Genomic DNA, 132,733 nt, shown 5'->3' with positions numbered 1-132,733 from the left:
ATCTTTTGTGATCAGGAAGCGATTCCGCGTCGATTGTGGTATCATTAGTTCAAAACTTTCAACATTTTCGCGATCTTCGCGCACAAAATTCTCAAGATGAAGAAATTTCCCGCCATGAATCCCGAGATTTTCCAATTTGCGATGTAATCTTGGCGCCAAAATTCAAAAACATCGCTTTTAACCGCCAAAAACATAAAAAAAAACATTTTTTCAATGAAACGAAACATTTTTTATTGAGCGAGTAATTTTATAAAAAATATAATATGTAATAAATAAATAAATAATAAATAGATGTGATAAAATGGGAGTGAAATTGTGTCAATGTGAATGCAATTTAGCCGTGATTTTTAATTTTTTCCCCAAGAATTTTTATCTGCTCCTCAATGAATTGAAGCGGTCTGGGAAATTCCTTTGAGTATTTAACACTTTTATCCTCAATTGGCGGCATACTCGGTGGTGCGTTCTTGCTCTTGGGGGCGTCAACAAAGGCCCAATTGTCTGGTCTATAAAAAAAATAATAAACTTTAATACTTTTAATTAAAAAATTAATATTTTTCCTTAAAAACGATTCATTAAGGACCAAGGATCAATTTTATAAAAAAAAAAATTACCTATCAACTCTTGTGATAACCACGAGCGGTACAAGCGGTACGGATTCGTCAGGCGTGAGATTTTTGTCTTGTGGTTCCTCATTAGTGTCTTCTGCCATAATCCCAAAGTCTGGGCTTCGTGACAGTGTGTCCGTAAAGACAAACTTTCTCTGACTAACGTCCACAGTTTTAAAGTCTTGACTAAAAATTGGCAGTACAAAGTCATCCTCTTCGTCAGTCTTGGTCAGTTCTTCCCCTTCTAACTGGATAATTTCAATGTAGTCAGTAGTTTGGTTCAACTGGATATGTTCTGGTCTCAAGTAACCGTCTTCGTCAAAAGAAATCTTTTCTGTTGAGTCGTTATCGTTTTCATTAAGGTCTGCATTGAGAGCCGGAACTAAGGTGGTTAAGTCGTAATCGTCATAGTCATAGGTCTTTGGAGATGTTAGTTCGTCTGAGGCAAGTTTAGGGTCTACAGTATTTTTCGTTGAAGTTGATTCAGTAGCAAAATCAAGAAGGGGTGCAAAGTTCTTAGCCCAGGAAATTGAGGAATCAGATAGAGAGGAAGAAAATGGAGATAGATTAGGAGAAGGTCGTACTTCAGTAGGTCTGTGATCGTGAGAAACGTCATCAGTTCCAGTTGGAGGAACAATGTAAACGGACTCAGTCGTAGAGGTAGTTGTCTTCTTGTGATTACCCAGGAAAAAGGAAGTCTGAAGATTTGGTCTGAAGGTTGTAAAGATAGGTCTTGGGTCAGTGTCAGTTAGAGGTCGGTTATCGTCTTGTCTCTGGGGGTGAGTATTGTCGTAACTAAATGGAGTTGAACTGGACACAGGGCTGGAGACTGGTAGTGAAATTAAGGATTCTTTGTTCTTGTCAAAATCGTCAAAAGGTCTGGGAGTCGTATAGGTCGGTCTAACTTGTGGGGTCAGTGGGTAAAGTGGCGTAGTTGTGTCAGGAGGTCTTTTAGTCGCTTCCGTACGTTTGATGTTGATTTCAATTTGAAAAGGACGCGGCGTCAGTGCAAATAAAACTTCCTGTATTGTCTTCTGTCCTTCATGATTGAAGCTAAGTGGTTTGTTCCCTACATAAACAGTCGCATTGTCTTCGTTTGTGAATAAAAGATCGTCAACACGTCTGTGTTGGGGTTTCTTCTTTTTAAGTTTTGTCGGTTTTCTTAGTCTCTTGATCGTTAGTAGAGTCTTTTTGGGATGTTCTAGTTTGTCACTAACAGTTACGTTTGTATTCTTAGCCGTTGTCACATCAGTCAGATCGAGTTTATTGTCAACGGTCGGTAGAGTCGTAATGTTTTGCGTGGTGGCGTTATTCGTTTCTGGGATTTCTTCAATCTTACTGGAAACAGAGTTATCTTCCCGGAAGGGATTGATCATAATGCTAGCAGATGGAATGTCAAAAAGTCCAGTAGACTGTTCGTTATGCTTGAAAGGATCTATCTCCTTCCATGGCGTCAAGTCTATCTGAGTCAGTGATCTAGTCCCACACGTTTGATACTCATTCCCCTTCATATCCGGTGGAAGGAAGACAAATGGTTGCATCTGACCCCCACCAGCTGCCCTACATAGCACCTGAGCTAGGTTTGTCTTTCTTATTGAAGCCAACTGAGCCGGAGTGAAGCTGCTATCGAATCCGCCATTTTCATACCAGAAACGATCACCACGTCTAAAGTTTACAAACTGCTGTGCAATAATGCACGCAATTACTGGACCAACTAATCCCCCAACAACAGGACGCTCAGAAATGCCTCCGATCCAAACATCAATATCATGGACACTTTTGTATGCGTGACTGAGTCTACGAGCCGTTGCGGAGCCCATGACCTCATCGAGATCTTTCCAGCTATTAATTGGCGATAAACCACAAGCTAGGCGCCATGAAGTGTAGACTGGAAGTCCATGATCACGACCTCTCTGTATATTGATGGCCGCCAAGTCCAAACCGAATCGCGCATCTGCGAAAGATCACTGATTAATGATCATGATCTTGCAAATTCTTCCTCTTCGCAATCTTACTTGGACTCTGGAAGAGATGATTTGTCAATTCAGGCGTAACAAATTCGTCCACTTTCATTGATCTCTGCTTTATGTTGCCCCTAATCATACGATGAAGTGATCCTGGACCACCGATATCGCCTCTCTGATCTTCCTCATGAAGTGAAATGTCTAGAAAAGCAATTAAAAGAAAATTAATAAAAATTTTATTATTCTTCAAAAAAAAAAACTTTTCTCATGATCTCTCAAGAAATATTTTTGCATTAAATTTTCGTTAAACAATGACAATTTTTTTTAAAAAGAAACGAACATTGTAAGACACAATGAATCATAAAAATGCCGAATGATTCTTTCTTTTACTTTTCATTACAAAACCCACGCGAGGTGTGAATGAATTCATTGAATGTTGAACTCTATGAACACGCAGGAAAACAAAATACATTATCATTCGAATGCGGAGAAATTACCTTAGCATGAAATCAATACAAAGTCTTAATAATTTCTCCCATAATTAAGTGAAACTATCGTGGGAACTCTCTGAGTGTCTTTGATCGTATAAACGATCATTAATTTTTTTCTGAATATTCAAAAAAAAACTCATTTACGAAATCTAGAAAGATTTGCTCTAGTTGTTTTTTTTGCTGATCTGTTCATCAAGAAAGGTAATTGAAATAAATCTTCGTGCTCCATAAACTTTTGATCTTTGTATGATTATAGTCTGTGAGGGTATTAAAAGACTTACTGTTGGGTAGAAAGAAGTTATGACGATCAGCTCTCATAATTGAATTTTGAATGAGCGAATGTCCAAAGCGGAAAGCAGCTGATGCATAGGAGTTGGCAGTTGAGGGATTAACATTCTCACTGTAGCCTCTGTAGTAGCCAGTTTCCTTGAGTTCCAGACCAAAGATTGAACAAACTGCACGACCGAGTACAAGAGGAAGAAATTCTCTGTACGTTATGTGCTGAATCATGGCAATAATGATCCTCCGTGTTTCCTGATAGATCTTCTCATCGCTCCAGTGATGATTTAACCCTCCCAGTTCCGTGGCGATCCGGTTGTGTTCAGTTACCCAGACTATGTGCTGAGCCAGAAGAGCAGGTTGTTCACTACTCCTGGCATCGCCTGATCTAATACATCCCCTCGATAGTGCAGCCCGAAGGCAAACATCATCCCTGGGAGCTCCTCTTCCAAATAGAAGCAATCCATCCTTGAAGAGACGAATATTCTGGTTCTGCCTTTGTGTGCTCCCATAAACCGTCGAGGCGTCGATGAAGGATGTAACCTGGTTTGTTTGTTCTCGCCACGAAAGGACACAGTCCCTCCTCTGAGTTGGAGCTGATCGGAGAAATTCAAGGCAACGAATTCCAATGGGAGCTAGCCAAGGATCATCAAATGGAACTTTAATTGGGAAGCAATTCGGGTTGTCTTCTGTTGATGATCCGCAACAACTGGGAATCGATCCATTGACGCTCCTACAAAAGGACATATGTTTTTAATTAAAGCTTTTTTCTTTAATAATTATATTAATTATTTTATTTTATTTTATTAAATATTCTTATTAATTTAAAGCAGCATTTTGAATCAAATCTAACCGATTTTCTTCGTAAGGATCGGAGTTGAAGCGTTCAATCAAATAAAAATTCCACACAGTTGTGTAATTCTTTAAACAATCCAGGAAATAAGAATAGAAAGAAAAACCCAAAAAATACATCAAGAAAAATATATAAACAAAAGGAATAAAAGTAAAAACGATCGGAAACCAATCAGGAAATATCGCGTGTCCAAGAAGAAAAAAAACTAAACCCATTGACTAGGAACTGATCTCGTGCATGATCGCCAGCGTGATCAATACTTAAAATGAATTTAAAAATGAAAAAAAAAACTTACATTGGCTGCCTCGTAGCTGTTGTATCGTGATCAATGAATTGACCCCACTGAGCGAGCATGAGAGTGACAGGGCTCTCTTCCTGGTTGGCTCCCACGATAACTAAGCTGACAAATCGTGCAGATGGTAAGACGGATCCATCAGACGCTCTTCTGGGAGAACTGATCCCGTCATCGTAGTCGGGTGTCATGAATCTCTGATACGGCATCTGGGACGATCCCCAGCGTGGCATGCGTCGGTTGTTGCAGGTGCCATCGTGCGTACGATACTTCTCCGTGCTATGCCCACATCCTGGTGAATCCCTTGGCGGGCAGAATGCCTCCAAAGATGTTCTCCTGAGGGACAATCGTGGTGGGTCTTCGCGTCCAAGCCCCATGAAGTCAACATGCATGCTGAATGTATGAGATCACGAAAATTTCCCCATTAATTAGTTTATCACGACACTCCGGCATCCCAGGTAAATATCCGTCTTTGCGTCTTATTCATGTTTTTTCACACTTTTACTTTCACTCTCTGACTCACACACAATTTTCTCTCTCTATGCTAGCTTTAAAGCCAACGATGCTTCTGGGAAGGCTGGTGAATTGGAAGTGAACACTTCAATCACACATTCTGGGTATTTATAAAGTGGAGAAAGCGCACGAATCCCACCACATGCCGCCAAAGTGGAGGAAGAGTATTCGTTGGTGGCTTTTCGGTATATGAAGCATCACCGCAGTATAGCTACTGTATGCTCATCTTTGCGAAAATTCAAGCATAGTGACGAAAAAAACTGAGCATAAAAAAAGTGAATAAAGTTGTCAAATAATTTGTCTTTGGTGGAGTTCGGTAAATGTGAAAAGTGAAGATGGGACAAAAGGTGGAGACAATGCTAGGGTTCAGTCACACTTAAATGACCAAAATGATGGAGAAAGCGCGCGTCTGTTGGCGCCCTTTTCTCGCGATCGTTTTTCAACATTATATTGCTGAAAGACACTCGCACCGGAAACTTTCTAATAGCTTCTTATAAAGCATCTTCAGGATGCACAAGAGACGTCCACCGCAGCATTTAGCAGTTGAGGGGTTAATACACATTTTTATTTTTATTTCTTAAATAATTTGAAAGAATTTTTCTTTTAATTGATTTTAAAAATAAACTAACAGGTTGCTTTCAATTGTTTAATTTTTTTTAATCTTTAAAAAAAGTATTAAAAATGTCTCAGATTTTTCGTTTTACAAAGTTTATAAAAAAAACAAAATTAAATTTAACAGTTTTTAAAATCAAACAATTTCCTTTTCATAAATAATAGCCTGATGAAAGCTCAGTAAGTTTACTTAGAAAGCTTCGAAAATATTCTGTAGCCAAATAAACTATAGGTAATTAATTCAAAGAAATTAGTAGAACTAGAAAATATTTTTCAAATATTTAAAATAATTATTTCTAGATGTTTCCGGAAAATTAAGTCTTTGTGCACAACTTTATGTGAATGAAAAATATTTGAATAATTTTTACTTATCAATTATTTAAAAGTTTTATCGATGATTTTCTTTAAAACTTGATTTTTTTGCGTTTCAAAATAAATTGAAAGTTCTTTTAGATTTTCATTTTCAGTCATCCGACTTATTCTATTATATTAGATACAATGTAGGTACATTTTATTTATTATTTAGGACAGCCATTGCTAAAACTAAAACAGAAATTAAAGAATTTTCCAATTTACAATGTTTTATAAGTTTCAAAATCATGTTAGACATCACTCTACAATCTTGCTTAAGCCTTGCAAAAAGTGATTAATTTCTTTCAGAGAATTCTTTAGTTTTTATTCGCTCTATCCACCTACTAATGATATCAAATAATATTATCTTTATATACTGTAATAGAAAAAATTGCTTTTTATATAAAAAGCTCTCCTCTAGCATCTTGCGAATTTAATGAAAATGAGAATGAGTGTGCAGAAAAAATATGAAAATAAAGCATAAAATGGCATAAAAAATATTCTTGCATAATTGGAGTAAATGTAGAGTACGTCTGCGAGTAAAATTCGTGTGAAATAGAGTGAATTCAGAGAAATTCTTTGCGTGGTGATTTCAGATTCGTCTCAACTTTTCCCGCTTCATGCTTCCAATTTCGACATTAAATTTAACAAAAAAAAATTGAAAACACATAAATTTGCCACGAAATGAACTTATTTAATCACATAACATTTTCAATTAGCACGATGATTCAGTTTTCGTCTGTACGGCCGAAGAATAAAATGTTACAAATCCGGGTGAATTTTGTATGGAAATTTGCAACACATTTATGGGATATGTAATTTTTATTTTATAATAAAAATCATTTTTTTCCAATCTCTGCAGTGTTTGTGTGATTCACCCCTTGCGGATGAATGTCGCTTCGAGACAAAAAATTTCACTTTGAGTTCAAGTTTATCGTGCAACGAGATTTCAATCACTTTTCTTGGTGACTTAAGTGATCTCTTCGGTATTATCTAGAGAGTTTTGCTTTATAGGAAAAAGATTGCCATCAACCGGTTCCCCATCATCCCATTTGCGCAGTAAATAAATCGCAATTGATGCGTTTTCTTTCGTGAAAATCGAGAGTTGTTGCGTGCAAAATTTTTCACAGCTCTGCAAAAATTATCATCATGACGAGGAAAATATCTCGCTGTCTTGGATGAATGTGACGTGTGAAAAAAGGTGGTGTAATTGTGAGGAAAGACTTTTTATTATTCGTTACAGCATGTTGGTTTGAGAGACTTCTTCTGGGTTTCCCTCCTTTGGAAGATGCACCATCTCATCCACTTGATGAAAGAGAAAATTGCATAAAATTCCGATCACTTGCATTTTCTTCTCCACACCCAACAAATTGCTGCATGCAAAATTATACTTTGTGTGAGATTCATTTTTTCCCGCATTGAGAGTTTCTTTTCTGCATAATTATGGGATTTGGAAAATATATATGTACCTACATAGGAAAAATACGTAGCAGCTGGTGACGGAGGAGGAGGAGCTACTAACTAATAAAAACTGTGAATAGTATATAAATTATAATTTTGAAAGAAGAAAATGTCAAGGAGAAACTTTTACTCTCGATACATTAAAATTCACATTTTATTGGTAAAGCAAATCATTTTCTGCTGACAATGACACTCTTTTGGAACATATAAACAACAATACTTATCTATAAAATCACCCATTGGGCATTCATAAACAACGCATGGGCACAATTTCATAAAATAAAAATAAAGCTCATTGAAATTTGTCAGCAATGTCAGGCAATACATAGAGGGAATGATTGAAAACTTTCTCTCACGCACAATAAATACATTCATCCATAAGATCGACCCGATCGACCCATAGGGAAATTATTCGCATTGCTGGAAGATTTCTGCAAGAAGTAAAAACTCCCTCAGCATCATCAGCTTTTGCTCTGGCGAATGTACAGTGATATATACCTACTTGAAACCCTGACCCAGAAAAGCTCGTAATTATATACAACTGAACCATGATAAAAAGTCCAAAACAACAAAAGAGAAATAAAGCCTCTTTTTTGCCAAAACTCTATGTGGTCATTTACTTCAATTTCCTACTTTTCTCACCCAACTGAATTGGAAAGCACCTCATCAAAACTAAACCAATGCCTCACCCAATATACACAACTCTCTCGCACTAAAGACATTGTAGTAAAGCTATAATACTTCACGTCAAAGAGAAGAAAAGAGTTTGTAAACAACTCCATTAATTTTAAACTTTGACTTTAAAATTCAATTGAAAATGATTTCTGATGATCTTCTCAAGCGCGCGCGATTAATGATCTTGTATTAATTCCCTTGAACATGCTGACACCTTGTACTAATGTACTCGTAGATTCTTTGGAAAATCCTTCATGAAAATTCAAATAACTTTAATAAAATGGTGAAAAAAATTGATTAAAATTCACTGTTGTGATTAAAAGTGAATATCAATAGAAAGAAAAATACAGTGGGGTTTCGGTGTATGGACATTAGTTATGTGATATTAATATGAAGCATTTTCTAAGCAGAAAAATCATTTAAAAAAATAAATAAAATTGACTTTAAAATCATTTTATTTGTTTTATTTGGTGCTGTACTATGACTTCGCAATGTATTTTTATAAAGGGCTAAGGGAAAATGAACAAAAGAAAAAAGATCGATGTAGTTTCTTTCAATATTATTTTTAAAAAAAAACTAATAAATTAAAAAATATTCAAACGTATATTTTGTGAAAAAAAAATTCGTGCTTTAGCCCTTTAACAACCCTTTGAATTGTCAAAAAATGATGCTTTTTACCCACGAAAGATCAGCTTATCTCCCTGATTTTTCTTAATTGCAAAGAAGTACTTATGTTCGAGTTAAAAAATGATATTTATATTTTTCTCAAACAATTCTTAAATATTCTTAAGTAAATAGTTCAATTAACCCTAGTCTTCCATATTCTTTTCACAATTTAAAACTTTCTCGAGATTTTCCATTGTTTTGTGAAAAATGCACGAAAATCCATTAAATCTTCCATATCTCCGGAACCATAAGAAATTTCGCAATAGTGCCAAAAATTTAAGCCTCATAAACAGTGTAACTACTCTAAAGTCAATCATAACGCGTCCAGTTATAAGAGTTGGTATACCACAACGCGGATGGGTCAGTCTATGCGTTGTAATTTAATTTCTGAGTTGTATTAGTAGGCAAAACTGATTTTTTTGTGAAAATCAGTAATTTGATGCATAAAAATGGTCATATCTCTGGTTCTATAAGACCTACAGAAATTTCTTGACTAGTTTTGGAAAGGTATTAAAACAGGCTATAAATTGACATAAATTTTAATAATTTTCAAGGTCACCTCCAGAACACAAAATGGCGGATTTTTGTTTCACCAAAACAGTTTTTGGCATTTTTTATCCTGAAGGAATAGTTCTACTAGAGGTTTCTGATGTTCTAGAAAATTGTAGATAATTGTAAAACCTTTAATTTGATACCAAGTTGAGCAAAATCGGACAAGCAGTTCAGGAGATATAGTTCTTAGAACTTTTCAAATTCAAGAATTTTTCAAACTGCGATATCTTCTAAACGGCGACATAGAATTTCTTCATTTTCGGACTGGTACAAGATTATTAGTCAGGCTACAACATATCAAAATTTAAAAGATTTGCCTAATGGGGATTCGGAGATATTGCCCCTTAAAGTTAGGCAATTTTTGTTTTTGATTTTAGCGCCTCTTGCGGATGTTTTTGGAACTTGGAATGTTCTACGCAGTTGTAGGGCTTCTTGAAACCTTTCATTTGATACCAAGATGATCAAAATCGGTGAAGCCGTTCTCGAGTTATATTGAAAAAACACTTTTTGCTTTAGGCCGCCATATTTGCTAAACCGCTTGACCGATTTTCAAGTATGAATAGTCGATGAAAACGTCTCACTGAGCTCTACAACATACTAAAATTTCAGACCTCTAGCTGTAAGGGAAGTGGTTGACGGTGTTTCAAGATGGCGGACGGCGGCCATTTTGGATTTTGAAAATGCGGAAAAATGAAATTTTACACCCACATTTCTATAGAAAACTTCAAACCCGAAGTCTCTATCTGTTACCGTTCTCGAGATATAATGCAAAATGTTGACCACCGGACGGCAGGCCGGCGGGCCGGCAGGCCGGCCGGATCAAAAATTTTCCACCACCATTTTCGTAATGTGGGATGTCTAAAACGTGCTCATACCAAGTTTGAGCCCGATCTGAGGTGGTCGGTTTTTCCGACGATTACAATACTTGGTATGCCACGATTGTGGTATACCAACTAATTAACCGCATTACCCTTGAAAATCTCTCATGGAAAATGTAAAAAAAAAATCATCCCAATTTGCATATCGAATTAGCAATCACATTAAGATGTGCAACTAATGAAGATTAAATGGATGATACTAATTCCATTTTCGTAGAAGCGCTAATTCGAGAGAATTTGCACGAGAAAAAAGGGAAAAGATCTACAATTGGGTGAAAAATTGGATTGTAGTTTTTGAAACCGCAGAAGCATGAACGGAAATTGATGAAAGTGGCTGATCTTGGCTGGGCACAACTGTATCACAAACACACGCTGCGGTGCAGTTTGCAGAAGTGACCTACAATCACTCATTGGTGATGCTCTCAATTTTCGTGCAGCCCAAGTGCTGGTAAATGGAAATTCATGTATTAGAATGGAAAAAGTAAATTCAACTTTCACTGCTTTTTCTTCTCTGACTCTGGCGTGTGTGCTGGGGGAGAAAGAAGCTCATATATGAGATTGCAGTGCAATGTGAAAGTGTCTCTAACTCTTGTCCCATTTGTGACCTTCTTGCTAATACCATAGATTAACAAGGAGGAATCTCGGGGCAATGGAAACTTTCCCTCTATGATGAGATTGTGGTCAAATGCATTCACCTTTCTTTTTGCCCACATTGAAACAGATCAAGTGCAATTTGCTCAGTCATCTTTTTGAGCAATCAAATTTCTCGTTCTTTTTTTGAACTTAAAGATCCAAAGCACCTTGCACTGGGATTAACCTTGATCGATTTATGATTCAAATAAATTTCTCTGAAAAAGCAGCTTCTTATATAGCAAATAAACATAATTCTTTGTATTTCAATTTTTCTTTAGACAAGAGAAACTCTCAAAAAGCAAACAATGATGTTTAAAAATGTATGACATAAACCCTCAACGCAGTTGAGAAAAGAAGAAAAGAAAATTTTGGATAATTGTTTCAACAATCTGAGAAATTTTGGTTTGTAATTCTTTTGCGCAAGTTTATGTTTTGAGATAAAAGGAACAACGCAGCATGTGGAGTTAATGTTGCAACAAGAGGAAGAGAAAAGTGCTAATGGGCGAGCAGTGTTATGGAAAATTGTCAACAAAATGTATTTGAATGGTTGGATGGTTTATAGAAAATTGCAATTTGCATGTTTTCTTCGTGTTCACCCCCTCCTTCTTTTCCAAGCTATATTTGCATCGGAAAAAATTGTTTACAATTATCGTGCACACACCAGTGAAGCAGGAAAGAAGCAAATCGACCATGTTCATTTCCACATCCACTGTATAGAGTATTTTGTAATTCACAGCACTTAAATTAATAGCCCTAAATTTGAAGAAAAAAGTTTTTATTTTTCATAAAGAGAAAATTTCTCTTACTTAGGAACGTTTAACCTCTGCTTTTAGTCTTTGATCTTTAAGAAAGAAAAGTTTAATGAAAATTACTAAATTTTCTCATACTTAGGAAAATTTAAAATAACTCTAAATCATACTAATAAATAATAATAATCCACGAAATTGTATCAAGATTTATATTACGATTTAGGAGCTTTGAACTCTTGTACAAGAACAAGAAAATAAAGAGTAAAATCATGAATCGATTTTTTGTCCGTCATTACGATTCGCACACCTTTAATTTCCATAATTGAGAAACAAGTAGAATGGTTCTTAAACAACTTGCCAAGAACGATGAACTTCATTAATGATTAATAACTACAAGCCAATCATTACCAGCAAAAACTAGTCTCAGAATTTATTAACCTCTCAGACAGATTAAAAAATATCACACAAATTCCCCATTCAAATAAGTTTGTTTTTGTGCTTTTGCCCACGATATTTTATTCTTTAACGAATAACTTTTTTTACAGTGAGGTTTCAAACAACGATTCAACGATTAAAATAAATATTTATTCAATTGGATAAACAATCCTGCAATTTTAAAGATTTCTTACACAAAAAAATTATTCAAAAAGGAATTTAATTTCTTTAATAATAAACCTAATATGATCTTCTCAAAATGAGTCTCTTCTGTATATATGGGTACTAGTCAACCCGAGCCCCCAATCACGTTTGAGCAAATTCAATTTTAAGCTATAAAAGGGGGGCGTATATTAGTAGGGGGGATGAATAATACGGTGCCCCGAAAAATTTTTTAAATAAAAAATACCGTTATCTGACCCTTCACAGGTAGAAAATTGGAAAAATCAGTTTTTCAGTGGGGCCGCTATAAAGGGGGGTTGGGGCGGAATCCCATATAGCGCTTGCAACTCGTATTGACCCCCTCTACCCCCATACCAAATTTCATCAAGATCGGCCCAGCCGTTTAGGAGGAGTTCATGTGCCACAGACAGACAGACAGACATACAAACTTTTCAGCTTTATATATTAAGATGATGTTTATTTAAAAAATAAATCTCATATCGCTGAAGAATCTCTTTGGGATTTACCGTGAATATGGAAATTTCATTGTCAACGTTCTGCTTTATTCTTTGCAGCATTTTATTTGTGGAAACCCCCAGATAACCGTATCATTAACCATATAGGTATGAATATGTATATAAATGGAGTTGTCACAAAACACTGCGTATATAAAAACCACACATAAATCGCATGAAACTCGTTCTGCGACTATGCCTCCGAGAAATCTTCGCAAAAAAACTCCTGTTTAAAATTGACATTTTCGCGTTAAAAAGACAAGAAATGTAGATTTTTACTTTTAAGAAAACTGAGAAAAAATGTCAAGAGTCTCGAGATGCTCTCAGAAAGCAATTTTTAGCTTCCTTTTCCTGGGTTTCATCAGTGAAATAAGTATCTTTTGAATTTTTAACAGTACATACATTAATAAAAAGATTTAATAAGGTATTCCATGCAGAGGTCAGAGTAATTTCTTTATGTATGAAATGAATTAAATAATGACGCAATAAATTATTGTCAAAACAAACAAATAAAAATTTATTCATTTGATTAGTAACAAAACAATCTTAATTCATTCCTCCATACACTCGTCTGTAGCGAGGATAATAAAGATTATTATTATCTTAATTCATTAGTTTTACGCCAAACTGATTAGATCCATGAAATTTGAATTTAATAGCTCTAAAATCTATTTAAAATGTTTGTAAGGCTTATGATTAAAATTAGAACTTTTTAAAGCTCTCATTTCAAAAATTAAAGAAATATATAAAATAATAAGGCAATAGATTTAGTTAAAAATGCAGACTTTATTTGTCGATATGCTTTGACAAGATTTGTTTTCTTAAAATTTACAATTCAGCACATTCTTTTATTAACTTAAGTTAAATAAACTTATCCGTAGTGCTCGTGGGAATAGCTTTCACTGGAATAACTGCCATGATGTCCATAATGTCCTGTAGAAATGAATTGATTGTTAATAAAACGTTAATGTTGCATTAAAATCATTTTCTAACCGTGATGTCCATGATGGTAAGGATAATGTCCGTGATGTCCATAATGTCCGTGATGTCCGTAGTGTCCGTAACCGCCATATCCAAAGCCAAACTGCTCAGCTGGCTGTAAATCTAATCCTTCCTCACCGGCATGATCCTCAGCTATCTGTTTTAGCAAAAAATAATTCACTTTTAGCTTTTTTATCCTTTTTAAAAGTATAAATCACAAATACTTTTTTTTTTGCAAACACTCACTTGAACTGGTGCAAATTGAACAACAGCTTTAGGTGCTTCCTTCTCCAAAGGAAGAGCTATGGCCACAGCCACAAGAACACAGAGGCACAGCAACACCTTCATGATTGTAATGAACTAACAAAGGCAAAATTGCTGAATATCACAAATAAATTTGCTAACTTAGGCACAAGTTCTTCCACGATCTGTTCTCTTGGGGTTCTTGGTGAATTTTGGACATAAACAGCTGAAGACACGGCGTTTTATATAAGGAAGACTGCCCAATGGACGACGTGCCAGGGGAGAATACACGTTTTTCACAAACACTTTGTTTACCAGATTACCTTGAGGGAAGTTCATGGTATCCATCAATATAATGTGGAAGAATCTTTATATATACAATACGTAGAGAGAGACACTGTCTGTGAAATCTTCCGCAACTTCTGGTGAATTTTTGTGATTCACAGAGTGGTCAATATGATGCCCTCGACATTGTATTGCGTGTGTATCAAATCTACCCACCACATCTCAATTTATTTTTCGTATATCGCGTTTTGTTATGTACATATGTATTTTGCAACTCATTTTCTCTTATTTACTAGATAAAAAAAAATATTTTGTTTTTCTGATGAGACCTAGAAAGATTTTAGTTTTGGTGGAAGGACAGGGGAAATCCCGAAGCGAATGACTTAAATTTTGAATTTATTCGTGCATAAAGCCATTGTGTGGTTTTGCTGATGACATTTTCTTCTAATTCCGTGAAAAATGTTTTTCATTTTGTGTGTAAATTTATAAGGCTTATAAATAGGGACATTTTATGTTATTTATTCTGTTAAGTTTTCTTGAAGAAAAGTTGAAGAAATACTAATTGAGTCTAATGACTTTTATCCTTAAAATTTTCTTTAGTTCTCTTCCCTGTTTTCTTCCTTTTGTACAAAAGATTTTAAATGAATTTTTATTTTCTTCAAAACTAAAGAAATAAATTTTCCACCTTTCTCTTTTATTTCTAGTTCATCCTTTTTCAATAATTCAAAAAAAAATCATTCCTTCTACTCAATAAAATGAATAAATAATAAATTCTGTGGTTTTTGTAAAACCAGTAAGGTAAGGTAAGAGATTGATTACAAGGAAAGTCCAAACCATGGCTATTGATCTGAATATCGAAACTCTATTTCGAAGATCTTTGGAAATTTCCAAGAGTAATCTTTTTTGACGATTGTCACATGCCATGATCATAAACATTAGTTAAACTTTCTGAGAATTACCACAAAACGTTCTTATAGCACGTTAGTGATATTTAATAACAAAATTTCCATTTTTATCACCATCTTGTGGTCCCAAAATTGATTCCCAATACTACCATTTAAACACACAACGCAAACAAGACAAACTAGACATTTATATACAAGAACTTCTTGGCAAAAAGAATTGGAAAAGAATAAAATTCTCACCTTTCTCGCATCTTTTGTGCTGCAACCAAGGCAGCATAGGCACCACGGGATTGATCCTCTTCGGGTGAATGAGGTGCACTGAAACGCCAGAGAAAAGCCGCAGGATCATCAATATTGAGTACTGATCCATTCCTTAGAAGTTCTGGTTCTAGTCGATCGTAGTATTCTGTCATAGCACGAAGTCCCTCCAAGGCGGCCTCCTTGAGAGCTTTTCGCATATCTTTACCCCCATCCCAAACCTCCTCGGGGATCTCTGTGAAATTCCTAAACTTGAGAGCTTTCCCATTAATTGGCAATTTTAGTCCACTTCCCAAGAGAGGTCGAGGCACTTCCTTTGTCATTCGATTTGTATGCTTAAGTTCTGGATACTTGAAATTTTGCACCTGATCACCAAAATCGCGCAGAACGGTAAATTGTTGATCACCTGCTGCATTCACTCTGTCTTTGGCCTTAGCCTGTGCAATAGCAATTATCAGGAAAATGGTGATGAATCTGGAAAATGACAAAGTAAATACAAAGTTCATGTATAAGTGTCTGTGTGGAGGTATAATTAAAATGCATTAATTTCACATGCAAAATCTCAGCTATTCATTTTATAGCTGCCATCGCTAGCATTATCATTCTTCATGCACAAACACCATGCGGAAAGTTCATCAGCCTCTTTTATGTATTTTCAATTTATACCGCCATACGAGTCATTCGTGGAATTTGTAAAATGAATGAGATTCGCTAATTATTGCTTGCAAGCTCGTGCCGATGAGAAAATGCTTTCTTCCAAAAACTTTTCACACACACACTCACGTAATTGTCTTGGAAAATATATAATTTTGTACCCATGGAGATGACACCCAACTTGGGAAAGATGAGAAGTGAGAAAATTTTCTATTATGGGCATCACCTCATTAATTTACGCTTTTTCCCCACAACAAATTGTCCCTGAAGAAATCTTATCTTGGTCTATGTCAAAATTGCAATAATTTTGCCACATGGTGTGCTAACAAAAAAAAACTAACTCGCAGAGGAAGTAATTAAGAAATAATATTGTATTACAGTGAACTCATGTGCGAGAATTTACTTTCTATGCAAATAATCATAAACATCATCACAACACCTCTATGCTAATATGCTTGCGCAAATACATATAGTCACTTGCGGGACATTTTGATCAAATTGTTAGGCAAATTTCAGATAATTTGAATTGATGTAATATTATTAAATTTAATTTAGTCTTTAATTGAGATTACCTTTGTGTAGAATAGAGTGGGGAATTTTTTTGGAAAAAACATTTTTCATGAAAAGCTTCGCATTTGTTTAAAAAAAAAATTCTGGAAACATTTTAGATTTAAAATCAAATGAAAATTAATTAAATTTTCTAGTCAATTTGTGCAAAAATAAATTAAATGGGGTGAAGCAGAAAAATAAAGTTCAGTCGATACCTTGAGAGCTTTGGAGCTTTTACAAATTTCTTATTGCATAGAATTATAATTCTCAAGTTTTTCTCCGTTTACAACAAAACTTTTCAGATTATGCAGGAATTTTCTTCTATTGAATTGAAGAAATTATTTTGAAAGCAAGAAGTTTAAGGATTTTCTCCAGAGAGAAATGCTTTTATACTGTTTTTTCCTACAAGTCGCGGCAACACTTTTATGAAGAATTATATGGTATCACTTTAATAAATTGCTAGGCATTTGCAATCAACTCCATTTGACCGTCATCTCGCGGGTAGAATAACATAAGAAAACAGCAATTTAGTAGAAACTTTCATATCACGGCTATAAAATGCCGGAGATAAATACTTTTTTCTATGCATTTTTTTCCTCCTATGTTGTTGTTGTGTTCGCTACTTTCTGCAATTCAGTGTGAAATTCGCCCCGGAGTGTGTGAAGAAGTATTTGGAAGATGGTACTCATATGCTATACTAAAGCCAACACTCTTGTCGATGTGCCCAGAGATGATGAAACTTTTTTCACTGCTGCTGCAATTTCAATTGCTCAACAACAAAAGGGGAGTACAACATGAAAATGCGTGGTTATGATTACTTCATGATCGATACAATCGCCAAGACAGAGGAGGTGGCAACGAGAGGGAATCAATGAAATTCCACTTTGCACTTCTCTCTCGCTGTGATTTTTTTCCTTCTTCTTCTTTTCAATTGTCTTTTGGACTATTTGCCGTTGGAGTTTGTTGTCTTTGTTACGTCTCTGAAGATGAACACTTTTATATAAAAAAAATCTAACTATTGAATGTAGTCTGTATTGCTCAATTTGTGGTATATGCACACACGCGGGAGGTGTTGGAAAAAGTCTTTCACTGGCACTTATCTATGTACGGAAATTATGGTGGCCATTTGGTGTGGTGACCAACGCCAAGATCGCGATTGGTATGGTCTTGATGTAATCGCACGAGTAACTGACCCGTGTCCTCATGCGCGAGATCACCACGGCGATTCGAGTTTTGTGAAAGAACTCCACATTGCCCGAGAAGGAGGAAGACAAGATCACCACTCCAGAATACTGATCATGCGGCTTCTAGTTTAATCAAATATATATAACCAGGGAGATCGTGTTGGCACGATAATGATGGTGATCTCACGGTAATTGCCATGGAACGCCTTGTTATTTATAAACTTGACAAAAATCTTCGCGCGGAGAAAATTCTCACGCAAAATTGTCGCGATCACCATACATGATTTTCCAAATAGAGATGATCTTTCACGAAGATGACCCATTTTTTCCGCACGATAGACCATCCAAAAGAGATCGTTTTTTTTTGTTTCGTTCTTTTTTTGGCCAACCGTTCGCCGTTAACGTGGGCAGAGAGAGACGTTGAATATGCAAAAGGAATTGAAATTGGTTATTCTGGAATGAAGGTGACGTGAGAAATCGGAGAGAAACTCGAGCAGAGTTAAATTACCTGTGTGTGAGGGGCAGTTAACTAAGCGAATTTTAGGTTTTAGTTCTCTTTGAACTGCGAAATATACTTTTTATTCAAATAATTTGCCTTAAAATGATAATTAAGCACTCTCACAATATTTGAATTATAAATTGCGATCTTTTAGTTGTAATCTTTAAATGGCAGCATATTCTGTGCACTAAACCAGGCAATGAAATTCAAAGGTTAGGATTCTTAGGATTTTCATGTGTATTAATATTCAATTTAAAAAATCAATATTTCAAACTGGTTAAGAATGGCTTAAATTTTTTAACCGACTTCTGACATTTTCTAAAAAAGCTATTAAGTTACGTTAGGTGACTGAAATTATTTTACTTTATTAAATCAACTAGACTTTGTTCTCTGAATTAAAAATTCTGTTCAAGAATAAAAATTGAATTGAAAAAAATTCTTTCAAGGCGAAAGAATTGAAGTCAGAATTACCGTTTTACATAATGGCGAGAATATTTTTCAAATTACTTCTACTCACATTTTCATTTATTGAAAAATTGTCTAGTGGACCTAGTTCAATTAAAAAAAATTGTTTAAATCGTCTTCGAAAAACAAATAACTTATCAATTAAGCTAATTTAAATCGAATTAATTTTCTTAGAGTTATGAAGCGATCTTAAAAAAAAATGTTTCTTTCATTTATCTCAAAAACCCATCATAGCCTGTAATTTTAAAGTTTCGTTAAAATCGTTCTTACAATATAGGAGTAAGCAGGAACGGATTAATCTATTATTTCTAATTATTAATTGAATATTCTCAATTTGAATAACTTTGAATTTAAGCAAATTTTGTGGCAAAAAAATCAACTGAAAATTATTCGGAATATAAAAGACCGTGAATTTTATTACTTGCCAGCCCCCTGCACATTGCGACTCACCTGAGGAGTGGCTCAAGAGAGCGATGTGATGATAGATGATTAAATAGGTGAAACGATGGAAGGCACATTGGAGTGTTGTGAAATTTTGGAATAGCTGGATACCGACTACTGTCGCCTCTCGGCCCTAGTGGCCCTATTCTTCTCTGCCTGCTCCTTCTCGCGGAGCTCCTTGATAGCCCCCACGGTGCCCCACATGATCTTGGCCCGGACATGCGTTGTGGGTTGAACAATTATATTGGCAGCCCCCTTGCCGCTTGTGGAATTAAGACACTGCCATAGGCACTGGTGTATGGCGAGTGATTGTTGTTGTAGTCTTTGGCACCGCCACAATTTTTGCACTGATTTGCTGGCATCATCGCGCGCAATTAAACGGACACAGAGAAGCACACACCACGCAGAGCGACGACACTCGAGGAGTCACACCGAAATGATGACCAATTGTCTCACTCAAATGCACCCAGTGCACTCACAGCAGAGCCACGTTGTGATGATATAGAGGCTCTCCTAGAATACCCGATGCACAGTGTTGATCATCGCCAACACAGAAGATCACCTCCTACCTCAATTCACCGCCAAGCACAATCAATTAGTCACTCTTTCGGCCGCAACAAGATGCACAGAGATCGCGCGCACAAACCACAAATGGTGGAACTTGCAAATCTCCCCAAGAAGCTTTAGCACCTTATCAATGGAGGATCAACGAGGAGCAATAGGGTGGTTGTGAGTTATGCAGAAATTTGAGTTGAATCACCTTCGACGGCACGGATTAAAATCTCCAGCACAAACTCTATTGACTTAACTTCAGTTCAATTCACTTGACTTTAGCATTATTGAGGTTCCACACATAGAGGCGCAAGAGTGATGCTTCTTACACTCTAATAAAATACATGGAGAGAGAGATCGCACACACCTACCGTGGGATTGACCTCTAAAGCTGCCCGAAAACCCACTCTTGGCACCCGCGCGCGTTCAAAACTCTTATGCTGCGGAGCGTTGACCGAGGATTGGGGAATCCCGTGCGAAGAATCTGCCAGGAGATGTAGTACAGTGTGAAGTACCTACCACGCTAACGTCTTTGGCGGAAAGGTACCACCCGAAAAAAAAGTATCAAAACCGTGTGAGTCTCTTCTTCATCTTCTCTCTCTACTGGGGGCTTTGTATTCAAGTGTGTCGGTGTGTCCGATGAGTCCAAACGACAAGCTGAGTGCCAAGAGAGTGAGACCTACTTCCACAGATCCGCAGATTCAGCAAGTGTGTCAGTCAGACACAGACGAGTAGCTCTCGTACAATTTTTTCACGTCGCTCTCCTCAATGAATGCCCCCATCGCTACTTCGTCAATTTAAATTCAATTCATGATATTCACCCAATAAATGTGTTTCACACATCACAACTTTGCCACTAAAGCTATCACGCATACACATTTAATTTCATTCAACACATTTGCATCCAAGAGAGCACCATTCAAATTTATTCAAATTCACAATGAAATTTTACGTTTATAATTCTTTCACCAAGGTAATGCCCGGAGGTATTACTTAATTTTCTAATGTAATAAAAGACGAAATTTATTTTTATATCATTTGCATGGCCGGTAAATAGCTGGTGCTGGCTTTGCTGCTTTTACTGAGGTGAGCGCGGGAAAAGCTTGATATTTATCCGATAATCACCTGAGAAACGAAGTTTCTTTTGAATTAAAATGCAACGATTTTTTTTTTAAAGATTTTTTTACTTAGAAAGTTCATTTATCAGGGATTAAAAAACTTATTGAGATAGTCTAGAGATAATACTGACCGGGTTTTCTTTATGAGGAATTCTTGAAGGAAATTTCAGCACAAAGAGGATGCTAAAGAAAATCAGGAAATTTTCTTTATGAAAAATTTGCTAATATTCTCTCATTTCTAGGAAACTTAATTATTTATTTTTCTAGTAATTACATAACTCTTATATTTTGCATAAAAAGGCATATAAATCGGAAGAAATGCACCTCAAATATACATACCTCTTGGAGAGCTTTTATAAAAAAAAAGCTTCTTTAATAAGATAAAGTTCTAGTTTTAAGTTTTTGATACTTACAACGTCAATCATTTATTTAATGATGAAAAGGTTCAATTTCCACTCATCGAAAGGACTCTCCACCATCCAGACCATCCATAGCTGTGCAGTAATGAGTCCTGTCAGAAACAGTTGAATAAAATGAAAGCATTTGGCAATATAGAGAATCAAATAAGTTCTTTTCAAATAATACGTCCATCTGAATTCCAACTGATTTTCAATGTAGCTAATCACACTACATAATGATTTCTACTACACACAGAATTTATCCCTTGGGAACCAATTTATGTACACGTCGTACATCCACCCACATACACCACCCATAAGTATTGAGCAACAGATGAATTTCATGGGAAGTTTCTGGTGTCATCGGTGTGTTTGGGGAATGTAATTAAAAGTCTGTTGCGAGTAAACTTGCCGAGAGCATCAATTCAGCAACAGCGTGGAAAAGCGATACCTGCGTACGATAGGGGGTGAGTTATGATTTATGGCACCCTCTCCGTTTTAGGTCTGTATGCTGTATACAAATTTTACGCAAATACAACTTTCATTGAGCGGAAAGCATCTGCCCAACTCTTTCCCACCCACATCGATTTTTGGCACCTCTCCGGAGATTTACGTCCCACGGGAAGTTTTTGGATCCCCCTAAGCGCTTCCTTGTTGCCAGCAACTGTGTGCAAAGCAATCGGTGTGGAGTGACTTTGTAATCCCAATGGGCAAATAAAAACAAACATTTCGCCTTTAATTTCAGCATACAAGCACTTTTCACTCTCTTGATCAGAAGTTCTTTAATTTTGGTAATTTGAGGATGTTTTTTGAGAGAAAATAAATTTTCTTTCTAAAACTCTTAAAGCTCTTAAATTAGATTTTTTTAAATAGAATTTAATCTTTAGTTCTATTGATTTAATCAATTTATTCCAGATTAATTGAACAAATTTATACTGTTTCTATTCTCTTCTAGAGATTTTATTTCAATGTTCATTCATTTTAAATCTAATTTATTTTTAAAATCCTTTTTTTTTAAATAAAAATAATTTGATTTCTTCTATCGATTTGGAGTAAAATAATCCAGATTATAATCTGGAAAATTTCTAAACTAAAATAGAAGTTCTTGAACTCCCTCCTCTTACGAGAAAATTGCATAAAATCAATCAATATTAATTATTTCATTGCCACAATCTATTGATAATATGTAGACACTATGAGAATATTTAGCGACACATTATTTCTAAGAAAATTTTGCAATAAACCAATAAAATTGCAATTAATTACGGGGAAATTAATTAATGCGAATTTTGCAAAATTAGTAAACATCATTCACACAGTGGGTGTTTCCGCGAATTTATGTATCCATCCGGAGACATTTGTATTAAAATCTATTTGTGAAATATGAACATGTAATTGCTGTGCACAGTTTATGTCAATTTAGCACACTTGCAGGACAAATGAGATAGGCAATAAAATAAAATTTTAATGGACTGCTATATACTTCCCAACCATATGCCTTGTCGTTTTTTTTTTGCACTTTTTGTGGAAATTAATTTTCTCTGCGTCACAATTGCCGTTAATTTGGTGAAGATGGAAGATTTTCCTTGGCGCGATTGGCGGGATTGAGAAAGAAAAAATGTGCGTGACGGCAATTTAATGGTTAAGAAAAATGCTGTGAATGATCTCAGCAGAAAAAGTGACAAAAAGCATTGCATGTGGGTGGGATTTGCAAGTCAATAAATCCTTGGATGATTATCCTGGGAGGAAATTGTCATCGTATGTGAATCCGAGCAACACACATATTCACTCCAAAAAGATTCTCGCCTTTTTCCAACGTGCCTTCTTGGCTGTATCTTTGCTTTTCACATCCACGCACCAGTTTCTTCCGTTGTCAATGAAAAATGGAATTTGGTGGCGTCATTTGTGTAAGTCCCTCCTGCTATATAGCAGTTGGGACGACACTCTCCCCCTATCATCCTTATGATTCACGACATTCCATTGGATTTAGAGAAATACAAACAGTGGGATTTTCCGAGGAAATCCTCAGTAATTTCTCACAAATGCCATTACTAAATGCGATTTTACATTTTACGGAACATTTGTTTTGGCTTTCACTTCGATATTTTCATTTTTGTACGTCCCCAAAATATTCTTTTTTTATATTTAGGAATACTTATATTAATTCAAAGGATCATTTTAATGGAGCTGCTTTTGCTTCTCTTTAAAGCTCACCTAAAGTTCGAAAAAATGAAACAAAAATCCCTTGAAAAGTTTAGCAAAGTTCAATACGTTATATAAAGAAAAGTTCCGTGCGGGAAGATATTTAAATTGGGATAATCCCTCTTGTTTCGCAAAAGGCGAACATTTAAATACACACACACACCATATCCAAAAAGCTCCCCGAAAGACTATTCATTAAGGAGTAAATTAATCACTCTGATTCCTCCGTGTAATGCAGACAAGTAATGAGGTCAATCTGGGAACGCAATTAAGAGATGTAAATAAATTTATTAGACAGTCTCATTCACCCCTTGATTCCTCTCTGTGATAATGATAAAATGTGTGGAAAATGTTCTCTTTTAGAGCTCTCTGTGGGTAACATAGAAATTCACTGCAAAAAGAAGTAAATTTGTGCTAAGTATGTCCGTGGGAAGAAAATTTATTCTCGTCTATCTTCTTGTGGTGGTGGCTTCATTGATATTACTCGCAAATTGATTTTCATCTGGATGAATTCAAGATGCTGGGGGTAATGCGAAAAAATACCTCTTTGGCACGTGGAATTTATTCTTAGGAAATGGATATCTTCACAGTTCAACAGAAAGTCTTCAAAGAAAATTTTCTTCTTCTAAACTTTTCTCATAAACTTAAAGTGACTGAACGAGTTGTACATAATACGGGTTTGAACATTCTCAACAAGAAATTTTCTTTTGAATTTAATCTTTCCTCTATGCTGTAAAGTTGCGCTATATTCCCCTTTGTTTATTTACCTTTCATACTTTGAGAAAAGCATCGGACTGTGACCAAGTCCCTGTTTTTGTACGACAAATTGGAAATGATAACACGTGTTTAGATTCTCAAATGGATGTTTTGCTACAATAATACAAGATCAGTAAATACGTAATATAAAAAGCTTCAAGCGTGCAACTTTTTCCGTGTAACTGCTGAAGAAACTATATAAAAACAGCTCGATCTTGAATTGAGAGCATCATTGATAGCCTTAATTAAATTTACAAGTTTTTGCCACTTGGTCTCCATTTTATTACTTTAAAAAAACTTAATGGCTTATAATGTTATTTCTTCAAAACTGTCGTTTCCATTGATTTATTAAATCATTAAAATTTCTCTTTTTGAAGATTTTATTTAGAAAAAAATCTAAAAATTTTAAATTCAGTAAAGCTTCTGCGAAAGCTCTTCTGGATATCAAAGCTGAACTTCCTTGAGATTTAAAGATCTTTCCGGCTATATAGATCCTGATAGAATCCCAAAATTGTACAAATAAAAATGAAGAAGAAAAATAACTTTGATTTACATTAAAACTTTTCCTGCCTGTGTTTTTAGGATCATCGATGACATGAATCTTTTTATGTCCTGAAGGAGTTTTTTTTTCCTATTCCAATTGTTTCTATTCTCCCCATTATTTTTAGAACATCTTAAATATACCTGAATATACAAAAACTTTGCAAATCCTGCAAAAAGTAAAACGACATGGTGAAAAATTAGTTTCTTTGATGTTCTTCTCGAGTAAAATAAGACATTGTTTTTTTTTAGTTTTTATATACAAAGACAAAAGAAGATATTTCCTTTTTTTAGTCTAGTACGGGTTTAGAACGTTTAGAATCTTCTTTATTTATTCTTTATTGCACCCCTGAGAAGATTTTAAAAAATAATTTGATTTTTTCACTTCTTTTTCAACATAAAATGATGAAAAGACTTTATGTAGGTTCATATACATATGTAGGTATGTTCCAGAGAAGAAGCCATTAATGTCACGGAAATATGCCTCATGTCATGAAAAGAGAAAAAATGTGTATGTCATTTGCATGCTTTCCTCCGCATTTCCCAGAGTGTGAAATATTTTAAAGGAAATGTACATGATGAGGGGCAGTATTATGATGATAGATGGACTGTGAGAAGCGCATACATATAATATTTCTCCTGCTACATCATCTAGTTGCATCGTGCATAATGCAAAGTCACCGTAATCATATTCAATTAGCGTCACCCGTGAGCTTTAATTATCCTCTTGAGCACATAAATATTTAGGCGGTTATTCACTTTGCTGTATTACGCTAAAATCTGCTACACTGTGAGATTGAAAATCAATTTCCACTTAATGACGGATGATGTTATCACTCCATTACAGCGCAATGCCATGGGCAATTTTGACGAAAGTCTATAGAGATGGTGATTTCTGGAGATAAATCTTTCCGATAGAGGGTGAGAATTTTGGGATTAGAGATGAAAATGATGAAAAGTTATGTGGTGAGGGTGGTGAGTTTTTCCCAATTTTTCCTTATTTTAAAATGTGTCGTCGATTAAATCAATATAGAGATGTTCTCTCATTATGACAATCAGGGATCCACACAATCAATGAAATTTCAAATTTAAAGCAGAATATTTGTTCTCCTTCTGTGTGTACAAGAAGGATATAATTGCCATCGCACGAGTAAAGTATCACGCTCCAGAAGATTCCTCGCAATATTCTCCAGACAATAATTTTATTTACTTTAATAAATCCACATTAAATAACACTGCAGGGTGTGAAGGGTTTTCAATCTTTCTAGAATACTTCCACAGGATGCTTCTTCTGTATACATAATAACAATACGGATGTACAGCTTCGTTTAATTTACAAGTTTCCTTATGACAGAGGTTTAATTTGTCTCAAATGTTATAAGTTCGATGCATTTGTTCATTGAGCTTTGTTAAAATATTTAATAATAAATGACGAAAGTCATATCTCTATTTAATTGTTATCCATAATTAAACTCTCAGAGAATCATAAATGCAACATCATATTTTGTTCACAAGGTTATGCTGGTTATGCTCCACTATAAAAGTTCGCAAAACTTTTCATATTTAGATAGGAATTTCACAATAAACACGAAATTCTGGAAAAGAGATTGTGGGTGAAGAGCATATTTGAAAATTTACGCACAACACACACACACACCACAAAATATTATATTTGCCAACATTACGCAGGCTTCGGCCGGATATGACGTCATCGAGCGGCGTGGAGCTTTTGCCATCTCTTCCCCCATGCAACAATTTCATTTCGTCCAGCGTGAAAGCTCGCAACGAATAAATTCCACACACAAGTTCACTTGAGTTAGTGCTGAGTCAACCCACTAGTTGATGTAGAGTTGAGGAGAGAGTTGGAATGCGTGGGTGAGATACTCAATGGGAAGTGTTGTACTAAATCGCATGCCAATGATTACATTTGTCAACAACACAGAATTTATGCTCATCAGCACGTGAATCAGGGAGTAATTGTATTTTATACCATTTTCGCGCGATGGCACTTGGAGGAAAAGGTGGTGGTTCTCCCAGCCCGTGGCAATTTCAATGATTTTTATGTGTCATGTCGATATATTGAAATTGTAGGCATTGTAAATTATTTCACGCTTCTATATTGCAAAATCGATAAAAGAGATACCATCACCTTGTATCATAAACATAACTTTATTGACGACACATTGTTGCAGGGAATTGAGTAAATTTTTCGAATCATTTGACATGTGTTGATAGTGCATGATGTATTGAAATTATACGTTAGATTTGCAATTGAAAATTAGGGCAACTTCTGCAAATATCCAAAAATAAAATTAGGAAGAAGGATTTGTTAAAGGAACAAAAACAGGAAATTCAAAAATGATTTTTTAGGAAACCTACTCTAAAAACCTTTATTTTCAGCATCATAAAAATTGTTTTCTTAGTTCAATCTTTTTGATTTTTCCAGACAAAGTTTTAGGAAAATCGCCAACCAAACGAACATAGCGAGGAATTTTAATAGATTGAATTTTCCCTTTGCAAAATTCATAAATTTCTTCAGAAGAGAGAGAATCATGTCCTTCACGAAGACGAATAAAAGCACACAGCTCTTCACCCCAGTGCTCATCTGGAACTCCTACAACGTAAGCTTCTTCAATAGCCGGAAACGTTCCCAGAAGACTTTCAATTTCTTTAGGGAAAATTTTTTCTGATCCTTTTGTGATGATGTCGCTGATCCTTCCAATAATCTTGCCGTAGCCATTTGGTTCGAGAATGAAGTAATCGCCTGTTTTTAGCCATCCATCAGATCCAAGAATGTTTCTTGTTTGCTCTTCATCACCCCAATAGCCCATCATTGTGGAATATCCTCTAATACAGAGCTCTCCTGGTGTACTAAATGGAATTATCTTTCCCTCATTGTCAATTACTTTTGCTTCTAAATGACTAAAGACATATCCAACAGTGTCTATGATTTTCTCATCTTCATCATCGGGCAGAGATGCAAAAATAAAAGCACATTCGCTTATACCCATAGTTACCTAAAGATTATATAGAAAGAAAAGAACATAAAATACCTTTGTAAAAAATTGTTAATAAAGTGATCAATTAATTTAATACACACCTTTAATTTTTTCAATCCCAACTCTTTCTTTATATGAGAAAAAGCTTCAGGTGAACAATGCATCCCAGCTGTTATTCCAATTAGGTTGTTGATGTCCAATTTGAGCTTCTTTTGCTGAGATATTAATTCAAAGAACAATTTGGGCATTCCAAAAATTAATGAACATTTTTCTTTCCAAATCGCATGAAGCGTTTTCTCTGGATCGTAAATAAAACTTGGAATTATGACAGTTGCGTTGTTACAAAGAGCTCCCACTAAAGTTAATACAGCGTACAGATGACAGAATGGTAGAGGTATGCAGGTCCTAGTATTACTTATTTCATATACGCTCACATTGTGACAATTATTAACTAAGCAATTGTGGCTTAGTAGAACAGCTTTTGGTGGTCCAGTAAATCCTGAAGTCATCTGAATGTTACATCCACTATCGGGGCTAATGTCTCCCTGTTCACTTTCTATCTTATTTATTTGATGAATTGTTGCCAAAGACATAACGTCCCTAAGACGAACAGTTCCTCTAAAATTTATTCAAAATTTTACAAAAAATCAGTTCTATAAAAAAAATCTAAAAATGAAAGCTATAACTTACGGATAGTCTTTCTCTGAATCAATGATTATGGTTGAAAGAAAAGGTAATCTTTTGCTTTGAACCTTCTTTGAATTGCATGAACTTAATTCAGGAAGAATTTCCAGGAGTTGGTCATAATAAATCTTGGAGCCGAATTTCTCCGAAGCAACCAGAGCTTTTGCAGAAACTTTATTCAAGCAGTCCTGAATCTCTTGTGGAGTGTAGGTTGGATTGAGAGACACGGAAATAAGACCAGCTCTGGCAGCAGCAAACATCGTGATGGGCCATGCTGATACATTCGGCATTAAAATGCCCACACGGTCACCTTTATCCAATCCCAGGCATTGGAATCCTGCTGCCAGACGATCAGCTTCACTCAGGAGTTGTTCGTATGTAAATCTTTTATTTTCTTCAACAAACACAAAAGCTTCCCTCTGGGCATTGGCTTGAGCAGAAAGCTTCAGCTGTTGTCCAATTGTTCTGTAAACCAAAGGGTTCTTTCCAACACTATGCACATAACTGAGTCCACTATCACTATTTTCTTGAACACTTTTATTTTTCTTCACTCCCATTTTGTCACAAATGCTAAATCTGAGTCTTCTGAAAGTGCTTATATAGCTTGAAAAGATATTTAAAAAAAAATTGATGGCATAATAAATTACGTTTTGTTGTTGCTTTATTACCTAGAATTTCTTGCTCTTAATAAATTTAGGGAAATAAGAGGAGACTATAATCAAGAGGGAATTTATAATTTATGAATTTTAGATGTAATTTTTAATAACTCTTCTTCTTCAAAAAAAATTACTTTTATAATACACAGAAAGCCAAAAGTTATATCTGGAATAAAATTTTGCTTAAAACTTTTCCATGATATATTCGTGGTACACTATGTTAATGAAACTTTTCTTTTACACCACAATAAAAGGACTTTTCACAAATAAATTAGTTTAAAATTAACTAACTCTCCTCTAATCATCCCTAAATATTTTATTTCGATACTTAGCATTTAATGAAATGTCTAGTAAACTTTTAAGAATTATTATACTAATTTTAATAAAAACATCTTCAATATCAAAGTATCTGTTGATAAGCAAAAAATTCAGGAATAGTCAACTCGTATTTCCTGGTTGCAATAAAAACTTAGTTTTAATGCCTGACTAAGACGCCGAAATTTTATTAATTTTAAAATTAAGTTTATGTCTCTTTAAGTCTCTATGACCTTATAATGTAACTTAACGTATTCCCTAAGTCAGTACGTAATATCAAAATTTAATTTAAATACCTACTAATTTTATTGCTTTTGAACACTTTTATAGGTTTAAGAAGCAATCAAGATTATATAAACAAATTTTGTCATTTTAACAATATGAAAAAAATATACAAACAATTTAATGTCACAAAGCCAATCTAAAAAACTAATAAAAAACTTGCATGTTTTCCTTGCATGAATAATATAAATTGAATTAAATTTAGTAGTTAGGAGTACATTATATAAGCTTGAAATAAATTTCATTGCCGCAGTCGTGTCAAAATGGGAGTAAAGAAAACTAAAAATATTCAGGAAAATGGAGAAAACTGTGGGCTTAGCTATTTTCATAGTGTTGGAAAGAATCCTCTGGTTTACAGAACAATTGGGCAACAGTTGAAGCTTTCTGCTCAAGCCAATGCCAAGAGGGAAGCTTTTGTGTTTGTTGAAGAAAATAAAAGATTTACATACGAACAACTCCTGAGTGAAGCTGATCGTCTGGCAGCAGGATTCCAATGCCTGGGATTGGATAAAGGTGACCGTGTGGGCATTTTAATGCCGAATGTATCAGCATGGCCCATCACGATGTTTGCTGCTGCCAGAGCTGGTCTTATTTCCGTGTCTCTCAATCCAACCTACACTCCACAAGAGATTCAGGACTGCTTGAATAAAGTTTCTGCAAAAGCTCTGGTTGCTTCGGAGAAATTCGGCTCCAAGATTTATTATGACCAACTCCTAGAAATTCTTCCTGAATTGAGTTCATGCAATTCAAAGAAGGTTCAAAGTAAAAGATTACCTTTTCTTTCAACCATCATCATTGATTCAGAGAAAGACTATCCGTAAGTTTATAGCTTTCATATTTAGAATTTTTTTTATAGAACTGAACTTATGTAAAATTTTGCATAAATTGTAGAGGAACTCTTCGACTTAGCGATGCCATGTCTTTGCCAACAATTCAACAAATAAATAGCATTGAAGAACAACAGATAGACATCAGTCCAGATATTGGGTGTAACATTCAGATGACATCAGGTTTTACTGGATCACCAAAAGCTGTTCTACACAAACACCTCACTTTGATAAATATCCCGTCTCATATGCGGAAAATTAAAATTAATAGCACAACAACATGCATACCATTGCCATTCTGCCACATTTACGCATTACTGTCAATAATGGGATGTCTTTGTAACAACGCAACTGTCGTAATTCCAAATTTTATTTATGATCCAGAAAAAACGCTTCATGCAATCCGGAAAGAGAACTGCAGAATAATTTTTGCAATGCCTAAATTGTTTATCGACCTAATATCCAAACAAAGAAAACTAAAATTAGATATTAAGAACCTAATTGGTATAACCGCTGGAACACAATGCTCGCAAGAACTGTTGATACAAATGAAGGAAGAATTAGGATTGAGGACATTAATGGTAAAGTTTTTACTATACTAATCCTAGTTTTCTGATATTTTATTTTTAATTATTTTTGGTTAAAGGTCCACTTAGGGATGACTGAGTATGGAATCAGTTTTGCATTTCACCCTAAGGACAAATATGAAGACAAGTTTGAGACAGTTGGATGTCTTCTAGATCATCTGGAAGCAAAAGTAATTGACAACAAAGGAAAGCTAGTTCCATTTGGTACACCAGGAGAACTCTGTATTAGAGGATATTCCACAATGATGGGCTATTGGGGTGATGAACAGCAAACAAGAAAAATTCTTGGATCTGATGGATGGCTAAAGACAGGCGATTACTTCATTCTCGAACCAAATGGCTACGGGAAGATCATTGGAAGGATCAGCGACATTATCACAAAAGGAACAGAAAAGATTTTCCCAAAAGAAATTGAAAGTCTTCTAGGAACGTTTCCGGCAATTGAAGAAGTTTACGTTGTAGGAGTTCCAGATAAGTACTGGGGTGAAGAACTGTGTGCCTTCATTCGTCTTCGCGAAGGACATGATTCGCTCTCTTCTTATGATATTTATGAATTTTGTAAAGGGAAAATTTCATCTCTTAAAATTCCTCGTTACGTTCGTTTGGTTGAAGATTATCCTAAAACCTTGTCCGGGAAAGTAAAAACAGTTGAGCTTAAGAAAACTTTTAATATAATGGAATTCATAGTCGTTAAAAGTATAACTGAAAAATAAGACAGATACTTTTTGTAAGAAAATTAACAGCAGACTTTTTCATTATAAGGTTTTTAACTGCTTAGACTCAATGTAGTATGTGATTAGTAACTAAAAACATGAATAAAATAAGATGTTAATGGGATATTTTTTTATAGCACCCCATTTGTTTCTTTATTAGATAATGTTTCTTCTACATATTCTCCTAAAAATTTAAGAGATCTTATCAAATTTAACAAGATGTGTTTTTGATAGTTCATAAATAGTATATTCTTTGTTACTCATTATATATTCTTGCAAAATTTAAATGCAAGAAATTACTGAAATATCGTAAAATAAAAAAGGCCATTTAGCCAAAATACATTATTCTGTTAGTTGGTATTCTACATAAATGATAGAATCAATTGTCATTCTTAACTGAAATCTTCAATAAACAAATTGTGGGATAAAAAGGAAATGAGATAACGTACTACCCATTTTCAACATAAAGAGCATAAAACTTTAATTTTGAGTTCTAAACTTATTAACTGCTAACTGTTAACTAATATTAAAAACTTTTATATACACACTCCGAATAAGACTGATTAATCACAGTATAACACATATATGTATATGAATTTCCTGTTGAGGAATACCAACTCCGGTAACAATTGTACGTAACCGATGCACGTGCAACACTTGTGTATGACCAATAAAATTATTTTTTTAATAAGCTTTTAGAGTATATATAAGCTCTGAAGAAATTTCCTTGATTCAGTCGTGTCAAAATGGGGGTAAAGAAAATTAAAAGTGTTCTGGAAAATGGAGAAAACAGTGGGCTTAGTTATTTTCATAGTGTTGGAAAGAACCCTTTGGTTTACAGAACAATTGGACAACAGCTGAAGCTTTCTGCTCAAGCCAATGCCGAGAGGGTAGCTTTTGTGTTTGTTGAAGAAAATAAAAGATTTACATACGAACAACTCCTGAGTGAAGCTGATCGTCTGGCAGCAGGATTCCAATGCCTGGGATTGGATAAAGGTGACCGTGTGGGCATTTTAATGCCGAATGTATCAGCATGGCCCATCACGATGTTTGCTGCTGCCAGAGCTGGTCTTATTTCCGTGTCTCTCAATCCAACCTACACTCCACAAGAGATTCAGGACTGCTTGAATAAAGTTTCTGCAAAAGCTCTGGTTGCTTCGGAGAAATTCGGCTCCAAGATTTATTATGACCAACTCCTGGAAATTCTTCCTGAATTAAGTTCATGCAATTCAAAGAAGGTTCAAAGCAAAAGATTACCTTTTCTTTCAACCATAATCATTGATTCAGAGAAAGACTATCCGTAAGTTATAGCTTTCATTTTTAAAATCATATTTACAATATTCTAATAATTTATTTTATGTAAAATTTTGCATAAATTGTAGAGGAACTTTTCCACTTAGCGATGTCATGTTTTTGCCAACAATTCAACAAATAAATAGCATTGAAGATCAACAGGATAATATTAGTCCGGAAAGTGGATGCATCATTCTATTTACTTCAGGCTTTACAGGAAGCCCAAAAGCTGTACTATTAAGTCACAATTGTATGATTAACAATGCTCTTCCTACGAAAATAGTCGAAATTAGTAAAAGCAGAGTATGCATGCCTTTACCTTTTTGCCATTTTTACGCACTAGTGACAACAATGGGAGCTTTTTGTAATGATGCAACTGTCATAGTTCCTAATTATATATTTGATTCTGAGAAAACCTTCAATGCAATTTACAAAGAAAAATGCACAATAATTTTTGGGGTGCCTAATTTGTTTATGGGACTTATGTATACACAGAAGAAACTTAAATTTGACTTTAGTAATTTGATTGGAATAACAGCCGGAGCGAATTGTTCACCTGAAGCATTTTACAAAATAAAGAAGGAGTTGGGATTAAAAAAATTAAAGGTGCCTTTTGTATACCTTCATTTATTTATTTATGATTTTCTATCTAATCATATATAATTGTTTTCTTTTTAGATCGCTATGGGTATGACAGAGAGTGGAATAAGTTTCGCATCTCTTCCTGATGACAAAGAAGAGAATATTATAGACACGGTTGGATATCTCTATAGTCATTTAGAAGCAAAAGTGATTGACAATTATGGAAAGTTAGTTCCATTTGGAACACCTGGAGAGCTCTGCATTCGTGGACCCCTTACCATGAAGGGCTATTGGGGTGATGAAGAGCAAACAAGAAAAATTCTTGGATCTGATGGATGGCTAAAGACAGGTGATTACTTCATTCTCGAACCAAATGGATACGGGAAGATTATTGGAAGGATCAGTGATATAATCACAAAAGGATCAGAAAAAATTTTCCCAAAAGAAATTGAAAGTCTTCTAGGAACGTTTCCGGCAATTGAAGAAGTTTACGTTGTAGGAGTTCCAGATGAGCACTGGGGTGAAGAGCTGTGTGCTTTTATTCGTCTTCGTGAAGGACATCATTCTCTCTCTTCTGAAGATATTTATGAATTTTGCAAAGGGAAAATTCCATCACTTAAAATTCCTCGTTATGTTCGTTTGGTTGACGATTTCCCTAAAACTGTATCAGGGAAAATTAAGACGATTGAACTTAAGAAGAAATTCAAATGTTAACCAATGGGATGGTAAAACTTTGTATATTCCAGTCTTTTACTCAATTAAATAGAGAATATTTTTATGTAATAATGTCTGAAAGTTTTTACTAAAAATATAATTCTATTTCAATAAATTTTCGAAATTCAAGACTCCCGCTTTCTCGGTTTGGTGTGAAGAAAGAATCCTGAACGTTATTAATTCATTATGAATATATATCTTCATTTCTCAAGCATATATGTGTACGTACTTTATCGAACATATTTATAACGAAGTAACACCCAAAATGGTGTGAGTGGAGCGCGTGTCTGAAGAAACCCATCCACTGTAAATTGACTTTCGATTTGGATTATTTTTCGATTTTTCGCCCCTTAATACGACGCATTGCAAGCATATCGTAAATTTTACACTTGGATGGTACCAAATGATGTTGTCAGTGGCAGAAAATTAATAGAGAAAAATAATAAATTTTCAGTCCTGCCAAGAAATCCAATCAGTTGCTCCTCACACTTCTTGAGATAATTAATAAATTTCTTCCTACTGATGCCTTCTCATTGAATTTAACTTCTGCTAGATACCTTCTTTCCAATTGAAAATCTTTCATTGAATGTTGTGTAGGAAGCAATAAATGTCTCCGGTATTGTGTCTTGAGAAGCTGGTAGATTGACAATTTGAAATTTGAGACAATAACTGGAGATTTAATTAAATTTCCAATAAAACTTCCTTGTGACGTTAGTGCGTAGATTCTCAATAATAGAATTTCAAGGCGCAAAATATAAATTTTCTTAGCTGTTTTTACATTCTGTAGGTATTAATTAATTATTCAAGTGTTTATTAAAGTAATTGAGGATTGATAAAAATATGAAGAAATAATTATCAATTTGTTTTCTCAAGTTGCAATTAAATACCTATTGCTAGTAAATCAATTATAAAATAAATTATATTTAAATTCAAGGTTAAAAATAGAACAAACTCTTCGTTATACTTCAACTTAAAATTTTAAAAAGAATTTTTAAATAAACAATTTTTTTTAAACAAAAGCTTATTGGAAAGAATTTAAATCGCATATTCATTCCCAAAAATATCTTTAACGTTAGTGCTGAAGAAGTGAGGGCACATTACATAGTGTTGAGAGGTTACTGAAGTGGGTGTGCTGGGGGGCTGTTTAGCTACGACTATGGAGACAAGGTGGTTTGTACAAGAACTGCGTGCAACAGCCGGAGCGAGATGAAAGTCATGCGCAACACGCGAAATGCTCAACAACTGTTGCTTCCAGATTCCATCATCGTATACCCACCAGAGTCTGGTGGGATACATAAAGGGCAGCTCGAGCGCCACTTCTTTTAAACACTGTCTAGTCGTAGGACAAAAACCACAACATCCATCCGCACCCAAAGAATTTGTCCACTCTTTTAGTCATTCCACATCAAAGCAGCTAAAAAATCCTTCCCATCCGAGAACAAGTTCGGTCTGAATTTTCTTATTTCCCCCATTGCGTCTTTTTTCCTTAGGCAAAAAAAGTAAAATAAATTATTTTATTGAAGGAGCTCATAAAAAGAAAAAAAAACGGACCTTTTGTGAATGATTTAAAAAAGAAGTTCTGTGGTGAAGTCTCTGAATTAATTGCCGTGAAGAATTAATTTGTTTTCCAATTAACTTTTGAGAAAGTGACTGAAGCAGACAATAACCAGAGGGTGCAGAACGTGGGAGAGTGCAACAGGATAGAGAAGCTTTTGGGAATTGCGTCAAAGGAGACTGCATAGTTGGTGTAAAATCAACAAATTCAATTAAAGAAGGTAAAATAGAAGTTCATGAGAAATGTATTGGAATCATTGGAATTTATGTAATGTGAATTTGCCACCCTTTCGCCCCGAAAATTCGACACTCTTTCCGCAAAGTCGAAACTAAGTTTTGTGAAGAATGTTACACACAGTGTTCCTTACAACACAAAATACCAAATCCTTTGCATACTTCTTAGCTGTGATGTATGCGGTGGAATGTTGTACTGGAATCGCACTTTTCAATAATGTCGTGAAAATTCCTTCTCATCCTCTACCATTGCCCCCACGCACCAAGAAGTCATCTCACACCTACTGCAAAATGCAGACTCTCAAGTGCTGAACAACATTTTTCCAAATAGAATTTCATTTTACCACTGTGTGTGAAACAATTCAAAGAATTTACCCATATGACCCTAACGAGTGTAACCCTCATCGCGGGAAATTGGGGTTTTCTTAGCATAAGTTGTTTTCGTTGAATATTCTACCGATATATCCATTCAAAAACTCAAGAAAGTTATCTTTAGTCAAATTAAAACTTTCTAGTTTTATATGTTTAAATTTGAAAGCTCGATAATTTTGGAAGCTTTACATTAACAAAATGACTAAAATGTGAAAACTTTTAATAATATTTTTTGTGAACAAAAAGCATTTTTTAGAGTAAAAGATATGCTGAATTCTAAACAAAAAACGTCATTTAACAAGAACGTAAATCAATTTTTTTTGCTACAAAAATGCCTCAAAAATCGCTGTTAAAATTCCTCGAGTTATCAAAATTATTTTACCATCCCGACCATCTCTAATTTAAAGTTTCATATAGGTAAAATATTTTTGAACAAAATATTAACCTTTCGGTCTACAAGAAACAGAAACTAAGCACCTGCAAAGGGCAATAATTTTTTTAATACCAAGAACGCAATAAAGAAGAGAGTTAAAAATCACTTTATAACCGTCATATTCGAACAAAAAGTAATTGCATTTAAGAAAAAGATTTAATCAGCAAAATTAAGCTTTTTTTTTTAATTTATGACCAGTCGCTTTCCAAAATAGTTTATAGAGTAATTTGGTACTAAGTGTTATGTAAATAATTTATTTTGGTTTAATGGGATGGTTTTAAAATTATAAGAAAAACTTTAAGAACAAGTTTCCAAAGCTGTTGAGAATGAAAAAAAAAAGAAAATCTTACAAAAACTATTGTAAAGAATTATCAAAAGGTAATCGTTATTTTATTAACAATCAAAAAAATCAAAAATGCACTACAATTCCTTAGACATGACAACAGTGAGTAAATAATAAATAAGATGAGTGCAAAAATTAATTTTGAAAATTAACCACAAATTAAACCTAGAATTTTATATTAAATTGTCAACAATTCTTTTTAATGCATTTAATGCGACCTAGAAATTTGAATAAAGTGCGCTCATTTTTTTTTTTAAGTAGTGTTTCAGTGTAATAATTTAAAATGGGAAAAAAATCACAAAAGTGGAAAATTTATTCAATGTTCCCTTGTGGATCATTTTGTGGTAAAAAAAATAATTCACGAGAGATAATACATACACACATAATTCATTTGGTGGCCAGCCAGAGAGGGATGTTTGCAGAAGATGGCACCAAGAGCAAATTCATTAGCATCAAAGGGACCCGAAGGAACGCAATTAAAATACTTCTGTGTGGTGTCTTTTGCAATTATATTTACCTCACAGATACTAGATCTTAGGTGCGGCCTGCGGATGAGTGGGTGGGGTGGGTCTAAAAAGAAAAGGGGAAGTGTATCACATTTCCAATTAAACTTGCGTGCTAGAGGAAAGTTGTAAGTGAGGAAATGATAAAAAAGATCGCCTTTTTGCTGGATGGGACACACCACCATGCCGAAGGTCATTCATAAGATACATAAACTCAATTTATATTTCCATCCATTTTTGTCCAACATCCATGGTCTCTTTATTATGCATTGCAGCATCTTCAAAATGGTAATCATCACAGTGAGAGTGATACCCCCTTTGGGATCTGTCGTGAATCTCTAATTGTGCTCCCTTTATTCTCTCAAAGTGAAAATGTCACCAAATAAAGTGACCCCTAATTGACTTTATTTACCTCCCCTTAATGACCTTTTTACACGACAACGGATGTTGGCCGGAAGGACTCATAGCCCATATTCTTCATGCTCTTTTATTAAATAAAAAATTACCTTCTTCGCAATTTTTATTAATTTTCACATCTCGAACGTCACATAAAATGTCTTCTTTTTTTGGTTTCTTTGTAAAAGTATGTACATATATAACCCAAATACCTCACATTGTATGACGTTCAACAATTCTTTTGAGAATTTATGCTTTAGCTTCTTGGAAGAAAGGGAGTCTCCTGGTATTGCGAGGAATTTAAGGATTTGCAGCCATAGTTGCACTCATTTTTTTCAAAAGTATTGCATTGAGAAAGGGTAGTCTAGGTGAGATATTATCTTTCTAAGATGCTCATGAATAATTTGAAATTTAAATTACCAAGCTCTTACTCCATTGAATACAATTTCACCCTTCGCACACTGCAAACCAATGAAAGCTACTCTCCCCCAACCCTCACACTGAATGTTGTGTATTCGTAGAAAAAAAAATGATGATGTACATTGAATATTGCTGAAGACATCTAAAATATCTGCGATGATGGAAATTTATATGGAATCTAAATGTGGTCGTTTCATAGAATACCTCGCATCGTGTGGGTATTTTGTTACTGCAAAACTATACGGTTTAGTGCTCTTCAGGATCAAGTGTTTTCTCTATATGTAGTTTAGTTTCAATACTTAAAACATCCCCTTTTATCTCACTCATTCATCTTCCACTTGGTCCACCCACATTCTCTTGTTGTCCGTGAATAATGGTAATATTTAGTATGAAGAAGCTGAGGGGTTTAGAACAATAAATATGTGCAATAACACACAATTAGCACAAAAGTGGGATGGATAAATATAAGGAAAATTGAATACACCTTATATGCTTATATGCTGCGTAAGTCTCACTCATGTGCTCAAGAATATGCGTCGGAGTTGAGATTCTCTATTAAATACACTCAAAAATAAATAATTCTGCCGAATAAGTGTGGTAAGAAATTGTGCTGCAAAACATCTACCAATTCGCAGAACTTCAATATATACTTCCTCCGCGGTAGGTTAAAGTTCATTAATTTGAACATTGTATTTTAAATTTGTATGTAATTCCCGGAATATTTGGCAAAGTTTCACCTCCATGTTGACAAATAACAAGCGTGTTAGTCAAAGTTCACCCCTCAAATCTTCCATCCAGGTAAAACACCGAATTAATTCCCCACAAGATTGTGGAAGTTTGTCTTAAATTCGTATAATCACCCCTATATATTTTGAGGGAAGATCAAAACAACCACAATAAATGCAATTACGTTTATCACTTCCAAAAACCACATTCCGTCGTTACAAACATCCTCAAAAGAAGCTACTCCTACCGCGTGTACTTGCGTACATGGCAATGAAAAACAATTTCCTCTCACAGAATTACCCACAAAAAAATTTCCCCTTAAATTTTCCATACTGTCCCCATGGAAGGAGCGAAAATGTTAAAATATATTTTTATGCTACAGCCCCCTTCATTATTTCCCTTCATATTTTTCGCATCATGAATACAAATTTGATTTTTGACCAGGAATTAGTTGAGAAAAATAGACACATTTTATTACGCGAGACAGGGGAAATGCGATTTGGAAAATTCCTTTTATGCCTCCTGCCAAAATGGAAATGAGTTTTAGGGCTGTAAATTGTGATGAAATTGAAATAGAAAGCAATTGAAATAATTTAACCAATTTTCCACTATTCAATCAAACATAAAACGATACAAAATTAAGTCGATAGGATAAATGAAAATGGTGTAATTATACATGTAATTATGCTAATTCATGTTTTGTTCATAATTTTATTGAAAATGAGGAATTAAAATTAGTTTTGTTTTTCATTTAATTGTTGCAGTTTCTGGGAATTGAAATCCCAATGGGGAGGTTGCATATCTTTTCAACATAAATTAAAAACCTTTAAACGTGAATTTATCAAACTAACCATAAGCCTGAAGAAAGTGATTAGAATCGAGAAAATTATGCTTTCTGAGAATTTTCATTCGTTTGAAAATTAAGATAAAAAACCGTAAAAAAAATCAATGCACGTGGTATACAAGAGCTAATAATATTTTATTTATTCAAACGATTCAAACACAAAAAACATTTCGTGGAAAAACTCTTTTTCTTTAACGGGACGAGGTCAATAGTCTTACCTTTTTAAATAAATATTATTTGCATCATTTATAACTTTTCCTAGAATTTTCAAGGAAATTTCTGCATTTTTCTTCAAAATAGAAATTTTAAAAGACGGAGGATAAAGTAAATAATTTTTTTTTACATTTAAGACTGCAAAATATTATTCATTTCTCAGATAGAACCTGTTGTTATAAATCGAGGCTTGTGAATATGAACATTTCTATTTGCTGGAAAAGCGAAAAAGCCACTCAATTTCCCAATTTGCTCAACAAGCTCGGATTTATCCTACTTTGCTTACTTTACTCCAATATCTCCCAAAATCAATGAGAAAATCTCTTCACCTAACAACGCATTCTTTGCAAAGGGTATTGTTATTAAGGGGTGAATAATTAATAATCTGATTGAATTAAATATCTTAAGGATAAGAAAAAAATAAAATAGATTTTAATAAAAAGCTGCGTTTATTAGATGAAGAATTTCAAGAAGTTACTTTATTTATACCAAAAGAATGGCGAGCAGATGAATCCAGATTATCACACTCAGGCACCCCTTGGTTAATACGGGATGAAAATGATTGGCACCGGGTGAACAATACGAGTCTAACGCTGTAAATGTCGTGCCAAAAAGTGCCACATATGGCTAATTTCTGCTCTAGACTGGGTCATATGGCGGAAGTGGCATGGATTTGTGGTGTGATGCGTAGAGAGGGTCGTTCACATTTTTTTTTTTTGGGAGATTCATTTTCATCCCCCATTCGTCCCACTTTTGGCGCCATTTTTTTGCAGCTTTGACTCATCTCAATTTATCTGTACACCAGCTACACATAATGTGGAGATTTTTGGGCCACAAAGCTGACATAAGGAGTGTGAGATTAAATGGAAGAGCGCGACGCACGAGATGAGCTTGCAGAAAAGAATTTTCCTGAAGTTTTTTTTTTGTGCGGAACTTTGTACATTTTTTCATTTACTTCCATCATCACTATCTTATTGCGCCCACTGCTATCGCCCCTGGGATCTGTGGATCCGTGGATGGGCGTACACACTCCACTGAGATTTTAGGGGGTTGGGGTTGTTACGCAAGCAACCCTCCGACATAGCCGTGACTACTGAGAAAACATCGATCAAAAGGCAAATAATTAAAAATCCATTCTTTTGCCGACTCGGTGAAAAATTGAAGGTCAAAAGATAAAGAATAAGCTCCTCAAACCCCCATTCCGATGACCTCAAACTTCCCCGCACTTTAATATCCGTCACCCGGCAATTAAGCGGAACTTTTATTATGCTCTCAGCTCTTTTTCCTCACTAAGAACATCTTGCAAAATTAACATATTTCTTAATGTACTGCGACTCCATCTAATGCCCCCATTTGCACTCTTTACCACCCCTCGATGAATTGACTTTCTCTCTATAGAGCACCGCGAGTGATAAGCGATGCCATCTTCCGTGCCATTTCTATACATTTCCTTAGTCATTCTTTAAAAATATTTTCCCTCATATAGAAAAGTTTCTTCTTGTGTGACGCCATCATCTTGGTCAAAAATTATACCATGAGAGATAAGTTTTCTTCTATGAAGTGGATTACCATCACTCTCCTGCAGGATAATGCTCCACCATAGATTGCGTCACGCACAACAGAGATAATTTAATGAATAACAACACACTTTCGCACTATGAACCTGAGGGGGATGGCATTTTATATTGTAAGAATATGAGGACAAAAGGTCAAAGTTCTAAATATATTTTCCTTTCTCTCAAAACTCGTGAAATGCATGTTCTGCTCCGAGAAGAGCAACATATGCGGGACGAAGAGAAGAATTTTATTTCCCAAAAAACATCCCCTAATTTCCATAATCAAGCCGATAAAGTGATCAAATAAATGTGATAAGATAGCCTAAGCATTTTCGTGCCCTAAGAAATATCCTTTGATCGTTCTTTTGTATACCACGGAGGAAAAAAAACTCTTAAATAGCAAGCATCCCCAGCATAAAACTATGGGTACGTAGGTACTACATATTTCATCTCAACTGAACAAAATATCTTGCCCCAAAACTGTATCTTGTTGGGGGGAGAAAATGTTGCCTAAAGGAATTTTGGGAAATATTCTGCGGAGGAACCGTGTAAATATTTGGCATTGTTTGCCACAAAATGATTTTATTGCCACGAAGCATGATGCTGTGAAATTCATTCCGGAGTTTAAAATCCAAAAGGGTGTGGGTTCCTTCTCATCCTCATTGAATTAAGTAGCGAGGAAATAACCCCGCAAAAGTCACTCTCATCGCCCAAGACAATAATCTCCCATGCAAAAGGTTCCGTATATATTGTTTTTCAAGCTCGTTGATGGGACAAAACTTTATCCTAATAACTTATAATTTTCTCTCCCATTCTGTCGATGCGATGACGATAAATTGATGTTTACTTTAACCGCTGCCTTGGCAGTTTCATAATAAAGTCAATTAATATTTTTCCTCATAGAAAAAGTTTCGATGGGCGAATAATGCGGGAGAGGAAGCACCCTACGTAAAATTGTGCCTACAAAAAATGTGAGAAAAAAGGGAATGTCAACATCATTGAGAGAATGAAGAGGGTAAATGAATGAGCAAATTCTGCGCCCACAGATTTTTAAATTATATCTCTATTTGCATCTTCAGTGTTCTTATACTTCTATCTTAGCTCATTTGAGAGCTTTTTCCGCGTTTCTTTTTTTTTCAATAACGGTACGGGAATGAAAAGGGAAATAGGTAATAAAGTCGCGTATTTTTTTTTGCAAAATTTGAATCTCATTGAAAATTAAAATAAAATGAAAATATACCGAGTGGAGAATATTTTCTGAAAGTTCATTCTAATGCATTTAATTTTCATTTTAAATTCATTCCGAACAGTTGAAAAAAAAAAGAATAAAACCGATAAAACCTTCACAGGTTTCCTTCAATTCAATGAACTTTGAAAAAAATAACAAGACATTTCTAAGAAAATTTAACAATGATTGTCTGGCTATTTATCCTGAAATGGTTGAAGAAAGTATGTGATCAATTCTTGGATTTTTTGAGAAATTAGTCATGCAGAATTGCTAAATAAAATTCAACTAAACCAAGTTCAAAATTTACAATAAAATCGAGAAATTCAAAAACTTCAAAACATTCATTATAAATTTTGATGGAGAAATTAAATACAACTTATAATTGAGTTGGAAAATGAATTTACCTTTCTGAGAATTTTCACTTTGACTTGCCATTGCATACAATTTGAGACAATAAATTGAATATTAGAGTGAAATTACACTTGAAATGTAATTGGTCTACATTTCTAAAGCAACAACACTTTGCATTGAAACCACATTTCATATCCACCTGCTTCCCACACCATTCCCATGTTTTTGGCTTTAATGCTCTATATGCGCCCCAACATGACTTTCGTACACACCACCAACTCTTTTCACGTCAATGTTGCTGGTGTGTATTTATGTTGAGCTGTGCCATAGGGGCTATAGAGTCAAAAGGGGAAGAATTCAAGGGCCACATAAATCTGTCATTGATGACTCCATCGATTACATGGTGTATCACCATTAAATGAGGAAAATGAACATTTCCCATGGGAAAGCATCCACCACATAGCACACAATATTCACTTTGTTCGGCCCACTTTATGATTTTGGCCTTTTGTACTACATACATACATACATAGGCAGATGCGATAGCAAAAGACATATCCTCCTCCCACCATTCAATGGCAACAGACAATTTTCCCGCGACGGAATTTTAATATCAAAATCAAATGGCATTTCTTTCCTTCTTTTATTGGGTACTATATCGCGATGTGGGAGAAATATGATTTTGCTGATTTATGACACTCGAAAGGATGATTGGTGAAAATCAACTTCAACAAAGTAATACGCTTCATCTACGTGTTAGCATAAAATGTGATTAATAGCATACAAAAGGGAAATTCTCAATCATCTCCACACAGGCGGAATCGATACGGGCGCGAGAAACACATCCCCTCACAAAATTTCTCAATTTCGCCAAGAAGAGACACATTTGTCTAAAACGAATTACACAACATTGTACATATGTAAGCACCTCCTCCTTTGGGGGGTGGCTATTAACATTTTCTTACTCACGTAATATTTTTGAAAGGATCCCCCACCGCAAACCCATAAAACATTCACTTGCCACCGAAAAACGCACGCAAAGGTCACGAATTGCCTCCCTTAAGGAAAAATTCATCCTTGCAGCTATGTAGGCAAAAAGACACTGGTAGTAGAAATGGGAAAAAAAGTATTTGATTTAATCATTTCATTACACAAACATCCACACTGCAGAGATTTTTAAATAGACGTGAGAGCCAAAGTGGTTAAAGATTATTGAATCGATTAAAAAAATGAAAATTTGTCTGAAAATCTTTAAATTTTCTTTGTAAATTCAGTAAAATTATTCTAAAAATTTCCTTCAATCGTATTAAGATCTAAAAATGACATTAAATTCTACAGGTTCATGACACAAAGTTAGACAAATTACTTAAATTTTCTCTGAGAGCTTTTAACATCAACTAAATCTTCTACTTCCGTCCGTTAACTTTTAATTATTTATTTACTTTTATTTTAAACAACAAAAGAACTTTGAAAACTCGCTGAAAAATATCAAAATCGGTTTAATGAAAATTAAACAGCCGAAGTTTTAGAACAAAAGAAGTTTTTCCTGCAAGAAAAGAAAACCTCGGCCAATTTTTATTTTCCGACTCACATTCATGGGACTAATGTTTGAGCTTTCCGTACAAATCAGTTATCTTGCCAGACGAGCGTAAATGTCTCAGCGGCAAAAGAGATTTTTCTTCTGAGAAAATTTATCAAATTTCTTCAATTGGCCCAAATAGCGTGTTAGACGGTACGGGAAGTGAATGAGGAAATACTGCCACATTGACACTCTTTTCCATCATCTCTGGCAGGGGGTGTGGGTGGGGTAAATCCGCCCTCGTGTCACACACTTAATCTGCCCATGAATATACCAGGGAATTGATGGGGGGTGTGGGAGTTCGGGGTGGCTTTGCGTGTGTGTAACACATCGTTGATTCATCCCATTCGGGAGGCTAAAATGTGTGGCTGGGAATTTTAAGTAACTTCCAAAAGAGACGCATCTACCCCAAATTGTATCTCCTCTTTACCCTCCATCCCCTTCTAGCAAAAAAAAGCTCCATCACCGAGACTTCGTCACATCACTTCCCTTCCCGGCGTGACACCTTGTTCTGCCACAAACATGGCCTTTGTGCGTTCGCCTTTCTTTTCCATGCATTTTGTTGGGACTTTTTCAACTTCTCCGGTATTGACGCAGAAATTTGATATTATAGGTGTCAAAATCACATCATTTCCACTCTCACTCAGATTCTCCGTATCATGAACTCCAGCCTCCCACTCTCTATTTATATACTTGCGCCTCCAACTTGTGGACTTTCTCACCTATGTCACTCCATTTCATGCGTGGGCGTACATATCCTGCGAAAGTTGTGGCAAGAAAGCTAAAATTCAATATAATAAGCTCAGAAACTTCTACCACCACCACCACCGCACCGCAGAATTGACCAATTGTTCGAATTTCAAGAAGAGGGAAATTATATTGGGGACAACAATTTCTGCAAGAAGTTTTTCCTGGAAAAATCATGAGCTTTTATTAGGCTTTTCATACCACTTAATTTATGTCTCATATTTCCCAAAACGTATGAAACCAAAAATCTCACTCCTTGACCTCAATCTCTTACATTGGCATTGTAAATGATAATACAAATGGAATTTTCGCACCATTTGCTTCCACAAATGGTATTTTTATCCGAGATTTGGAAGATAAAAATATTATACATTTTCCTTTAAAGGTTATACATATACTACATACTTGGAAAAGATGCTGCAATATTTTCTTTAAAATTCTTGGAAAGTTTTCTCACAGAACTGATGAATTCATTAAATTTTGTTATAATGCTTGTTATTGAGAGGCCTTGTCTATAGTTTTAGACAGACAAACAGACAAGAAACTGTCTGGAAACATTAGAAGAGATCTGGGGAAGACTTCAGAGATCTTAAAGCTTTCTTTTAGATTAGATTCAAAGCCTGATATTGAAAATCTATTGAGGGCTTTTCTATTGTCTTCACGGTCTTTAATGATTAAAACTAAAGTACTTCTGTTGAATGTTTGAAAAAAACTTTTGTAGTTTGAAAATTTAAGAAAATATAATCTTCTAACTCTTTTCCCTTAACTCTCCCACCTTATCGTAATTCTGATTCAATAGTAAACTTGTCAGATTTACTAAATCACAATCTCTTAACTAAAACTAAAGCTAATTATGAGAGGTAATATGCTTTGTTTGTTGGATTTAGTAAGATTATCTGGCTTATGCTCCTGCTTATCAGGGGACTCAAATAACCTACTAATTGTGCAAATGGCTTTGTCAAATCATCTTGCAGAAGCTTTCAAGTTAATCACATCTTAACCAATTTCTACTTCAAACTACATTCTAGTAAAATAGCTCTTCATCACATTGTAAAATATTTACAGCGTTTTAAAAAGCACAATAGGAAATTTTATTGTACGTGATGGTGGAAATAGAACTCATAGTGTTTAGAACATCTCAATTGTGTACATCGTGTGAAAATGCATAACAGTTCGTATGTGTTTTCCAGGATTGGCAGTGGACAAAAAACAACTCGTAGAGTTTAAATTCAATATTTTTAGTCGCAATATTTACAACGTGACGCATTTTTCTGAAAAATTTCCGTGGGTTTGCTTTTTTGTTGAAAAAGGGGTGAGGGAGCTGTTGTGCAATAAAAATGACTACAATGGGCAGAAAAAGCATACCACCACATCTCGGTGGGGAAGCCCACGCTGGTGTATTTATCAACAAAAAAAAGGCGAGAAAAATGCAGGGTGAGAAATCTCTTTTGTTGATTTGATTCCAAAGAATTTAGAGTTAGATAAATTGTTCATTCATGGTGCGGATCGCAATTTTTATTGCTCTTATTTTCGTCATAGAATTTCATTTTTAAAGGGGCGAAGAAAAGAGATATGAATGTCTCGAAGGAAAGGATAAGATTTTATTTATATGCAAAGCTCACAGCAATAAAGTATTCATGGGGAATGTTTAATCTCTTGCAGCTTTTACTTAAATATCAAATAATTAGGATAAAAAAATATATATTTAAGGATTTTTTCCTTGAAAATGTTTCAAACCCAGAGCATTCAATCAAAGAAGGATCTTTCATAAATGTGTATACTCAATCAGCTTTTGCAAACATTTCATCTCAATTCATTTCCTTTTTATCTTAATAACAATTTATCTCGACATACGCGTGCTCTTATACTCAATTTATTTCTCACTTACACAAGGCACAAAAGGAGGAAGTGTTTGTGGATAAATCTCATCCAGATTATGACTTCTCACGGTAATCCCTCAATTCACGGAAAGAGGACGCCAACCCCGTGAGTGCGTTAATAGATGGAGGAGATTCACTGTCGCTCCACATTACAAACAACTTCTTTTCAGCATGTGATGCTCTGGGCGGTACGTGGAAAAGCCGCTGAATACATTGAAGCTGTAATTAAGTGAAAAGATTCTGCGGGGGTGGTGCTTTTACTCTATTCAGCTCTCAAGTACCTCCACATGACGCATTTTCCGTCCAACTTTCACGTCACACCGCAAGAATACATTTACCTCTGCGCTCCCTTATTTTCCACCCACCCCCACCCACCTCCCGTCTCCACAGCCAAACAAAACGACCCCAAAATCTCCCTGAAAACCCATCGAAACATTTTTATAAAGCATCTAACACGGAGTCTGGCAAGAAAATGTGAAGGAACTTTATTGAATTTAAATTTATCCTATTTGTTCGTGGTTGAGATTGCCAGTGATATCAATTAATTAGACAATTAATTTGGTGCGAAAGATGAGGTGAGAACCTTCAGTAGAAGCAAATTCAATTGGCTGAGGGGTGTGTGTGGTGTATTGAGCAACACGAGGTGAGATCTCTGCAAACATACACCACCCCTAAATAAGCTCACAATGTGGCTGTGTTTATGAGCTTTCTCCAATGAGGGGTTTTAGCAAGCTGTTGGCTGTTTCATTTAATTTTCTCGACATAAAGTACAAAACTCGGGTTAATTTACAATTAAACTTGAAAGCTCTCCATGTAACACGGGGGTGTCCCTTTCAATTTTGTCCGTTTGAGCTTCTTACAAGGGTAACATAATGTAGTGAGAGAGAGAGAACCCTCAGGAATTTTCATTCAACAATGATGCCCGAAGCTGAATACAAAAGAGGATATGTGGGGGAGTGAGAATAAAGTTTTCTTAGCATTTCCACTTGAAGCTCAATCCTTTTTTGGAACGATTTCTATGCAATTCACGCGAAATTCTTGTCATGTTTAAATTGGTTTAGATTCCAAACTCAAATTCCTCAATAATCAAGCAATTTGTAGTCAATCGGTTACAATTTGTTAAATATATTGCTACTAGAAATCCTTAAAAAGCTCCCTATGGGGTTGAAGATCATGGTGAGAATTAGAAAATTAAGTGTTAATGAAATTTGGGAAATATTTAGGACACTTTGTTGGATTTTTTTTAAAGAAAAACTTCTGCTAGTGCCCTTTCTTCTCCTTCTATTTTTATACAAGAAGTATTCTGCGATGCATTGTTTAACGAAAAAACGGAAGACGTGCAATACGATGGAGGTGAAGATGGATGAGGGTTATTTAGCTAAAATTAAATTAAAACACTCACCCTCAACAAGTGGCACAAAACCCACCCTTCTCATGGCACACAAATACCCTCCTCGACGTCAGCTGACGCGAACGTGATCCAGAAGGTGGTGGGTTTAAATTTAAATAGCACTGTTTAGCAGGAAGTGTAAAGGATGTATTAATGTGCGAAATAGGGGAAGAAGGGGGTGTGGAGTGAATTTTACGACTCTTCAATTGCTCTTCTGCATTTATTGCATCGCCTTACGATTTATTGCCATCCAACCCCCTATTTGAGATTTATTCTTCAAACCCCCTGCCCTGAAAGCCACGCAATTGAGTGCAGCAAAATGCCACCATCACGTTCCATTTTTGCACCAAACCCCCCCACAAATTCAGCGAACAACCAACAATGGTGTCGCCGGATTGTCCACAATCAAAGAGGGATTTATGGGCTTTTCTGCGGATGTTAATAAAATTCCCCTCTCAGAAGAGTCTGATCGATTTTGAATCTCAAGCGATGAATCACTTAATGAATGACCCATAATTTTTAGCTTTCTCCTTGTTCTTCCTTTCCGCAGCAGCAAATAGACCTTTCGTCGCTACTAACTACTTTTACGAGCAGTCAATTTTTTTATTTTTTATGCTCCTTCTAATGGGAGCTTTTCATACTGCTGCGAGAAGGAGGAAAAATTTATGTTTGCGCGGGTGGCGACAATAGGTCAAGTTTATTCATATAAATAGCGCAAAATTACTTATAAATATTGTGATTGAATATTTCGGAATGATATTGCAAAAAATATGTAGAGAAAACTCATTGGGAAACTCACATAAAATTGGAAGAATATGCGAAGAGAGGAAAATATGGGGTGAGAAGCAATGCCATTTTTTAGGGATTAAGAGACTCCAATTATAACAAAATATTTTTGAAATTTTCCACCCACAACTTACACCGCCTACAGTCCAAATTAAAAGAAAAAAAATCAACCCTTATACTTTTATTCAGCGAAACTTTGCAAAAAGAGCTCCACCCGTTTGTTGAATTGGGTGGAGCTTTAGTCCTTTACCCAATTAAATTGAAGCTATTTTGCTCGTTTGGTCAAAGAAAAAGAGAAAATTAACTTCAAGATTTACCAACTCTCACCCTAGATTCCCCTAAGGAAAAATTCAACCTCTTGTTTATCTGAAATATTATATCCTAGATTTAGCAATAAAAAAGCTTCCATGTGACTTCATAAAAGTTTTCATTTCCGCTTTATATGAAAAAGATAAATAAGCTTCCTGACGAGGGAAGTTTGGTGGAAAAAAAGATTGGATGGCGGTGGAGAAGGAGTTTCTGCGTTTTACGCACCCTTTCTCACAGGCCTTAGACTGAATCCGATTAATGTAGGTTGTTTTCTACTTGAGCAACAAATTAAAAACAGATTTAACTTTCACTTGTTCATCACGATGAAGACTTTGGGGAGGAGATGGCTTAAAGCCGTGTCAAATAATTAACTTTGCAAAGTATGTCGTGAATGAATATCATTTTTGCGGGACGGTTGATCTCTTTGGAGAATTCTCACGTAGCTGAGGATGGGTCAACCCACACACAGAACCAACCCCACCCCACCATATCCGTCCATCTCTGCCGAGATGAATGATGGGGCGAATAGGATAATAGAGTTGGATGACTGTTTGTAGCGATAAATGAAGGATGGGGGTGTAGCATGGAGCTCAGACCAGCTGAGTGAGTGCTTCTCTGTGTCTTTTGTCCCAACCTTAAGCCAACCCCGCTCTTGCCCTGCAAATACTGACAAAACAAACACAATGTATTTAATCTTAAACATTCCGTATCACTTTGTCGTCTTCAATTACACGCACCGAGCGTTCCATAGGAAAATAATACTCTTCCTCGATCTCTGCTGCATCATAAATCATACAAACAGCTCGTGCTCTCTCCCCCAGCAACAGACGGTTTGCTATTTCACACCCAGAAATTCCATATCTCACAACCATTTCCGTTTCTTCGCAACCCTCCCACCCGAAGAGATGATCCTCAACGTCCACAACTAAATACGTATTCCATCGAAGAAGGTTTTAATATGCGCCCTTTTCGTTGCACATCATAAAAACCAATACAAAGAAAATCATTCAACTTTGCAAAAATAGACGCGATGTAAAAATCTTTTAAAGGTTTCACTTTTAGTAAGAAATATGTCGTAATGTTTTCAAAGAAAATTTTCCCCTTTTAGGGAAGACCGGAAACGACACGTGTCCTAAAAATAAAGGAAGCTCACCAAAAGAGTCAAACAATCAAAGTAAATATACAATTGCGCTTCCTCTGCAAGGTTTCTAGACCAATAAACTTTCTCTTACATGAAGCTTTCTATAGATATGTGTTTTATATAGAAAGCTCTATGAGAAAAGCTTAAGAAAATTTTTACTAAACAATCAAGAATTTTTGACAAATGGTCTAATTTAAGATTTATTTGAAGCGTTAAGTGCTCAGAATTTTGTAACAAAAAAAGTTTTTCTTTTCGAAAATTATATTTTCGGAAAGGTGTTTATTCATTTTGAGCTTCTTATTGCCTCATTGAGAGAAATCACAAAAGATATGAAAAATATTCTTGATGATCATAAAAAAGAAAAGTTAAATTGATTTAGAGTGAGAGAACTCGAAAAATCATTGCTCAAAAAATGGATAAACTACATCCTTATTAAGCATAAGCATTTTTGTTTAAAAAAATAATATTTTTAACCTATAGTGAAAATTAGATCTAATTTGAATTTTTCAGTTCTTTATTTTAAGAAGAAAATATCCATTAAAGTATATGCTCAAAAGCTTTATATTGAAGGAAATCCAATAGGAGGCGTGGTTTGTAAATTAATTAAATAAATCGTTTATGAATTTTCTTAGCTGATTTTTAAAGGAAAGGAAGCCTTAGAAGACTTTCTCTAATAAATCTGGAAAAAAAGATTTTGAAGATGAAGGTCAAAAAGCAAGTCCAAACAATTTCCCAGTATTAAACCCTTCGCAGTTTCATTGGAAAAGGATTCAATAAAAGCTTAAGAGTGTGCCACAGAGATCAAAGTTGGAGATGTTGTACCAATAAAATTGATAAACCAAACACCTTTTCATGCCATACGTGATGGGGAGGAGCCCTTTTATCCTTTCTATTGAGAAAGGATTAGGTAGCTACATTCTCCTCCACATACTTTCCTGGAGAAACTGAGGAGAAGCGGTATCATGTGAAATTGCAGCTGTACAAATTGATTTTCACGTGTCTTATCTTCACACTTGGCATCCACCAACATGGGTTTTGTATTTACGTCAATGAGTCGAACACTGAAGGAGGTGTTTCCTTCGTGAGTGTGGATTTCAACTGGAAAACATTTTCAAATCTCTTCCATCTTAAGGAAGTTTTCCTTTGTGGCGAAGGAATGAGGGGATTCAATGTAAACTACGCACATCCCTCTTTGGTATAGAAATTCTGTTTGTTTTTCTTCATAGGGAAAGAAAATATTGTATAAAAAGTGAAGAAGGGGATTTTTTTATGGTGTTTTGTCACTAAATCAATATGAAGAGAATGCGATAAAATGGTAAATAGTTGTGCAAACAAGATTCTCCTCTACAAAACACTTTTTATCCACTTTTCATTGCGAACTTTTCATTCCCGCCATTTCAAGCGCGCATTCAAAGATTTCCCATACAAAGTGACGACGACGAGAGATATTTTGCAGATTTGGAATGTTGGGAATTTTCCTCAAGTATATCCTTTTCTCCAACCCTCCAACCCCGTCAACGGTATGATTTTTTGGGTCATTGCCATTTGATGGTATTGGACTATATAGGAAAATTCCGGTCTTCATTTCGAGAATATTCAGCAGGAAATGGGGTAATCGTATAAATTCACAACGTGGGTGTGAAACCAACAGGTCACAATGTAAATAAAATCAGCGAGAGTCAATGCTAACAAATGGGGGCAAATAGATTGTCTGGTGCAAAACAATTTGCAAAACATCTCCTGCTGAATGATCTCACCTGTCCTCTTTACATAAACTTCATCTTTCTCTCAGTTTAACTAATTTTTCACATTTAACCCTTTTATCTATGCAGGAGGATGTTCCCTCAAACTCTATTTGCCTTCTTCTCAGTTACTTTCTTCCCTTGGTGGGAGAAAGAAAGGAATTAATCTTTGAATATTTAACACATTAGTGTTAATTGCAGTGAAAATTTACATTTCCCCCCAGCAACTTAATGAGATGCATCTTTCCAGGAGTTACTGCACTTGCTGCAAGATGAGCTCCCTTTGCAAAGGAGAATTCTCATTAATGTTGGCTTATTTTTTGTGTGTGTGTGTGAGTAAAGCAATGTACACAAAGTTATGCAAGTAGAAGTAATTTAAATAAAGTTAATAAAGTGAGGTAAATTAAAGCTGCTGAATTTATTAATTTTATTTGAATCTTCAAAAAAGGTGTTAAAGGTCAGGTTTTTTAAATAACCCGAACTAATCGAACAAACTTTTTTAAATTTTCTGTTTACGCACTAGTTGCATTTGCTGCATGGACCAAAAACAGCAATGAAGAGTTGCAATAAGGGCGTGGTTTATGCATATTTTTTAAAGAAAACTTTGAAGTATTTTCCAGTTGATCTCTCGTTAAATCTTATACTTAAAATTCTCAAAAATATTCAGTGCGATCCTCTGATTTATTTTCCAATGACGTCATGAGAGCCTCAAAATTAATAAACTCCTTTACAGAGAGCTACAAAAATTATATAAAAAAGTCTGTAAATTCCTCAAAAGCAAAAAAATCATTTTCAAAAGAAAAAAAGTTAATCAAAGGCTTTGAAAACTATGCCCAAAAAACCTCCTACATTTAAAAATCCTTTTTAATGCTTTTAATGGAATTTCCTCACTGCATTGTAAAAATTGATTTCCCTTTTTGCAGCGCGCGTGGAGCTTGCTTTCCATGGTATGCGTTTAAGCGAATCGAGAAAGTGACGTGGAAAAAAATATTTATTAAATGTTCTTGGTGTCGCTCCGATGGTTTGACTGCACGAGACACATTGACAAAATTACTTTTCCAACTCATTTCAATCCTTTCATTCTTTCTCACGCACTTTTCCGCAAATTTCCACATCAGCTAAGTTTTTTTTCCGCTTTGGGGGGGTGGTGTACGTCACTCGTGTGACACCAAAGACAAATGAAGGGTGCAAAAAAAATGCTAAAGGGTGGTTTGGGGGCGACAACACCAAACCATTTGAGAGCAATAAAAATTCAAAAATTTCCCTCCGGGAAAATGGAAAGTTTTTGATATTTTCTTATTCGAAGAAAAAATCTATCTTCAGGAAATTGATGGAAAGTTTATAATAAATATTTATTGGTAGGCAAATGAGATGAGGGTTGTGAAATTTTGGTGATGATTGACAAGGACGTTGGTTGAAGTGCAGAGCAATGAGCTTATTGTCTGGCAATTAATCAAATCTTTCAACTCCTATATTCCAACCACACGCTGAATCCTCATCATTTGGCGATCCTTTCAAATTTGCTTGAATATTCAATTAAATCCGCCCTTTCTTTTGGCGAAGGCTTCACACACACACCAAATTTCATTCTCTTGTGTGGCACGCAACCCAATTCTTGCGAACAATTTAGCCCTCACAGAGCTACTATATGGAAAATAATTTGCAAGTTCTTCAAAAGCACTCAACATCCGGGGTACTCTTCCCATAATTAATTGGTCTCTCTTGCTACCCTCAATTAGTATACTCACCCCACTAAATGCGGATGGGAGGAGGACGCCACACTTCCGAGGCGTGTCGTGAAGAAAAATGATTTCCATTTTGGAGAGGAAGATGTTTCCCAAAAGTCGCAATTTGTCACTTATTTTGCCCTCCCTTGACCTCATCGTCACCCGTACGCACGGATGGGAGACTCTTGTAAAACTTTTTTGGGAAGAATTTGATTTTTAAGCCGGAAAATTGCCCATCTAATTGACTAATAAAATGCTAATATAGGAAATAATTGAAATATTTTAAATGAATGAAACTCACCCCAAATTTCTTTTCCTTCTGCAGAGTCAATTTCGAGCCACCACAACAGAATGCGTCCAGCCCTGATTCCACTTTTCCTCCTTGGTGGCTTCTGCGTGGCAGTCTTCGCAACAAGTGACACCCTCAATGAACGAGAAGACGGCTACAATCTCAATTCCCTCCTGCCGCCAAGTGGATCACGCAATGCAGTTCCACTGAGGGATTTGGAGCCGCTGGAACAGCTCGTGGACAAGAAGGCAGATCGCTATGTCTTTGGGCTGGGCAGGAGGTCTGATCCCTACGCCGCGGCGGCAGAATCCTCCGGGGGTACCATCAAACGACTCCCAATGTACAACTTTGGGCTGGGCAAACGAGCACGGCCATATGCTTTTGGCCTAGGGAAGCGGAGTGGTGATGACGATGAATACCAAGACGCTGTGGATGCTTACGAATCCTGGCCAGTCATGTATCCCATTGGAGAAAAATCTGACGGTAAGTTTTCTTTTAAATTTTCACGAAGAAGGGAAGGTTGTTTAGAAGGTTTAAGAAATGTTCTAAATATTTTTCTACACTACTTTTAAAAATTATCCAATCAGAGAAAAAAGGATTTTTCACTTTTTATCCCTTTAACTCATTTGTAACATTTCTCGCATTTATGAGACGTTTGGAAAAGATTTTTTTATGGTATTTAATTAACTTCTTAGGGTATTTCTTTTCTCTATTAAATACTCTATTTAGGAAAAAAATAATTTTCGTTAATTGTAAGAAATCTGCTGGACCGATTTTGATAAAGAATTGTAAAATCATCTCCAAAAAACAAAGAAAATTTAGAAAATAGTTTTGCTCGAATCGGATTAATTTTCTTTGAGCTATTCAGAAATATTGAAAAAAAAACGAACCTTTAAAATTTTCATGAACCACAATTGCTGAAAACTCTTTTGGTTGATTCACTAACATTTCTTTCGTCAAAAGCTTTCATTTTTGAAAGTTTTATTAAAAACGGTTAAGAGTTTCGACGGAAATGGGTTAAATTCCTCCAAATGGATTGAATAAATTTTAAAGATTAAATTGGCTTAAACCGTTTGTGTTACAATTAAGCAAAACAAAAGTAGGACAAAATAAATTTTAGGAATTTTTTTCTCAACTATTTCAAACTGATCTCAGCGGAAAATAGAAAATCTATTTCAAATATTCTAAATAATTTTTATCCTACCAGATTTTTTTTTTATTCCGTGTTTAAAAATGTCTTAACTTGAACCAAAGAGAATAGACTCCTTTTTCATTAAAAACTCCTCATTTTTTCGTGGCCGAAAACTTGTTTAACGAAGTGTTAATTTTTAGTGTTCATAGAGTGGATAAATTAAATTGAATTTAAAGCTTTTTCCTCGCAAAAAATACTACAAGAACAATGAACGAAAATTAAGGGATGGTCACGTTATTTTGGAAACTCTACAGGAACAAAATGGCCAAAATGTGAGAATTTCAAATAAATTTTTTGAGCACAAAAATTTATTTTCTAAATCAAAAATACTGAATTCTTATCAGTATTTGGCCATTTAACAAGAGTGCAAGCAGATTTCAAAATTTTGGTTTAAAAATTGGCTTGAAAATCGCTCTTGAAAGTCCCCGAGTTTCCAAAATAACGTGACCATCCCTTACTTTAAAACGAGCATTTTTTCGCGCAAGCGAACAAGTGGTGCAATGATGCAACAGTTTGTTAAATAATTTCGTTGCTTTTACGCTCCGAAATATTTTCTTCCAAATTTATTTAATAAAATATTGCTTTATTGTTTTTTTTTTTCGTACAGCTTTGGACATCAAGAGAGGTCGACCGTACAGCTTTGGACTCGGCAAGAGGTACATGTCCAAAAATACAGATCCCGTGGAAAGAAGATCCGCATCGCGATACAATTTCGGCCTTGGTAAGCGTTAGATAAAAGAAAAACATCATAAACGCGCATTAATGCATTAAAAAGTGTAATAAATATTTCAACAAGAAAAAAAAAGAGAGAAATAAGATCATTAAACTATCTGTATTGTCATTTAATTTTACCTCTCCTCGGTGGCTTCTCTTTTCAATTTCATTAAACTATAGAAAACTTATTAAGGTTAAAAATCTATCTTCTCGAAAATATTGTTTAAAAACAAAGCTAAATGAACTTATTATTAAAAAAAATGTAAAGTGTCCATTTACTGCTCATTGAGATGAAAATAGGAAAAATAATTAGAAGTTTCTCCCTCAGTCATGCTGACTTACATTTTTCTCTTCTTCATCATGAGGTGAGAAATTTTAACAGAGAGCTGAGAAAATCTTTGTGAAAATATTCCCTGAATTTAAAGTGAAAAACACTTCAAAAAATATTTGTAAAATTATTGTAGTTGTATTATAAATGAAAAAAAAAAAACAAACAAACTGTGTTTCAAAGTCTTTTATGTCTGAGCCAAAAAAAAAAAACAACCAAATGGATAATAAAAGTCAATGTCCTTAAAATTCCTTTTAAAAGTCAAATAAAAAACATGCAGACTTACCCCAAATCCCCTCTTCCTGTAAGAAAAAATAAATAAAATGTTGCAACAAAAAATCTTACAAAAAAACATGAAAATTTATTTAATAACCATCTAATCCTAATGTTAATATAATATATATTTAGATTACAAAGAGAAGGTGAGATAATATAATTAAAGATCATACTGCAAAGAAAATAATTCAATAAAGTTATTGTCTTTTAGTAATTTTCATGATTTCACAAAAATATTATAATTAATGGATTATTTGTATCGAAAATTCTCTCCCCATGCTGCTGCCCCTTTTCCTCTATTTATGGCGCGAGATTAATTTGCATCTTACTGAGAATTGTATCAAAGGCAAAAACGGAGCAATTGAATACGTAAATTTGATTCCGGATAACACCATAATCCGGCTTTAGCGTGGGCAATTTTCGCAGGGACTGCCCACTTATTTGCTGCATTAAATCCAGACCACGTTGCGTATTCCTCTTCATGTTCTCCTTCCGCAGCACCAATTTCCTAATCTCACGCAGCATAAAGACAGCATCTCGCGTCACCATAAACTCCCGGATTTTCTGCCAAAGACATTAACCTTTGATTTCTTCCAAACTTTTCAATGAAAAAGAAAAAGTCCTCCTCACCTGATTTTTCTTTGGATCCTGAATAAATACCCAAATTAGCGTGCAGAGTGTGTTGAAAATCTCACATTTCTTATCACACCACCGCAGTAGCATCTGGGCAATGATTGTGAAGGCATCCGGGAGGAAGACGAGCTCAACTGTGTGCTCGTAGCGAGCGAGATTCAACATTACGCGGGCACAGCTCTCAATGATTAGTTTATGGGGTTCAGACCTAATGGCGTCGGCCATCACAGAACAACAGAAACGCGCCACAAATGGGGCATCAGGTATTAAAATATGTGGGACAGTTCGTGAGAGATTCTCTGAAAGGAACAACAATTAAACAGGATTTACTTTTAGTGGACTTGAAAGGGAAATTTTCTTCTTAAAACACGATTTTATAGGAGATTAAATTAAGCTGCATTTAAGAGGAAATTGAAGAGAATTTCAAGAAAAAAAGCTCAAATTTCCATCATTAAGCTGTGAGAATGAAGAACTATGGACGTCCTATTAAACTTTCTTAGAATCTTTAAATTATCCTTAAAATAAATTAGCAAAGAAGTAAAATTATTCTGGGAAAAAAAGTTGAGTATTTATTTCTCCTTTTTCGCTAAAAGTTTGGCGGAAAATTCCTCAAAATCTCAAAGATCTTTACTTTTTATGAGAAAGTTTTGAAGTTTTAAATTTTTGAAAGCTTCTTTTTGAAATTACTGGCGTTTTTTGATTAAAAAATCAAGTTAAATTCTTCGTTGAAATTCAATTAAATCCAGAAAACTTTCTTAAAACTTTTCAATAAAATCAAAAATCATTATTAGTTGGTATACCACAATCGTGGCATACCAAGTATTGTAATCATCGGAAAAACCGACCACCTCAGATCGGGCTCAAACTTCGTATAAGCACGTTTTAGACATCCCACATTACGAAAATGGTGGTGGAAAATTTTTGATCCGGCCGGCCTGCCGGCCTGCCGGCCTGCCGTCCGGTGGCCCAAACTTTGGCTTATAGCTCAAGAACAGTAACAGATAGAGACTTCCGGTTTGAAGTTTTCTATAGAAATGTGGGTGTAAAATTTCATTTTTTCGCATTTTTAAAATCCAAGATGGCCGCCGTCCGCCATTTTGAACTATCGTCAACCACTTCCCTTATAGTTAGAGGTCTGAAATTTTAGTATGTTTTAGTGCTCAGTGAGACGTTTTCATCGATAACTCATACTTGAAAATCGGTCAAGCCGTTTAGCAAATATGGCGGTTTAAAGCAAAAAGTGATTTTTCAATATAACTAGAGAACGGCTTGACCGATTTTGACCATCTTGGTATCAAATGAAAGGTATTGAAAAGCCCTACAACTGTCTAGAACATTTCAAGTTCCAGAAATGTCCGCAAGAGGCGCTAAAATCGAAAACAAAAATTGCCTAACTTAAAGGGGCAATATCTCCGAACATCTGTTATCGTTTTCCTTTAAATTTTGATATGTTGTAGCCTGACTCAATATCTATCACCAGTCCGAAAATGAAGAAAATCTATGTCGCCGTTTAGAAGATATAGCCATTTGAAAATTTCTGGAATTTGAAAAGTTCTAAGAGCTATATCTCCTGCACTGCTTGACCGATTTTGCTCATCTTAGTATCAAATTAAAGGGTTTACAAAACTCTACAACTTTTTAGAACATCAGAAACCTCTAGAATCATTCCCTGAGGACAAAAAGTGCAAAAAACTGTTTTGATCAAACAAATAACCGCCATTTTGTGTTCTGGAGGTGACCTTGAAATGTATCGAAATATATGTCAGATTATAGCTTATTTCAATAGCTTTCCATAACTAGTCAAGAAATTTCTGTAGGTCTAATAGAACTAAAGATATAATCATTTTAATCTGTCAAATTGCTAAATTTTACAAAAAATAGACTTTGCCTACTAATACTACTCACAAATTAAATTACAACGCATAGACTGACCCATCCGCGTTGTGGTATACCAACTCTAATAACTGGACGCGTTATGATTGACTTTTACGAAATTTCCTATCAATACCATCAAAAATCACTTTAAAAACAAACCTTAAAAAATGTTAAAAACATCACAGAATTAGTGGAAAAGTCATTATGAAATCAAAACGTTGAATTCTATTTAACTATTCTTTTTCTCTCTCTCCTCAGGCTAAAGAACTTTGTGTAATATTATGCACTTTCTCGTGCTTTTCCAGACACTCCAGAAATTTCATTTTGCACTTTGCAAAAGGATAGAAAAGGGAGAAAATTAATATTATAATTGCTTTACAGAAAATTCATTTTCATTCCACAATATACTCCACCACCGTTCTTTTGTGGAAAATTATTTCTGCTATTTTTTTTTATTTTCAAATGCAGTGAAATGAAAATTGGAAACAAAATGCAATTAACGTCAGAAAAAGGCTTCTGCAAACGTTCGGTAGTTCTTCGGGAAACTTCGTGTACAATTTCATGTCAAAATTCTTGTCAATTTTGAATTTAAATCTGACATAACGAATATTTTGCAGTAATTTGTTTAAGAACTTTTAAGTATTTTAAATAAATAATTAAAATAAACTCACCCATTTTCTCGAGCATTCGACTTATTTCGTGCACACCGAATCTTCCTTTGAGCACTAGCATGGCTTTCTTTAAGTGTTGCCTCACCGTATCCGCTGACTTGGCCGTTTTGCGTGTATTAACGATCTTTTCGGCAATTTCCCTCATGCTACGCGTTTGTTTCTTCTTCCTCGTAACATAGCCCCGCCAGACGGATTGAATGGTTTTAGCTGCCTTAATTCTACGTCTCATCTCCACAGCTTCCGGTGTCATCATTGCTTCAAAGCGTTTCCTAGACAGATAACCCCTGGCTAGGGCTTGAATCTTCACAATACTCCTCTTGGCCACTTCAAACTCCTCCCTGAGTTGCCTAGTTTTCATTTTCTCACGGAATCTCCTTTGAACGGAGATTGTGACATTCTTGAGCTGCAAGAATACCTCCCTCGTGTGTTTCATGGCCATTTTCGCGCGGAATTTCCGCTGAAGGCAAACAATTAGGGATTTAATAAGAAGGTACTGACAGCGAATCTTTCGCATCTCCAATCGTGCTCGATATATCCTTTGAACAGTCACAATGGCATTGTGGATCTTGTGGTATTCCTCCCGCTGCCGACGCATTAGAAGAAAGCTCCGGAAATGCTTTTGAATGACAGTTGCTGCGGATTTCTTTTCCAAGAAAGATTTTCTCTGAAGATGCGTGAGTTTCCTCTCACGGAATCGTTTCTGGATGAGAATTGTAGCTTGTGAGAGTTGCCGGAAGTCTTGTTGGGCTTTCTTCATCATTTTTAGTGCACGAAAACGTCTCTGGATAATAATTGTTGCATACTGAAGCTCAATATAAGCAATCCGGGCAATTCTCTTGGCTTTCTTGGCACGGAAGCGTCTCTGAATGACGAGGGTGGCCTTCTTAAGGATTTCAAAGTTTCTCCTTTCGGCTTTCATCTGAAGAGTTGCCCTCCAGCGCATTTGGAGGTTTACGATCTTCTGCCGGACTTCAATGTAAGTCTTCCTTTCTCTTCTCATCATCAATGTTGCTCTCCAACGTTGAGTGATGATAAGGGAAGCCTTTTTGTGCGCTAAATAATCTTCCCGGAATTTTCTCATCAACAATGTGGCTCGGAATCTCTTCTGGATCACCAGGGCAGCTTTCTTCATGCACAAAAATTCCTCCCTTTGATTCCTGGCCATGAGAGTGGCTCTCCATTTCCGCTGAATAATTTCACTGGCCAATTTCAACGCCGCGTACTCCTTCTTCTGCAGAGCCATTGCTTTCTTCGCTCGGAATCTTCTCTGCAAATTTATCGTGGCCTGTTTCAGCTGTTTAAAATCTCCATTAGCTTTTCTCATAGCCACCTTTGCTCTCCACGCCCGTTGAACTACTACAGCAGCTTTGAGAAGTAACTGGAATTCATTGCGATGTTTTTGCATTAATTTCTTCGCTCTGAACGCCCTCTGGACTTTTATTGTGACTTCCTTGACTTTCAGGAAGTCTCTGCGGGATGTTTTCATGGCCACTGAAGCTCTCCACCAATTCTGAATGCACAGAGCTGCTTTCTTCTTCTCCTGAAACTCCTTTCTATCCATTTTCATGGATTTCTGGGCACGGAATCTTCTCTGGATGGAAACAGCTGCTGATTTGATCTGCAGAAACTCCCTCCGGGCTGTTCGCATCATCCTCCAACCACGGAAATGTTGCTGAATGACTGTGCATGAGTATTGATAACTTACAAATTCAATTCTCTGGATTTTCATTAGTTTTGTCGCCCGGAAGTGTCTCTGGATGACAAGAGCTGCATTTTTGATCTGAAGGAACTCCTTGCGATTGTTTTGCATGGCACGTGTGGCTCTGAAGCGCCTCTGGATGGTGATGGAAGCACTCTTTAGCTGCTGAAAATCATTTCGATGCTGCACCATTGAGCGATTTGCACGGAAACGTCTCTGAAGGACTACGGTGGCTTCCTTGAGAGCCACAAACTCCTTCCTCTGGATTTTTGTGCTTTGATACCCACGGAAGAATCTCTGGATTGTTATTGTTGACTCTCGCAGGCAGATAAATTCAAATTGCTGCTTTAGCATTAATTTTCTAGCTTTGAAACGTCTCTGGATGGTTACAGTAGCTGTCTTGAGGGCAAGGAAGGATTTTCGTGTGGTCTTCATGGCACAATTTGCACGAAATTTCCTCTGGACGGTAAGTGTGGCAGCTTTGAGCTCCTGGAAGGATTTTCGGGAAGATCGCATGGCTTTGAGTGCCCGAAAGTGTTGCTGAATGACAATTGTGGCTTGTTTGAGGATGATAAATTTACTTTTTTCAGTCTTCATCGTGATCTGGGCACGCCATTGGCGTTGAACTGCAATGGTAGCCTTTCGAATGGCGAGGAAATCTTCCCTCTCCATGCGAGCTAATTTTCGCATTCGCCAGAATCTCTGAATTGTAAGCGCGGCAATGAGGATGGTCTGGAAACTCCGTCTAGCTCGGCGCATTCGCCAATATGATTGAATCTTTGTGGCGGCATTGTTCTCCAATTTCTGGTGTCTATTGAATTTCATCACCTTGTCGACAGTGTCACGTAGTCTCTTATGGATGAGATAGGACTTAACAGCCCTCTGAATAACAATGGCACTCGCATTGAGCAATTTTATCTCTCTCCGCCTCGCATCAGCCACTCTGGCGACAGCTTCGAGCTTTCGTGCCGTCTGCACGCGTCGAAACCAATTTTGGATTTTGATGACGGCTGCACGTGTCTCATGGAATTTAGCACGATCCCTCCGCACATCCTGAACAGACCGCCACCACTGTTGGACACAAATCACAGCCCCGCGCAATTCTTTGTACTTCTTCTCAGCCGCATACCGTCTGTAGTACGTTTGAATGATTACCGTTGCCACAATACGCTCCTCCCGGAATTCCCGATAGGCTCGACGCACGAGAAACCCCCGGATTGCACTCTGAATCACCGTGGCCGCCTGATGACGCACCATCTCCTTCCTGTAGGCAATCCTCCGCGCAATAACCACCTTTAGCCATGAATTTCGCCACCATTGCTGAATCGTCGTAGCGGCTGCATTGAATTTTGGCGCACGAAATTTGTAGATAATCTGCCAGAGGAGCGACAGAGTCTTCTCCCGGTGCCCCTCCGCAATATCCTTCCCCGTTATATTGCCGGCAATCACAAAATCCGCCTCTGTGAGTGCCGACAGTGCCAATTCAGCATTGTGTCGCTTCTGTAGCAACGATATGGCGGGATAGCGTAAATTCTTGGACAAATCCTCACGCATTAGTATCACCTCCATCACACGCGTCAACCTTATCCCATCCCTGAGATCCGTAGCTAAATTCCCAAAGGCATAATCGAATTCATCAATGTACGTCTGCTTGTGCTCAAGAACATAGCCAATTCTCTTGAGATACCTCAGTATGTCCCCAACATTGGTCACAAGAAGTGACGTGAGCTGCTTCATTACCTCCCCACTCTCCTTCCACGGTGCCTGCTTGACGAACAAGCATGGATTGTGGCGTATAATACGGCACTCTTTGGCCCTATCGAGGAGATAAATCAAATGCAGCATCTGCTTGAGGGTGAACTTCTTAATTTTCTCCCCATACTCCGCTGTGTGGGTGTAGTTGCGATTCCCCTTCTTCTCCAGCGCTTTATTGCGAAATAAACGATTGAGAATGAAATTTGTGAGCCCATGAATGTCACGATTGGAATTGAGCTCAATTTTCTCATTGAACACCACCTCCAAGCCAATTCGCAACCACAATGGGTTGAAGCAGAAAATAAGCTCGAGAATTTGACGCTGTAGTGCGAGATCTCTGTGCAAATCCCGATTTTGTTGAATTGTCAGCTGCTTCTTCTCCACAAGAACTGTGACCTGGATGGAGCCAAGAAAGCCAAAGAAATTCCAATTAAATAAAATATTTCCAATTTTACAGAGATTTTCGTAATATTTGTCCCAAAGAATGAGAAATGAAAGCAAATACTCACATAAGAAAGAACTTTTTGCATTCCCTCACTCTGGTATAGCTCCGAAGCAGCCTTCCTGAGATTCTCAAGACGATACTTAATGAAATACTTTGCCGAGACACTCTCCTTTGTCGGCGCTAGTGTTAGTTCTTTGTTCTTGACTTCATTGAAGAGCCGTGCAACGTCTATTTTTTGATCAGCTCCATCGAGCTCCTCGGGCACGGTGACGAGAGCATTGAGCCACTTCTTGAAATGCTTCTCATGCTTCTCCACTGCCTCATCATCGAGAAATGTCGTGGCAGACAGAAAGGGATCACACGTTGTACTGGCGGCAAATGGATCGGGATTCACCACACTTCGCAGGAGCTTCGGATCGTACAGAGAAGTTGTCGATGCTTCCTCCTTTTTCGGGGTTCGCGGAGGCTTTATCAATGTAAGTGGCTTTAATTTCTTCGGTTGGTAGCGAGACCAAGTCTTCACGGAAAGACCGTCCGCGCTGGACGCCCTGGCGGAACAAATATCATCCGGACGATACTTCTTTGGCGGCGACAGAGTCATCAAAGAACTTCGTACCTCACCATTCGAAGCGCCCAACTGATCTCTGTTCCTCTTCAGCATTGGCACCTTGAACAACTCCACGGATTTAGCTACAGCACCGGGAATGGGACTCACTTCAGGCTCTTCCTCCTCATTGAGATTCACACGACTCGATTGTGCACGGATTTCACTGGCGTTAAAGGCAAACGTTGAGGGTCTCTCATCGAGGGCACCCATTGGGGGCATTTCAGTGCCAGCAAAGAAGTATCTATTGCTCTCAATTGAATTGATCTTCTCAATTTCATGCAAATTCGGCATACTCCCCTGATTAAGCTTGAGAAATTCCTGCTCCTTACTCTGTCCACGTTGCCCACTCAAGTTTTTCATTGACTCCGACGTGATGATCTTTCGGAGGGGCGTGAGGACAATCTCGTCAATCTGGCGCGACAGATTCTCATTGCTACCGCACGGAGGTACCTAAAAATGCACGAAACTCCTCATGAGACTCTCCCCACACGGTCTCCACACAGCCAAACACACTAAAGGTCTCTTTTTTCCTCTTTGGAACATTTCTTTGTGTGTTCAAAATTAGATATGAGCATTTTAAAATTTAAAAACCGAACAAAAAATTATCGCCCTCCAAGGGGTTACATACCTCACATATTCAATATTAACTTTCTTCGGATTTTCTTGGGGTTAAAAGTGAAGACTTTTACTTGATTTCTTAGAATTATTTTGATACAAAAATTTGTCTTAAATGTTTATCTTATTGATGATTCGTCAAAGAGTATTTTCTAAAACTGGAATATGCCTCATTTTTACCTCTAAGAGGGTACATAACCCCTTGAACTATTCATTAGAAAATGATAACATTCATCTCATTATCAAAAGGCAGACATTTAGACAATTTGCCTCAGTTTTGAGTCATCATTTGGGCTTCTCTGTAGGTACCTCTCTAATATTTCTTTTTTGAATTAGTGTTGAAATTTTGAAGGCATAATGACTACATTCTGCAGGATTCTTTTCCCAATAAGATTCTTAAAAGCTTTTATCCTCAATCATCATAATTTTAGAAATAGAATTCTCATTTCTTTCTATTAATATTTTTTTTAAAAAATCCTGAAAATGAAATAAAATTAAATCAAAGAAAAACGAAAACGATATTTTCCTGCACTAAAATACCAGAATATTCAATGACTTCCAGGTGACTCTATCTTGATCTCTCCATGGCGGATGTTCAAGTAAAAAAAATAATAAAAACGCATGGTTTAACCTAACGCCACTAATTTTGCACTAGTAAATCAAACACCTCATTCATTGATATAATTTTATGCCTCATTTTGAGAAAAAAAAAATAATAAAATAAAACATTTTATAGCAATTTAAAAACATTGAGTTTATCTGCTAATAAATCGTCTATGCAATTAATTAAATTTAAAAATATACATTTAAACATTTATTTTAGCACATAATCGGCTCTTTAATGTCTCTTGCAAAGTTGGAGCAATATATTTGTTGTGGTGCGGAAGTCTCAAAAAGTATCATATATGACCTGCCACCTCCCTTCTAAGAAGTACATAGTGGGGTGCCATCGTTATGTTAGACAACGTGAGGGCACTTTTAGTGGTGGGAGTGTGTCAACTTTTTGCATGAATAAAAGGGCGCTTTTTTATAGGTTTTGTACTCGAACCAGCGACGTTTTGGATGTGATCTAAGTGCCACATATTTATTTTGTTTACTGAATTTTTTGATAGATTAATTTATTTGATTTTCAATAAATTGATTGATCGTTGATCTTTTTTTTGTTGTTTTTTATGGTTTCAATTAAAATCAATTAAAATTTTAAGATTCTTCAATTTCAGACTCTCTTGGTGTCTGACTTTTACTTCATTTTACCTAGAGAATCTCAAATCAAAACATCTTAATTAAAATAAGTATAATTTTTATTGTTTTAACGATTATTTTATTTTGTTTTTTTTATTGATTAGTAGATCAATAAATGTAATTTTTATCTGGTATAATTTATCTTTTAATAATTTTGTTCAATATTTTGACCCCATAGATAATTTTATTTGTCGATCATATTGTTTTTATTCATTTTATTAATCTGTTGATCGTTTTGTTAATTTATGTTTTGATTTTTTGATTTTTTTATTGATTTATTGAGCTTTTTCTCAACCTAATGGTTTTTATTTGGTTTAGAAAAATCTTGCCCAAATAGAAGACACAAAATGGTAAATTCTAGACGATAAATTATCAATGATACGACTCCAGTGGACGCATAAAGGGTTAAAATATCAATAAAAGAAAGATAAAGAAAATAATATAAACAAATTGAAATTGCTTTTTCTGCAAAAATCTTTCTCAAGTTCGCTTAACCCTCATATATCTTTTTTATCTTGAATCTCCAATCCATTATTAGTTCACAAAATAATATCAAAGCGGAATAAAATGAAATAAAAATAAACCCTCCTCAACACGACAGAAAGAACTTTTTATTTGTTTTATAAAAATCCCCTCTTTTGATCAAATATTCGCATCATTTTCTTCTGCTTTTGTCTTTCGCTGCTGATAATCACGCAAAAATGTGAAGTAATCCATTTTGGCGTGAGGGAAATTTCTTTCTACACCCCCCACCCACACCCCCCAAACTCTTATGTAGCGCCTTTTATTTCTCTTTCTCTCTCTCAAAAATATTCAGTGAGGGTCGTAAAAATGTGCGATTGTTGAATAAAGAAAAAAATATTATTCACGCATTGATTTTTTTTATAATATTAAATAAAATACGAAGAGAGAATTTTACGAGGCGGATAAACGCACTTTTCAGCTGTTTTGCCCCCTATTCGTGCTTCCCGGCAATTTGTTGTTGTGCCAGTGTGCTGCCAAAATTTTCTGGAAGTTCCCGGAGAGAGGAACATGTGGGGGGCAGGGGGATGGGAGAAATTTATGATTTGCTTTTTGGCTGTCGCACAATCAGCCCGGAGTTTATTTTATCCTTTCGTTTGTAAGTATTTTCTTGGGGGGAGATTTCTATCGATTAGGCCACGTATGACCTAGAAAAATCCTCTTACCTCAATCTTTTTCGTCACATCGAACGTCTTGTGGATCTCTGGGCAGACTTCGAAGGAATCCTTGGGGCTTATGTTGCCCGTGATGTAGGTTTCCGTGCTGAGACGCGGGTAATCCTCCCCAATGGGCTGCAGGACACGTGATGGTGGTGGTGGTGGCTGCACGACCACCTGGTCCACCTGGTCAGTTTGATCACTGGGAGACCAGAGAAATCTCTTTCCAGCTGTTGCGGTAACTGCCACAGGGGTTGGCAGGGAGGCCAAATAATCAATGTAGCTTGTCCCTGAAGACGAATTAGAGTGATTCCAATTAGAAAAACAAAATAAAAAACATTGGAAATCCTACGAGCGAGAAAGATACTCACCAGCTGGCTTTGTCTCCGTGACTGGAGTGAAGTGAATCTGATCAAAGATCCCAGAAGTGTTGGGCGGGGTAACTGGCTGCTGATTCTCTTTGTTCTTTGCTCCCGATCGAATCTTCTTCTGCGGGGAAATCATCTTCCGGAGATGAGGTGACTTTGCTTTGTACTTCACCACGACATCGGGCGTGAAGGCAGTCTTCCGGATGGCCTGTCGCGGAGGAGTTGGAGTCTTGGTCTTTGTCTTCTTCGGCACGGCGGCATTCTGGGCCTTCAGGGGTTTCTTTATACCCTTTCGTGGCTCCAGAGATTTCAGTATGACAGCCACATCCTTCCGGAATCCCCGACTATCCGTGAGCTGAATGACTTCCCTACAAGCCACGGCTTTTGGTGGATTCCAAACAATCTCCAGCGTCCTATTGCTGGATCCCTCAATCATGCAGGATGTCCACTCGAGGGCAATGTTGTACTCTGGCTTGCAGGTCTTTGTCACGAGAAACTTCCCCTCCAGGGCTGTGGGATTCTCAACGAGCAACACACGCCTGGCCACCTTCCCCACCGGAATGTCCTCAAATGTTACGATGGCTTTTGCCGAGAAGGGTGCCATGGTGACCACGGTGGGCTCACGCGCTTCATCTCTCTTCCTGGCCACTTTCACTCGTGTCGGAGTGACTCTGACCTATAAATTCCGGGAATAAAACGGGATTGACAGCGAGCGTGGGAAAAGAAATGTTTGGGCCCCCACAAAACTCACCTCAAATCTACTCATTCTCGCGAAAACTCACTACACACTGTACAATTGACTCCTACTCTTTCACCTGGACATGCACAGCACTCGAAAAACCATGTAATAAACGTAAAAAACCGATAAATAATGGATTTTTGCGCGCACTACGCGAAAAAAGCGCCCGTTGGAAACAAACTTTTTCAAACACGGCGAAGTTAACCGCTTTTTTGGTACATTGAGATCCTCTCACTCGCACGTTACTGATACTGTTTCACTCGCACATTCAGTGTTTCGCAGTTTTCCCGCGTTTTCCGCAGAATTTTCCGACCGGAAGTAGCTTTTTGCGTCCAGGAAGCGACTCCGCCACGATTGGCATCCACTGGTTTGAAAAGTTCCCGAAAATCCATTTCCGACATTTCCGAGAAAAAAAGTGCGTGTAAAATCCCCAACCGTCAAAATTTCCGCCAGTCCCAAATTCCGCATAAAGGCGCTCCCCAGGGGCTCCGAAGCACCCGAAAGTATCCCAGGAGCTGCGAAAATGTGTTTTGTGGTCAAAAAATTGGCAGAAAAGCAAGAAAAATCGCATTTTCTGGAAAATCAAAAAAACATTCGTTAAATTTAAAATACAGCGCCGTCTACTGGAGATTTTCTAGCCAAGTGAGCTCAAAAGCAAGAGAACATAACCTAAAAATGCGATATGGCTCTTCTTTTTTCTCATTTTTCTGAGAATTTTCCGGCGTGAAGATGCGAAAAAGCCGTGAAAAATGGTGCTCCGTTAGTGTGGCAATTATTCTCGTGTGTGTTTGTGTGAAGAGTGTCGTGGGAACGGCGGGAAATAGTTTGCTTGTGATTTCCTACGATGCATTCCGGAATGATTACCTCAGGCGCAACGTAACGCCACATCTCAATTCCTTCCGGAATGAGGGCATTTCCGTGCCCTTCATGCGGAATGTCTTCCCCACGAAAACCTTCCCGAATCATCATACAATTGCCACGGGTGTCTATCCGGAAGTTCACGGTGTCACGGCAAATTCTGTCTTTGACCGAGTGTCCGGGAAGAAGCTGGAGTACGGATATCCCCTGTTTCACTACACCGAGGACGTCATCCCAATCTGGGTGAGAAATCTCACACGCAAGCTTGCGAAGCAGCTGCTAATTGGATTTTCTTTTCTCCTCCCGACAACAAAAGACGCTCAATGAGCTGCGAGGTCAGTACTCGGGCTGTATGATGTGGCCTGGAAGTGATTTCGCATACTCTGGACGCAATTGCACCTACACCGTGTCCTACAACAGGTTCATTTCATGGGATGAGCGTGTGGACATTGCCATGAGTTGGCTGCGGCACAAGGAAAAGCCCGCCAGACTCGTGATGATGTATTTTGAGGATCCAGACACTCATGGCCACATCTACGGGCCAGACTCGAGCGTGGTGAGTACCTTGTTATCACTTCCCAAAAGCTGATTTCCACTCCGGTGCGTTATTTACTTTTATTCAGGTGTTATTTCGTTTCTATTGAGAGTACAGATCGGTGATAAAAATGCTCTCGCTTTTAAAGAATAATTTTTTTTTATTGAAAATTCTCAATTCTGTCCTCTCAGGGTTAAAAAAATCAAATAATATTGTAAAGTTCAAATACACCATCAAAACTCCCCAACAAAATTAGCTGATAACATTTTCTACGTTCAATTGCAAACATTTTTTCGCATTTTTTATCAGCAAAGCTGTCCATTGGAAAATAATAATTATTTTGACTTGCAATTTAGCTTTTTATTGCTTCTCTATATACTTTCAAATCAGCTGGATTTAATGTAAAAAACATTTTTATCGCGCGTTGATTCATTGAGAAATTCTCTGTGTGCAGATTAGCGACTTGATCGTTAAACTGGACAATCTCACAGCGTCCATCCAGCAGAAGCTGAAAGCGCTGAATTTGGCTGATCGCGTGAATGTGATCCATTTGAGTGATCACGGAATGGAGGGGGTGGCATCGGCAAAGTTCATTGATTTGCGCAAATTCGTCACGAATGGCACGTGTGACTTCTACGGAACATCTCCGGTGCTGCAGGTTGTTCCAATTGCGGGGAAGTTTGATGATGTTTATGGGGAGCTGAAGAAAGGCGCCCAGGTGAATGGACACTTTAAGGTCTACAGCAATGGGGAGCTCCTGAAGCGATGGCACTTTAACAATTCAGCCAGAACGGGGCCTATAACTGTCCTTGCGGATGCAGGCTATGCATTCCAGGATATGTACGAAGCTGCCGAATGGTATGCCAAGAAGTACAATGTAACATTCACGCCACAGCACGAGTATGGGATTCATGGGTACGACAATGAAGGCCTCCCCTCCATGTACTCCATGTTTATGGCCAAAGGCCCGGACTTCCAGCAACACCGAAACATCACACCCTTCGACACTGTCGACCTCTACAGCCTCTTCGTGAGGATTCTCAACCTCTCCAATCCTCCAGCAACCAATGGAACTCTCGAGCATGTCGCTGAAGCCCTGAGGACCAGCACGAGCACCTCTTCCGGTACCAAAAAGGATCCCAAAGTCTCCGCAGCTATTGTGGCGCGTTCGTAGATTTATTATTACTTCTACTTTTTTTTTATGTGTTTTGTGCAATAATTTTGTTATTTGGAATGGTGTATAATAGTTCTTTTATTTGTTGAATTTTTATTGTTTTTATAAAGATATTTTGCCAAATTTTCTATTTTTTTTAGAACATTTTCTTTCTTCTTTTCAGTTTTTGTGTTGGGAAACTTACTTGGGATGCATCGTTAAGAGATTTAATTCTTTTTTTTTTTATGGAAAAGAATTGAATTGTGATGAGAGAAGCTTTGTGAATGTTGTAAAAAATATATATTAGTAGAGTGATGTTGTAAATACGTTATGTTTGCTCTCTGTTAAAACAGTTAGCAAATGTCGTAAGCAAATAAATCTCAGGTATGTTGAATCAAAATTAAAAACTTTTTTCTTATTAATAATTTCAGAGTTTCTTTTTTAATTAAATAAATCACGTTTAAAAAATATTCCGATTCAGTTCTATTAGACCGTGACTTCTTAAGAATCTTTTCTTCTAATTAAAATTTATTTCCCTTCTACGAACAATAATGGGATACGCAAATCAATTTATCGGTTTCTAAAGTGTTGTGAAACTTACGAAACATTATTATATATGAACTTTTAAATCTCTCGAGAATTTGTAACAAGAAAATTGAGAAATTCATCCAACTTCGCGAAACGAATTGAATATTCTAATCAAATTAATTCTTTATTAAAACTAAATAATAATTTGAGAAAAGAATTAGAAATTAGCGAAACAAATTAACGATTTATAAATTGGATTCTAGAATCGAATTCAAGAATCACGAAACACCTTTCACGAAAAAGTTTGCGAAACAATTTATAAAACTTTTTTATAATTTGTTTATCAAATTCAAGATTCTCCAAACAAACACATTAAACAACGAACTTTTAAAAGAATTCTTGATATTATTGAATAATTTTTTAACTCTCTTAAAATTTTTATATCTATAAATTTAAGAAAATCATCGTAACAATTCAAGATTCTAAGAATCAGTTCGCGAACTCACTGAACCAAGAAAAATATTTCTTTTGAAGAATTGTAAATTAAATAATTAATTTTAAAGTGTTTTGATTTTATCTTCGAATCATTTCAAATGATTTATTTCATCCAAAAAAAAATCAGGTAATTGAAATTTCCATCAAATCTTTCTTTCTAACTGACCTAACTAATTTATATTTAAATAAACTATAGTCTGCTGAATAACAAAATTCATCAAAAAACTAATCAACTTCATCGTCTATTCCCGATAACATTTTAATTTATTTATAGTCATTGATTAGAATTCATTGCTTACGATATTTGTTGACTGATCCCTCCAATTAAATAATACCTCATGAATGTTTTATTATCTCCTTTCTCAATCACATTCCACTGTGTAAATAGAAAAACAAACTGCATCAAAATGCAAAAAAAAAACTATTTGTTCGTCTCGCAAATTGTTAATGGAAGAGGGATTGATGAGCTTCTGTGTGGAGGTGGTGGGAACTTTTAATTGCTTCTTCGTGTGTTTGACAATGGAGGAATAATAATGATAAATTCTCCTGATTTTCTTTACAGTTGGCAGCGCAATGGTGAGCTTCAGCATTGTATCCTTTATTGCCACATTTGCAGTTTTAGCTGTGCGAAGGAGACGCGCGAGAGCTTCCTGCGAGGAAGTGGACTTGCCTACAAGTCACGAGGTGACTCTCCTGCTCAAAACTCCGAGTGGGAGCTCTTCGGGATCCTCAACGGCAACTGATACTGATGTCATTTGACATGCACTGAATACACAGAGATTTATGAACAAATTTTTTCACTCAAAACCCATTTTTTTGGGAAGACTTTTCATTTATTTTGTAATTTATTTCTTTGCTGCTTAAATAAACTGTGATTTTGTAGAAAAAATATTAAAACTTTTAATTAATTTTGGCAAAAAGGGATTGAGGTAGAAATTGATTCATTTCTTAGAAGATTTGGGAGTTTCTCTGTGCCACTCCCACGCGGAGAGATCATTTCCTTGGGCTTTGGTGATAGCCTGATGAATGTCGAGGGACTCTCCTGGGGGGATTCCGTAGCCCCCACTGAGCCCATGGGGATTTGAGGGTGTTTTGCAATCTTGGGAAGCTTCCTTCCGCAGCACAGAGTCAACTTCGACGGATGCAAAGAAAGCAATTGATTGGGGGAGGTCAGTGAGGCCAATGCGACGCACACAGAAGGCCCTGGTGAGAAGATTCGTGACGTGCATGGCCAGAGCTGCACGATAGGCATTCTCCTGCGGCACGAGGTAGCGGATTTCATCGTGAAAACTGAGGCAGAAGCGCACCTGATGCCCCATTAGCCATCGCATGGAGACCAGCATCAAGTGAAGGAAGTCCACAGCTCCACTCTGAACCACCCAGTTAACCCGTGTGGGTAGGAAGCGATCATCCGTGCCGCCAGCAGCTGGCTCTAATGCACGACTGAGACGTCCACGGAGGAATGGCGTGACAGGTTCTGCAGTTCCAGCAATCTCTTCCAGGCGATTGAACATGGCACTCTCAGAGCCACCTTCCCACCGTGCGCGATAGAACATCTCCGATATGGGCGTCCTCGTTGCAGCCACCATCTTCATAGCTTCATACATGCTGAAGCCTCTCCGGGGGTTTTCCGGGAAGTTCTCGTGAAATTCTTCCCTGAGGTAGTAGTTTTTCTTCCCTTTGGTCAGTTGGAACATCTTCTGTGCCTTGGAGCGGGCCTCCCCGTCGGAAATTGTGGGATTGAATTGCTTAAGGAGCCTTTCGGCAAAGTTCTGTCCAGCTCCGTAGATTCTCGCATAGTTTATCACCTTGGCGTGATCCCGGGAGATCCCAACAGCTTTCGCAGTGACACTGTGCATGTCACTTCCGGTGGCTTTGGTCCCGTTGAGGGTCATCCAACCGAGTGGAGACACCCCGTGCGTACCCACACCGGCATCTCCCAGCACGGAAGCAATCCAAAGTTCCTGAGAATCAACATCTGCTCCCACGATGCGATATCCCGGTGGCGCTTGGACCATTGCTCTCAATTCAGAACCAACACGATCTGGTTGGGCATTGCTGGCTGTCATCCATGTGGGCTCCATGGCGCGTCTTGTGAGTGTCCCACAGACCACAACTTGCGGTACAATGGCACCGAAATCCCCTCCAGAGCTCCTCAAATGTTCCGGAAGTTGATCTTGCGGCAGCCAAACGACAATTTGGCCATTAATACGATCACGATTGTTCCGCCAGTACGACAGCATCTTTGCAATCTCAATGACTCTCCTTGCTGTGGCTCCATCGCCTGAAAAGTAAGACAAAGAACAACATTTAGCTCACTTCCTGATGCTTCCCAAGAAGATAAACTCACCTGAGAGAACATTTTCGGAGAATTTATTAATGAAATCCTTTGCCAGAGGATTCCCAACGCGATGTGAAACTCCATCTTTGTGCGGGAGTTTGAAGAACCAGCAACAATTCTCAATGTCCTGATTGCACCAGACTCCTGTTCCCGTGTAGACTCCTTCAGTTTTATCCTTCCTCTTCTTCCGGTAGAAATCTTTGCGACTTATCGACGACTCAACATCCTTCCACAGCACATTCATGGCATCGCTACTCTCTCGTGGAGATGCTTCTGAGATACTCTCAATCACTGGGCACATCTGAACGAGCTCCTCGAGAGGAATATCCCCAGATTCGCTGCCATCGCGCTCCTTTTTGTGCGGCACGAGGAAGCCCCATCCTTTCCCGCGGATAAAGTGCAAAGGAAAGCCTTCCCAGCAGAGGGAGAGAAGTTTCGGTGCCACCTGCATCCCTGTTCCGATATTCTTAGCTCCTGGAGACCAATCTTCAACAGTGGGCTTGTCACAGAGCTTCCGATACCATTCCGGGTAGCCTGGAAGAAGAGGCCTCCTTGCTGGGAGATAATCCTTCATTGCGTAGAGATTTGAGAATTTCTCTCGTAGCTTTATCTCTTCCTCTGTCATCTCATTGTCTTGCTCTTCCTCCTCAGATTTTGAAGTACTCTGTGAGGGTTTTTTCTTCATCTTCAGCTCCTGCGTACTCCAATCTTGATCCCACATCCACAAATCTTTCTGATAAGCTTTATTGTGCATCAATTTACAAGCTTGATCTGCTCGACGGGCTAGCAAGTGTTTTGCCTCAATGTCCAGATCCTCGTAGGTGAGATTAGCTTCGGAGATGTATCGATTCCAATTGGAATTGATGGGCAGGTAAGCAGATCCGAGCTCCAGCATGCCAGCCAGTGTGGCTGGATGAGGGAATCTCTCGGAAAACATTGGGAATAGTTTGCTGAGAACATTGTGTGTTGCTACAACATCCCTGGCGCAGTAGGTCATCAAATCCTGGAAATTGCTGCGAATATCTTCCATTGATCCCTCCATAAACAGCTCCCGCTCATCTTTCTTCAGCTCTCCCCCATCGCAGTAGAGTTTGTAAACTTCTGACAGGCTATTGAGTGAGCTCTGACTGCTCCAAATGCTGTCTTCATCGGACAATTCCTTGCTGCTCTTCAGCATCGCTCGCTGGTAGCTCGTAACACCACTGACGCACACATGGAGGGACATTGTGTCCAGAAAACGCATCCCTGTCTGCTCAATCCAGTACTGCTCCTTCACACGAGCCCTATCGAAGGATACATTGTGCCCCACAATAATTCTAGGCGTCCGGAAAGCTTCTGGAGATGCGAAGAATCCCTCCTCTGTCTTTGATTCAAGCGGAATAAGATCTTCAACTTCATACTTTGTCCCATCTACATGCCCAGAAGATCCTTCACAAAGTGCCCTACTTGTCCAGGAGTACCAGCACTTCCTGCCAACGGCACAAGCCAACGTTGGACTACTTCCTGCCTTCATGCAAACTTCCACATCAAAAACAAGAGCTTCCTCCGCGGGAAAGGGAACAGATCGATGTTCTCCCGTTTCAGGATCGTATGCAGTCCATCCTGGGACAGTGGACCAGGACTTAGGCATCGTAGGTACATTCCCAAGCAGGGATTCAATGAGATCTCTATACGGCTGACTCTGCTCTCTGGCTATCACCTCAAAATGCTCCTCCAAATCTTTTCCTCTGAACTTTGGTAGCTTCAGTGCCACATCTGGGAGCTTCTCTGTGCTGTCCAAGTCAATTCCAAACTTGTGAAGCTCAGAGATCCATCTGCGAAAAGAAAAATGATTTTCCCCTGAATTCTATTGAAGTTTGTGAGAAAATTGTGAGTTGATCTTACTTGTTGACCATCAAATCATCCGGAGGCTTTTCTTCTGGAGTATTTCTGAAGACCTGATTGTACAGAGATCTTGATAGCATCTGAATCTTCACTGGATTCTGCCGGAATTCATTTTGTTGCTTCACTTCCTTAACGGGTACTGTTTTCTCCACATTTTTCTTGTAAATTTTCTTCTTTGTTCCCGGAAGAACTTCCGTTTTAAAGGAACTATACTTCCGACAAATTCTTTTCATGTTTATCAACTTAATTAAGGTGATAAATCACAAGAAATCCTTCAAATTTTCTCCAAAAATCTTTAATGTCAAACTTTCTTCCTTTGTCCTCTCTGTTTTTAGTAAGTTTTCTTTATTATTTTCTCACAAATATTTCATTTTCACATTGTAAATGCAAATTTTTCACATATGAATAATAAAAAACTTTTCTAAAAGCCTCAAAAATGAATTTTAATCGATAAACATTTTCTTATCACAAAATGTAAACAAACTTTTCCCGGTAAAGCACGTGCTTATCAATCGGAAATGTTCGGCTTCACGCGAAGTCCACCGAAGTTGGTTCCCAGCGCCGCCTACTGGAGAATTTTTATTCAAGGTGTAAAGATTTTTTAGTGAATTTTAGAATTTTTCGTGTTTTTCCGAGATTTTCTCAATTTTCCTGGCTCAAAACAACGTAAGAATCTCACGTGAATTGATCTGAAGGATTTCCAAAGGATTGACAAAGTGAAAATGCAGAAAAACGGCGATAAAATGGAAAATGGATCCAATGAGAATAAAAAACAAGATTCCTCCAATAATTGCTATTGGTAAGCAATTTTCTCACTGTTTTTCCAATTAACTAATTAGATTCAAGTTATTGCATCTAATTGAATCAATTTTAAGGCAAAGAATTGAATTTTTTGGGGAATTGTTGATTGTTTGGGGTAACATAACCTCACCTTCTTTGTTTACATTTTTTGCAGCGGGAAGGAGCGGAATCTCAACATTGTGGAACTTCTCTGTGCCACCTGCAATCGTTGGTATCATGAATCGTGCATTGGGTACCAGCTGGGGAAGCTTCTACCCTTTCTCACCAATTACACCTTTGTCTGCAAGAATTGCTCAACAACGGGCCTGGAAACTTTCAAGAAGAGTCAAGCTTGTAAGACTTTTTTCTTCTTTTGTTCTTCCGGAAAAGCACGGAGAATTTGCATTCCTGATTGTTTTTGTTCTTTTAGCTCTTCCGCAAATGTGCTTAACTGCCATTGCAAATATGCAGCAGGCATCTGTTAAGGATGGCAATGTTCGGTATAGTTTCAGCAAAGACAAGGAAATTATTCCCTTCATTGATCAGTACTGGGAAGCAATGACCACCATGCCACGACGTCTGACGCAGTCTTGGTACGCAACGGTGCAGCGTGCATTGGTCAAGGACATCGGGGTGCTATTCACATATGAGGAGAATCCCGAAAATGGTCAAATGTTTGGCTTAGTTGCTCGAGACTTGACGGCAATAAAGCCGGAAGGTGTTTATCAAAGTGAGTACATATACATGTAGATATGCACACTATTTAGCATTTTCCCCTTCAATCTACGCGACAGTTGCTTTGTGGATTTTTTGGGCAGTTCGCGTGACACTTTAAGTTTTTTCAGCACTAAAAATAGATTCGTCAATTTCGTCATTTGTGCCCAAAATGGAGTTTGAATTTCTTTCAAAATAAATCTGCAAACACCCTCAGTGCGCTCTCAAAATTGCCCCAATTTACCACACAGCAGCATAGCCACTGACCCGAACTTTTGCCAAACACTCAGGCGGCTCTCAGTGCCCTCGTGAATGCAAAATTATTAATGATTCACGTGTGTGTGTCGCGGTCGCAACATTTGACCGCATTTCTCAACAATAAAATTCCGCACTTTTCACTCACAATCGCGCGCACATTCTACGTCTCGTCACAAAAGTATGTGGAATAATTTTTTTCTTTGGTGATTGTGTGCCCGAGGATTTAGTCATTCGCTCCTCCACGACGCTCGTCTCTCGTTTCTGTGAAAAGCGTTAAAAGGGAAATTGTGGGAAATTGCTTTCTAATTTTGAAGTTCAATCGATAAAACTTTATCAAGCTTCTAAACAAATTATATTGATTTAAATCCTCACGAGAACTTTGAATAAAGTGAAAGGTTGGATTGTGAATTGATTTTGGAGGAATTTTACATTTTTTGCCAAGTTTTTCCAATATATTTTTGACCACATTTGCATGGGATTTCTGGAATATGAATTAACTTCTTAATTAATTCTAAAACCAAAATGAATGTTGCGGTGTCTCATTGATTTAGGGAGAAGTTGTATTGGTAGCGCCATCAGCTTGTAAACTTTAGCCATTTACAAGATATTTTAAAGCAACATTCAACATTTGAATTAGTTTCTTTGCTCTGATAGAGAATATCTTATCGCTCAAAAAAGAACAACTCTAATGCGCCCACTGGAACTTATCAAAATATTGATAAGAGCTTCAATAAAGCTGTGAATGAAGCTATGAGCTGAAGACTTTTCTGTTTACTTTTTTTAATACATTTTCAAATTTTTAATTAAAAGGAAGGAAATGAAATTTGTAAAAATTAATTTAGCCTAATACGTTAAGCAGCGGTATAATACTCAGACTTCTTTTTACGTAAATATTTTATTACAGCTGAAAAACTTTACCCGGCTGGCCTAGAGATTATTCGTTATTATGTTATTTATTTAATTTCTTTAAAAATAGTTTTAAAATAAATTTAAGTTTTAGTTTCTAGTATTCTATGAAATGTTTAATAAGATTTTTTAATGATCTGACAAAGAAAATTCATTCGATGTTCCGTAAAAAATGTTTCCTTATGTTTCGCTGAATTAGATTCAGATTTTTTACGTTATTTTGCAATTTTTTGTGGTTTCTTGAGCTTAATCGAATTAGGTCAGAATTTCTCACGATCTGAGGATTTTTTCTCTGGTTTCTTGTGTTTCTCTACATCAGTTTCGGTTTTTTTGCGGAATCTTTTACTGGGTTTCTTGTGTTTTACGATGCTAGTTGTGGGAATTTTTGACATTTTGTAGGATGGCTTTTACGTGTTCTGCGAAACATGTTTCAATTTCATCACGTTCTGCTGATGAATTTTCTAGTTTCTCGTGATCTACGGAACATCAATTTGTTCCGTTTCACTGATTTTTTTTCCTTTTATGTCATGCTTTTACTTAATTACCCATAAAATCTATTAGACGTTACAAAATAATTAAGATCTCCCCAGTATATTGAGATAGATTCAGATTCAGATTTGTTTGGAGTGGCCGCGACTGAGATCGCTTCCAATCCACTGCAGCTAAAGCAAGCTTATTGTGGGTCTCATATATTGAGATAGAGCAAATGATTTAATTCTAACGTAAGAACTTTCATTTGCAAAAACTAATTCCTAATTCTACATATGAGCAATTTAGTTGTGCCAATTTATGTTTGTTCATTTTATTTGTATAAAGGAGTTGATGGCAGAATGTATGAAGGATGATCCTCTATCGCAGAACAATTTCAACCCATCTCATCTTGTAGGGGAACATAAAAAATAGAAGAATCGCGAGAGAAACTCCCCAATATCCACTGGGATCACATAGAAAGGTGCAGTGAAAGTACAGTCCGGGAAAACATAACCTCAATTTTGGAACACCATTGAAATGAATAGGAAGACCTTTATTATGTTCGACCAGCGTGGCATCGGGACCTCTTGAGCTTCTTTATAACCTTCCCAACCTTTCCTGCCTACCCGGATGAAGATTTGAATGATTTTTGCTTTACAACTTTTGTCTTTCCGGACTTCTCGTTGTTGAGTTTTTTTTTCTCTTGGAGTGCTTTCCCTTGGAACTGTAATCGACAGTTTTGTGTAAAGTAACAAAGCTTTCCGAGGGCCTACTTTAACGTTCAAGGTGAGTTTCCGGGAAGCTTCCCGCAAGGCCCCAGAATTCAATTTCTCTCTCATTTTTGTAGATTCATCCTTATGGATGTAATTTCAGCCTAAAGGCGGCCAAGCATGATGATGATGATGATGACAAAGCCTCCGGATCAGCTCCTCTTGTGGTGCTCAACAGCCTTTCTGGCCAAGGGAAACATCTGAAGCTTATGGCACAGATGTTGCAGAATATGTTTCCCACAATTAACGTGTCCACATGAAGATGATGCTGAATATTTCAAAGAGGGAGTTGGAGCGGAGTCAGATCGGAATCTTCTTGCCCCCGTAGATCCAAAACGTCCACCCAAGTACAGGAAACGCCCTGCTGTTGAGCCCATATCCAAGAGAAAGCACTCCAAGAGAAAAAAAAAACTCAACAACGAGAAGTCCGGAAAGACAAAAGTTGTAAAGCAAAAATCATTCAAATCTTCATTCGGGTAGGCAGGAAAGGTTGGGAAGGTTATAAAGAAGCTCAAGAGGTCCCGATGCCACGCTGGTCGAACATAATAAAGGTCTTCCTATTCATTTCAATGGTGTTCCAAAATTGAGGTTATGTTTTCCCGGACTGTACTTTCACTGCACCTTTCTATGTGATCCCAGTGGATATTGGGGAGTTTCTCTCGCGATTCTTCTATTTTTTATGTTCCCCTACAAGATGAGATGGGTTGAAATTGTTCTGCGATAGAGGATCATCCTTCATACATTCTGCCATCAACTCCTTTGAGTGCTTCGAAGATGAAGCGAAAATTTGGAATTTGATTTATGTATACTGATACAAAAATTTGAAGCTACACACCACTGAGGATATAGATAAAAAAAAGTGTCTAAAAATAAATCGGAGAGAAATGTATGTATGTACAACAGTCTGGAGTACATTGAAGGAGGAAGAGAAATTTCGTGGACACGCAGCAATTGAAGATTTCTCATGAAATTTTTTGCGAAAATGTGTGTTTTATTGCGCAAAGTGCGATTTTTTCTCTTCATTGCGAATGTGAGGGAGTGTAGTGTTTGTTAGAATTTTCTCTAATTGGGAGTTGTTATCGCAACAGTGTTACGTATTTATGTTGCAAAAAGAAAAATCACTAAAAGAACTTTGATTGAGAAATTACTAATTGAAGTATTTTGAAGGATTTTTTTTTTTTGGCAGAGGGAAATTCTCTTAAATTTCTTATCTTGTTGGACGATTTTATTATTCATCATCATAACATTTAAGTAGAACATTCAAGCGCGCTGCGACAATGGGGGAAGAGAGCGTGCTGTGAAGTCTGTAATCAAGAGAAAAAAGTGGACGTCACACGACAAATTAATTCGAGTGAATATAAAACGCTTTTGCCTTTTTCTTCTGTATTAGAGCTGCGGGCACTTTTTTTTATTTAGAATGTTTGTGTGCTTCTCAGTGGCGCGAGGAAGAATGAAAAAGACGTGCTATTGAATGCATTTTAAAAGTTTATTCATTGAAGAAAAAAAAAGAAACGTTGTACGTCGAAAGAACGTCTTATAAAATGTTGCATTATTAATTAGCAACTCAATATTATAGTTTGAAATGTAATGCAATTCCGTCACTTCCCTTTTTTACTCGTTGCCCCAAAGGTGGTCGGTCACACTATACACATATTCTGAAACATATCGTGTGCTGTGGGGAATTCTGTATGCGAGTGAGAGGAAATTAAGTTTTATCGATTGAACTCATTTTTTGGGGAGGCCTCTTTTGTGTGTTTGTCTGTCACTCAACCAACAACACGGGATTTGCAGAAGATTCACTCGCGGCACATGGAGGATAATCTTAATTGTAAATTAACGTGATGATTTACCGCAAAGACAGGAAGTGATCGTATCTTTTATTCTTTTGTTATTTTGCGTTCATTTGTGTGTAGGCGCACAGAATATCGCCAAGTCGGGACGGCAGACAAAACGGAAGTTTCCAGGCGGTGAGGCGGGTCCATCCGGGAAGAAGGGTCGTCTGAGTGGGGATGTGGCGGCAAATGTGAAGCTACCAGCTCATGGCTATCCGTTGGAGCATCCATTCAACAAGGACGGCTATCGTTACATCCTGGCGGAGCCCGATCCACACGCACCGTTCCGGCAGGAGTTCGATGAGAGTGCTGATTGGGCGGGGAAACCAATCCCCGGATGGCTCTATCGCATCCTCTCACCGAACGCCGTTCTCCTTGCACTGCACGATCGTGCTCCACAGCTCAAGATTTCCGAGGACAGGCTCTCAGTTACTGGTTAGTAGTTCAATTATCTTTTATTTTTTTTAAATTATTTTTTAATGAGAGATCTTTGAGAAAAGTTTTTTAAAGTTATTAAGGAATAAGAAATTAAGACAATTCCTTCTGATCAAGAAGCGTCAGACAAGGATCGTTTTATCAGCTCAAATGAATTATTGTAATTTTCTTCCGAATAAATAAAGTGAAGAGATAAAAAACGTGATCATTTCCAAAAAAAAAATACTGGAAAAACTTTTTTTTTCAATGCAATGAAAAACAATTATAAATAACAAGATTTTATATTTATTTATTTAAATTTTTTTTGTAAAGAATTGAAAATTATTCTTTTTTTCAAATAAACTTCGTGTTTATAGCACTACGGGATTCATTATTAAATCATTTTTATATAAAAGTATTAAATGTTAGGATTTCCTTTCATATATGTAATTTTCTATCTGAAATTCATATTGAAACCGAACTCTTAACGTTAAGAAAAACAAACTAAAAAATATAAGACTAAAAAATATTTTATTTTTTCAAAACAGGTGAGAAAGGCTACTGCATGGTGAGGGCAACACATTTTGTCAATCGTGGCGCATGGTACTGGGAAGCCACAATTGAGGACATGCCCGAGGGTTCAGCTGTGCGATTGGGCTGGGGACAGGACTACGCCAATCTCCAAGCTCCCCTGGGCTATGATAAATTCGGCTATTCGTGGCGATCGCGCAAAGGGACACGTTTCCATGAATCCCATGGGAAGCACTATAGTCCAGGATACGGCGAAGGTGACACTCTGGGCTTCCTCATTGTCCTACCGGAACAGAATGGGCGCTCCTATACGCCCAATACGTACAAAGATCGTCCACTTGTGAAGTTTAAGAGTCATCTGTACTACGAGGACAAGGATAAGATCAATGAAACTCTAAAAGGTCTCAAAGCACTGCCTGGAAGCAAGATTTTCTACTTCAAAAATGGTGAATGTCAAGGTGAAGCTTGGACTGACATCTACGCTGGGAGCTACTATCCAACCGTGTCGCTGCACAAAAGTGTAACCGTGAGCTTGAATTTCGGTCCCAACTTCAAGTATCCACAAATTGAAGAGACTTACAAATGCCGTGGGGTGAGTTTTGTAATTTTTTTTATTCTCCTTATAATTTAAAAAAAAATCTACTTTAACAATTCCATTCTCATTTCACTTTTTTTTAAAATAATTTTTACAAAAATATCATTTTCATTTTTTTTTTGGTTTTACTAAAATTATAATTCTATACTCTTCAAATCAATTTTATTGACGTTGAAAATATTTTTAAAGCATTCATTGATCATCTTTCAGTTCTTTTTTTTTTCATTTACATATTTTACAATCATTTAAAATATCAAGACAAATATTTCTTATTTTATTGTCACGTTTACACATTAAATCGGTGTCAATTCGAATATTATTATTTATTTGTATGCACGTTGCTACTCAAGACGACACTCAAGACTAATTCCTAAACTCTAAAAAATCGATACAAAAAATCAACCCCTTAAATATTCGAAAAATTGCGCCTGGCTATCGAGACAAGCTTGAGAACTTCAAGCAGAATTTCAAAGGTAAAAGCTCAAAGCCAATAGGCCCATCCCGAAGAACCAAATCACACCCAAAGCCAAAGGCTCTCAGTTCTGCGATAATTTCAACATCACAACAAAATGACCCTCAATGACACACAACTAAATCCCATCACCACTCTAATCACCATAATTTCACCAAAGATCTCAACAAATCCCATCGAATCATCATGGCTCAACCTCAACAATTGACCGAACTCTCTGTGGAATATCAGAACTATATCAGAACTCCCCATGGTGCGGCATTTGCTAAGATCAAGAGTATTCAGGGTGATCTTTCAACTCGAGGGCTACATGTTTCATCAACACCCAATGCTGTAGTTTGGAGACAGGAGCTTTTTGATGAGGAAGTAGCTGCCTATTTCAAGCCTCTTGTGACTGCTACTCCAGCCAATCTTAAGAATCATGCTCTCAACTTCTTAAAATTCTACGCTGGATCCCCTATGTCTCCGGATGATATAATCAATCTCTATTATGGGTTAATGGCAGGCGTTGAATTCCAAGGGGAACGACTCTTCGGAAGTCCATTGTTTGATCGCTCCGAGCAGGCAGCAGAAATCGTGCCACGCAACGCTGTTCCCGAGCCAGCTTTGGCCTCATGGTCATTTTTCTCTTCCTCCACAGCTACAGAGTTGGAATCGACCTCTGCTACAGCTCGAATTGATGGTCGCGAAGTCGTGATCACAGCTGCTCACGCTGAGAGATGGTATAATTCCCTAAAAGCTCTGATTGAGGCAGAAGGCAACCCAAACCAGAAAAATGCAATATTCTACATTGGCTATTTAGCCATGGTGTGCACGAGGCTCGTTATAAAAACTCCTACCCAAGTCTCAGAGTATATCGCAAATAACGTCTATTCACGTCTCACTCAGTTAGTCGGACTTGATAGCGATGTGCTCAAAACTCCAATTCAAGCAGTTATACCTCCTACAACTCAAGCCCTGAAGTCACTTTTGAATCTGCTAAAGAAGGGCAACCCTCGCTATAAACCTGTAGTGCTTCTCATGATCCAAGGATTCAGACATAGTAAGCAAGAGATCTCGGGCATCTTTAAATCGGCCTGCATATTGTCGATTGCAGGAACAGGTCTTGCCGCCTTCCTATGGTGGTTTAAGGCCTCTCGCAAGTTGGACATGGCTCCGAGTGAGCTGATTGACTATTTTTCATCCTCAAAATACACGGTATTCCTCCAAATGATTTATACCTTTGAGGCGCTTGCCATCAATCCAAAGGTAACAGACACCTGGATGTTTTCCAGGTTGTTGCGTGATGATGCCTGGGCAAACTACACAATCCCCAGGATGCCACTCCCCGTTGCCATATGTGTGGCCATTTATGTAGATGGAGACCGAATGGACCCGATATGGGATGCCGCCTCCCTAAAAGAAGCAGCCAGATACAAGGAAGAAGCCTGTCAACATGCGATTGCCCTTAAAGCCCTTGTGGAGGAGCAGATCATAGAAACCGCCAATCCTCTCGGCAAATATAAAGAACTTCAACAAAAAGTTATTGATATGAGACCCACCGCTCGCACCACTAGCGGGACCAACACCATGGGCCGCGACGGCCTCTAACTTTAAGTCACTTCAATTGCTCTATACCATTCATAGACTTAGAAGAAAAAAAAAAAAAAAATGACCCAATCATTTCTAAGACTGTATTTGGTTGCGATGTAACTATAATATAGATTGAGCCAAATAAAATTATTCCGTGCACTTCGCACAGTTTTCGCTTTTGTCGAACGAGACCTTTGACTAGTATCAAGCTGACAATGCTATGACAGGCAAAAAATTCATTCGAATTGTATTGATTTTCTCGAAAGTTTTAGAGAGCTTTGAAAGCGCAAAACAAAAGCATGGCAGCAAACATTAATAAGCAAAACCCACGCTACAAAGGAAAACATTTCAACAAGGACTTCGTCGATCCCCGCGCCAATAAACCAAAATCTTGGGCCGATCAGGTCGAAGAGGAACAAGCGCAAAAATCGAAACCCGAAGTTCCGAAATTCCAAAACAAAAAGAAGGGCCCAACAAGCAAGGTGATTCACTTACTGTGTATGATGGCCGAACTCGGAAAGAAAGATGATCGCAAGAAGAGAATTCAAAAAAGCAAGTGGAAAAAGGTTACTATTTACAGTGTCGAAAGTTTCAAAGCACTGCTTGTCGTCAGGACTGCAGGCCATCTGCTTGACAGCGGAGCGTCAGCTCCAGAGAATATACTTTTTACGCAATGGCGTAAACATGACGAGCTTTCATCCATCGAATTCGATAGGGTGATTAATGTTTAACGTTCGGGAGAAATCCTCTCCATCGTCGATTCCAACATTTGGTTGGAAATTGGAAAGATAAACGGGATGCCAACTATTCTAAATTCGGATTACGGACGCACCCGTGAGGAGATTGATATGGACCGTTGGATAAAGGACGATTCAGGACGTAAGTTTTACGTCGGTAAAACGGCTCTAAAGCCAAAATCAGAATCAAACAAACTTCGGTTCCAACATTTCCGTCTCTCCCAATACAAGTCGTAAATGGCCGAGGAGGTTACTACGGACCACTGGATGATAACACCCATAATCTTTACGAAGAGATAGCGGCACTAGGAGTTCTAGTGGAAGGGTTACAAATCGCCCTTGGAGATGCGAATCCTGAACCATATACATCGTCCATTGCACCTCAAGGTATCGCAGCAAACCAGAACTTGCTGGGATATGTGCCACTGACAAACCGTCGTAGTGAGGCCAAAAACTTTTTCCTAAACATAGAAATTACGCCACAAGCCTTTCGCAGAGAATCCAACCAGCACAGGATTCAACTACGATCTGATGTATGCCATTTCCACATGGCTTGGAAATGAATGAATTTCGAAGGCACCGCCCAAATTGACCCACAAAGTTATGCCAATTCAGTCCAAAAAAATGTGCTGTTTCAGGAGAATGCATCGCGCACTCCAGCTGGACAACTTGGTCCAAGACGATTGGAAATCAGACAGCGATTGAACAGCTACGGGATAACTACAGATTCATTCCCGGAGTTTTCTCAGCATACGAGGTTTGACCTCAAATATGCTTTGAGTCTTTCCGACATCATCGGAAAGCAAGAGACATTCAAGCTGGAAAAGGTCCAGTTTGGAAACATGACCTTGGCAGGAGGAGACACTCAAGTCATCTTCACCAAGCCTTCGAATGAAGCAATTGATCTCCAAACTCGCTGGACAGATACAACTGTTCAAGCCACTTCGGCTTCAAGCGAGAGTACGGCCCAGATGGGAGCATCTTATGTTTTCGGGTTTCAACTGTACAAGGAGGAGGGAGATGGCAATGATGCCACCACCCGCTCGAAGCGATGGTCATGCATCGAACGTGACACACAGGCAGAAGCGCCGTGGAGTATTCCACAACCGTGGATTAATTCGCGAAACATGCGCCGCAACGTGCCTGAAGGAGTAGGGACGGAGCGATTCCGCTCAATCTCCAAAAGACAGGACTTCAGCCGAAGCTCTGTAGTGAGATTGATGATAAAGACGAATGCCTTCAGATATAGTACACAACTATATCATAAACGGTTTTGGTCCATTTCCAAGCGATGGAGCTGCCTTGCCAATCTGTAGGTCTGCTTGACCCAATGTACAAGGAATCGATCTTTGGTGAAGAAATTACTGTACGTGAAAATAAGCCTTGTCATTTTTTGACATACCGGTGGATTAATCATCCTAGCGTGTTTGATAGGGTAGTCCTCCTTAGAGATAAGGTTCCTCTCAATCTTTCTTTAGGGAAAACCGACTTACACAAGAAAATCTCGACCGGCATAGGCCAAGGTTTTCTTGGTGTATTTGTTAAAGGAATTAATTCCTTAACACTCTTGATATTAAACATTGAGCAAACCCTTCACAGATTATAAAAACTTATAATCTATTAAATTATCAACCACAAACGTGGCATAACAATCAAAAAGTGAGGCAAAACTTGCCTGAAATCATTAGAACAGTCAGATTCATATCTGCGAGCCGAAAGGGGTATAACAATGTTGCCTTCAAGAATGACTAAGACTTTGGAACTGGATTTAAGTTGGATTCTCTTTTGTACAACATAAATCCTCTTTCAAACGAAAGAACGAACCTAATTGAGTAAACGGAAGGAATGTCTTCCAGACTCAATTCAATATGATAACTCTCATAAATACAATTGTAGTTATATCTCACAGATTATAAAAACTTATAATCTATTCAATTATGACCATTAATAATCATAAATTGAAAAGATTTTAGAAGTAGAGTTATCGTGAAAACAACGCGATAAGACATCAGCTCTTTATACAGCGTGGGCAAACGTTTCATTTTCTAAAACGCTCTGATAAGTTTTGAATTTAAATTTTTGTTTAATCTTAGTTGAAATCTCTTTTGAACATTTAATATAAATCCATTTGAATCTTTCACACGAAAGAACGAGCCTAAAACCAAGTATTTTGTCATTTATAAATAGATGATAGTCAAACTGCTAAATCATTATGAGGTGAAAAATAATATTATCACCAAAAGATCCCTTTTCAGTGCACAAACGTACACTTAAAAGACTACAAAAAAAACGAGTATGGTTAAAATATCAATTCTGGAATACGATTTTTCAAAACCAGATGTATCCGATGAAACTATCCTGTCGATAGCAGGTTTGTGATTTAAGGCTGTTAATTAATCGAAATTTTAAAGGAATATTCGTTAATTTTCCTTCACAAAATCTAAGAGTTTAAGAATTACGTCTTGAGCTATCTTTTTCTCGTAATTTTTAAAGTTTATCGATAAAAATGTTCTGAACATCAATTTTGCTTTTAAGAAATATTTGTCTTGATGTTTTAAATACTTAGGGTAGGCCAGAGCAAAAAAATCACTTAAATGTTTAGTACAAAAAAAGAAAATTTTCCATTTTACGATTAATTTTTTTAACTTGTCCTCTATCCCAGTAAAAATGATATTTGAGTTTTTTTTTCTAAACAGTCAAAGTTTTTTTTGCCCCCTTCTCCCCTATTATTTTTTTTGGTTAAATAAAACTTTACACATAAATTATGATAAATAAATTATATTCTTTTAAGTAGGTAACTAAATTAATATGACTAAAACTAATTATTTTCTATTTATGCAAAAAAAAAATGTTTTATTTAAAGGCCTAATTATTAATTTCTCACCCTGTTGTTCGTTTCAGATGTGCCATCGTGTGGAGGATCTCATCTGTGAGCAGTCCATGGCAGACATGCAGTACTTCACCGAGAACGATGGGAAGCTGCGACTGGATACGTTTAATTTATGAATTTAGTGGACCTTTTTAGTTGCACCTTTTCATCCATTTTCGTTTGCTGCCATTTTTATCGCCCAAATCCACCGAGGCACTTTGGGCTGGGCTCCACCTTGCATTTGGGGTCCCACTGACTTGGTGTCTTCGTCTCGAGTGAGAGCGCATGTACGAAGCCTCCATTAAGTGACGCCTTGACCACATCATTCACCATTCGATGACGCTGTAAAAAATTACGTAAAATTAAAGATAATCTCTCTGTGAAATTCTCAATGCATTTGCATTCTGGGAGTAGACATTTGGGGGGAGGGTGGGGGGTACCTTACCTTGATGGGGGTGAGCCCCTCAAACTTGGGGGAGACAATGAGGATCTTGAAGTGTGTCTCCGACGATGGGGGCACGTTGTGCATGTAGGACTCGTTGACTATTTCCAAATGAACGGGTTCAAGGTTACTCACGAGGGCCCCACGAATGGTATTCTCAACTGGACGGTCACCTTGTGGACTCATTGAGCTTCCACATCGGATGAAGGTTGAGGGAATTCTGGAGGAAAAGCCACGCCAAATTCCAAGCCAAGCTCCGAAAACGTGCATAATTTTCACAAAGACAGTCGTGACTCCGTATAACGTGCTCTGGCGTATTGAGAATAATGAGTGTGAAGAGTACATCCGAGACTAATATACGAGGGCACGACTGTAAAATTACACCACACCCTAATGTTTGACTTATGGCGCCTCTAGCGGAGAACTTTACTGAAAGAAATCAATACATAGAACATTTGTTGATGCAAGCGACGCTATCTTTATGCACAAATACAACATTTGCTAGTGCAAGCGACTCTATCTTCACCGAAAAAAAAAGGTTTTTTTTGACATTTTCTCAATTTCTTTTCTTCATCTTCTAATATTTTTCTTCTCTCTTCCTCCTCTGTAATTAAGATGAGTTGGGCAATGTGGTGAAATAAAGAAAAATGTCAGGGACGCTCAACAAGCTGCGTCTGTTCGGTGGACCAGAAGTTTCGTCGGACGACTCATCGGGCAGTCTCACGGAGGTCTTCTACGCGTCAACATCGGACAAGAGTAGGAGCAGCACGGGATCCATTCCATGGGCTGAAGACGCCATTAGGCAGAATCAGCTCGAATGGGAGCGTATAGAGAGAATTTTCTACGGTGAAGAGGAACTCCCGGCGGATCCAAAGACACGACAGGAGTTCCTCGAATGGATGACCGCTTTTCCGCATTTGCGCGTGTGTGGGAGTCAAGTGCCGCTCTTTTATGATCCGGAAAGAGTGCCCGAGGGGGAAGAGGGCTATGAGGAGATATTCGCCATTGATCCCGCACCACAGAGAAGACGAAAATCCTACATTTCGGAGACACGGAGTGGTCATGTGATGCGGAAGGCGAATCAAATGACTTTCCCACCAACTTCGGCAATTGTGCGACTATCACCCAAAGTGCGGGACATCCGGAATGGGGGAAGTGTGACGTACCGTGAAGTGCAGAGAGTGCCACAAAGAAGTCGCCCCAAATCACCGGAAAAAGCCGTGAATCTCTCAACGAGGCTGCATCGTTTGGACATGAATAGCACACGGCCTCCACGCAGGGAAACCCTGCTGCAGAGTCGCTCCAGCAATGCACTCCTCCCTGGGGGGCATGATGCAGCAGCAGCAGTGAGTCTCATTAGGACGGAAGTACCTGTGTACCATCCCATGCCGCCCATCCTCAATTTGAGACTCATCTACCGCGAACGAGAGGAGCCACGCACGAAAGCATCGAGTGTTCTCCTCCCAGCCATCGATGTGAAGCACCTTATGGGGCCCCGGGAACTCGCTACGAGATCAGCCATAAATCGTCGACACATCGTCCCGGATCCCTTCTGCAGTCCCATCCAGAGTGCATCGCGGAGATTCAAAGCCAACGCCCCAATTGAGTAGCAGCTGCACATCGTTATCTCTTAGCCCATCGCAGAGCAGGTCAGAAATTTTATTTAAGATCTTTCTCATGTATTTCTTCAGGGACAGGCAATATTTTCTTTATCCCTGAAATTACCAAAGGAGACCCTTTTTTCTCATTTATGTCTAGAATTTTATGGTTACAAAATTACCTTTTGAAGCAAAAAAAAGGGGCTTTGTTAGCATTTTGAATGAAATTCTCAGAAATTGTGGAAGTTTTTCGTTGCAAAGTTATTTATTTTTCGAATTCCTCTTTCTTCTTTCTTATCGTGGAGACAGGAAATTTATTTTAGAATTGACGCTGTTCGTACAAGGGCAGAGGTATTGTTTGAAGAGGACTTGGGGGTCTTTTATGTGTTTTTTTTTAGCTAAGTATTTCTTTTAAAATTCTTTTCAAAAGACCACCCTTGAAGAGCTTAGAATTTTTTTTCATGGAATTCTTTTATTGTCCTCTTTTCTCCATCATTTGCAACAAAAAGGAAGAAGAAAATCAAAAATTTTAAACTTAATTTGAGCCATGAACTTAAAATATTCGTTAAAGAAATTTATTTTTAATTAATAAAATATGAACAGAGATTCTAAATTATTCCAAATTGAAAGGAAGGTTCGCATCTGCTCTCGGCGACAGTGGGAGTTACTTATCTTAATTTTTCTATCTATCGGTATGATCATATAATGTCACATTTATTGAAGTTCCCCAGTTTCTTCACATTCTGGGGTGGTTCGGTTAGAGCAAAAACTCTAGCCTAGAGATATCTTAAAATTACCTTCCTTCGGACATTTATTACGGGTGGGAGCTTTCAAATGGAAGGTTGTATTGGATCACAACATGTTCTTTAATGCGTTTTAAGAATGAAGGTGTGATTTTTGTTAATAATAATGAGGTAAAATCGCGATCTACTAAATGTTCGCCTTCTATTTCGTGTTGTTCGTACATATTGTCTGCATTTAACAAGAATAAATCGAATGACTCTCATGACTTTGGAGTCCCTCCATTTTTATCTTCCATTCGTCACATCGGAGAGTTTCTGCGATGAAGGCTATCTCTCGTGGATGTCTATAAATGACGATGGTCATGTTCCTTGTTGTTGGGGATGGTGTACGAATCATCGTACTTCACCGTATGTCCCTATTCCTAACCTACAGATGTAGGTACATATGTGGCAATTCTTTGTTCCCCGTAGGGGTTAAATTCATGTTGAAATTGCCTTAGGGCCAATGTCAAACAGGACTGCTGAACAGAACTGTAGGCATTTGTAGGAGCCTTTCATCACTTCGAACCATGATTTGGCTACTCCTTTAATTCGTAAAAATTTAATGTTTTTATATAAATATTAATTATTTTATTATATTTTTGATTATGCTTATTCATATAGAAATTTTTGAGTTATTGAGAAAATTATATTCTATATGGCAAAAAAATAGAAGTGTTGTGGTCTTTTTTGGGAGTGTATCCACAACGGGTCCTGTGCGCTCTGGATGATGGACGCTGGAAGCGGGCCTAGGGTCGAGTCGCTGAATACACTTGGGTTTTACTTTTCACTTCCAACGTTTATTTATTGATATTGGTTACATAAATTTCACAAGTCCCAACTTGGACTACCTGACTCAAAAACGTCCCAATATGGACTTTCCGAATTAACTGATCGACTGGCCAAGATTGAGGGCGTCTGCCCCTTTTTGTTAATTTGTTCACCCTCTCTCTTGTCTCCCGTCTCAACACTCTATCTGATGAAATTCTAGGAAAAAGGGAGCGTCTCTACTCTCGAGATGACGCAATTCCAAGAAAAGGGAGTTTTTCCTTGCGAGAGATGCGAGGTGGCTTTTACCCATTGGTTAGCCCCAACGCATCTACCCCCGCTATCGTGGTGCGATCGCCAAACATTAGATCGCACCTTCCCGGAATTTTATCCCTTCCGATAGCAGCATCATGCATGCTGCTACCTTCCCACAGGTAGTGTTTTAGGTGAGTGTGTTTGTTCACACTCACTCCCCTTTCCCCTGTAAACAAGAGCTTTGACCTCGAAGCTCTTTTTTTCTATTCTTTATGAGTTATAATTTATAATTGTAGGAATTGAGACGTTATTGTATAAAAAAAAATCTTCCGGGTGAACAAATTTTACATTAAACTTTCTTGGCTGAATATTATATGAATATTTGCACATATTTGTTCGTGTATAAAAAGATTATATAAAAAAAAAATATTTATATATATATTTTTTTATTATTTGTTGGATACGAAAAGAAAAAAAAATATTTTTTTTTGTTTCTTAATTAATATTATTTTATATTAAAATAAAAATTATCGTATTGAAGGAGAAAAAAAATATGTAATATGAAATAAAATTTTGACTTAATTTAATTTTTTTTTCTTAATTAATATTACTTTATTAAAATAAAAATTATCATATTGAAGGAGAAGAAAAAAAAATTATGTTATATAAAATATAGTTTTGACTTAATTAAATTTTTTTAAAAATGTATTTATATATATTTTTTATTTACTTATATTGCTATGATGGTGGTTCAGAAGATTTAGCTGGCTTTGCAGGGTTCGGAGGTATCTGCCTATGCGCAGATTGTCTTGTTGATGGAGCACCTTATCCCGCCAGTGCTCGTAGTCCTTTTTAGTTTTGACTGCGAATCCGAGTGTGCGGATGACTTTCTCCAAGGTCCGCGATGTAGTTGCAAAATAGTACTGCTGGTCCTTTTCACCGATCACTTGATCTCTCTATTTATTTCTGCTTACTTGTAAGAGTGTTATAAATTTTTTTTTGTATTTTCTCAAGGAATCTTGGGCTTCTTTACGCTTTCGAATCTCGAAACTGACTGAGGCGAGTCCTGCAATATCCTTATTTTATGTTTTACATTCAACATATCCTAAGAGATAAGGAGGGCGGAGAAGTTATCTTCCCTTCTCCTTTCATTTTTCTTTTACTTCTTTCTCACTCATTTCGTTTGGCAAATGACACGTTATCTGGCAGAGGCGTAGTGGCTGAGGTTGGGCGCCATGTCTATATGGTTGTCGACCAACCGGTGGTGGGAGGATCTTGCTCTAATTGTCTATTTTCTTCGTTTTCAAGTTGTTCTATGAGTTCGTCTAATATATCCGCTAGTGGTTGGAAATTAGGATTTTCTAAACTTATGGGTTGTGGAATGTCCATATGTATGTTATGTCTGAGCATATTATTGACGTAAAGTATCGCGAAGTTATCATGTAAGGTGTTTAGTTGGGGGTTTGTTTGTATTTCTATTGAAGGAGTCTCAATGGATGGGTGTGGGGTTGGTGGTCTACTTGTTAATGTTAAATGTTCAACAGTTACATTTCGAGGGATCGGTCGCGTGAATGCTTGACTTGGGGAATTTATATATGGTGGTGGAAGATCTCTAATAGGTGTGAGGATTGTTTCTGTTGCTTCTCTATAAATGGGTGGAGGTATATCTACTCCTCTATCAGTTTCTGGGGATGGGGGTGTTCTAGGAACATATGATACTGAATAATGGCCATGTCTCCCTTGGTTATTATATTTTAAGTATGACAATGTTGCTGCACCGACTAGGATAAACCCCACGATGAAGGGTATTGCAATCGCATATTTAATTGTAATGGTGATTCCATCGAGTCTTAGGGGTTCAAATAACTTATTCTTCTTATTTGCTTGTTGCATTATATTCAAAAGGTGATGAGCATCTTTAGTCGATATAATGGGTGTATTTACCGTTTCGTATGTGGAAAAATTAAGTGTTTGAAGATTATATTTACGACTTTCTGTCGTCTGCATCCTCGAAGATGAAGCCTCGAATCGAATTGAGCGATTCAGTCTGGAGGCTCTCAGGAATATCGTATCCGAGGAGGTTGCGGGTTGCCACCGCATCTGGTGGACTTAGAGCCGCTGGCAATGGGTTCCATGGGTCGAAGTTTCCATTCCTCTCATTGGCAGTGATGGTGTGCTCAACTAGGCGCCGGGTCACATACGGTGAGATATAGCACTCGTATGAATTATGGGTGCCCTCGTCACAAATGCCAAACGTACCAGACGGAATGTCATCGTCGGTAGAGTGCTGCGGTGTTCCGCCAGCAGGGAGGTTGAAATTAATGACCTTTCCATTGGCCATTGTCGTACGCGTAATTGCTGACAAATAGTCAACAATGGGAGTGGGTATGGTTTTGCTCTTAATATCGAGAAACTCAAATGGTCTCTCCTCACTCCTGAACCTGCCTTCGGCGTTTTGGCTCATAACGCGTTCAATCGCTACTCCGTTGAGTAGCTCAACACAATAGTGTTGAAAAGCACAGTATGGCAGCGATCTACGGATGCGGACATCAGTGTCCGTCATCACATCGTAGAGGGCGTGCATCAGGATAAGGTATCCTGAAAAGTCATAACTATGACTCTGTGCCTCTACCACGACTCTGCTTCCAGTCAGGCGCCCCTCAAATAGTGGAGACGGTTCAATGGCCGTAGCCACTGAATCTGGTGCAGGGGTGGGTCTCTGCGCTGGTGCGGTGTTCCGTCTTCCAGGGCGAGGTCGTCCTCTACCTCGTTGAGGGAGGGCATTCTCCCTTGGGGGGAGAGGAGGCATAGCTTCTAAGATGGATCGGCCGCGGTGTTCCGCTTCAACCATATCGCTCCATCTTCCAGAACGATCCGCCTGCTGATTATTAAATTCAGCCATTCTGCGGGCGTTACGCTGTTGCCTATAATCGCGCTGCATATTTGCAAATAGGCGGTGTTCCAAAATTGTGGACTCACTACGCTCCTTTTTGCGTCTCCCTCCAGATATGAGAGGAGATATGTTAGCTTTTCTGTTTCATGGAGTGCACAATCTTTATCAAAAATGTGCATAAATACCTCATAGAATGCTTTCCACTCCTTTGGATTTCCATTGAACTTGTTAATTTTGATTGGCGGCAATCGTGGTCTTTGGGTTTTGGCTGCCGCGCCCTATACTCTTCAATGGTTAGCGGTCTCGGCCCTGACTCTGGATTCCTCTCCAAGAACTCCTCTAAAGGCAGTTCCGGGGTTGGCGGCGCTCTCGGTGGCGGCGGCGGAGGGGAGTTTGGACGAAAGAGCGTACAAATCTGTACATTATACTTTTCCGGAGTGACCGTTCCTCTCCAGGTTATGCATCCGTTGATAACCTAATGCTCTTACTAGTTGTAGGTGTGTTAGTATCGTGCCTAACAGTTTTGTTAGGTTATTAAATATATTATTTGTGTAGTATTGCCGGTATTTCACGGCAATCTTACCTAATTTTTTCTCAACAGTATTGTTGGGAGAGTAACATACGTGCCCGAATTCGCAGGCACGTGTCTATCTTCTTCGATGGTCAATCGTCAAGTCTGTTTTTTCCTAACTGTGTAGTTAGGAAAAGGTATTATATTATACGTTTATTTTTGTCTCGTTTGAGAAAAAAAAAGTATTCTGTTTTTCAAATCGGTGGGAATATTAAATTTTTCACCTTAGAAAGTTGATTTCGGTGGCTTTTACACAGAAGTCTGTCTTTTGTGAATCCATCTGAGCTGAGAGAGATTTATCTTGGTCGGGATTGAACTCAGGAAACATCGATTCTACTTCACGTTTCCCGATTGTAATCCCCATTGAAGGCATAGTGGAGTATTCTCTTGTTTCTAGAAATCCCCTCAATAGCTAACGCATCATACTTTGCTATATACTACATTACAATTATCCTTGAGAAAGCTACAGCAACTTATTAAAAAATTCGGTAAAAATTTTAAAACTTCTCTTGTGGCAGAATCTAGTGTAGCGTATTCGTATTGAAACAGTGTTGATTGATCTGCAGTTCGAATGTGACTGAAGTGACTTCGGATTTATTCAATAAAAGCATATAATGCATTTACATTATGCTATGCATAAGGAATAACATTATGCATATGCTACACTAGATTTCCACAAATCTAGATGGAGATTTTTTGAATTTTACTTCATGGCCAAATTACTTCCAAAGAAAACTTTTAACGAAAAACTTCACAAAAAAAGAATTTCAATAAATGTATCGTCGTTTATTTTAATTTTTTAAAAACAAATTCTCAAAAAATATACATAGAGTGTATACATGTCAAAGTAATAAAATAAGCACAAAATGAGATCTTATGTAATTTAAGAATGTCTATGTCATAAGAATGTAAAGAAATGTAAAGAAATAGAAGAAAATAAAAAGAATTAAAAATCACATTCTCACTTAAATTGTAATGTAAAAAAAAGGAGTTTACTCATTTTTAATAGGGAGAACCACTCATTTAATTATAAGAATAAAAATTCTTTGATACTCCAATAGTGTGTTTATTCGTCCAAGATCAGGATACAACTGAGCCAATCGGTTCCTTAAGCTCTGTAAGGAACACGTTCAAGCACATTTCCCTATATAGGGAACAACAACACTTTCAAAAAACGTCCATTAAAGGTAACATTCTATCCGACTGCTTACTCTTGAAATCATATTCAGGAGGCAGATCTACCAAACTACTTTCAACGCGCGGATCTTTTGGCGCTGTTAGAGGCAGTATATCTCTAGCCATTATACCATACAATGATTTAAAACGCCCTATATAGGGTAGATTTTGAGTTGCGAATATGCGTGTTATTTTCGTGAATATTAACTTGGTTTTGAAGGAGGGAACGGATCTCCATGACACGACTATAGAAGCTTTCGATCGTGTCTACTTACCGAAGAGCAAGGAGATCCTTAATTAAGGAAGTCTCGTTACGCTTGTCACTGTAGTGACTAATCAGGTTGTTTTTTATAGAGTTCCACTCAAGGGTAGTTCCGTAAGTATCCAATACCTCATTGGTGTCATCGACAATTTTGTTCCGGATGGCTCAAAGCCAGAGCCGGTGTAGCGGCGTATTGTCTGCCGGTGTTATTATAGAAAGGGTTTCCTTTACGTTATTTATAAAGTCGAATAAGAGATGGAGGTTGCCATTAAAGGTTGGAAGACCTTTTGTTCTCAGAAGAACATAAAGAAAGAGAGTGGAACTGACAAGATTGAATAGTTTACTTCATTGCACTTTTAGTTTATTTCTATGATAAACTTTCTTTAACAGTTTTATTGATTAGTTAATTATTTGACTTATCCAGGATGGCTGGGTGAGCGGCCAAGCACTGGATAAGGTTATACTCACAGATGAGAGTTAGGGATTCACTTCACTGCTCTCTACAAACTATTTTTTCTTTTTCAAAGTGTGATATTCATTCACACGGTGGGTCCGGATAATTCACTGTGATATTCACTCACAGTCCCACTGCGATATTCGCTCACAGTGGGGAGTTGGCCTGAGTTTTTGTGGCACTTGCACAATTTAGACACTACACACTTTTTTGCAGAACCTCCACAATATCTCCGATCGATTTGTATCGATCACTTAGAGCACTTTTTGGATAGTTACCAATGTATCCATACAATACAATATACATAACCAATTAATGTTTTGAAGTTGGTCCCCGGGTAGTAAGTCGCGTTCTTAGATGAATGACTCCCTGCTAAGCAACTAATGGTATGCAAATACGTATGGAGATGAGGTACTTGGCCTATAGCATATGGGGACTTTCTCGAAAGACAGAGGCACGCGAAGTATGGGTAAACAGACCCATATTCTGCGAAGAAGTCTGTCTCTTTACCAAAAATGTTGTATTCCTTCATCACCTGTAGATCCCAAATCCACTTGTAAATCTGAGCAGGGGGCATCGACAGGGTTCCTATTACGTGTTCAAATGCATTGAAGACTGTACACTCAGCCATTCGAGATGAAACGGTTCCGAATCTCAAGGATGCATATTGATGTTTGTTAAACAACTGGAAGAACCAGTCATATCCGGCCACCAACTTTGTAAAATTGTTAGATGTCTCCCATGTATTGTATCGTTCTGGGGTTCCAGTGCCTCTCCATGAGGCTCCCTCAGTAAGTGCATTCAACATGGACTTTGCTGTTTTCCAAAGTGTGAGTCTATAGCCGAGATTCTTTGACTTGTGCAGTCTTTAAACACAAAGAACTCGGAAAGCCAAGGCAGGCAATTCTGTCACGTTAGTTGGAGGTACCGGCTCTGCCTCCTCAGCCAGGTAATCTGTCCTTACTGTCTTAAAGAGAATATTCGGAGACACAACAGTTCCGGCAGACAACCACTGCTTCCCGAAACAATAAACTGGTTTCTCCAACCTCTCCGTGATTGTCAAACCGAATAAGTATAGAAATTGAACTGCATCCCGTACCTGGAGTGAGTCAGTACTCAAACCATACGCAACAACTCTCATCATTTTGTTAATATCGGTATCAGTGTAGAGAATTTAAACTCCGCTTATTGACTTTCAACTCCAAACTGATTTTAATATATATTTTTGCCTTATTTATAGGTACAATTTATTGTTTGTGTTCTAATTTCGGTTAAGGTGATTGGGGGAATTGGGAGCATTCCGCGATTTCGCCACACCTCCTTCCTTAGGAGGACGCACGTCCTCGTGCGTTAGAGCTTTATTGATGAGGAGGCGTGGGAATTACATAAGGTTTCGATAACCCCCAATTCCTTTCATTTAAAAATTAATAATTCTTTCAATCAAAATATAATGAACATTTTAATTTTTTTTCTCTTCAAAATTTCTTTTTCAAAAGTACCTAAATTCCTTGTTTTAGTTTATAGAGTTGAACATCTTTATTGAGTTTCCGACTGCATTGCATTTTTCAGTAATTATTTTCTTATACGCAAAATTATTGCTTATGGAGCATTTAATTTTTGAGGGTCAATACCGAATAAAATGACTTGCTCGTATTTAATATATAAGTGTCAATGTAACGTATTCGCTGCCTTGGCTGGAATTTGCCATCAGCGCAAGGGGGAATAAAGGTTTACATGATTTTTTTTCCGCGGGGGGAAATGTTTAAAATATTATGCACAATGCATGGTGATCGAGCGTTTTTCGGTATTGCCCTATTTAAGTTATATGGCTCAACAATAATTGGGGCGATATGTTATTTTGCATTTTGTTGGCAAAATAATAAGAATTGGGTTAGGCAATGCATCGGTTTAAGAATAAAGATTTTAATTGAAATGTTCAAAATGTGAGATGGGCAGGTACTTTTTAGGAATAAGAAATTTTGAAATACATAATTTTATATAATATTTTCATTATGATTTGGAACACAATTAGAATTAATTATTTTAATTTAGCAGAATTTAATGCTTCAAATATTTTTAAATTGTTAAACTTGGGTCATTTTTCATGAAGAGTTTCTACTTTAAATTTTGAAATAATTTGATTTTAATTTAAAGAAATGTGTTTGTACTTAAATTTTGGTGAGCTTGGAGCGGTCGCTTGAAGCGATGTATGGCTGCGGTGATCGTTGATTGACATGATGATGCGTCGTCTGCGATGATAGTTGGATGCTGCGATGACTGATGTAATGTTGACGAAGAAGTTGACCCGTTGATCTCGATGGTCATCGCTGTGTTGGCTGCATCGACGACTAGGGCATCTCATGGAAGCAACTGGGATGCTGCGGTGGCGATTGTGTAGTGTCTGGTGAAGGCTGATGTGGAGGATGTTGCTCAGGATGCGACTGCAACTGCTGCTATGAGTCGAAGCGCTGGCGCTGGCACATCTTCCTGATGTGCAGGATGCGGCTGCAACTTCTGGAGAGTTGGAGAGCTGGCGCTGGCACATCCTCACTTAACACTTCACATTTTCACTCACTTTCTGTCCACCGACAGCAACCAGTTCTTCCTGGTCACGTGTAGTAAATTTAAACACCACTTCTTGAGTTCCCTCAGCAGTTACTTCAGCAACTTCTTCTTTCTTCGCATATTTGTCAATCAAGTCTTTGACAGCGGCCTCATGTCGGACCATTCGAGCCCATCCTCCGTACGATCCAATGTAACTATCCCCTGTCATCTTGATGATGAGCTCTTTCGCGACAAATCCGAAGCTCTTATAGTTCGTTGATCTAACAGGTCCCAAGTCTCGCTTATATCCATAATATGGGTTATTGTTCATGGTGTTGAACGCCTGTACGAGATTCGAAAACTCTATTGGATAGAATGCCGCAATCTGATCCCAATCAAAATCTGAATATTCCACCATGGCTCTTCTGATAGTGCATATTGTTGTCAATCCAGAGAATGTAGTCTGGTTCAGGATCGTCATCATCCTAATGCAGGTCGGGGGAATGTAACTCTTCAGCTTGGTGAAAAACTCCTTGGCGGTCTCATCTGTAATGTAAATACCGAAAGTATTGTAGAAAATACGGATGACATCAACATTCAGATTCAGGGTGATTCCAATCTCTGATGAAAGTGCCTGTATAGTTTTGTTCAAACTGTTAGACGAAATTGAACCCCTCTTGCCATAAGCTAGAATCATGTTTACTGCCGCAATCGTTGCAGTAAAAGTCACATTATATCCTTTCTCTGCATACCAGTCTCTCATTTTGATGGCATGGTCAATCGTTGTGATCTCCTGAATATCGGGATGAGCTCTCTTGAAATCTCAAGGGTAGTTCCGTAAGTATCCAATACCTCATTGGTGTCATCGACAATTTTGTTCCGGATGGCTCAAAGCCAGAGCCGGTGTAGCGGCGTATTGTCTGCCGGTGTTATTATAGAAAGGGTTTCCTTTACGTTATTTATAAAGTCGAATAAGAGATGGAGGTTGCCATTAAAGGTTGGAAGACCTTTTGTTCTCAGAAGAACATAAAGAAAGAGAGTGGAACTGACAAGATTGAATAGTTTACTTCATTGCACTTTTAGTTTATTTCTATGATAAACTTTCTTTAACAGTTTTATTGATTAGTTAATTATTTGACTTATCCAGGATGGCTGGGTGAGCGGCCAAGCACTGGATAAGGTTATACTCACAGATGAGAGTTAGGGATTCACTTCACTGCTCTCTACAAACTATTTTTTCTTTTTCAAAGTGTGATATTCATTCACACGGTGAGTCCGTATAATTCACTGTGATATTCGCTCACAGTGGGGAGTTGGCCTGAGTTTTTGTGGCACTTGCACAATTTAGACACTACACACTATTTTGCAGAACCTCCACAATATGCACTTGTGAGGTTACTGATGATGGAGTATCCTACCGACTGCGCCAATTATAAGAATTTTCATTTCTTATAATTATTTGAGGAAATAATTGAAACACACGTAATATTGCAGAAGATCAAAAAATAATAATAAAATCATTTTTCTGAAAAGAATAAAGTACAAAACATACATAAAGAGAAAAAAATCCTCTAGCAAAATGAAAGGAGATTGTGCACAATCAGAGAAGATTAATAAAAAACTGTGATTAGCTCCAAAAAAAATATCAGTTTTTATTAATTTAACAATAAGTTTAACATTAACAACATGTCTTTTTTTTCCTTTCTTTACGATCTTAATGTAGTTTTTTTAGCAGTTTTTTTTCATGAAGTTTCTTACAAAAAAATGAGCAAATAAGTGCGAATATTTTTTCTTTGCTCAATGAATTGTTGATTTTTTTTTCATCAAATTTCACTCACACGATGCCTTACAATAAATGTGCGATTTCTCATTTTGTTTAGTTTTTTTAAGAGATTTTTATTCTTTAAAAAAAATGTATTAATGAGAGGAGGATTGAAATGGTGAAGAGGTGTTTTTCTTTTGCATTCATATCTGGACGTTGTAAATGAGATTTCTTTGAAAAGGGAATAAATGTTGTACAATTTAGAGAAAATAAAGAATTGAAAAAATGGATCTAAATGTAAAATGAAAGATTTATAAATAAATGAAATTGATTGAAAAATTAAGTTGGATTTTTCTTTATATTTTTAGCTGGTTTCTATGTACGCACGATTTCGCTATTTTTTGAATTTATTCTGATTTTTTTAAAGGTTGTTTTTCCCCAGGAGATGGGCGCTATTTGAATGGATTTTCTTTTTTTGTAAAAATTGTGATTTCGCAAATGGATTTTTTTTAATAAAATAATTATAATATATTAAAAATTGAAATGGAAAATTGTTGTTTTTTTTAATAAGAAACAGTTAATAAGTCTATATAACAATTTATTTACAGTTCTTTTCGTAATTGTATCTCATCTCCGTTTCTTTTCATTTAATATTTAAGTATTAAAGTTCATTTCACTTTAATAAATTTATCCTTTTTCTTGTTTTATTTTAGTATGAATTTTCTTTTTTTTTTAATTTTTAATTCACGTAAATATTAGCATGTGGCAGGGTTTTCAATTACTTTTGTTATCTTCATTTTTTTTAGTTCGATTTTTTATATTTCTTTTTATTATAAATTGATAAATCTATTTTTCTTTTACCTAATGCAATATCTAAGATTTTTTTATCCACGTCTTGCCCTTCGATTCGTGATTTTCTTTTTTTTAAATTTATTTTCTTCTGAATGGAGGAATAAAATTTGATAAATGATTGAGTTTTTTTCAGTTTTTTTGCCATTTTTATGAAATTACCTGTAAAAATTACAAACACACGCACTTAAAATTTCAGTTTCATTTTTTATCTTTTTTTTTCATTTGGATTTGTCAATAAAATTAACGCTCACTTGCACGCTGCCTTATTAAATTTAAGTTTTTCTTTTTCATTACATTTAAACTTTACAAATATCATTTTGTTGTCCTAGCGAAAAAGCTCGAATATCGAAATTTCTTTTTTTTTTATTTAATAATTAATTCCTTTGTCCACCATCTTCATTCATTTTTTCTTAAATTTTCTACTTGCGGCATTTTTTTTAGCTTGATTTCTTCTTCAGATTTTTTTTACAGCTGCTCTCATCCCCGCAGTGATGAAAAATATGTTTTTGTTTGTTCTGATAAAAAAGACACTAAACAACTCAAAGACATATATCACAAGTTATATTAGCTAAAATTTAATGTTGTTCTCACACATTTCACTTATCGCGCATTCACAAAATTATAGATATTCTGATTTCAATCTACCACGCCGACGGTTTAACACAAATAAATTCTTTTGCAACATTTAGGCAACTTCTTTTTTTGTCTTGCTTTGCTTTTGAAAGCTATTTTAATGCGATCGACTAATAAGTTTTTTAGCTGTGTTTCTTTCAGACACAGCTTTTGTGTACCGAGCAAAATCGAAAGTCGTCAGATCGGGCTCAAACTTGGTATGAGCACGAATTAGGGTCCCCACATTCCAAAAAACGTATGCGCCAAAAAAATTTTTTTTCCGGCCGGCTGGCCGTCCGTCCGGCCGTCCGTCCGGCCGGATTATAAACTTAAATTGCAAGAGAACGGTGATAGATAGAGACTTGCGGTAAACGGCAAAGTTTAAATATCGACCTGAAGAAATCCGATTATGAAGTCAAATCCACCCCCCCACCCCTCCGTCCGCCATTTTGGATAACCTCAAAATTTTGTTTTCGCTATATCTCAGCCCCTATTATAGGTAGAGGTCTGAAATTTTGATATGTTGTAGGGGCCATCAAGAGCTTTCCAACGATACCTCATTTTCGAAAATCGGTCAAGCCGTTTAGTCAATATGGCCGCCACAATTTTTCATCGAAAATCGACCATAACTCGAAAACGGCTTGACCGATTTTGATCAACCCGGGGTCAAATGAAAGATCTCAACAAACCCTACAACTCTCTAGAACATCCGAAGTTTCAAAAGTGACCGCTAGGGGGCCAAAAATCAAAAACAAAATTTTCGATTAGTTTTCGATGAATATCTCGAAAACGACGACATAAATTTTTTTTATTTTTTCATATGTTGTAGCTGACCATATTATCTAGCTTCATGCCAAAAATGAAGAAAATCTATGGATCCGTTCTCGAGATATAGCCTTCCAAAGTTGGCATGTCATATCTCGGGTTCTACAAGTCCGATCTTGATCAACTCAAGCGCAAATGAAAGGTTTCGAGAAACCCTACAAATGTCTAGAACATTGCAACTTCGAGAAATGACCGCAAGAGGCGCTAAAATCGAAAACAAAGTTTTCGAAAATTTCGAACTCGAATTTTTCGAAAATGGCGACATAAATTTTTTTCAGTTTTCGATATGTTATAGCTGACTTCGAGACCTTTAAAACAAAAAAAAATTTATGAAAATCTATGGATCCGTTCTCGAGATATAGCCTTCTAAAGATTTCTTAGGGTATGACTTTTCTACTTTTCCCGACTTTGCGCGTATTTAAATTAATTTGCGTTCTAGTTTGCTCTCACAAAATTGGTACACTGAAAGAAACACAGCTCCCGTAAGCTTGGTCAGCTTACCAGTACATTTTTTTTCATCTTCTTCTAATAAAGGTGATTTAAAACACAACGTGTAAATTTTTTTCTAATTTTATATACATTTTTTTTGCACTTTTGAGAACAAAGATATAAACAATTAACAAACGTGATGATTAATTGAACAGTTTTGCAATAAATTTTGAATTTTGGAAGATTTGAGGAAGTTTCAGGTGATTATTTTTAAGGTAATAATTAACATTTTTATAGATATTTATATTGAAACTTAATAGTTTATTGATGTGTATGAGAGTTGATTAAAAGGTAGTTTTTTTTTGGCTTCATTTTATTCAAGTTGAGTTGACATATCGGCCGCAGAATTGCATTCTTCAGGGCATCAGAATTTGTAGGAATATTGAGGTAAGAAAATTAACTTAAACTAATCATTTTGCCCTTTCGTGGTTGTTACCAATTTAATTATTCGAATTAATTAGATAATTCATTTTGCAGAGCCAAGTGTGTCTTTGCTGAAAGATCTTTAAGTATTTATTATTTTTTTAGAACATCAAAAGCTTTTCAATTAAAAAAAAAGAATATTTCCTGAACAAAATTTTCAAAAAAGAATTTTTCTTTTTCAATTTTTTTGCAACTTTTGTTTGATTTTTGATATTATTTCCAAATATTTCAAAAGATTATGGCAAAATTTAGACAAAAATCCGAGAAGAGGTTACAAAAAAAATTTTTCTCAAATAGAAATTTAATTCTTTACCAACATTCTTGAATTTTCGTGAATTGAAAAAATCTTCAAAGAAAGAACTTAAACTCCAAGAAAAAGTCTACACTTAAAAAGTTCTTTAGTCATTTTAATTTTAGTTAGTTTTTTGTTAGTTCTTTTAGTGACTTAACAACTCAAAACTGTAATAAATTCAAACAAAACAATATTAATTTTTTAAAAAGTTTATCTCTGAGAAATATTCCCTAAAACTTCCTCAAATTTTCCTTTTTCCTCTGTTATATTTTTTTTTACATAAAAAACAATTAATATTTTAATAGTAACAAAATTATTTTGTTTAGTTCCTCCAAGAGGTTGCACCTCATCACACAACGCTCGCATTTTAGCTAGATTAGTGTTATTTTTCTTATATAAATTTTACATTTTAGTGTTATGAGTATGCGTTAATTTTAGTTTAATCGCCCCCATCTATCCCTAAATCTTATTCTAGGCGACTCTTTCATCGTTTTATTCTTTTTTTTTACGTCCTTTTGCTGAAGAGTGTAGCGACACCCGAATTTTGGTTCCCTTTGCTCACACCATTGCCTGATTGTTCTTCATTTTAGCGTGTTAAAAATTAGTTACAAGTTTTATTGTGTGTTAATTAAGCTTTAAATTAGTGTTAGTTAAGCTTCTGTTAAAATTATTAATAAAAAATAAGAAAGATAAAATTCTACAACAAAAAATGTGCTGAAAAAGAAATAAAAGAAAAATAATCAACTCAATAAATAAGAAATTTATTCAAACATAAAATTTGTAACATATTTTGATCTTTTTTTTAACACATAGACTAACTAAAAACTCAAGGACAAAATATATTTCAATATTTTTTTGAACAACAAAAAAAATCTACATAAGAAGCAAATTATGACTAAAAATGAAAATCATCTAAAAGATAATTTTATGCTAAAGAAAAAAGTCTAAAAGGGATTTTTTGCTAAATAATTCCCTTGTCTTAAATATTTTAGAAAACGAAGCAAATTAAAATTAGAAAAAAAAAATTCTTTTCTTTTAATACGGAATGGTGTGGGAAGCAATTTTTATACATTGAACAACCATCGTTCATTAATTTCTCTTGTATTTTTGAAAACATTCTTCACTAATCCATTCTCTTTGACTTGATTCCATTCTTCATTCTATTCTTCTGTGTTGATTTCTTTTTGAAAATTTTCTTTTATCTCAAATTCATTTTCTCCACCTAAAGCTCCATTTTGTGCCTAAATTAACATTTTTTCTTGAGGAAGAAGAAAAAGAATGCAGAATGGAATCAAATCAATCATTTCGCTCGATTTGTGCTCAATGCGTTCAAGACTTTATTGTTCATCCACCAACACTGTCTTCCCCTATATTAAGCTACCCTGCTCCTGAATTTTAACATGACAAAAAAAAAACGATCTAGTCCCTGTCTCGACGCCTAAGGGCCCACCCTAGGCACCATTCGAATGAACAATAAAAGTTGATAATCGCATTGAGCAGAAAGCGAGCGAAAGCACCATCCAGAATCCATGTTGTTCATATATAAGAGTAGGGACCATCAGTCAGGGCGCTACACAACAACAGTCAAGAGTTATCATCTTTGTTGGAGCCACCCCCACCTACGCCTGAGCCCTGCGTGTTTGTATTTCTACCTCCGGTCGTTGCTCGCGACGATGCCGGCTTGTATTCCAATCCCGGATCGAATTGCATCAAAACGAAGACCTACAGAAAATACAAAATTTATTTAGAAAATAATGAAATTAGAAAGAAAAAGACTAGAAAATGTTTCTTTTTTAATACATTCAAGTTTAATAAAATACTCATAGATTTTTTACGCAATGGATAATGTAGAAAAATAATTAATGTCATAAAGTTTACTCGGCTGACCTGGCCGACCCAGCTGACCTATAGTAAGTTAACAGGATTTTGTTTAAAGCTAAAAAGCTTTAAATTCTAAATATAATTATTTGAGCTCTAATACATCAAAATCAGACATAGAATTTCCTTAAAAATTCTCACCTTTTTTGGTTAAAAAATAAGCATTTTGTACATAGTTTGTCAGCCCGGGTTTATGCCAAACAATGACGTAATTTATTACGACGTAAAAAATGATTTCAAGAATTTATAAACTACTCAAATTCTCTTTTTTTTGTAAAATTTTAAATTACAAGTCTTTCAGTTTCTTCTTTTTCTTTATTTTAAATTTTTACGGCTGTTGGATTCCTTCCGGATCCATATAGCAAATTTTTTCAATTTAATGTCAAAAAAATTTGAATTGAAATTCTTCAATTCTCTTTTTAAGGGATTTTTAATCATAAACAAACTTCCATTGCAATTTTAATATCCTTAAACCTTTTAAGATTGAATTTAAGGACTTCCGCCATTTGTTTTTCTACCCCTATAGTTTACCTGATCTGTTGGCAGTAGTGAAAAATCATCTGGTGGATTTGTAATCACGTAGCGCTTACTGCTGGCATCACAACTGGAACTTGTGTCACGGAATCTGTACAAACCGATGCACAGCATTCCATATGACTTTAAGGCAGCCACAAAGAGATCACCGTACTTGCCACATTCACCAAATTGCGCCAGTGGCCCGTCGTACAGTGAAATTTGTCCCACGCGGCATCTGTTTGTATTAGAAGAATAATTTAGTTTATTTTATAATTTTATTTGTTAAAAAATAAAATTCTTACCTATCTCGATTGCTAAGACTATCAGGCGTACTGTAGCCTCCACGTAGACCCGCACCTTCCGCAAGGATCAGTTCCAGTTCTGGCGTCGCTCCACCAGTGATCAGCGATCGTATTAACGTTAAGGCGTTTTGGTTGAAATATGTCTGTAAGCAAGGAATTTAAAAAAAAAAATCTTCATTCCCAACAGAACTGTTAAACTTTTTCTATACTCACTGTAGACATAAGGGAATCTAGTACACTAACAGCAAACGCTGTCCCGCAAGCAAATGGCTGTGTTAAATACAATTCCGTATCGGGATCGTCATCATCGTCCTGGTCCAAAAATTGTACATTGCTGTCGTTGACCAATTCTGCAAAAATTGAATGAATTAGTTTAGTTTTGCATTGACTTTAAGATTAAAGGATTAGGAACTAACCTGTAATCATTGGCACATTGGCTCCGTAAACTGAACCGCGTCGTTGTAAAACAATTGGACTTCCTGCCGTATTGAGATTATCGAGTTCAGAGCCACGCTGACTTAGGACCCCGATCGTATCGTCGAAAGTCATGGCTTTAATGTTGAGGGACGCCAAGATGGCTTCCTTATCGGCGAGCGTTGGATCATCGTTACTAGGAACTTTGGCCGACAAGATGCAGCACATATCACATAAGTTAACATTCACCGCTCGCAAGTCAGCTCGACTCAGTGGTGAACCCTAAATGATAAAACAATTAGCAAAATTCCTTAAAGAACATTCTTTAAAGTAAACAGTTTCATCCTTACATTGAGGACTGAAATTTTGGGTAGATTCTGCAGCATTTTCCACTCTCGCCGAATGTAATCAACAGAACCCACAATAACCACGTGCTTCAGTTCGTGGTAGTGAAAATTTGACGCACGCAGTGGCATCACAAGATTCCGCAGTCCAATCAATGGTGAATCTGGATCAGCAAACAGGCAGACAACAACATGTCCATTTAGAACAGTCATCGCCGCTTGATTTCGATCCTACAATAAAGTTTAAAAAAAAATAAGTTTGCATCATTATGCTCAAAGCTTCAAAGTAGTCAACTACTTGTTAAGCTTTTACTAACCAGTATGCAGTCTTCTAAGTTTCGGGCAGGACTCCAATGAAACATTCCCGTTGAATCGTACTTCATCTCCGTCTTCTCAAAGTCAAAATCCTTCGACTGATCATCTGCAATCCCCGCTGGCATTGAAACACCATTCGTACCCGATTGCGTGCCACTTCCGCTTCCCCGGCTCGTGGGCCTAAAGAGACCAAAAATGATCCAAAAATAGGCACGGAATTAATATTTCTTCATTCCTTTTTCAACGCGAGAATGTAAGAAAATATCTTTATCAATGCAGAAGAATTAAATAAAATAAAAACTACAAAGGAGATGTAAGTTTCATTCCAAATCTTGTTGATCTGTAAATGCATTTTAACATGAAAAACATATAATATTTCGATGAAGATTAATGAATTTGATTTTATTTATTTATTGGGCCTTATTCAGAGACCAAGAAACCCTTGAAATTCGCTTGAAATCTTCAAATTTCAGTACAAAATTCAAAAATTTCAAAGGTTTCTTGGTCGCTGAATTAGACCCATTATTTTTAATTTATCATAGAAATTAAATAATTAGAGTCCAAGTTATTAGACAATTTTATTATTGTCAGGAATTACGTAAAATTAACGTAAAACGTACGCAAAACATAATTTAAGAAAAAGAAACTACTTTAATAGAACTCCTAGAACCAGAAAAATTTCGCAAAACATAAATCAGAAAAAAAAATCAAAAAACGGGAAAAATACGCGAAGTTAGTTTCGCAGGTTCCGCATAATATTTGGAAATACAGCAACGAAACCAAAGTACTAATCTCGTGGGCTAGGCCTGAGCTAGGCAAGACTTTTTTTATTTTTCTCCAATTTGTAGAGCTAACTTCGGATTCTTATGACTTTTTTATTTTAGAATTTTGCAATGCTTTGCAGATTTTTTCCAGTTCTGTAGAAATTGTTTCTTCTTTTCACGTTTTGAGATATGTTCTAGTTTCTTGTGTTCGGCGGAAATGGTTTCGTATTTATCACGCTGAATCGAATTCTTTTCTAGTTTCTCATGTTCCGCAAACAAAGTTTCGTATTACTCAAGTATTTTTTATTAATTTTCGTTGTCATCTTTTCCCTTAAATCATAGCTTCGTATTTTTGTACTTCTTAAGAATTTTTATTATCTGACATTCAAACGTTAAAAATTAATCATTAGTTTTTCTTCGAAACATATAAGTTTTTCATGTTAAATTTTTCTGTGTGTGTTCTCGTGAATTAATTATATCCTGAAAAATTGCATTTCTACTAAAATGCTAAAACAACAAAGAAAAATGTTTACAATTCTGTATGCTGCTGCTTAGTAAAGGGGGTTTATTACTAATTAGTGGATTTTCTTTAGATCTTAATTTATTTTCTCATCTTTGTGCATTTTTTTCCTTTATTTTAACTACAAAAAAACATCAAGCACAGGCAAGGCAAAAAAGAGGATGAAAAAGGTGCACAAAAATAAGGACTTCAAAGACTAAGCCTTTTGTGAGACAAAAAGGTGATGTAATATAGAGAGGTGCATGAAAAATGTGTGTGTGTGTGTCGTGTGTGTGCAGAAAGGTGAAAAAATAGAGTTTTTTCTCAACACACAAAGTTCATACAAAAGACATTGAGATTAAAAAGGAGAAATAAAAGGAATGAGAAAAAAGTTAGAATAGCGCATACATGAGTTTTTTCACTTCGTAAGCAAGTTGATAGCCCGCGTATGGATTAGCTTCAGTTTCCGCAGGTCTGAAAGTTTCACCAAGTCACAAATCACATATTAAAAAAAAAATTGTTAGAATTCTTTCAATTAATCCATTTTCTTCTCACTATCTAAAATTAATTCTTAGTTTTTGTCAATTTTCTAAAATATTTTTTTTGGTGTACAAAAATACACTGTGCAGGAAAATTGTATGGTTGCAACATTTCAAATTTTCATCATTTTTCATGTTTTTTATTCCAATTGTTTGTTTTTTTTACACATTAAGCAATGAAAATGATTGTAGATATGAAATGTTTGATGATTTTTTTTATTGATGCTTTATCTCTGTAAAATATTGCGCAAACACATATGGGAGAGAGAGGAAAAAATTAAAAGGGAAACTCACCGTGTGGTTGCATTGTAATTTGATGGGGAAACTGCATTTTCCGGCGGTTGGCGATTTACATTCGGTTTCACCTTGTTAACTTGTTTTGTGGAATTCCCAAGTTGCCATCCGGGAGGCGCGGGGGCCCCCGTTTGATTTTGGGAAAGCTGAGCATTGCGTCGATTCCGATTGATTACTATACATATTATGCACACAAGAATTTCGTTGATGTGGAAGAAAGAGACAAAAAGAAAATTTTAAATACATAAAAGAATTTCCAGTAAGATTCTTAATTTTTTTTCTGAATAATTTTCTCTTCTTTTTTTGGATATATTTTACAGAGATATTTTTTTTTGAACTAAAATCAAAAGAAAGGACTTAATTTTATCACTGTTTAAGCAATAAAATTAATAGAGAGATTATAATAATAAAAACACTTCCAATCAAAAACATCGATTCAACACTTTTATATCTTTTTCTTGCCATTTTTGGATGCTGCACAGATAAACACCCAACACGTATATTGCAACAATATTCCTTTCAAGGCATCGCTTCTTTTTTTTTTTTGTTTCTGCAATTCCTTTATGGCTCATTGATACCATTATCAAATGCTTTTCAACAATATCAAGTGGTGGTGTAAATTTGCAATATGTAAATTTTTTAAAACCACCAAATTAGTAATATAAATACGCCATAAATTTTTGTTTTGTATAAATTAAAAGATAACAAAATAATATACAGTTTACTCTCAAAGAAAACTTTCAAAATATTACTTTAAGTTTATCTTATTTTTACCGCAAATAATAAAAGAGGCAACACGACAGCCAAATATATATTTTTTTACACGATCATTACATAGAGGAAAGATAGAGAGAGAAGAGCAGGGAGAAAGTTTGTCAAGAACTAAAAAGTGATGTAAAAAACGAAAGGTTCTTGAGATAAGAATATAATATTAGGGGCGTTCACTATATTTTTAGTAATTTTATAAAGTTCCGTAATTGTTTATATGTAAAATAATTTAGAAATTCGCTATGAAAAGTAATAAGAACTATTAACGTAAACGTAAATATGCTAAAAGTATAAACGAAGTAACTAATCACTGTCAGAATACTAAAATTTTGTAATAAAAACTGAATTTCTAGATTTGTTACTTTAACGTATTTTTAGTAAATGAAATATCTACTTATTGCTTATGTTTTACGCCCGAATTTTTACAATAAAGTAATAAAACTGGACTAATGTGAACACCCCTAATGGAATTTAAGTGTAAAAAATGGAAAGAAAATACGTGTTGGACGGTCATAAGGGGCACTTCAATTATGTAAACTCTTTTTTTTTACTACAAATTTAATGAGAAAAATGATTTTTTTTACGTTGGATTTTTTCTCATTTCATTATTTTGCCTTCTGTTTTTTTTTTTTTCTTTTCTTGTCATTTGATTGCAAGTATTTACTTACAGAGAAGTAAGTAAAATTACTCACAATTAATATCCTCTCGGTCCCTTGTGATCTCGCCTGTAAGAAAGTCATGAAGAAACATCTATTTATAGTCAAACAATTTTTTCATAGCAGATTCTAACAAGAAAATTCGTCACTGTATTTTCTTTTAGGTTTTTTGAAAATCTTTTTTTTTGCAACATTAAAAGAAAATTTATTATTGAAAATGAAAAGAAAATAAAGGAAATATTATATTGACAGATGTACAAAAAGCAACAAAAATTAAAGAAAGAAAAATTAAATATTTCTTCTTAATTATTTTTACGAATTCTATACAAAATAATCTTGTTCACTTAAAAGATTGTAAAAAAAATTTGTTAAAAATAAATAAATTAGTGGAAGACATCAAATAGCAGTCTCTTTAAGTAGAAAGAAACAAAGAGATTGTAAGATTCTTTCTCAATTTATGAAGACACAAATTCATGCAATATCTCATTATTACACTCAATTACTGTTATATATAGATAATTAATTATTTTTAATTCACAAAATTTATTAGTTCAAGTTATATTAATTTTTTTTTATTTCAAAGATTTCATAAAAATCTCGTAAATTACAGACAAAATACACAAAATGAGAAGGTGATTTTCAATGGAGATGGAAAGAAGATGGTTAAGGGATTATGTGATAGGGAAGAAATTACAGAGAGATGATAGATTTTTCTCAACTTTTTCACTTTTAACCGACATCAAATAAGCTTTTTTTTTATTTTCTCTTTATTGTCTTTACTTTTTAAAGAGATCATTTTCTTTTCTTCTTTTAAAAAAATCATAAAATAAAATCTCCCAGAGAGGGAAAAAACAAAGCATTTTAATATATTTTTTTTTTAAATAAATAAAGTATATTTTAGGACGAATTGAATATTCAGCATTAAATTAAATTAAATTGGCATGTTTTCTTAAATGACTAATCGCTTGATGCAAGAAGTTCTTTCTGATTAAAAAAGGAATATTTGGTCCTATTCTGCGACCAAGAAATCCAGGGATTTCTTGGTCGCAGAGTACGATCCAATATTTTGATGAAAAAAATCTTCTAATTTATTTCTTTGTCGCAATAACTATGTCTTTTTTGCATCAAGGATTCTTCACATTGATATGAAAACAATAAAAAGAAAACTAAAGAACGTGTGTCCTTATAATCATGTGGAATAAAAATATAATAATATATTAAAATGTAAAGAAAAACGAACAATTAGACAAATAAAAGAGACACTTTGTAATAAAGTGACCTTTACCCGATGTTAATCCACGAACGTGCACCCGTTTCGGAAGTTCCGGTGGGGTGAACGTCGGGGCGGGATGATGATCATCTGCAAAATTATACAAGAGTCTCCTGATTCCACATCTTTTTTTCTCTTTTATTTTTAACTTCCTCAAACATTGCACTAATAAAGTTAACAGAAAAAAAATAAACAGGACTATTTCCTTTTTTTTTAAATTTCCTTATTAAACATTGAACTTGTGTAATAAGTAACAAAATTTAAAAATTTATTTCACCAAATAATCGTTATATTTCGATTTTGCTTTTTTATTATGAATTTTGACTTAAACAGTGATTCATTTTGAGAGAAGTTGCGTTTTTTTTTAAATAACTTTTGTGTTTGAGAACAAAGCAAGGGCAATAGTTTATTTCAAAGGGTTAAGTAAAGGTCTAAAGTTGACTGATTGTCGTTTACTGATTAAACAATTTAATTGTTTTAGTCACGAATTTGGTCAGAATTGAACATAGAATTCATTATTTATTTTATGATTACTTAACATGCAATGGTAACATTAAAAAAAAGATTTTCCTAAACTTTAAACATTTTTACTCTTCAGTGAATTTTGAAAAACTTTAACAAATTAACTATTTTGCTATCTTTTTTTTTAAATGAATTCAGAAATATAATAATTTATTCTTAAATATTCTTTTATTTTATTTTTTTAAGAACGATGAGTTACCTTTTTTACAGGACCCTCCCATTATACCAAATAAGCCAGAAGTTGTACGAACTACAATTTGAATAAAACTTCTTTTATGAATCACTGTTTTCCTTTTAGAATAAAATAATTTTTAATATTATTTGTTTGATAAATAATAATTATAAAATAATAAATAAAATAAGAATAAAAATAACTTCAAAAAATAAATTAAGAAGGAGGGTTTTATATTGAAAAAGTAAAATAATAGTAAATTTGCCAAAAGCTAGATTTGTTTTTTTTTTATATAATATTTTGCTGATAACTCGTTAAACGGTGTTCAAATTTGATAGTTGAGAAGAGGATTTATTCTTGTTCTTGTTAAAAGAAATTAACTAAAATGTGGGCGAAATAATTAACTAGCAGTTGCTAAAGAGTAAAAAATTAGAGATCAAAATAGAGCTATAAAATCACAAGACGTGCATTAAAAGAGTGCAGTGAATAGCCAAAATAATCAGTTAATCTGAAAACTAATTTGGCACGTAAAGAAAATTTATTTATAATTTTAATTCTATTTTAAGCCATTCACAGGTAAGCAATTTCTTATGTACCTAATAATAATAATAATAATAATAATAATATAGCATTGCTGTGGCATTTTCTTGCATGTAGCAAAATCTAATAAATTCCTTTGTCAATATGCATTACAAGAGTGTATTGTTTGTGTTTAATTTCATTGTATTTTTTTTTCTCAAGAAAATTCACGAAAATTCCAAAGAAAATTCGTGTTATTTTTAGTTAGTTTCTTCTGTATCTATTTTAGCATGAAATTGGTGTATTTATAAACATCATCAGAGACAAACACAAAGAGAGTTAATTTTGCTGATGTGTGTGGTGTTTCTGGATGGTGGTGTCTTTTGCTGTTGTTAGTGTTAAAAAATAAACAAATGTTCTGTGAATGTTAAAAGAAAATGTTGTGTCAACAAGTAAATGCGATAAAATGGTCAATTTGATCAACATATAAAATGTGAAACAAATGAACTTCACAAGACATTTCCATTTTTGTTTTTTAAATTAAATCTGAAAATTAAATTTGCTGCACAAATAAGTTAAGAGACAAACAGTAATTGTGAACAGAGACCATTATTGTCCACCAATAAAAATAAATTCTTCGCCATTAAATAGAAAATTTCGTTTTTTCGAATTGTTTTTGTTGAAATAATTATTAATTTGTTTGTATAATGAAATTTTGTATAGAAAAATTAATAATTTATTTCTCTGGTGGCAAAATGAAAATATTTTTAGCAGTTCCGTTTTCTTTCAAAATAATTATACAACACGACTTCTTTGACAAAACACATTGTTTTTAGTTGCTTCGTGAACAACATTGTGGTGATGGTGGGAGGTTTTCGGCAGTCGCAACCCAAACTTACTTGGAAAATGGAAGTCATCTGCTAATCCCCGTCATTAAAAATGGTGTAAAAAATAAAGCTCATGTATTAATAAAGAAAATTTCAGAATAGTGTGCGTTAGTTTGTGGAATTTTTCATAGATTGTTCCATTCTTTTCAAATTCATTGCAAAAACACAGATAATTAGTTATGTGATCAACAACTTTCTGCAATTTATGTTGTTATAACACAAAAAATTATTGATAGAAAATCTTCCAAATATTAATTTATGAAATGATCCATATCTTGAAAAGGATTAAACATCTGCAATCCAATTGAGAAAATTCCACAGAATGTGTTTATTTAAATTTCACCAAAATTGCCTTTTTTCCAGTGCTTTTAATTAAAACTTCCCTCAGTGTTTTGTGTGTGAGTAAAATAAAAAAAGAATTCTATTTTTCATTTCAAATTTTCAGCAATTCATCAACATTTTCAAACATTTAACTTTGTCATTTCCATCAATATATACTTTTTAACTTAATGAATTGCTAAAACTTTGCATATCATATTAAACTTTTTTGTATATATAAAGTTACAGACATTTAAAATGACAAAGAAAAAACAACAATTCACTTATCTGCAAATTTTCAAAAAAATATTATTTCTCTCAAATATTTTCACGATAATTTTTCTTCCATTTACAATAATAATAAAAAGAAATTTTTACATCATTCTTACATCAATGTATAAAATGATAAAAAAAAAACTTTAAAGAAAATTTCTTTTTTAAGTGAAAAACACATGACGTTACATTGAGATAAAAGAAAATATTAAAAAAAAGAAAATAAGAAAAAAAATCTTTTTTCTTTTTTAAAATTTTCAAACTCAAACCCTAAAACGATGAAAGCATTCTAGTTTTAATAATATTTTTCACGTTCTTAAATGAGAAATAAAACACCAAAAAAATATTAGGAAATAAATATCGGAAGAAAAACGTTTTCTCGAAATTCTAAATATATATAATTAATATTTATTATGGACGTTACGATATAATCATCCCATTCACACACATTTTCCTCCATAGAAACATTCAAAATTTCTTCTACATCATATCTCTGTGCTTAAACACATTTCTCAAATTTTTTTTTTTATTCTTTTTAAATATTTATATTATGAAAAATAAAAAGGTAAATGTTCTTCATCTAAGGACTTTGAGGAAAGTTCTTGTTTCTAAAACAAGGAGGAAGAAAAATACGTACTTGCACGCCCAACCATCTGAACGGCTCGAACCCCCTTCCTGAATGTAGCCACTGGAGTCTCGCAATTTTTTTATTTTTATTGTTTTGTAAATATGGCATATTTATTTGTTTTTTTTTTAGATTTTCACGATGTTTTGTTTGTGGCCAACGATGGTATTTTTTATGCGTTTCATCACCCAATTGATGTGAAAGTGTATGAATGAGAAAGAAAAAGAAATAGATTTCTGCATGAATATTTGCACGAAAAGTACCCAATATTTCCACCAATTTTCTTTTCTTTTTTAAAAATATTCTAATGTTTCTTTTTAATTGAACGATGATGCCTTTTCTCTTCTACCACAGAAGACTTCTTTTTAATATCAATGTTGCTAAAGCTGTAAAAGGAATTTATTAACATTTTAGAAATGTTTTTTTTTTTGCATAATTTCCTTTGTAGGTCAGCATTATCTCCTCGAACATTTATGTAATAAATTCCTGTGGAGCTTTTAGTGAATGAGTTTATATATAGTATTGGTGTTCTTATCAGTAAGGCTGTCAGCTCTTTATGCCACTCCAACATCATAGCGGAAAGAACATTGTTAAGCAGAAGCTTAAATCAATTTAATTGAATATTGATTAGAAGAATATTAGTAAGAAAATCATTTGGGGTTATTTTTAGTATAATAAATTGATGAAAAATATTTTATTTTACTTCTTTAATTAAATGCTTAAAGATCTTCTAGCTGCGTGATTAAATCTACAAAAAAAGTGAATTGAAAATATTTTTCATCAACTATACAAAAATATTTTTTAAAAATTTAGTGAGTGTCGTAAGTAAGTAGTATTGACAAAGACATTATGTTATAGTATACAAAAGCTTAAGAAGCTTTTTTTAAGAACACACAACAACGTGGTTCAAAAAGCATAATACGCCAGATAAGCTGTGTTGGATACACTTTATAATTTTTTAGCGGATTCTTATCAAAATTTTTAAACAATTTTTCAGAAAGTCACTGAATTTTTGTTTTTATTGCATCTAACAAAAAATTAAAAAAAGAATCACAACTCAAAAAAATTAATTTTTGTGATTGTACTCGTTATAGGCAGTTGTGGTCTCGTAAAATAACCAAAAGCACCGAAAAATACAATGACAAAATAATTATTGAAAAGTTCAATAAAACAGAAAATCTCAATGAATAATTGTGAGCAAAAATAAATTGATAATGAACATTTTTACAATCATTTAAAGCAGGGCTCTCCCTTCCATTTTATGAGTGATTTCAATGCCAAAAAAAGTTCACACGATGAAATTTCAAAAATTTAGAATTTTGAAAATATATTTTTTAACTCCCTTGTAAAGCCCTGATTTAAGAAAACAAACAAAAATGCGGCAGTGAACACTGAACTTTGAAAAACACTCAAAAGTTGAAACTACAAAAAAACAGCCCATAAAAAGCTTAAAATCTTTTTTTTTTTTTTTAATTTTTCCTCCACATAGTTTGTTAATTGAGAATTAGAGAACTTTTTTTTCCACAGAATTCCTTAATGGGAAAAATAATTAAATTTTGAGTGAATCACAGAGGAGTTTAATAAACTAAAATTAATCACAAATAAATTACAACAAATAATTACGTTAGAGCATGTTATTAGCAAATATCTCAAAATAGCGGTTTTATTTGTAATATATTTCTGGCATAATCAACTTCATTAATTGCAAGATTTTGCGATAATTTTGTTAAACAAAAAAAAAAACGATAGCATAATTAATTTTTTCGGTTAGCACTCAAATCGAATTATTTTTCCAATGTTTTCTTTTTAATACGCAAAATGTTATTAATTTTATGCTTGTTTTGCATAATTCGTACCATCGATGAATGTGTGGCAGGCAGAATTAACGCCTTGCTTGACCATTCCTGTTTGCATCATAATCATGCCGACATCTGTGAAAGGCCCAAATTTTTTCATCATTTAATCATGAGAATCAAAAGTCCGCCACATTGACAAAAAAATTGCGGGGGAGTTTGTGAGAGAGAAGAGAAAGAAGGTTATTTTGCTTTGTTTGTTTAGAGGGGATACAGAGTTAGGAAAGTTATCTTTCTTTTTTTGGTAATTTGGTAATAGAGAAGGGAACTCTTAGTTCATATAAGTAATAAATATTGGTGTTAAATAGGTTAATATTATATGTATATAAAAAACATATTAGTATATGCGATGGAATTTACTCGTGGTGTCCTTCATCTGATTTTTTTTTCTTGGTCATAATCATCATGAGAAGTTAGTGACAAAAACGCCCAAAAAGTCACGAAGTCATTTAATACTCAAGTGCAGGAGGATGGATCATAACTGCTGAGCCTTTAATTAATATCCTCTCGCCCTCACATATAGAAATCAATTTAATATTTCATTAATAAATATGCTATAAACGATTATGTAATCTCCTTAATATATTTTCTTTTTATATATCACCATGCCGCCAAAAAAAGCTTATTATTATGTTCTCTGAAAGATAAAGATTCTATATATAGAGGTACGATTCCTATCAAATTAAATATTTAGTTACTTTTATCAATGAAGTAAAAACGAAACGATAAAGTTGTGTTGAGAAAATGTGTAGTGTGTTTAAGTTTTTTTTTATTTAAAAGGAAATTATATAGTTCTTTTTGAATTTATTGGCAGATGCCACAAAATTACTTTAATATTATATCTCTTTTTAAAATTTCTTTTCTTTTTTTTTCCTTGAATGAGTTTTTGTACATAATTTTTTAATTATTTATTAAAGAGAAATAAAAAAAGAAAACAGACAACATGCTCAACAAACTCTCACTTTCAAAGAAAATCTGTATTATATAATAAAGGAATTCAAAGATTGTAAAAGATTTTTATTTAATAATAATAAAATGAATTTACAAATTGTGCTTCACAAATTCATTATGATATAAATGTGGGAATATATATTTATGAATATTGAAAGCTCTCCAAATAATTCAAAAAAGAATCTAATTTGTCAATTCAAAAAGAAATTCGTACCTCTTTTGAGTACAACAAAATAAAAATTAATTTCGCGAAATAATCAAAACAAAATTACAAAAGAAAATCAAAAAGAATTTTGCAATGCATAGCGATGATGTTGCGTATTTTTATCGGTAATGGAAAATAAAAAAAAACTGGTTTAAAATAAAATAAATAAAAATGTACCACAAAACAGTCATTTTTTTTAGACAAATCGGCTCAAATGTCGCAGTCAGGCGATAGATATATAGAAAATTCAACAATTTCAAACGAAAGATTTGTAAAAAAAAAATAATATTTCAATATCTTTTACAATTTAATCAAAAATTTGGCAATTTTTGTACACGTATAAGAAATTGATATGAAACAAAAAACAAAAAAATAGGAAAAGTAAAAATTTTAGGAATATCCAAAAATTGGCAAATAACAACTTCTACGAGTCTCTTGAAGTCTTTTTAGTTTGTAGAGAAGTTTCTTTTTTAAGTATTAAATATTAAATTGTAAGACTATAGAAAGAGAAAGAGGGGTGATAAAAAAGGGAATTCAAAAAATGGGTTTTTGTAAAAGTGATGCAAACTCTTTCATTGTGAAATCAGTGAAAACCATAAATTAGGAAAACAATATATTATTAAAAAAAAAGATAAAAAGTAAAAACTTAAAACACACACCACAAAATAATAAATTTAAAAATTATAAAATTTATCTGTGTTTAAAATTTGAATTAAAGTAAAAAATCAAATTTTAGAGTCCAAAATAGACTTCTAAGTATTTTTTTAAAGAATTTTGTTTCTGCAAATTTTTTTAGTTGATCAATTAAAAAAATGAAAAAAAAAATCACAGTTAACAACTTGGATTGAAATTCTAGGATTTTTTGCTTTATCTTATTTTAATATGTTTTTTACCTAGGTCACCAAATTTGGTCCTTGGCTGAGCAGTCACTATTTGTGATATATTTGGGGAAGAGAGTTTTTGATAATTTGTAGTACAGAAGGTGACCCCAGAAAATATAAGTGATTAGATCCATTTGTTAATATAAAAAGTAATTTTATAAATATATTTTTTTAAAGAAAACATGTAAGTAGAGAAAAATGCATATTTTCTATAAGATAGGTAAATGTAAGAATTAGAAGCATTATTTTATAAGAAGTAATCTAATTCCTTAATATTAGTAGTATTAGTATTAAACTAATTTATTGTAAATCCTTTTTTTTAATAAACTTATTGCAGTAAATCTTTCTCCTTATTTTCTAGATTGCTCAAGAAATTTATCTAAATTTTGTGAAAGAAATGAAGGTGCTTTTCTTAGTAAACAATCCAAGAGTTTTTTTTTAAGTTTTTTTTTATAGAAAATTTTCTCAAATTTCATTATATTTTTTAAGACATAATATTTAACGTGATTTTACGATAACCGAAATCTTGAAAGACGTTCAACTTTCTTCTTCAAGAACTCCTCAAATGGCGTCTAACGAAAACTGGTAGTGCCATAAAATTCTTTCAGAGCTTGGAATGCTTCAAGAATGCAACCTTCAGAGTTTATTAATATTTTTATTACAAGAAATTCTACTCTTTATGCATTTAGAATGATAGAGAAAAAAGATGAATTTGTTACTCACAGTTTTTGCATTTGCACTTCTTGATGAGTGTTTCGTCCTTAATATCATCGTGACACGCTTTGCAATAGAACCAAGCCCTAGAGTGATAATCAATAAATCTTTTATTAGTTTCCCATAGTAGAAAATACAACATGGGTGAGCCAAACATCTTATGAGGTTGGGTCAAGTCAAAACCAAAGAGCATTTTCTTCTTGCTTGCCCCATCACATCCCCAAGGACTTCCGTCCCACTTAACATAACACGTTTTAATTAATTAAATTCAACACGAAAATTATTGTGTTATAAAAATAAGAAATTTTCTTACCTTTTCACTTCATCGGCACTTTGAGCAATGAAAAATCCTTGGGTATTCGCTTGAATTTTCGCCCCTCTAGGATTTATCGATATTTTACTATCTGATCCATCTTCGGTTCCCTTAATTTCTATCGCCAACAGTAACAACTTCAATTTTGTGAAGCACAATCTACATAGAGAAATGCAATAGACATTTTACTAATCATTTATCAACATTTAATTTCAATGCACATTTGGCCGAGTATTTTGTTTAACCCTTCGCACATCAAGCTTCCAGGGATTGATGCCAAGATCGTGCAAAATAACTGCTTGCAAATGCTTCAAAATGTGACTCTTGGCATCCCAGATATTTCACTTTTTATGCAAAGGGTTAATAAATACCAAAATTATATTCCAAATTCATATTCTTTTAATTAAATTTTCACGTTTGTAATAAAATAAAAAGAAATTTAATTTATTCTTTGTATAGAAGCACGATAATATAAATTAAAATTTTTTAGAACTAACACAAGACATGTAAAGCTTCATTTTTGAATTTTTTTTATAACAAAATATCATCACCCTAAATTTTATTTTAGCTATTTTTTTTTCATTTTATTCTTCTTAATCGAAAATGCCAATTAAAACACAAAATGTATAAAAATGTAAAAATAAATTTTCATTAGCTCTCCTATAACTTGGTTAAAGTAAAAGTTGAATTGTCTTTTAGAAACAGGCAAAAGATAATATATTTTTCTTAATAGTGAAATGTAACATCTAGGCTAGAGAGAGATGCGCTAGGCTAGAGAGGCTTCGCAGTGAACATGCAGAGTATTTGATTGAAATGGAAATTTGAAGAAAAGGAGAGAGATTGAAAAAGCGAGAGCGTAAAAGAAGAAATAAAAGTTAGGGGACACAAAATATACTCAATAAAGGGTTCTCAAATTCCAGGGAACATCACAAAAATTGTATACAAAAAAACTTTCCAACAAACTCTCCGCCACACACAAAATCAAACGAGTTGATCAAACACAATATTAGGGTAAAAGTAAAAAAACAATCAACTATCACCACTAGCTCATCTATTGAAAATTCTTGTGAGATTAAAGGGATAAAAAGTATAATGTAAAGAAAACATTCTCCTATAAAAGAAAATTATTTTCCTAAAAAAAAACTCTTTGCAATTCATTTCATTTCTTTCTAAAAGGCAAAAATTGAAAAGTATTTTGGTGTTAGTTTTTAGCATCACTCCATGACTCTAAAAGTCAAGAATAAAAAAAACGTGAGAAATTTCAGAGAAATTAAAATGAAAAGTTTACGAATTATTTCTCTTTTGAAATTTTTTTTATGTTCAAAAAATGTATATTAAAGAAAATTAAACGAATTAAGAGGAAAAATGGTTTTGATTTTCTTAATGAATTCTTACTCGCTCGCTTGTGGGAAAGTCATGCCGGTAAATGAAGGTGATAAGGTTTCAGTGTACATCTCACAGCCTGTACCCTGAAGGTAGTCATTTTGCCAAGCCTGTGTGTCTGGTGACTGTAAAAAAAGAAACAGACAAAAGCCATTTTCTTTCTGTGCCGCATCAAACGTTTTAACATTCTCTTTTTTTTTTATTTTTTCTGTATGTGTGTTAAATATCATCTCTCCAATATGAGTTGCACCTTTCCAGGACACCTAGAGGCACTTCCTTTGTCTCAATAAATGGAAAGACTTTACAAATTTTTAAGGAGTTCCTGTATGGATACAAAAAACTGGTATAAAAACACATCACACGCATACATATTTACAAATGGTACATGTTACAGGATAAAAGATCAAACATCTGCACCCAAAGGGGCCATATAACGTTACAGTCAAGGTTTTAATCAAGAAATTATTTTTCAATTTGTTGATTTTTAATAATAGTTTATGATTGGCTTAAGATTTTTTAAATAACTTGACAATTTATTTGAATTTTTTGAAAAGAATATATTCGGCATTTTAGGTTCATATTACTGAATGAAGAAACACAGAATGTGATACAGTCGTGCTCTCGTGGTAGGACCGTCGTCAAAATGACTTCTCCGCGGTAAAACGGCTTCAGAATGAGGAATTTTGCCTTCGCAGTGGGACAATTAGTATCCTACCTTTCCAATAGTACTAATTGTCCCACTGCGAAGGCAAAATACTTCATTCTGAAGTCGTTTTACCGCGGAGAAGTCATTTTGACGACGGTCCTACCACGAGAGCACGACTGTACTTTCAAAACATTATTTATTTCTGAAAACTTTATCTCCTTCATCAGGCCTACGATATCTTGCAATTTTAACTGGCCAAAGGAATTAAACTTCTTCATATACCTTCATATACATCAAATATTTCAAGAAATTTTCAACAAAATTATTTCTCATACTTTAAGTTATATGACCCCCTAACAAAAAGGACATAATACCATTAGAGATCGTCAAACCACACACAAACGCTCATCGCAATTTCTCTCTCTAATGTTTAATTTTTCATTACAATTAATTTACTAATTGGTTTAACATTATTAAATTAACAAAGAAACATTGAGAATGTCTCAGGTGAATGTTGGACAAACAAATCTCTTTCGCTGTGGAAAACGTAACTCTTTCCTCATTGGGGATGAAAGAATGCGCTTGGTGGAAGAAGATACACACAGAGAATCATTTGTTAGATGAACGGTGGATTTATAATGGAGTTTTCCTAATGAAATTTCACTTTTCCCCTTTCCTTGTTACGCTTTTCCTTTGTATGGATCATTCCTATCACAAAATATTGTTTTCCTTTCTCGATATGAAAAGGGAAGAGAAGTGGGTGTCAAACAGGAGAAAGTTTTACACAAAAGCCGCAGTATAGAGAAAATGTACAAATTTATAGTAAAATATTTTAGAGAGTGAAACAGGAAGGAAGGAATACACAGAAATGAATAAAAATGAAGGAAATAATGAAGAAAATACGCACAACATTGATCTTTTTTTTTAAAGTTCCCATGGAAAAATATTCTGGTTCATTAGTTAAGGTTGAAGTTTTTTTTTTAAATAAAAGAATTACATTTTCTCTCATTTTGAAGAGTTAAAAAGAAAATTACATTATGCAAAATTTTTTTTGCAATAATAATGAAAAATTAATGCATTCACCTCCTTATATTTCCCATAATTCTTGTTATTATTCCGTCTTCTGCAAATTCAATTTATATTTGACGCTTGCAGACAGAAAAGAAATTTCATTTTGAACGTAACATAGGGCAAATAAAATGCAAATGTACATGAATTACAAATATATTTGTCATGCAACTTGTCTCCTCATATTCTCTTTTGGCTTTTTATGCTAAATTGAACGAGAATTTTCATCAATATGAGTTTAATGAAAAATAAACCAGAATATTTTCCCTCAATTTTTTTGTCTTCATCTCAGCCACATTTAGGCAATAAGAGGGAAGAAGCTCGAGTACCAAATATTTATCTTTTTTCCGAACCTGTCTCTCATTGAAGAATATTTTGTGGAATTTTTATTTTTAAAAATAAATTGCTGGTATGCAGCATATGGAAGAAGCAATTTATACAATTTATCGCGTAAAAGCAACATTAATAATTAAAATCTCTTCTGAAATTCATTGACAAAGAGATATAATTATTTGAAAAATAAATTTAACATTTAACTTTCTTGCAAAAAAGTTTTCAATTTTTTCTTGGGTGATGATTTTAGCGGCTTCTTTTCAATTCAATTTTTACGTAATATGCCACCCACGTGTGAGGGACTTACTCTGTTGCTTGGGCGAATGGCATACCGATGAAGGAAGGACTCAATGTTTCCGTGTACATTTCCATCCCTGTGCCACGTAAGTAATCATTTGTCCAGACTTGCATGTCCGGTGACTAAATCAACACAACAAGTGAAGGCATAGAAGACACGAAATGCATCAGAATTCGAAGAGTTCTTTTTTTTTTTTGAAATTGTGGAATTTGTAATGAATTTTGAAAAGTTTTTCTTTAAATGGTGAAAATGATCAAACCCAACAAATACACACTACAGCAGCTAAATTTTTCTAAATTAATTACTATTTTATCCAGATAAATCACTAATGAAATTTGTTTCGTTATCGGAAGATAATAATATTTGTTTTTTTTAGTGACAGACACAAAGATAGAGAGGGAGCTTACTTTCTGAAAAAGAGAAATTGATTAAGAAAAAAAAGAATTGTTTAAAAACGATTATAAATTATAAAACTCTAAAATATGTATGAAATATTAATTATATAATTAGCCACAAAAACTTTTTCTACAAATTCTAATTTTTTTTTTATAAGCATTTTTGCTCAAAATGAATTTTAATTAAATTATAAAGTATATGCTGAGCTCACCGTTTTGAATGATCTCATGGCAAAGAGATTGGCCATCATGGTGGAAAATCCCGGGGCCAGGCAGCTCTGTGCAATGAAACCCAATTTCAATTCTGCCAGACAAATCACATCGTCTCCTTGCTTCCAATCCCACGATGGAATATTCAGCAAATACGCCTGGTAAAGGAGAAAAAGTAAGATAAAATAAAACAAGAACAATTATGCTGACATGGCGCCACAGCAATTTTACTCCCCCACACCAAAAACAACACCTTTTCCCACACACAATTTAGAGCTACTTTTCCGAAAAACTCAAACTCTTGCACTTAACGCTTCACCTAATACTCAAATGGCAACAAGAAAATTCTCTCGGTGCAATACAATAATTGCCAATTAGGTGGAAAATATTTGTTTATAAATATTTGCATAAGAAACTTTCAAGACGGAAAATATCAAATATATATTACGGATTTTCTTTGCTCAGAATCGGAAGGTGATGGAATTTTTATTCCTTGGAAAATATAAAATTTATCTTTGGTGACAGTTCAGCAAATAATTTTGAAATTATGTCCAGCTTATTTTAAACTTTCGTTCTTCAACAAAACATTATGAGCTTATCATTTAATTTAAAGGAAAATATTCAAAGAAAATGCATTTCTTACCTTATTGTGATACTGCATCAATTGAATAATTACTCTAATGTCGTCACTGTAGTTTTTAATTGATATCACACGCATTATATTGGCAGCATCTTCTGCATCCGGATCTTGACAGTATTTATTCGCTAGCACTAAACAGGCATCAGCTTCGTGTACCTAAATAGGGATTTATGGAAGAAAAATATATTAATTGTCTTCATAATTAATCATAAAAAAAGAATAAAAATTTGTAATTTTTTTAGACTTCAAAAATGTATAACTCTGATGTGAGTTTAATTTTTGTGTATTCACTTTCAACTCCAGCAAGAGATTACATGAGAAGAATTTATATTAATGTAATAAAAAAGGAATTCAGTGAAATATAAACTTTAATTTTCATTGTAATTCCATTTTTATATTCTCACGTAATCTCAAGGATGAGGGATGTGAAAGAGTTTTTATTGAAGAAAAATGTCTTCACTCTCGTCGAAACAGTTTTACAAAAACACATTTTTTCTTTTGTTAATTACAACACAACACCAATATAATCTATACGTGTTAGCATTTGTGAGCAAAACTACCAAAAAGCATCTGAAGAAAAAGTTTACGGAAAAGATAATTTTTATTTTAACAAAAATCATGCAATTTAATGTTAAACAAGCAAACACTTACCATATATTAATTACACATAAATTGGATACATTTTCTTTACAAACAGATATTAATGGCATTTTAATCACTTCTATTTTTAAAAGTTTTATTTTAATGAAAATTGAATGAAAATGGGTTAAAGGAAAGTTTTGAAACAAATTAATTTATTTGAAAAAGTCGTATTCTCAATTGGAAAGAATTAGGAATGTTGTTTAGTTTAAACCACTTAAGAAAAAAATATGGAGTATTCCGCCTTAAATGGGGTAAATAAGATCAATGGAATGAAGTAATAGGTACTATTCTTTTTAAAGAATTTGAATAATAAATTAAAGATTTTTTTGGACAGAATATAAAGAATAAATTTGCCTATTTTAGTTAAGGTTTAAGTTTAGTTTTTTAAGGGAAAGTGATTTTCGAAGATTTTCTTTTTATCTCATTGGTTTTTTCTATTCTTGAAACATAATAACGTCACATTATAATATTCTAAAACGAATTCCACACATCATTTGCGACATTTTTTATCGTTTCAAACAAATCATTAATAAAGTAAAATACACCAAATAAAAAACTAAACTAATATTTTGGAATTATTATGAATTAATAAAACATAAAAAATAATCACACCAAACATTTTCAGATTAATAACAAAAATAAATTAAAGACATTTACTGAAATGGTATAAGCCCATCATCAACTCTATAATGTTGTTTTCTTGTTATGTTTGTATAATATTAAGATAAATTAACAGAAATTACTTGACATTAGGTTTGAAAAAAGAAATTGGGGGTGGATGGATGTTACGAACGAGTACGTGATGATTGCACCGCTTTACATTAAAAATGAAAACAAAGAAATCCAAATGTACTCAAAGAGTGACAAAGAGATAGAATGGGGTAAACAAAAAGGTAGAAGGTTGGTTAAAAAAAATAAACACAATAAACACTTATATAGAGTACAAAAGTAGCGTCATCATCATGATTGTGGCTCTTTACCTTAACCCTCTGCAGGTCGATGGGGTTCATAATAGTCCCTTGGAAGAACTCCACCGTAGTGAAATGACGCTTGAACAGACCTTCTAACTCCAAATCAGGTGGTTTTCTTTACGTGATTACCATCCATATTATTATTTTGTTTTTTTTTTGTTTGGACCATTTAATGGAACATTAATGCCATTTTTGCCATTCATTTTCATTCAGCAAGGATTTGTTTTGCGCATTTGGAATGTTCAACAAATTTAATTTACATTGTGGTTTATATTTCATTCAGTCAAAATACCGAATAATGCGTGTTTGGATTTTTTTTGAATTATTCAATTCAGTCGAATATTTCCGTCCATTTCATATGGCGAATTTTTTATACGATTTTGATTTTGATTGAAAAGAGATAAAAAGAAAAAGAAATGTGCAGTCAATTAAAGAGAAATATGAGAAAAAGATAGCAAAAGTTTGCTTTATCAATACAAAATAAATATTTATGATTTTTTTTTTTTGGAAAATAAAATTATTTTCTACTGAAATATGCCTTGATTCAAAATAAGAAAGAATGATAAATCACTAATTAGAGGTATGTTAGGTATATAGTTTCTTCAGAATTATGCTTTAGCATTTTTTCTCTCTTATATATAAATTTTCTTTTTTTTATAACTGCAGCCGCCTCAGCCAAAAACCATCTATAGAGTAATTTATAATGTTTATAATATAATTCACTAAATATAAAGATTAAAAATATATTAACTTACTAAATACATTTTATGATATTTTTCAATTCTTTTAACTACTTTCATTTAAATTGAATTTGTCTTTAATTTCTTAAGTTAAGATGAAAGAATAAATATTGTAAATGTCATAAAATGTATTTTTTTTCATCAATAAAAGTAAGTAAGAATAAGAACAATTTGTGGCATTCCAATATAGGAAAATAAAAGAAAAGAAAACAAATTTGGCATAAACAAAAATATATCATAAAAACCACATTAACAATAATATTTTTCAAACAATAAATAAAGGTAATTGAGAAACAGCATGCAAAAAATTACCAAAGTAGAATATTTTCTTGTATAAAAAATATAAAAATATACTAGTACAAAAAATTCAAGATATTTGTAAAAGAAACCTGAATTATCCTTGGCTTTATGCAAGCTCCTTTTAAGTAATTAATAACATTTTCAACCAAATTAGCGATTTCTTTCACGAATATCCTGGAATTTTTTGGGATTATATTCTTAAGTAAGAATACATCAGTTAATTCTTCTCTCAGGGAGAATTTTTTGTACTTTTAAAGTGAGAAAAAAAAGAAAAATTTCAACGCTGCCCAACGAGTGTGACTTTTTTGGTGTCGTGTTTTTCAGTTGTCTTATTTTTGAATTAAGAGGTTCGATTTTTTTCTATAAAAATTCTTTTTTTTTTGTGGATGTTGATGTACCTTAACTCGTTCCAAATCAACAGCATTCATCATAGTTCCCTGAAAAAACGCCACAGTCGTGTAGTGCCGTTTTAAAAGTCCTTCGAGCTCCAGATCAGGCTCCTTGCTACATTGTAAAATTTATTTATTTCTCCACCATGTTTTACCTCTCTTTTAATTCTGTGTTTAATGCCACTTTGCTAATTTCTTAAAAAGTATTACAATTTATGTTCTTTTTATACCTACTAAATTTTTTATTTGTTTTGTATTCTTTTAATCAAGAACTTAACGGGAAATTTTCTTTAAAATCAAGGCAATTAAGTAAAAAGTTTAAAAAAAATAACTGAATAAATTGAATTTAAATAATTTTAAAGGAAAACAGAGATGAAATTCTTTGAACTTACCGATGTAAAAATACCACTTCGACGTCAACATCTTCACGATCTTCGTGTAAAAAATCCTTCAGGAAATGCGACACTGACTCATACGTTATGTGCCCACAGACGACAATATGTCTTCATTGATGAGGTTTGCATAAAAAAAAATCCAGCGATGTCCATAGATGAAGCAGCAAAAGAAAGAAAAGATTAATTCCTTGTCAAAGTCCTTGATAAAACAAAATTCAAAAAATTTCTTTTTAACAACAAACAAAATATTAGAAATACGTGTTGATTTATTTTAATCAATGAGGGTAATTTTAAACTAAAAGGAAACGAAAAAAACAACAAACTCAAAATGTGGTTTGATTAATATTG

General features: G+C 35.5%; 12 protein-coding genes across 23 annotated transcripts in view; 5 read left to right on the top strand and 7 right to left on the bottom strand.

The window, feature by feature from the left end:
• Positions 1–13,452: 13,452 nt before the first annotated feature.
• Positions 13,453–14,212, bottom strand: LOC129786300 (antifungal protein-like). Its single transcript, XM_055821214.1, has 3 exons — positions 13,914–14,212; positions 13,680–13,824; positions 13,453–13,619 (listed from the first exon to the last, which is right to left on the bottom strand). Exons 1-3 carry the CDS (start codon positions 14,013–14,015, stop codon positions 13,558–13,560), a joined length of 309 nt encoding a protein of 102 aa, XP_055677189.1. The 5' UTR covers positions 14,016–14,212; the 3' UTR covers positions 13,453–13,557.
• A 4,953-nt stretch (positions 14,213–19,165) lies between these two features.
• Positions 19,166–20,329, bottom strand: LOC129786301 (uncharacterized). The gene is given in 2 exon segments (XM_055821215.1): positions 19,166–19,425; positions 19,428–20,329. Coding segments are annotated over 2 exon segments (249 nt in total). The 5' UTR covers positions 19,516–20,329; the 3' UTR covers positions 19,166–19,264.
• Positions 20,330–23,178: 2,849 nt separating this feature from the next.
• Positions 23,179–28,956, bottom strand: LOC129789868 (medium-chain acyl-CoA ligase ACSF2, mitochondrial-like). Its single transcript, XM_055827007.1, has 4 exons — positions 28,406–28,956; positions 28,150–28,333; positions 27,300–27,733; positions 23,179–23,269 (listed from the first exon to the last, which is right to left on the bottom strand). Exons 1-4 carry the CDS (start codon positions 28,954–28,956, stop codon positions 23,179–23,181), a joined length of 1,260 nt encoding a protein of 419 aa, XP_055682982.1.
• Positions 28,957–29,915: 959 nt separating this feature from the next.
• Positions 29,916–34,436, top strand: LOC129789795 (medium-chain acyl-CoA ligase ACSF2, mitochondrial-like). Its single transcript, XM_055826876.1, has 5 exons — positions 29,916–30,414; positions 31,220–31,541; positions 32,621–33,079; positions 33,162–33,678; positions 33,751–34,436. Exons 1-5 carry the CDS (start codon positions 29,916–29,918, stop codon positions 34,366–34,368), a joined length of 2,415 nt encoding a protein of 804 aa, XP_055682851.1. The 3' UTR covers positions 34,369–34,436.
• A 1,209-nt stretch (positions 34,437–35,645) lies between these two features.
• On the top strand, positions 35,646–57,855 carry LOC129786298 (helicostatins). The gene is made up of 3 exons (XM_055821212.1): positions 35,646–36,143; positions 55,168–55,614; positions 56,931–57,855. Exons 2-3 carry the CDS (start codon positions 55,194–55,196, stop codon positions 57,053–57,055), a joined length of 546 nt encoding a protein of 181 aa, XP_055677187.1. The 5' UTR covers positions 35,646–36,143; positions 55,168–55,193; the 3' UTR covers positions 57,056–57,855.
• Positions 57,707–69,670, bottom strand: LOC129786294 (protein abnormal spindle). Its single transcript, XM_055821204.1, has 7 exons — positions 69,481–69,670; positions 68,733–69,405; positions 68,371–68,651; positions 64,784–65,776; positions 60,821–64,670; positions 58,272–58,573; positions 57,707–58,205 (listed from the first exon to the last, which is right to left on the bottom strand). The coding sequence occupies exons 1-7, from the start codon at positions 69,493–69,495 to the stop codon at positions 57,942–57,944; spliced, it is 6,378 nt and encodes a 2,125-aa protein (XP_055677179.1). The 5' UTR covers positions 69,496–69,670; the 3' UTR covers positions 57,707–57,941.
• Positions 69,671–70,097: 427 nt separating this feature from the next.
• On the top strand, positions 70,098–73,926 carry LOC129786297 (ectonucleotide pyrophosphatase/phosphodiesterase family member 5-like). Of its 2 annotated transcripts, none has more exons than XM_055821210.1 (4): positions 70,098–70,569; positions 70,643–70,882; positions 71,316–72,027; positions 73,600–73,926. In XM_055821210.1, the coding sequence occupies exons 1-4, from the start codon at positions 70,198–70,200 to the stop codon at positions 73,794–73,796; spliced, it is 1,521 nt and encodes a 506-aa protein (XP_055677185.1). In that variant the 5' UTR covers positions 70,098–70,197; the 3' UTR covers positions 73,797–73,926. The 2 variants fall into 2 exon arrangements, with proteins under 2 accessions (XP_055677185.1, XP_055677186.1); XM_055821211.1 differs by lacking the exon at positions 73,600–73,926 and adding an exon at positions 72,199–72,421.
• On the bottom strand, positions 73,849–77,866 carry LOC129786295 (DNA polymerase subunit gamma-1, mitochondrial). The gene is made up of 3 exons (XM_055821205.1): positions 77,263–77,866; positions 75,388–77,192; positions 73,849–75,321 (listed from the first exon to the last, which is right to left on the bottom strand). Exons 1-3 carry the CDS (start codon positions 77,493–77,495, stop codon positions 73,979–73,981), a joined length of 3,381 nt encoding a protein of 1,126 aa, XP_055677180.1. The 5' UTR covers positions 77,496–77,866; the 3' UTR covers positions 73,849–73,978.
• On the top strand, positions 77,851–90,568 carry LOC129786296 (set1/Ash2 histone methyltransferase complex subunit ASH2). 3 transcript variants are annotated; one of them, XM_055821206.1, is made up of 6 exons: positions 77,851–78,061; positions 78,218–78,396; positions 78,473–78,772; positions 83,075–83,428; positions 83,956–84,530; positions 90,216–90,568. In XM_055821206.1, the coding sequence occupies exons 1-6, from the start codon at positions 77,985–77,987 to the stop codon at positions 90,318–90,320; spliced, it is 1,590 nt and encodes a 529-aa protein (XP_055677181.1). In that variant the 5' UTR covers positions 77,851–77,984; the 3' UTR covers positions 90,321–90,568. The 3 variants fall into 3 exon arrangements, with proteins under 3 accessions (XP_055677181.1, XP_055677184.1, XP_055677182.1); XM_055821209.1 differs by lacking the exons at positions 77,851–78,061; positions 78,218–78,396; positions 78,473–78,772 and adding exons at positions 78,853–79,192; positions 82,902–82,989; XM_055821207.1 differs by lacking the exons at positions 77,851–78,061; positions 78,218–78,396; positions 78,473–78,772 and adding an exon at positions 81,956–82,989.
• Positions 84,532–90,967, bottom strand: LOC129786299 (bolA-like protein DDB_G0274169). Its single transcript, XM_055821213.1, has 2 exons — positions 90,629–90,967; positions 84,532–90,525 (listed from the first exon to the last, which is right to left on the bottom strand). Exons 1-2 carry the CDS (start codon positions 90,893–90,895, stop codon positions 90,376–90,378), a joined length of 417 nt encoding a protein of 138 aa, XP_055677188.1. The 5' UTR covers positions 90,896–90,967; the 3' UTR covers positions 84,532–90,375.
• Positions 90,968–91,203: 236 nt separating this feature from the next.
• Positions 91,204–104,033, top strand: LOC129786293 (uncharacterized). The gene has a single exon (XM_055821203.1). The coding sequence runs from the start codon at positions 91,273–91,275 to the stop codon at positions 92,233–92,235; it is 963 nt and encodes a 320-aa protein (XP_055677178.1). The 5' UTR covers positions 91,204–91,272; the 3' UTR covers positions 92,236–104,033.
• A 3,890-nt stretch (positions 104,034–107,923) lies between these two features.
• Positions 107,924–132,733, bottom strand: part of LOC129786291 (calcium-activated potassium channel slowpoke) — a 51,762-nt gene continuing 26,952 nt past the window's right edge. Inside the window, exons 6-25 of one of the 9 annotated variants that reach the window (XM_055821192.1) lie at positions 132,383–132,493; positions 132,000–132,105; positions 128,952–129,104; positions 128,311–128,466; positions 125,371–125,483; positions 123,976–124,134; positions 123,672–123,748; positions 122,961–122,996; positions 120,915–120,989; positions 115,758–115,832; positions 114,509–114,541; positions 113,049–113,223; positions 112,624–112,689; positions 110,955–111,132; positions 110,644–110,868; positions 110,296–110,575; positions 110,093–110,229; positions 109,880–110,022; positions 109,593–109,812; positions 107,924–108,905 (exon numbers count right to left, since the gene is read on the bottom strand). In XM_055821192.1, the coding sequence (XP_055677167.1) occupies positions 108,768–108,905; positions 109,593–109,812; positions 109,880–110,022; positions 110,093–110,229; positions 110,296–110,575; positions 110,644–110,868; positions 110,955–111,132; positions 112,624–112,689; positions 113,049–113,223; positions 114,509–114,541; positions 115,758–115,832; positions 120,915–120,989; positions 122,961–122,996; positions 123,672–123,748; positions 123,976–124,134; positions 125,371–125,483; positions 128,311–128,466; positions 128,952–129,104; positions 132,000–132,105; positions 132,383–132,493 (2,656 nt within the window). In that variant the 3' untranslated portion in view covers positions 107,924–108,767. Of the gene's footprint in view, positions 108,906–109,592; positions 109,813–109,879; positions 110,023–110,092; positions 110,230–110,295; positions 110,576–110,643; positions 110,869–110,954; positions 111,133–112,623; positions 112,690–113,048; positions 113,224–114,508; positions 114,542–115,757; positions 115,833–119,070; positions 119,122–120,914; positions 120,990–122,960; positions 122,997–123,671; positions 123,749–123,975; positions 124,135–125,370; positions 125,484–127,712; positions 127,826–128,310; positions 128,467–128,951; positions 129,105–130,570; positions 130,677–131,999; positions 132,106–132,382; positions 132,494–132,733 lie in introns of all 9 variants that reach the window. The other 8 variants (XM_055821194.1, XM_055821193.1, XM_055821195.1 and 5 more) reach the window with 8 other exon arrangements.

The sequence above is a fragment of the Lutzomyia longipalpis genome, chromosome 1 (genome assembly GCF_024334085.1).
Source record: "Lutzomyia longipalpis isolate SR_M1_2022 chromosome 1, ASM2433408v1".
Lineage (NCBI taxonomy): Eukaryota > Metazoa > Arthropoda > Insecta > Diptera > Psychodidae > Lutzomyia > Lutzomyia longipalpis.
Note: the sequence above shows the minus strand (reverse complement) of the source record. Positions and strands in the feature narration are given on the sequence as shown.

What these genes read in the sequence shown, in the direction of transcription:
- LOC129789868 (XM_055827007.1), bottom strand. Translation starts at nt 28,956, where the DNA reads ATGGGAGTGAAGAAAAATAAAAGTGTTCAAGAAAATAGTGATAGTGGA. An exon ending in GATTCAGAGAAAGACTATCC is followed by an intron (nt 28,334 to 28,405) that starts GTAAGTTATAGC and finishes AATAAATTTTAG; the next exon opens with AGGAACTGTTCGTCTTAGGG. An exon ending in GAGCACTGGGGTGAAGAGCT is followed by an intron (nt 23,270 to 27,299) that starts GTGTGCTTTTAT and finishes AATCGCATTTAG; the next exon opens with TAATGGCATTTGTGAGAAAT.
- LOC129786297 (XM_055821210.1), top strand. Translation starts at nt 70,198, where the DNA reads ATGCGAAAAAGCCGTGAAAAATGGTGCTCCGTTAGTGTGGCAATTATT. An exon ending in AGGACGTCATCCCAATCTGG is followed by an intron (nt 70,570 to 70,642) that starts GTGAGAAATCTC and finishes CGACAACAAAAG; the next exon opens with ACGCTCAATGAGCTGCGAGG. An exon ending in ACGGGCCAGACTCGAGCGTG is followed by an intron (nt 70,883 to 71,315) that starts GTGAGTACCTTG and finishes CTCTGTGTGCAG; the next exon opens with ATTAGCGACTTGATCGTTAA.
- LOC129786298 (XM_055821212.1), top strand. Translation starts at nt 55,194, where the DNA reads ATGCGTCCAGCCCTGATTCCACTTTTCCTCCTTGGTGGCTTCTGCGTG. An exon ending in CATTGGAGAAAAATCTGACG is followed by an intron (nt 55,615 to 56,930) that starts GTAAGTTTTCTT and finishes TTTTTCGTACAG; the next exon opens with CTTTGGACATCAAGAGAGGT.
- LOC129786296 (XM_055821206.1), top strand. Translation starts at nt 77,985, where the DNA reads ATGCAGAAAAACGGCGATAAAATGGAAAATGGATCCAATGAGAATAAA. An exon ending in GCCGGAAGGTGTTTATCAAA is followed by an intron (nt 78,773 to 83,074) that starts GTGAGTACATAT and finishes ATTTGTGTGTAG; the next exon opens with GCGCACAGAATATCGCCAAG. An exon ending in GGACAGGCTCTCAGTTACTG is followed by an intron (nt 83,429 to 83,955) that starts GTTAGTAGTTCA and finishes TTTTCAAAACAG; the next exon opens with GTGAGAAAGGCTACTGCATG.
- LOC129786300 (XM_055821214.1), bottom strand. Translation starts at nt 14,015, where the DNA reads ATGAAGGTGTTGCTGTGCCTCTGTGTTCTTGTGGCTGTGGCCATAGCT. An exon ending in TTCAATTTGCACCAGTTCAA is followed by an intron (nt 13,825 to 13,913) that starts GTGAGTGTTTGC and finishes TTGCTAAAACAG; the next exon opens with ATAGCTGAGGATCATGCCGG. An exon ending in TTACCATCATGGACATCACG is followed by an intron (nt 13,620 to 13,679) that starts GTTAGAAAATGA and finishes TCATTTCTACAG; the next exon opens with GACATTATGGACATCATGGC.
- LOC129786293 (XM_055821203.1), top strand. Translation starts at nt 91,273, where the DNA reads ATGTCAGGGACGCTCAACAAGCTGCGTCTGTTCGGTGGACCAGAAGTT.
- LOC129786295 (XM_055821205.1), bottom strand. Translation starts at nt 77,495, where the DNA reads ATGAAAAGAATTTGTCGGAAGTATAGTTCCTTTAAAACGGAAGTTCTT. An exon ending in GATGATTTGATGGTCAACAA is followed by an intron (nt 77,193 to 77,262) that starts GTAAGATCAACT and finishes TTCTTTTCGCAG; the next exon opens with ATGGATCTCTGAGCTTCACA. An exon ending in CTCCGAAAATGTTCTCTCAG is followed by an intron (nt 75,322 to 75,387) that starts GTGAGTTTATCT and finishes CTTACTTTTCAG; the next exon opens with GCGATGGAGCCACAGCAAGG.
- LOC129786299 (XM_055821213.1), bottom strand. Translation starts at nt 90,895, where the DNA reads ATGCACGTTTTCGGAGCTTGGCTTGGAATTTGGCGTGGCTTTTCCTCC. An exon ending in AGGGGCTCACCCCCATCAAG is followed by an intron (nt 90,526 to 90,628) that starts GTAAGGTACCCC and finishes AATTTTTTACAG; the next exon opens with CGTCATCGAATGGTGAATGA.
- LOC129786294 (XM_055821204.1), bottom strand. An exon ending in ATGTGACGAAAAAGATTGAG is followed by an intron (nt 65,777 to 68,370) that starts GTAAGAGGATTT and finishes GTGCATTTTTAG; the next exon opens with GTACCTCCGTGCGGTAGCAA. An exon ending in AGGATCCAAAGAAAAATCAG is followed by an intron (nt 58,206 to 58,271) that starts GTGAGGAGGACT and finishes TGTCTTTGGCAG; the next exon opens with AAAATCCGGGAGTTTATGGT.
- LOC129789795 (XM_055826876.1), top strand. Translation starts at nt 29,916, where the DNA reads ATGGGAGTAAAGAAAACTAAAAATATTCAGGAAAATGGAGAAAACTGT. An exon ending in GATTCAGAGAAAGACTATCC is followed by an intron (nt 33,080 to 33,161) that starts GTAAGTTATAGC and finishes CATAAATTGTAG; the next exon opens with AGGAACTTTTCCACTTAGCG. An exon ending in TGGGATTAAAAAAATTAAAG is followed by an intron (nt 33,679 to 33,750) that starts GTGCCTTTTGTA and finishes TTTTCTTTTTAG; the next exon opens with ATCGCTATGGGTATGACAGA.